Source organism: Adiantum capillus-veneris, chromosome 22 (genome assembly GCF_014529385.1).
Source record: "Adiantum capillus-veneris isolate H3 chromosome 22, ASM1452938v2, whole genome shotgun sequence".
Lineage (NCBI taxonomy): Eukaryota > Viridiplantae > Streptophyta > Polypodiopsida > Polypodiales > Pteridaceae > Adiantum > Adiantum capillus-veneris.
In genome coordinates this window covers 60,444,192-60,588,370 of record NC_140952.1, presented here as the reverse complement: position 1 = coordinate 60,588,370, position 144,179 = coordinate 60,444,192, and the positions used below count along the sequence as shown (strand labels likewise).

General features: G+C 41.2%; 1 protein-coding gene and 1 pseudogene across 1 annotated transcript; both read right to left on the bottom strand.

Moving 5' to 3' along the window:
* Positions 1-2,681: 2,681 nt before the first annotated feature.
* LOC147429448 (uncharacterized) lies at positions 2,682-3,551 on the bottom strand (annotated as a pseudogene).
* Positions 3,552-42,554: 39,003 nt separating this feature from the next.
* Positions 42,555-137,394, bottom strand: LOC147429447 (uncharacterized). The gene is made up of 7 exons (XM_086495021.1): positions 136,961-137,394; positions 82,107-82,295; positions 81,317-82,031; positions 68,986-69,197; positions 68,196-68,910; positions 43,035-43,151; positions 42,555-42,935 (listed from the first exon to the last, which is right to left on the bottom strand). Exons 1-7 carry the CDS (start codon positions 137,392-137,394, stop codon positions 42,555-42,557), a joined length of 2,763 nt encoding a protein of 920 aa, XP_086351147.1.
* Positions 137,395-144,179: the final 6,785 nt, after the last annotated feature.

The following is a 144,179-nucleotide window of genomic DNA, read 5'->3' as shown; positions in this document are numbered from 1 at the left end:
AGCCAAGAGGCAGGAGTAGTAAGTTGATAATCTTTATAAAATTTTGTTTATGTTTTTAGTTTGTTTTTTGAGAAGTGTTTAACAAGCATATGTTGTGTTTTTTTCAGGTTTTCTGCATTTCTTCTTGTCGGGTCCATTAACGCGGTTGCTCCACTCTCTCTTCAAGTAAGCCCCTTGACCCTTCTTGCAGTCTTATTGCTGCCGAACTTGTGAGTGTTAACGCATCAAGATGTCTATACGCTTATCCAAAAAATGTAGGATGGAGGATTGGGAAATGATGATGATCATGCTCTCTACCTTGTGCGATGCGGAAGGGCCACATGGTTCTTTCACCTCGCACTCACCTCACAATGTTTACGCACCATCTTTGTTTCAAGAGAGCAGTCATTCCATAATTTTGATGGCGGTTTCTTTTGTGTGTTGTGGAATGTTTGCTACGATAGAGCCCATTGCATGGCGTTACACATGCAGATATTGGTGGACCTTCCCCCGCCAAATGACCTTCTACGAGCATGTGCACAAAGTCCTTTGGTCAAAGGCTCGATTGGAGTTCCAACATCGCTTCTATTTTGCTTACAGGATGTCATACGAGTCCTTCCATGCATTGTTAGGTGTGGCTGCACCGCTACCACCTTCAGAGTGCACTGTAGGGTATGTCAAACTACCCATAAAGTCTAAGAAATCTCTTGCTTGTGTTTTATGGTGGCTAGCTCAAGGCCACTCCTTGTGAACCATGGCAAAGCTGGATGGTGTAGGAGAGAGCACACTAAGGAAATATATCAAAATTATTTGTCGAATTTTGAGTAGTGAATCCTATCATCAAAGGTATGGTATCTCTATCCCTTGCGGAGATCATCTCACCAAGATAATACAGGACTTCAAAAGCATTACATGGCTTCCACAGATTGCAGGTGCTATTGGCGGGAGCCACATCCATCTACAGTGAAAGCCTGCCAAGGATCATTATCCTTCCCAGTATATTAGTCGACATGGTTTTCCAAGCATCCTTTTGCAACGTGTGGTGGACTCGAATAAGTTGTTTTGGTGTGCAGTCTGCAAGGCAGCAGGTGGAGTGCATGATTCTACTCATTTCAAGGAAATCATGCTATACGGCAAATTGAAGCGTGTTGATGCGCTTGATGATCCTCACATATTGTTGCAAGGTGAAGTAATTCGTCCATATCTTCTAGGAGATTCCGCATACAAAGCAAAGACATTCGTAGTGAAACCTTTTTGCATTGAGTTCTACCAAACATCGAGTGAACTTATCCGAGCAAACTCAAAACCGAGCAAAGTTATTAATTGAGTTTCTCAAGTTTTTGTCTCCTCAAGATTGATAAGGTGGTATAGAAATCTTGATATAGAAAGGGAGAAAGGCCAATTTCTCAATTTCTCTCTCTCTCTCTCTCTCAAAAAAAAAAAAAAAAGAGAAACAATATCACTATCACCGGGACACTAAGCAATATGTTTTCAACAGATACAAAATGTCTTTACAACAAAATGTCCAACCTGGAGAATCTCCATGAAAAAGTCTTTGCACTTTGAGAGACAGAGCTAACTAGATATACTTCGATCTCTGTCTTATCTTTCTTCGCTTTTTCTTCAACTTGCGCATTCTCCGCTTCATAGAATTCTCTCTCTCTCTCTAGAAAAACTCTCTAAAAGAGTCCGTGCCGGCATGAACTCTTTCCAAGAGCTTTTTTTAGAAAGAGCTCTTTGAGTTTTCCGAGTTCTCTGAGCCAGTTCACATGAAGGCTCATTTCCCAATCGGTTGCCAATCAGAGGAGAAATTGAGAAAAAAAGGGTGCAACTAGTTGCGACCCTACGCCTCCTAGACACGCGGTGGAGAAGATTGGGAATCGAAGACCATGACAAGTAAATTAACACTCACGATGTACTTTTTTAGGTTCTCACAGATTGAGACACTATATTTTCTTAATTAGACAACTGCTCATAGTTATCAGAAAAAATAATACGATCCGGTTGCCGGTTGCGCACAAACAGGCAACCAATGAAGTATGTGAACTGGCTCTCTCTCTCTCTCTCTCTCTCTCTCTCTCTCTCTCTCTCTCACACACACACACACACACACACACATTTCTTGTTGCTCACCAACTTTATAGTCATTGCGCTCTTTTGCGTTATGCCTAATGCAAGTAGAGCAGTGAGCGACGATGTATGCACTAAGATGGTGCCAGTGATTATAAACATGTGAATTGGCCCTTTCTCTCTCTCTATCTCTATTAAAAAAACTCTCTGAAGGAGATGCACTCCTCTCTCTCTCTCGTATTGCTATATGAAAAGACAAGTAGCAAAAGTTGAAAAAGCAGTGTTCATCATCTAACAATCCCATGCCTTATCCTTCATAAAAAATTAGTCACCATTGCATGTGCATTACTGGCTATAGACTACACGTCTTTCCAGGATATAGTATAGCCGTCTTTTGTAACCATGTGAAGCAAAACCTTATTTTATGCTCCATGCGAAACTCTTCCACAGTTCATGTCGAGTCTCGACCGGCTGGCAGCATGAAACTTTCCTTCCACATAACCGAGTCAAAGAGGGTCAGGCAACAGCAACATCGCAAACTACCTAGGCAGAGGTAACTAGCTCGAGCCTAGCAATTAACAGCAAAATCAGACTTGATGAAAACGCGTAGTAGCTTGTAGAGCACTACAATAAAAGCTCCTCCCAAATTTTTCAATCCAGCTGCAATTCTCCTGTACAAGTTTAGGAAATCTTTCGTATATTTCAGCAAAATCAAGAGAATCCCCTGACTCCTTGCCAGTAATCAGAAGGTTTTCTGTGTGTAAAACTACCTACGTTCTGAAGTGCATAGGTACAAAGAGACACCAGCCCCTTCACATCTTTCCCAGATAATAAATCAAAAGAGCCTAGTCGTGTTTACACTATCACTCAATCCTCAACCATTAAAACTTTATGATATATTGTAAACACATTCGTCAATCTGTTAGACCAATCACCAAATTAGCTTCATGTAGGCAACCAGCAAGAGCGCCACGTGATACTCAGTATTTGTCATTGTTGAAGTCTTGATTACTCGAGCCCGTGCTTCCAGAATCATTGTCGCCATCACCTCCAAATGTGTTGTCACTGCCTCCAGAACCCCCTCCACTACCTGCAAATCCACCACCACTACCCCTACCACCTCCAAAACCACCCCCAGCACCTCCAAACCCACCACTTCCAAAGCCACCACCACTTCTAGAAGGGCTACTCGATGCATAATCAACTCTAATTCCACGCCCATCAACAACCTTCCCATCCATTCCTTGAAGAGCAGCTTCAACATCAGCTTCTGATCCAAAATTCTTAAACCCGAAACCTCTAGATCTTCCAGTTTCTCGATCTGGATTCTGTTATAATTCTCACATCTTGAATATCGCCGTGTGCTGCAAAGGCTTGTCGTAGGGAATCTTCCTGTGTATTGAATGAGAGGCATGCACTGCCTGCGTTCTCCCGTGTCAGCAGTTGCGCCATCCTCGTCATTTTCCTCATCATCTCTGCTCTCTCTCTCTCTCTCTCTCTCTCTCTCCCCCTCTCCCCTTCTCCTCCTCTCCTCTCCTCTCCTCTCCTCCTCCTCCTCTTCCTCTTCCTCTTCTCGTCTCTCTCTCTCTCTCTCTCTTTCTCTCTCTCTCTCTCTCTCTCTCTCTCTCTCTATATATATATATAAAAGAAACTCTCTGAAGGAGCCCGGGCCGGCGCGGGCTGCTTCAGAGAGTTGTTTTTTTATAGAGAGAGAGAGAGAGAGAGAGAGAGAGGAGTGCATGGGAGAGAAACATAGCGTGCGCGATCGCTCTAAATCCTTTGTCTGCAACGTCAGAGGTGAAAAATGGCGATGAACGTCAATATTCAGACACTACGACATTAAAATACTCTTCTTCTTCTCCATATATAAATGAAGGAGTCCGCGCCGCAGCGGGCTCATTCAGGGAGTTTTTTTTATATATATAAAGAGAGAGAGAGAGAGAGAGAGAGAGAGAGAGGAGTGCATGAGAGTAACTGGCGGCACTTATGGCATTGAGATGTGCTTGGGTGTGTGCAAGGAGGGCAATGGAGGCAGATGGAGCACCTGTGGGACGCATACTGGTGTTTGAACTTTGAGACTCTTAGAGAGAGAGAGAGAGAGAGAGAGAGAGAGAGAGGCACACACATAGCTGAGATGACGCTAGGTCGCCAAGGAGGCTAATTGAGGAGCACACATAACTGAGATGACGCTAGGCCGCCAAGGAGGCTAACACTACATGCACAACGTTTTGAGCCGATATTGCATACAGTACAATGTGTGAGAAAATGCGTTCGTGCTGCTGCACAAAATGCTTCTTTGTGAGAAAGCCAATGTTTGCTTCATTAATTTAAGCTTGAGATAACGGCTGTGAGTGTGTGGTTGATTAAAAAACCCTTTCCGGGCAAACTCTTCCAGAGAGTTTTCTTTAGAGAGAGAAAAGCTCAATGAGAGAGAGAGAGAGAGAGACTTCAACTTCATTCTATAAGCGCAATCCTTGCTTTCATGCAATGACTTCGCATTTACCTCGGCCTCCTTCATGTCGGCAATACCCGCGTGACGTCATCACCGCTCTGGCCCTTGCCCATGAAGCCCTCGTTAAATAAGGGTCCCCTCTTGCCACTCGCCCTGAAAATTCAAAAAGAGGATTTTGGAAATTCTCAGAGTGAGTCAACGTCGACGCGGGCTCATTTATCTGGTCACTGATGAAAATGAGTAAATTGACCTTCTTGCCTTAATTAGTCCGACTTCAGCATGCTTCTAGCCCAACCTCATCGTTACATGCAGTGGCGAAGAGAAGGCATCAATGGTGGAGGTTTAATCTACCATTGATCAAACCTGGCCTTGCAAAAATATTAGGGCTCTTCTTGCATCAAGAATGCCCTTCAACCCCTGGACGTCCCGCCTTGAGGCACTTTGCCTTAACCATCTAGGCTAGCAGGCATCACTATGCATGATGCAAGGTTGTATGTATAAAAGTCTTTAAAAGTCTTGCCTCCCCTATTGCGGCGATCCACCGTCCCGGAGCCCGCCCCTCTTGCAGATTGAGGTGCAGTTGTTGATCTCTTTACTCTGCCGTGTATCACAACACACAAGTCTTGCCCAACCAAATCCATGAATAGGAACATTCATATTAGCCGTTCCTAGCCAACACTGTTGTATCAAATTTGTTTGTTGTATTAGCCAACAATCCAATCACCCCTTGGAGGGGGTACCCTATGGGTTGCTCTGGCAGGTGCACACTGGGATTTCACTTTGTTCAGATTTTGCAAGATAGAGAAAAACCTAATAGAGGTGGGACAACTCCACAAGGTAGTGGAGAGGTTGCAGCAGGAGGACAATGGACATGTTAAAGAAAGATGCAAGAGTGGAGCCTACTTATTGCATATAATGGGGTCACAATATTCTAAGAGTCTCACGTGAGGGAGGGGAAGATGTTGAAGCCCTCTGAGCATGGCAGATTATCCTACGGTCAAGAAGGTAGAGATGCTGACGATGGTGAATCTGTTGATCAAATTACCGTGGATGCTACTGCATCCAACTCATTGAACCTTTTGATCACACACACTGCATGTGTGCTTGTGTCACTACTGGTGGAGGGCCTCTTCGTTCGCTTTTGTAGAAAATCAAAACCTTCCTTTGGCATTCACAACAAATGTGGCACTCTTCTATTTCTTCAAGTTGGGCCATTGACGACTAAGTGTATTGGCAGATGAAACGATGAGGCAATCACCTTGCGCAAGTTTTTATGGTTTAAGTTCTATATGTATCTTGTTGGGTTTTGCTCGTTTTTATGATTGCTCGGAAAGGTTTGCTCGGAGTTTGAAATTCCTCTTTCTCATTAAGGCGGGTCAATTCATCAAAGAAAAGAGAGAGTTTGATAGATTACTCTCAAAAGGTAGGGTGAAGGTTCAAAATTCTTTTGGTCTCTTGTGTTAGGTAAAGGTGGTGTGCCTCACCGTGCTTTGCTTGTGTATGCCGAAAAGTGTCCGGCCACCCACATTTATCTCCTTATTCTTTATACATACAAAGAATAAGGAGCTCTCACTCACATTCTCACATGGTGCTCACACAGTGAGATTTGGGAGCTCCACCCACATCCTGTGTCCTGCTCTCTTTCTCCCTCTCTCTCCTTCTCACTCTCCGCACATGCAGTGCATCCGCGCACTCACAATTGGTATTAGAGCCAGGTTGATCGCGGAGAGCACAACGGCTTTGAGAGCTTCGAGGCGATAACTCACTTGCTCTCGTGGAGAGACTAAGCAAGCTTGGAGGCTTTGTGAGAATGCAATGGAACCTTGTGAGCTCAATCGAGATTGATGTATGCTCTTGTGGAAGCTCAGAAAGGAGTGTGGAAGATTGTGTGTAAGTGTAGGTGCTGCCCTAAAAATTGTGTGCACAGCAGCACTATTTTCAGATTCGTTTTTCTCCTTGTAGAATGCAGATATGAGAATTCTATCCAACGTGCCCATTTGTTTTGACGTGGTCTACAACTTTGCAGAAGAAATGTTTTGCAAATTCCTCACCGTTTTGCTGATATTCAGCTCAGACTGACTGTATACAAAAATTGCAGGTTTTTTGTTTTCGCATAGTGTGCGAGTTTGATGCACTTTTGGAAGTATGGCAAGTGCTCGAAGTTAGGTGCATCAATTCTGAGCTAAAGATGCAATTTCAGCTTGTGCATAGCTTGTGGTTTGAGGGTTTTTTGGTAGATTTGGGCAACGAAGTATGTTCTTAGGAGGGTTCTTTTATGAAGTGTGCATTTGATTACTATTTCTATTTTTTATAGGTGTTCCTATGAGGGAGTGCGGTCATGGAGGATTCTGCTGCGTTTTCTGCTAGAGGACATTATGATGGGCATCTACCATATTGAGATTATTGTATTTTGTATTCAATGTTTGATTCACATTATTTTATTATCATCATGGATATTTATGGCAATTTGTATCAATTATTTAGCATGCAATTGACGGTTATTTTTGGTGCGTCACACATACTTTCATGTTGTATTGTGACGCGGTATTTTTTTTCAACATAATTCTTTTACTATGGTAATTGAAATTACTTATTTGTAGGGACAAATGTGTCTGGATATGTTATGTTGATTTTGTGTGGAATTCTTCAGACAATATTGTATTTTGAGTTGATCAGACCGTATAAATCTATATGCATGTGCGCGAAACACAAATGGATGAAAATCGTTTGTAGTTCGAACAAATAGTAAGCATTTGCGTGAACCTTAGTTTTTAATCGAAAAATTCACAACACTTTTTGAGCAAATGGGTGTGCACATGTGCACGCTACATCTCTCTCTCTCTCTCTCTCTCTCTCTCTCTCTCTCTCTCTCTCTCTCTCTCTCTCTCTCTCTCTCTCTCTCTCTCTCTCTCTCTCTCTCTCTAAAAGCGGCATCGAATGTAGTTTCTAAATGTCACTTTTAGGTAAGGCTGAGAGTTGCAGCTAAAAATTTTTCTTTTCCCTTGTGCCTGGTCTGTAGTAGGACTGATTGCAAGCGAGCTCATCACCGCCTCTCTCTCTCTCTCTCTCTCTCTCTCTCTCTCTCTCTCTCTCTCTCTCTCTCTCTCTCTCTCTCTCTCTCTCTCTCTCTCTCTCTCTCTCAAAGTGATGTTCAAAAACTGCCCAAAATAGTGCACGTCAACGGACACTGCTTTGGGCAATTTTTAAATGTCTCTTTTAAAGAGAGAGAGAGAGAGAGAGAGAGAGAGAGAGAGAGAGAGAGAGAGAGAGAGAGAGGAGGGGAGAGAGGGAGACGGTGCGTGCTTTTATAGAGTGAGTGAGTGAGTGAGAGAGTGAGAGAGAGAGAGAGAGAGAGAGAGAGAGAGAGAGAGAGAGAGAGAGAGAGAGAGAGAGAGAGAAGAAGAAGAAGAAGAAGAAGAAGAAGAAGAAGAGATTTAACATCGTAGGAAACTACTTCAAGAGACCTCAAAGATCTAGCCAACTAGGAGAGTTGAATTCAAGACCTATTATTCAAGAGGGAAATGGCATAAACAATCTACCACACTTGGGTGTGTGTGTGTGTGTGTGTGTGTGTGTGTGTGTGTGTGTGTGTGTGTGTGTGTGTGTGTGTGTGTGTGTGTGTGTGTGAGAGAGAGAGAGAGAGAGAGAGAGAGAGAGAGAGAGAGAACAAGCAAGCAATGGAGCTGATGATAAGCAACACAAGTAAATTGGAGTGTCAATGCACAAGTTGCAAGTGGCAAGCTAGCTACTAAGATCATGCATGCTACAAGTTGTTGTACAATCTCAAGAAGCAAATGGTGGGGGAGCGGGCTCTCTTGCATAAGCGGGCTGCCAAGCCCAACCATTTAGGTGCCAGTTCATTTGTAATCTTAATAGCCAATCATGGGACTTGCTGCAAGCCGACTTGTGAGTGCATCGAGAAGAACACTTTGAAGCAAGGCACGAGGTTGGGGACCAGGGCCATGAGTGCATCCTCTCATGAATTTCCTATTGAGAATACCCCTCCACCCTCTAATGCCTACATATTTTGGGATGTTGCTGCTCAATATTCAGCATTGTTTCATTTCATATTATCATGATAGTATCTTATCTCTTGCTATAGACTAAATCATGAAATTATAAGTTTCTCTTACATGCACATGCAAGAAGCCAAAAGAGGGACTTTAATGTCCTGGTAACAATTCCAAGAGACTTGAAAAATCTATCTGACAAGTTTGGAAAAGAATAATGAGAAGAAGAAGACGAACAAGGGAGAAGCCACTCATACATGTAGTCGTAGAAAAAGTAATTGGTGGTGCTATATTGTGAGCTTTACTATGGGACTTGGGTGCATTGACATGCTCCTCCTAATTGGTTGCATAATAGCTATTCTAACAACCCTTTACCATCCTAATGAGATGTCTGATCTTCCAATCATGCCACTTTGAAATTGATTTTTTTTTATTAAGAGCATCGACTTACTGACATTGGGCTATTTACAGTGCAGACACAAGGAATCCACCCTCCAAGGGCAAGCCCCTTCCTTCAAAAGGAATCAGCCTATACTCCTAGCCGCAAGCCTTCATTAAAAGGCCCAAACTTTTTTGGCTAGGTTAGAAGCATGGCTACCTCCAAACATACTAACCAAGGTCATGGGCTATGTAGGCTAGCCCTACATTTTTTATCCAAAAATTGAGCAAGTTTGCACTCTTTTTATGGGGGGATTAAAGTACTCTATCATGATGGTCCGTGGATTCAAAAAGCTTTACCTATACTAAATCTAGGCCAAAGAATTTACTAGCATATTACACTTTGTGGTTAAATAAATACTAATAGATTTGTCACATTTGGAGATTCCCATTATTGGAGCTTTACTGCTAATTGTGCAATGTAGGCATATCATATATACTAAATAATCATCATTATTTTTGGCCCTTTGGATAGTTTGAATATTTTGGAATTTAAATCAAGCTTGATACCAGCTGAGAGAGAGAGAGAGAGAGAGAGAGAGAGAGAGAGAGAGAGAGAGAGAGTTCTATTATCATCCTCGAAGGTCAAATATGCCCTATGGGACCAAATGAACATGTCACGTGGTGGGAGTGGATGTCGTAAGTGACTCTCGATGCTCAAAAATGGCCAAAACGAGCATCACAATAGAGAGTCCACATCGTGATTGGGAGAGGAAGGTATATAGCTGGTATGTAGTGAGAGCTCGTGGCTGAATAAATGGGGAAAAGAGGACCTAATGTGGTCAAAAGCTGAGAACTCAAGTAGTGTGTGGTACTCACTCTCTCGCACTTGAAGAGGGCATAAGGTGCAAAGTTGATTGAGACTCCTCGCCAGTGCCCCAACGTCCGATCTTGCAGCATAAAGAATGGGAGTTGTCGCTACTCAACGAGATGGGCTCAAGGATGTAGGGATGGGTTCGGTTACCTTGTTTGGAGAAGAAGAGAGATTTGTAGTTTCGGGCAATGTGTGTGGTGTAATGGTTGACGCGAGAACCTCTGGATTTCTCCCAAGCCATGATACATTGGCGTTGTAGGAAGGCCTCATTAACTTGGGAGTCGATCAATGCATCCTTGACCAAGTGACATGAATCCCATCTTCCAAACTATTTCTTGATGTCAAGCATCCACCCCGAACTTAGTATTTTGCTCTTGCATGTCGTTTGGACCTTTTGACTTGCTTCATATGCGATTCTAGGAAGTTGATACAAAGGGCTAGGTTGTGTCTTAAGCATGTACTCCACACCCCTTTGCATGCCCAAGACCTCATTGGAAAGCGATCCGGAGTTAAGAAGTAAGATCATGTAGGGTGTTTGTGTCTTGATTTGGAGAAAGCTGGTGAGAAAACACTTTTGGACATTCTCAAACTCTTTCCAAGTAGACTTCCCGATGCTACCACCCCACACCTCCAATCCATAGAGAAGCACTGGTGTCACCAATGTGTCAAAGAGGTACTTTTTGAGAGCCCAACACTTGATCTCTGCGGCATTGCACATGTTCTCAAATGAATAATAAGCCCTCCTTCCGGCTTCCAAGTGACGGATTGCGCAATCCTGATTGGATCGAACCTCAAGGCCAAGGTACTCGCAGGTCTCTACCACGTCAACTTGCTCCTTGTTGTATACAGTGAATGTATTTTCATCATTGAGGGTCTTTACAAGCATAACCTTGGTTTTGGATCCATTCATGATGATCAACCCGCTATGTAGGCAAAAGTGTTCCAAGACACTCATAAGCTTTTGTGCATCTTCTAAGGTATGTGCCAAGAGCACTACATCATCGGGATAAAGCAAAAGCATGATCACCGTATTTCCGATGTTAACCTCTTCTATGCCTGCTTGTTGCATAAAATCAAGAACCATGCATTCCAATTCATGAATGAGTAGCCCAAAGAGAGTTGCGGAAAGTGGGCATCCTTGTTTGACACCAATAATGCTTGCAAAAATTTTGAAAGTCTATCTCCTATACGTAGTCGACATATCACTTTTTGGTTGATGCGAAAGACTACATGCATAAATTCTCTCGGCAGTTGAAGGCTTTGCATACGTCTCCAAAGATCTCCTCGTGGTACCATGTCAAAAGCTTTCTTGAAATCCACAAAGCAACTAAACAACTTTTTTTCCTTTCAATCGAGACGATTCCATAAGAACTTGAAGAGTGACAAGGTGATCAATAGTGCTATGATGCTTTCAAAAACCTGATTGGCCAAGTGCACGTTTGCCATTCTTTTCAGTCCATTTTCTTATCTTCATCTCCATGATATATCAAAATAACTTTGCCATCAAAGAACCAACCATTATAGTGCGATAATTGTGCACATTGTTGACATCTCCTCCTTTGCGCAAAGGTTTGATCCAATTTGCACTCCAATCAATGAGGCATGTCATGCTGATGTGAAAGATTAAACATATTGTGTATCCAATATCGTGTTTTCTTGATTTTCCATATAGTCATTTCATCCTTGACACCTTGAAGGTACCCTTCCTTGCGAGTAGCAAGTTTCTCAAGCGCGCGGCATACATCTTCAATGGTAAACAAGGGAGGCATAAACAGAAGGGAGCTACAACACTCCATCTTATCAACATTCGGTTGCTCATAGAGGTGATTGCAATGAGTATACATATCCTCAAGAGTTAAGTCACCAAAGCTCTCAACACGCTTTCCTTTTAGATTTTGCCAAAACTTGCCACATGCATGTGCTTTCTCTTGTGCAAAAAGAAGTTGTTTTTTGACTTCCCACCTTCTCCTTTTTTTTTGAACAAGTGCTTTGTATGTGTGTGAACGCTTTGTATGTGTGTGAACGTTCCAAGTAAACTTCCTTTTCTTTGCTTGCATCCAGCCTTAGCAAGTATTTTTGGGATTGACTACATTCCATGTCAAACCATTTCTTCTTGGTGCTACCCTTCTTAGACCTTTTGCAAGACATGTGTTTCACGGAAAAGCAATTCCTTCGCACAAGAGCAAATTACATCTTTGAAAACTTTCCACTTGTATTCTAATTTTAGACTCTCTTGATGCTGTAAAAGAAGTTTTTTGACTTTCCACCTTCTCCTCTTTTTTTGAACAAGTGCTTTGTATGTGTGTGAACGTTCCAAGTAAACTTCCTTTTCTTTGCTTGCATCCAACCTTAGCAAGTATTTTTGGGGTTGAATACATTCCATATCAAACCATTTCTTCTTGGTGCTACCCTTCTTAGACCTTTTGCAAGACATGTGTTTCACGGAAAAGCAATTCCTTCGCACAAGAGCAAATTACATCTTTGAAAACTTTCCACTTGTATTCTAATTTTAGACTCTCTTGATGCTGTAAAAGAAGTTTTTTGACTTTCCACCTTCTCCTCTTTTTTTGAACAAGTGCTTTGTATGTGTGTGAATGTTCCAAGTAAACTTCCTTTTCTTTGCTTGCATCCAACCTTAGCAAGTATTTTTGGGGTTGAATACATTCCATGTCAAACCATTTCTTCTTGGTGCTACGCTTCTTAGACCTTTTGCAAGACATGTGTTTCACGGAAAAGAAATTCCTTCGCACAAGAGCAAATTACATCTTTGAAAACTTCCCACTCGTATTCTAATTTTAGACTCTCCTGATGCTCTATCATGCTTAATATTTGGTCCACCATATCAGCATACATAAGTGCTCATTTGAAGTCTAGACGTAGGTACGAATGATTCACATCATGATTGGAGGCTACATGCTCGGGTCTTTTACCACACTTGAGGTCAATACATAACATCCTATGATCTGATTCCGGATTCCATTCACCAAGTGTAAATCTTTGTATGCATTCTAGAGTGGCTTCCGAAAACAACATATAGTCAATCAACTATCACCATTGTGCTTTCTACGTGTAAAGTCATTGGTGCCTTGCCATAAAGATGCACCATTTGCAATGAGCATTCCGGTACTATTGCACATATGTAGAAGTGACTTTCCATAGTGATCCAGTTATTTTGCATCATTAGAACTTCAATTATACATGTATGAGTCATCCATTCTTCTTGAGACATGCGGCATGTTGACTTGTTGCGTGTCCTATTGTAACGTATTTGTGCAACATTCATGTCTCCAAATACAATGACTTCACCCTGGTTCTTGTAGTGGACAATGTCTTCCTCTAGTTCAACAAAGGGCTAATCTCTATCCATATCCAAGCGAGCATAAAAGTTGGAGTCATAGTGAGGAATGTAGCAACCAGCCACCCCCACAAACATAAGTTGATCGGGCCATTTTGTCGGCTAATTTTCACCCATAAGTAGCTTTTATAATTATCTTCTTTGACAATGGAAACATCTTTCAAACCCGTTTTAATCATACATGCTACGTCTCCTTGGCCTCTACGTTGCTTTGTATTTTTGTCCCACATCAAAGAATGCACATCGTATTTGTCAAATCCAAGAATTCATTGTGCATCATGCTCCCATGTTTCAACAAGAATTATCACATCAAAGTCATTCGTAAGCTCATCAATGCCAATTCCCGCATTTGATGGATACCCATTACAATTCCAAAATCTTATTTGCAAGCGTGAGTTGGTCCCATAGATCACGTGTCCCTATTTGCAAGCGTGAGTTGGTCCCATAGATCACGTGTCCCTATTTGTTGGGTGGACTTGCATCCTCCTCAAGTGACTTTTCTTCTTGAGATGACACCTTAACCTTGTTGTTTCTTTCCTCATATGCTTTGCGAGGTACATTTTGTTGCCTAAGAGTGCGATCCTCGTGAACTTTACAACCCATTTTTTTGAGGTAGATCCAACTATTGTCAAGGATGATGTTTCTCTTTACCTCATCAGCCATGGTACATACAATAGGTCTTTCTCTTGAGTGAGGGACTCCTTGTTTTCCAACTCGATGTGAACCAAAAGCCATGATTCCAAACATGCCAAAGTAAGTATCAAATAACTCTTCAATAGCAGCTGCAAGAGATTGGGGTGTTTACATGCTTTCCTCCTTGATTCTACGAACGACGATGTTCTTTGAGTGTTTTTCCGGTTCTTGCAATTCTTGAGTGTCCACATTCTCTACATTCTTTCCTTGGACAACGGCTTGCCTGATAGGAGATGTAGAAACCACATTATCCTTACATATATGAGCCCATGATTTGGATGCATTTCTCATTTTACTGTATCTATTGTTTCCTCTTTCAATACATGACCACTCTCAACTTTGCTCAAGCACTCTTTCAATACATTCATGTCAACAAGAAAGCACTTACATTGTTGAACTTCATTCTCAAGATGCATCAAGCGTGTTGTTTGAATTTCAAGAACCTTCTTGAGGTGCTCATTATCCACAACAAGAACTCTTAAAGTGACATTCTTCATTGCAAGTGCGCATAGCTCTTCACCTTGCTTGTTGACTGTTTCTTGTAATGATACCAAGTAAGCCATGATCATTCCTTTCGTTGTTGTAGAAGATGTGTTTGAATTAGCATCCAAATTCCTTAGTTATTTTGCATCATTCTCCATGCCTAGTGTGGATTTTTCACCCTTGCGAGTTTTGTCCGACATTGCCTTCAAGTTGGCAACAAAAATGCAAAGTTTTGACAGTTTTTTCAATTCTGAGATGCTGTTAATGCAAAGCCTTCCATTGCTCAATTTTTTTTTTGTCTTTACAACAATGTGTAGAGGGCTTTGTGCTCTTTGATTTTAGCTATAGATCACCTAGATCAGAGTTCAAATGAAGAAGTTATGATCAAAAGAGTGAATTGTTGTCTACTAGGTCTATATATATATATATATATATATATATATATATATATATATAGAGAGAGAGAGAGAGAGAGAGAGAGAGAGAGAGAGGTGACATGGCAATAAGGACAAAGCCATCTAGCTAGATTGCCTTACTCAAGGTCTAATGGATCTTGTAGTTTCCCATGATGCATGGGAGACCTTTGTCTTTTGATGGGGTGATGGCAAGTTCTTGACAATGTGTGTTAATGAGTGAGGTGATTATATGATTGTCTCATTGTATAGTAGAAAATTCAGGGGATTCTAATCCCTCTTTTTCATGTAGTCTAATGATATGTGTACAAATAAAGACCGGAGTCTGTGTTGATTTATCCAACTCACATATAAACATATGTTTTTGGATAAATTCTATTTCATATGATGTCTTTTTCCATAAACCACGGTTTTTTATTGTGTCTATAGTTTGGGAAAGTATCAAGAAAAGTTTTTTGATCCTTCTCTCAATTACGTGCAAGTGAAAGGGTGTACATTTTATGTTGAGCATGTGGCAGAGTTTTTCCCACCCAAGTTTGAATTCGGCCTTAACTGACTGTAAATGTATGGGAACAAGGGGAATGTGATTAAGACCTTTGGTTATAATATCTCTAAGTAGGTAATGTCGTATAAAGTTAGGCTAAGTAGTTTAAACATGCTTACCATATTTGCCAAAATCTCTTAAAAAGCCATTAAACCTTTTTTGTTTTGTGCATACACAAGGTTCTGTGATATAAAATGGATCTACAAATGTGCTAAAAGGTTTACAAAGATATTGCCCAATACTATTCGTATATTTTTAGCCGAAACTAATACGAAAAATATTTAACTTTTTTATGAATCCAAGATCTTCTAGCAGTTTATCAAAGAACATACGTGGGTGTATGAATTCCACAAACTTATTGCAAAAAGTTAAATGGTTGAATCTATTATTTACGTCATAAGCTTGTTTTAAACAAAGTAAATCATTTGTTTGTGTGGATAGATATGGTACGTGGTTTTCTGTGATGTATTCCAACATCCTAGGAGTATCTCCAAGATCTTTCGAACCACAAAAATTCCTTGGTTGTTTTGATGATGAGGTTGTATTTCCTGGAGTGCTTGCAATCCTTTTTAGTTGCTCTTTACTTGCTAAAGGCTTGAAAATAGTGTCGATGGTTTGTTCGAGTGGGTGATGTTGTACTCTAGGAAGAAATGATGTCCCTGGTGTATATAATAACAAGCCTCTAGCTGCATCTAACAAATGCTCATGAATAGCATAAAAAACCACCCCTGCATGTCGAACCACAATGGGAAATGAAGTTACCCAGCTGATAAAGGCATATACTTGTGCAGGTCCAGAAGAGTAAGGAAAAAATCTTGGAAGATTTTGAAATACAAACCATAGCATGTGGTCAAACCATATGATTGTTGAGGGACAATTTGACCTTGGATTTTGTTTACAGCTGCACTTTATGAAGGGCATGTATGTATTCCAACAATTTTCTAGGAATTTTTGGATGTCGTTTTCTTTGTCGTTGAGAGATAAACCCTTTGTTTGGGAAACAACTGATATATTTGTACACTTCTGTCAATGTCTGACAGCTTGATCTGTTTTAAAGTAAAGGCCTTATCTTGTGATAGTAGGTGTTTAGCTTGTAAGGCTGAAGTTTTGCATTGTTCCACAATTTTAGGAGGAATACTGCAGAGTAGAGCTAAGGATTCAAGAGTAAATGGTGCACACTGATTCAAGATCTCAAAGTCCTTTATTTTCTAGACGGATTGCATCCACTTTGATTTGTTTGTGGGGAAGAAGTGGAATAATTTCAAAAAATGTCTGGGAATAGATTTCTCTAATTTTTGTAAAGTGGGGCCATTTGAGAAGCCTAGGGCATCCTTCTCATCTTGCTCTAATAGATTAAGATCTAAAAGAGGGTTTATAACTTCATGTGATTGTCTGATTTCGATAGGAAGAATAGGGAGGTTGTTTATGAAATAGATTTTGTTAACAATAGTGGGTAAGGAAGAAAAGTAGAACACCAGATCAATAGAGTCTTGGGCATCAATAAATCATAAAGGCACCAAGAAGGATCCTAAGGAAATATCTAGCTGAGTAGGGTCTTTGCTTGCTAATACTATGATTTTTAACGAATCATTTTCTGAGGCAATTTTCAAAGCCGATAGTTGTTGTGTCTGCAATGCCTTTTTTTCATAATCTAGAAGATGCTTGTGAAATTTTGTTCCTTTAAAGAAAGAAAGTAAACATTGGGTACCGATAGGAGGGGTAAGGATGTCTTTTTCTTCAAAATATCCAAGGTGTGCTAGAGATGTTATCCAACCACCCTTGAAAGAGATTTATATATCAAAATAAGTAATAAAAATGAAGTCAAGTTTAGTATATGGTGGTCGTCCGACCAAGGACAACCCAGAAAACAAGGAGAGAGAGTTTATATTTGAAATCCCTTCATTTAAGAACCATATACTAAAACATTACAAGCTATAATTGAATGACAAGAGACAAGAGGCATTTTTTTTATATAAAATGAAAATATTTTGGTACATCCATTTTTGGTAGGAGACTGAACGAGCTCCAGAACCTATGAAAGAATAGGTTAATACCTGCCACCATCCAACAAAAAAGCATCCAGTTAGAACTTGGACAACCTTTGATGGGAAGAAGGTATCCAAATAACCCATTCTACTTGTTATCGTTGTCCCATAGCCCTAGACCCCCACTCTCCTTGTATATGTTTGGAGGTAGGTTTTTTGCTTTCCACTTTGGCATAATCCTTTTCAAAATGGTTTTCTTTTCTGCAATGGTGTGGTCTATTTTCTTGGAAACTTCCAGTTTGTTAAGAAACCTTGGTCTTCATCCTTCTAGGAAATCCCTTATGGCGGACGGTCAAAGTTTTCCACTGGGTAAGTTTTTAAACTTATGCATGTTTGGATTGGCATCCTCCAAGGAAAGCCTATGCTCTAGGAGTAGGATACATGTATCGTCCTTCACATAATAAGTACAATTAGTTTGCATGATAAAAGGGTGAGGGATTTTTTATATAGAAAAGATCAATAAGGAGGACACAATAGCTGAAGATCCTATCCTCTTCCCAATTAGGATAACAGACGAAAAAGGATCACTGCTTATGTATTAGAATAAACTTTTATGCATGTATGAATTTTAAAAAATTACAAGGTTTACTAGAGTTCTTTGAAAAAAAAATTGAGTTTCCTCGCTTATTTTATATGGTTTTGTAACAAATAACTCAATTTTTTGTGTTTTCCCTGGTTCCCACATCTCGAGGATTTTTCACCATCATGCCTTTATTTATCTATGAATTTTTGGCTATTGTCATTCTCTTGATAATGCTATAGTGTGTTAAAAATCTGATTTTTTTACACCTAAATGGGATTGTCCACTAATCCTAATTAAAACAATTTTTTAATATATATATATATTTTGACATATGACAGTATAGTTACTCCATACCTACCACTTTATTGTGCTTAACTACGTGTACGAGTCTTATTTTTCTTCTTGAAATTTTAGATATAAACCATCTTGTATGATGATACAAGGCCACTAGTAGAGGCTAAAAATAGTACTCTCTTAAAAAAAAAAAACAATGATGAAGCAGCATCGTATAAAGATATGCTTACACCAATTCTAGGCTATCTTGTATGACACAGATCTTTACAAGACCGTAGTCAAGTTTTTACTTCATACAAAGGACCATGCTTTTTTTTTAAAATTTAAAGAAAGCATATTTGTGCGATAAATTATTCCTAAAGATTAAAGCAGATACTATGAGACTAGTTTTTGTTATATTTCACTGAAGGACCTTTCTTATGAAAAAAACACCTCAATCTTAGTAGAAAAAAGGGCCTACCTGGTTTGAAGTTCCCGCCATAAAAAAGATGTCGTAGATATTTTTGGTGGAGAAAGTTGATGGGACGAATGTCGCCGTAAATTAGAGAGAGACCTCCAAGATTTTGATGTGAATCTGACTTGATGTAGTAGCATTTGATTGCAAGTGCGTCGTAGTACACCATGTGCATATGTGTGTATTTACATCCTGTGGTAACGTTGTAAGTGTGTTAAATTTGCATCCAATATGTGTGCTAGTGTGTGTGTGTGTGTTTATGCAGACTAGTACTCACTGAGGTATGATGTTTATATGTTTGAAGGAGTAGTATGCCCTACAGTAGAGTAGGTTGAGAGGGATCACCCACCTTAGTGTAGGTTTGTTGAGAAAGAGTATAAAAAGCCACTCTACGTGACTCTGTTAGAGAGGGAAACTACCGCAGCTGATGTGTGTGTGTCACTTTGCGCTCTTTAGAAAGAGGAATCTGCCACAAGGAAGGCGTGCTAGTGTATGTATGTATGTTGGCGTGTGCGCTCATAGGGGAGTGGGGCGAGCTGTACTCGAAGCCATGATAAGGTGTGTATGTTGAGAGGGAGTGTAGAGAGCTTTGTGTATTTTGGTGAACACATAGATGTTTATTCTATAGTCTACGTTAACTGCAGTTTTAGTGTTCGGTTATTGAATGTACCCATGTGATGTTAGCTGAGTGATAGCCGTTTTGTATGGAGGAGGATGAGAGAGAGAGAGAGAGAGAGAGAGAGAGAGAGAGAGAGAGAGAACGTCTTTTATGCTTTATCCAATTTTGATTGCGATAAAAAATTGTTCCAATTTTTTTAATTGTGAAAAAGAACATCCATTACTTTCTTTCAAATTTTATTTCAAGAGAATAGCGAAATATCGCGAGGGCCGGGAGATGAACTATTTGCCTCTTATTCGGAGGTTCTTAGGTGAATTTCAACTATGCAATATTCAGAGAAATATCAAGCCAGAGATAAGGAGATTTGAGCGAGATATAAATATATGGGAATCATATTATATTTTATTTTTGATCCTTGGTATCAGTTTGATAGAGAGAGAGAGAGAGAGAAAGAGGGAGAGAGAGAACACGTGTTGATTTTTTGTATCTTGGATTTTACAAAACCTACAAAACAAAACATTTTATGGGTATTTATTTTTCGAGGTGTAACTTGTAGTATGAGGGGAATTGAATAAAAGGGTTTGCAAGGGAGTTGTTTTAACGGATAGACATCTTTGAAGTAGACTTTTGTGGAGATATTACCTGGTTTAAAGCTAGAGAGAGAGAGAGAGAGCCCAAAATAATTTTCATGAGGAGAATATTTCTTGATTTCATTTGTTAGGCCCGAGAGCCTTCTTGATCCTTTTAAATTTTCTAGAACCTTATGGATCCTTCTTCAACTTTCTAGAGCTTTCCAAAAACTTCTAGATTCTTTTGAAATCTTCTCCAAGCTTCTAAAAATTTCTTGATCCTTCTAGTTCTTCTAGAACCTTCTAGATCCTTCTTCAATTTTTTAGAGCTTTCCAAAAACTTGTAGATTCTTTCGAAATCTTCTCCAAGCTTCTAGAAACTTCTAGAATCTCCTTGATACTTTTAGAACCTTCTAGACTTCTAGAATCTTCTAGATCCTTCTAGATTCTTCTAGAGCCTTCTAGTGATGATGTAGGCGATGACACATGTGATGCATCGACTGACTCTCAAGCATCCATGACAATTATTTCTTGATTACGGGAACCCTCTATAAGCAAGGAAAAGATGGCATTCTTAAGCATTGTGCCCGTGAGGATGAATATTTGTACATGTTGAAAGAATCGCACATGGGTGTATCTTGTGATCACTTCTAAAGGGAATTGAGTGCTAGAAATCAGGCTATTGGTGGCCACTTTATTTAAGGAAATATCACTCTCTACAAAAGGACGTGATGAATGCCAACATTATGCAAAAACACAAAGAAAAGATAAGATGTATCTACATCCTATTAAGTTGACCCAAACATTTGAAAAGTGGGGCTTAGACTTTGTAGGTTCAATTAGTTTGGTAGCCCTTAATGCTCAATCCTGATATATCATCATTGCCACTGACTATGTGACAAAGTGGGTTGAGCTAAAGATACACGCAAGGCCAACGTAAGAAAAATAGCTAAGTTTCTAAATGGTACCCATTTTATAAATGAAGTGATAAAAGAACTCACATCATATTTCATGAGATATCACCATAATTCTACACCTTATTATCCACAAGAAAATGGAAGGGCTGAGAGTACCAACAAGATTCTAATTTCTATATTGACAAAAGACGATAGAGGCTCATCATACAAACTGGGACTTGAAGCTTACATTGGCTCTATGGGCTTGTCGTATTGCTAATAAAGTGGCTATTGATTACACACCATTTAAAATGGTGCATGGTCAACAAGCACTAATGCCATGGAAGTTCATCATTTTTAGCCTTCAAGTAGCTTCTCAAGAAGGTCGGGATGATAACCCATTATTTGAGCATTTATATATCCTCAAATGGTAGAGGAAGAGAGGCAGTTGGCTATGTGGAATGCCTTTGTTAATAAGCATAGGATAAATAAGTGGTTTGATTTCTATTTAAAGAACAAGTACATCAAAGTTGGTGATGAAGTTCTTATGTATGGAGTGCACAACAAAAAGAAAATTTCAAATACATTGACAAAGGGCCATATAGACTATGCAAAATTACCCCACAAGGTACCCTTCGTGTTGTGGAGATTTTAGATAGAGTTGAAACCATTGGATTCCTCAATGAGTGTAAATTCAAAAAATACTATGATCCCTAAGGCTGAGGAATTACATGCCATCCATTAAAAAAAAGCAGCAAAAGAACAAGTTGAGTTAAAAAAGATACAAACCAAGATTGAAGCTTGAGAGAGAAACAAATTTATTAAATGCTAACAAGAAATTAATCTTTGAGTTACACATTCATTCCATGTTGAAGTAGATGACAAGTGTAAAGAACCACCTCTACGGTACCCAATTGAGTTGAATAGCTCCTATGGGAAAGTACCAATGCATTATAGTACACAAGAGGTCAACATAATTTGCTATCCTATGGAGTGTAATGTTAGCTAGAAAAATCACCCTTATCCACAAGTACCATCGAGGTCAAGGGTTTTAATAAGAAGAAGACCACTAATCTTGGAATGCTACACACTCCTATCATTTATGACAATAGGACCGTAATTCAAAGCTTTTTGATCATGCCTATTGGCACTATGGAGGGTAACATAAATCTAGGGTGCAAGTGGCTATCTACAACTAAATGTAACATCAACTTATAGAACGAGAGTATTAGAACACAAAAACCAACTCTTAGCTCTACTTCTCAAGGAACAAACCTAAACTATCACATCCTAATAACACAAAGGACAACAAAACATCGCAAATCCAAAGAGTTGAAACATCCTTGCCTATAGCACAACCCTCTAAAGCTTCAACCTCCATGGCTATGATAGACAGTGTTATACCCAAGACTCCACTTGATTAGAAAAAGGATACATATAAATGGGTCCCCAAGGCATTGTCACCAAAGCGCATCTACACTTCAAGTTCATTCACAAGAGAAACCTCAAAAGAATACATCCATGTAGATTAAGAGATGCAAGGTTATGTTGTGCTGGGTTCCTAAAACATTATTAGGAGCCCATGGCTCCTATGACAAAAATGATCAAATTTGGGTACCTAAATGTAAATTGTGTTCTTCCCTATCACCTATAGATCCATGTGAGTGGAATCCTGTAGCTCCAAATCCGGTTGAAGACCGTAAGAAGGGAAAGATCATGGAATGCTACACACCTACTCCGGAGCTAGTTTGGGTTCCAAAGCAAGACCAATCTATTCCCTACAGCTCAAGAAGGGGGGAGTCATGAGGAGAATCCGTAGATATAAAAGCTTCTACACAAACTCCACCTACCACTGTGATTTCCCACAAAGCTACAATAGAAGCTCAATGAGGCATCAAAGATAAAAGAAAAACATTTCCTAAGATCCTCACATATTAGCAACTAGAATAATTGGTTTCAAAGGGTAATGAAATCTTTTTGAGGAGGTATGATCTATCTGCGGAAGGAGGGAATGCAACTTCACCTGTATCTTCTTGTGAATTCCCACTGTTTAATTATCGCATGATGAACCACTTCAAGTTCATTCTTGGGTACCTTGCCAACCTTGAAGCTCAATGAGGCATCAAAGATAAAAGAAAAATATTTCCTAAGATCCTCACATATTAACAACTAGAATAATTCATTTCAAAGGGTAATGAAATCTTTTTGAGGAGGTATGATCTATCTGTGGAAGGAGGGAATGCAACTTCACCTGTATCTTCTTGTGAATTCCCACTGTTTAATTATCGCATGATGAACCACTTCAAGTTCATTCTTGGGTACCTTGCCAACCTTGAAGCTCAATGAGGCATCAAAGAGAAAAGAAAAATATTTCCTAAGATCCTCACATATTAACAACTAGAATAATTCATTTCAAAGGGTAATGAAATCTTTTTGAGGAGGTATGATCTATCCGGGGAAGGAGAAAATGCAACTTCACATGTATCTTCTTGTGAATTCCCACTGTTAAATTATCGCATGATGAACCACTTTAAGTTCATTCGTGGGTACCTTGCCAACCTTGAAGCTCAATGAGGTATCAAAGATAAAAGAAAAATATTTCCTAAGATCCTCACATATTACCAACTAGAATAATTGGTTTCAAATGGTAATGAAATCTTTTTGAGGAGTTATGATCTATCCGGGGAAGGAGAGAATGCAACTTCACATGTATCTTTTTGTGAATTCCCACTTATCCTTCCTTCCCTGACCTTTTAACCTCCAAATCTTAGGATATCTATATATATATATATATATATATATATATAGATATACTTATACTTTGACTAGCCAAAAAAGTAAAGGAAAAAAGAAGAAGTAAAAGAGGAAGATCCATCTATAACAAGAATGAGACATAAAATTTCCACAAAACTCACAATGTCACATCATGCACACCTATGCCCTAGAATTATTAGAACCTAATCAAAATCTATTTGTTTTCACATATATGGATATTTCACCAGAGTCATCCACTTCTACACTTAATGAGAGGTACCCTGTTTACTTTTCTGAAGTGTTTCACATGATCTATCCTGTGATTACCTTTGAATGGGATTTGGTAGCTAAACTAGTGTGTGAGAAAAATTTTGAGAAATTAGAATGGTTGAGACGTCTATTGACCATGAGTGATCCCTATTTATTAGTAGAGAACATCGCCCCGATTGCACAAGCTTATCCAAGATGAATATTCATGCCTAGTGAAATTCTTAGTGGACCTATGTGCATGGGATGATAAAGAATATTTATCAAATTTCATGGATGAAACTCATGGTCTCACTGAGGATGATGTCATTTATCTTGAAGACGATGAGGATAGAGGTTTAGCCTTAGGGCCGCCAACCAATCTATAAATATCCTCTTCCCTTGATCTTGTAGTGTGGTGCAGATAGATAGGTTAGGGTTTTATATTTTGTTTTGATGTTGTTCAATAAATGGTTAATGCCTTCTCTCACCACTGATGAGTCTCTTGGAGGTATGTGGTATTTTTTGCTAATGTGTATAGGAAGTTGTTGTAGTAGCTCAACTTTTTAGCATCAGTCTTGGCATGTCCACACCAAAACACATTGAAGAATTGCGGCCAACAAAAAATAGGTGTTTCTTATCCATTATTATTACTTTCATGTTTTTTCTAGCATTCATGCTTGTCTATCTTAGGAGTAATCGATAACAAAAAATTTAACATACTTGCTTAAGTATTCTACCTTAGAATTCAATATAAATTTATCTCATAGCCCTTGTGTAGGTTTGTTAATCAAGAGTTTCGGTTAAGCTAGTCTAACCAAGGTAGAGCATTAGAGATCTTCTCTTAATACCATAGGAGATTCCTTCTGTATTTGTATTGGTTGTTGTAGGCTCTTAATCCAATATTATGAAGCATTGCATACAATATGTTAGTGCTTTCTAGTGGGCTTAATCCCTCTTGACCTTTAGCTTGAATATTATAAAGATGGAGTCTGATGAGCCTAAGCTCATAAAGGTAAAGCTACCCTCTTATGTGTTTGATGGTATGGTAGTAGCCCATGTGCAAGAAGAGGAGGGAACAAAGGAAGCCTAGATGCTTGATGCAGACCAAATGGAGCGGTCTAGGCCTACAGATGATCGAATGTAGGTGAAGGTGGTGTGTGGGGCCATGCTAATGGTTGTGTTGATGAAAGTAGTGGTGGAATGTGACATGGTGGTGCAATGGGTGCAAAATTTTGCAAAGCAACAGAGAATGCTAGCTTGGAAACTTCCACTGCACATAGCATTGTTGAGATGCTTAGAAATCTACCACAAAAGAACTCTTTAAGAGCAAACTTTGATTTGGTTCTCAAGATAAGAAAGATTGATGAGCCACCACAAATATATGATGAAAACATCATGTTTGAGCTTCCATATGTAGACCCTACCAACAGGACTACAGGATTTGATGGGATTGTCATATTTAAAAAATGTGGTGGACACTTGATGTGCCTAAAGAATATATGTTCAGGAATGCAAATATCATAAGAAATGAATGAAAAGTTTTGGACAGGCTCAGGATCCACGACAGGCAGCTATGGAAGCCTAAAATTCTTTTATTGTAATATTCCCCCAACTTGCATCTTTGAATGCCCTTGTAAGCTCATTCTTTGCTTGCCCTCAAAGATCCCTGGTAAGATAATAACGAGAGGGATTCTTCAAATGGGTTGTCACTTACACCCAATTTTTGAGGGTGTTGCAAAACAAGCAATGGTGGATATTAAATTCAAAATGAAGAAAATGATATCTAAAGATTTTGTGGGTAGGCCAAGGTCTCTCCAACAAAAATTGGCAAAGGAAATAGTACTACAATCAGCACTTTTTAAAGACCACTCTGCTAAGGCAATGCTTTCTGACAAGGACTTAGCATCCTTGCTAAACTTGCACCTACACTTGACAAAAGAAGATTGTCACGGTGGAGGAAAGAAACACAAGAAGAGGCCAACCCACTACTCGCTATGATTCCATTTTTAGTTTGAAGAAGCGCTTGCTTTTTAAATTTTTTCAAAGCATGGCCTTCCCTGGTCATCTAGAGTTCTCTGGCTTTGACAGATGTCACATTTTTAAAATGTCAACCCAAGGACCTGGAAATGGTGTTGATTTAATTAATAAAATGTGTCCTGGTGGTGAATTGGAAAGTTGTTGGGTTTTTTTTTAATTTTGTTAAAAGAATGCAAGAATGGACAACTATGGCATTCCATATATAACCCTTATGTTCAAGAAATGCAAACCATAGCTATTGGAGATTTTTTAAGTGGAAGATACTAAAGCTCAAACTCTTTTTTGGCTGCTACTGAATCAATTGATGCAGAAGGAGGTATACAAAAAAGCTGAATTCGAAGGATTTATGGTTGATGAGGCTCGGGAAAATTGGAGAGCTATGCGGACAGTTTTTAAAGGTGTCCTAATAATGTTAGGGTTGGACAAGAAAGATCATGCTCATTTCATTGGAAACAGAGCATGCAACAACATGCAAGAAAATGCATCCTTCCCCATAGTCAAGAAGAGTTTAAACAAAGGTGTAGAGCATGAAGGATTGCACCTTCTCAAGAGGCTGCCGAAACAAAATTGGACAATCTATGTATGTGGTTGAGAAAAGGACATTTAGACAAGACTAAGATTTCAATTCTCGAGACATGGCTTGTTTGGTGGCATGCCAGAGTTGCAGATTGGGGTGAATACATGGTCAAGGTGAGTCATTGTTAAGTATTCAGAGTAGATCAAATAATTGCAAGTTTAAATGTTCTGAATTTATTTCAAGCTTTGGAGGGGAGTGACAAAGCAACTAGTATAACAAGCAAACTTAGCGGAGTCCGTGCAGGAGAGTTGGTTAGCTTCCAATGATGGGGTTAAATATATTTCTCTATATAGTGCTTGCTATGGTGATCTTTGTATTGTTCTATTGCAGTAGTCAAAATATGACTCTTTTCTTAAGGGTGGACACCTTGGATGTGGCCTTAGAATTGAGAAAATTAAAAAAATAGGAGCTTCATCTAGTGAAACCCTCCCAAGATCTACAAAAGTGGTGGACCTAACTAATTAGGCAGCAGTTGAGCTTAATGCTGCGAGTAGAAACTTTTGGCAGATGATGATTGAAGGACAGAGAGGCGATAATGACAAGGCAGACACAATAATCCAATTAGAGATAGAGATTCACATCGGCCTGAATTTGAGTATGTTACAAAACCTGCACATCGCTCAACTTGACCTACCCATAACTCAATTGGAATACAAAGCACTATTGAGGTGGATGTTCACCACACACAATGGGCTATTCGAAGGAAAAATCGAGGGAGTGAAGTGGGATGCCAAGGGTACTTACGACATAAAAACAAAAATTGCAATGAGCTAATTGATAAGAAGGGTAGAGGAGGATTATTAGGGGTGCCTACCCCTTATTTTGTGGGTCTCATTGAAATCCCTTCAGGTCTAAGAAAACAATTTGTATGGTTTTGTGGCAATTTGATCATACATGGGAGCCAACAGAAATTGTGAAGGAGAGACCAACAAGCCGTCCTACTATATGGCCAATTGTAAAAGGAACATCCTTAGATTATACAGAAATAGAAACATTGTGGGCTGCAGGATTTGACTTGCGGAATATTGAAACTACATCATAACAAAATGCAAATTTGGTGCACAATGCAGATGATGCTGATGTGTGCCCTAAGCACCATGATGGTAGGGTGGTGGTGGTCACTAGTGTCATAAAAAAAGATATGGAGGCAAGGATCAATAGAGCTGCAGAGTTGATTTTCACAATTCATGGCCAACGTGTGGTGATTCAACATGAGCATGTAGAATTTACTTTGACAACTAGTGCAAGCAAGAAAAATGAGGAGAGCTATTTGGTGATAGTGTCTACTTTTCCTTCTTGCACTTGTGAGGATTTTCAAAAGCGTTTACGAGAGGGTAAAAAATATATGCCTTGCAAGAATCTTTATTTTGTCTACACAAAAAATCTTGGGTTAGATGTGTTTCATCAAAGGTTTGTTCATCAAGCAGCCTTGACTAAAAGAGAGCTTTATCAAGCACTTAGAATTTTGTCATAGATTTTAGATTACCTTGCATATTTTTGGAAATTTTGGAAAATGTTGTCTATGTATAGCTACTCAATCAAACTACCATATGCGATTGTATCAAACTACCATGTGTGATTGTTGTATTTGTATACATTTACACATTTCTATATGTTCTTGGCCACTTTTGAGAAAATATTTTTAGCTTCTATATACATTCTTAAAAACCTTCCAAATGGACTATAATGTCTCAAGGTGTTGTTTCCTACAGCTGTCCTATATACAATTTCAAAAACTTGCAATTGTCTGTTTACTTACAAGGTATTTTTTCTAGCAATTGAATTTTTTGCAAATGCACTATTTTTTATATACAGCCTTCAAAGTTTTTAGCCTAAAATGAGGATGTATCCTTGGCTAATATTACATACATTCCAGGCATTCAAACAGGTAGAGAGCTAACTAAAGGTAGATCTTAACAAAGTGTGATTTCTTGTTTTGCTAGTGATACATTTACAATGCATAAAGATTCAATTTGCATATCGTCTTGTGATTCTTGAAATGTTTCTCGAATAAAGCCACCACTACTACGTGGAATTTCTATGAGTTAAATCAAAATGAAATTGCAAAACAAAATTATTCTCGCTACTTTGTTTGTTGAATAGAATAATCTATATCAAAGGCATTGATACTATGATACTCATACATATTATAAAGGTAGTTCGCAACATGTAGCATTGATCTAAATTTGCCTAACAAGATTATTTGTGATAAGATGCAAAACTATGTTTGATTTTTAACGAGTGTTTCTTAGTGAGATACATCAAGCATAATGTTTGTGTTTTTGGGTTTTTTTTAAATTATGTTACTTTTTTTTCCATCTCTCGTTTTGCTCGTGGGATTATGCTCGCAAAATGGTCATCCCCTACGGGGTGGTGGAAGCTCTTCATCACCATCTCCATAATCTATTCTCTCTTGTATAAGAGAAGAAGAAGAAGAATAATAAGAAAAAGAAGAGGGATACTCTCTACTTGCTTACTATCGCCTCCCTCATTTCACAGTGTACGCGCTCTCCGAAAGCTCTTGTGGTGAATACCTCTATGTAGCCCGCCTCTTGCGGAAAATCAAGAAGCCTTTCAACAGCCCCTGATTGATTCTAAAGCATGGTGATAAGCTCTAAACTCCATAGCCATCATCATCTCTCTCTCTTTGTCGTTTTTCTGAAGAGTAGTCACCCTCTTGGGGATTGTTTTTTCATATACAAGTGCATGTATTGATTTTTCGAGTGCGTACAAAGTTGTCCTTTGATTATTTCAACATGTTCAACATGATAATTTATGTACACAATGTGTTTATGATCATGTGCATGCTTAAAAAGCGCTTTTTGTTTCATGTCATAGAAGCGGTAGGAACATTCTTGTGGTGATAACTCACAAACCGTTATGAATCAACCCAAACCCTTGAAACCAGTGATAAAACACATCATTTAGAACATCTTTAAACTTAGGACATGGTACTATCAATAAAAAACATTGACCATAATAACCATGACCAGTACTCTTCTTTTCTCAAGACTACCTAAGGGTGAAAAAATGGCACCCAACCCAAGGTTCGGGATGTCCATACACCAAACCAGTTTCCCATACAACCGGGCGGCTTCCCTAGGATAAAAATGGTATCCTAACTTATGTAGAAACATCAAGACATGACACGGAGTAGAAACTCATCGTTCATGGGGGTAACCGACTTATCCGTGACTGGAAAGCCATCATTATTCATCAAAATACACCAAGGAGTCGGAGGTGTCTTGAGACAAGCTGTCTTAAGGATGATCAATCATATCTTTTCTAATTCAACCAGTCTTATTCCAAACAATTCATTCCTAATTTACAAGCAAATGCACCCTGGGTTCTTGGAAGATGTCTTCCGTTTCAGTCAATTTTACTTTTCCTAATTCCTTACTCCTCTTTTTCGTATGCAATGTTAATGTTTAAAGAAAAACTTGAATTAACTAAACTTAATTATAACAAAGACCCACGTGGGACTGATCTGGAATTTGTTGGAGCACGGGGGCCTGTACACTCTCACCAGTAGGCCTACTACTAGGCCCGGCTTTGTCGTCGTGCAACGCTCTAGCTCTTTTAGGAATATTGTCCTCATCATCAGATTGAGGATTGGCTCAAGTCCTTTTTGGTGCCATGACCTCTTATACTTATAAAAAAGAACATCTATTTATTAGGTAAATCATTAAAAAACTTGACTTAACCTCCGTATTCAATGTAATTCTTCTTTTTAACCCAACTAAGGTTAAATTTGTAGTCCTAGAGGGTAATTTCTTGACGTAATAATTTCTTAATTGCTTATATGAACAAGATAATATTATCCTAACTTGCTTAAGGGTTTTCTAAGCTCCCATAATTTTATTTTAAAATTATATATCTTTTTTCTAATTTCCCCATCTTTATTAAGCTTGAAATCTGCTTGTTTTAAGTTTAATGTTTATTATATTCATTTCCTCTTAAAGAGTACATTTACTTGGCTTTAAAACAATGGTTTACACTTACAATAATTTTTCTAGAGACTTTTGAGAGTAGATTCTATTTATCCTAATCAATCTTTAGATAAGATTAGGGTTTTTGATCAATTATAATTTATTTAACTAGCTAGCTAATTATGGTATATTTATCACAGGTAGATAATGATATCTCCTAACTCTAATGATTATCTTGTAAATATTGAATTAGTTATCTAATTTTTCCCTTTTATTTTTGACTTAAATTAGTCTATTTTGACTCAAATAAATATCTAATTTAATTTTTTGACCTTAAGATAATTATCATGTCTTACTTATGATGTAAGCTAGCTTTGATACTTATAACATAATTATCTAATTTAATTTTCTAGTTGCCTACTTTTAATTTTAGCTACAATTAGTTTGTTTTGGCGTACATAAATATGTGAATTAAGTTTTTGACCTTAAAGATAATTATCACAAATTAGTTATAATGTAAACTAGCTCTGATAATTAGCACATAATTATCTAGCTTACTTAGCTAGTTTCCCTCTTTTAATTTCAGCTATAATTATTCTATTTTGGCTTAGATAAATATCTAAATTAAATTTTTTACTTTAAGATAATTATCATAGATTATTCATAATCCAAGCTAACTCTAATAAATAGCACCTAGTTATTTAACTTAATTAACTAGTTTCTCGCTTTAAATTCCAACTATAATTAGTCTATTTTGTCTTAGATAAATATCTAAATTAATATTCTAACCTTAAGATAATTTTTGCATATTAATTATAATGTAAACTAACTCTAATAATTAGTACATAATTATCTAACTTAATTAGCTAATTTTCCCCTTTTAACTTTAGCTAGAATTATGTTTTTTTGGCTTAGAAAAAAATTGAATTAATTTTCTGACTATAAGATAATTATCACAGCTTTATTACAATGTAAAATAACTCTAGTACATAGCACATAATTATCTAAGTGGATTTACTATAGTTTTAGCTTAATTGAATACTTAGACTAATTTTCTATTAGTGAGATAATGTCTTTGTGTTTTGAACAATATTTCCTAGTTGTGATAATTAACTTAGGAATATTTGAGTTAATTAAGTAGGTGTTCCATCAGTCTTTTATTAAAAACAACTAATTTGTACCTAATTAATTACAAAATATAATCATAAAATTAAGATATATTTTTTCTAGCTTCTTAACAGTCTAATCCAACTTTGATAATTATATTGCATTAATCTAAGTTTAATTAGTATAATTACCCTTAATTTAAGACTAAAAAGATTAATTTCAGTCCTGATATGGTTTAATAATTCATTAGATTGATATCCCTAATCTTAATCTAAGTAATCAACAAAATATTGAGAATTAAGAGAGTAATTTATAATGTAAAAAAATTTAATATTCTTAATTAATTAGATTGATTAAGAAAATAGAGGTAAATTAGCATAATTTTGCTAATTAAAAAGGGATTAGGCTCATTACCGTGGATAGTCAACTAGAGGTTTGCTCTCTAGTGATTTTTGGATAGAGCTTCTCCCTATGTGAGAGAGAAATGGCCACGTCTCCGAGTCTGTGAAATTGTGAAGCAAGGGATCCTATTTATAGGTGTTTGGACACTCATAGGCTGGAAATGGCAGTAGCTTGCATCCCAAGCCAGCCCGACAGCTCACCTATCGTTCCCTGCTACTATTCATATCCACGTCAGGTCATTGATGTCCCCTCCCATCACCTGCCAAATTTAAAAATCAAATCTGCTAAATTTGGACCTATTGTTTTCTTAATTGGTAAATATTTGTAAAATATATGAGAGGCCTTTAGTAAAATCTATGCTTAAATGATTACTGCAACCATTCAATTTTTCTTAATAATTTAATTTACATTGAATCTTCCGAAAGGACTAGCGGGGTCAGTTTTTGTCCCAATTTAATTTTGAAAATTTCTAGCCCGGGTTTTGCTGTGCTTAAGATTCCAAAAATACATTTTTTTATTGCTTTGAGATAGTGTTTTTACCTGATTGTATGACCAATGCTTTCTCCTAAAGCTTTGAGTTTATTCTCAATAGGGCTAGAAAGGTGGATACCTTACAGGTAGTCAAAGGAAACCATTTTCACGGATACTATATTTATCTACACTCTTTCTCGATTGTCCTAGGTGCTAGTTTACCAAGCTTGGCACTTGTTTCGATGGGAGGGAAGACACACAAAAATCAAAAAGGTGCTCAACCCTTACATGTGTCTGAGTTTACTTTCAAGCAATTTTTTTTTGCTTTTATGTCTGTGTTTTCAATGTGCAGATTCCATTGTCTATGTTTGGTATGCATGCAGAGGTGCATGATGAGGATTTTACGTGTGCGTCATATTAAAAAAGAACTATGCATCCCGCTCCATGGCCGATTTATTGCACTATGTTTATCAAGTTTTTGTTTGATTTTAATACACTAATTACATTTAACTATGTCTGGCCTTGATGCAAAGGTGCATGATGCGGATTTTACATGCATGCCATAATAAAAAAGAACCCGCACATCCCGTTATATGGCCGATTTCTTGCATTCTGGTTTATCAAGTTTTTGTTTGGTTTTAATGCATTGATGAAGCTTGTCTATGTCTAGTCTTGATGCACATGTGCATGAAAAGGATTTTACATGTATGCCATAAACAAAAAGAACCTGGACATCTCTCTCCATTGCCGATTTCTTACATTATGTTTATCCAATTTTGGTTTGATTTCAATGCTATCATGAAGTTTTTCTATGTCTTGTATTGTAGAAGGTGGGAAATTACCCTTCCCAGGGTTCTATGCACAAAATATACAATTTACACCTTTATACAATTTTCAATATACATTAGAGTTGCAGAAGCATTTGCATAGGGGAGGAGACCTCAGCGCCCGACCAAGCATGGAGTCTAGGCCATGAGTTGGACTGCATCCAGAGGCACCTAGCGACTAGTGCTACCCTTGAATGGGTGTTATGATTGAAAGCATACGCAAGGAAAAATATAAAATTGTGGAGGGTGAATATATGTGTACACCACATTGCGGGAGAGAGAGAGAGAGAGAGAGAGAGAGAGAGAGAGAGAGAGAGAATATAGTGGAGGATGAAATAGAGTGCTCATAGACATGAGAGAATGACAACAAAGAATCTTTAAATGTCCCCCATCTAAATGAAACATGCAACCATATATTAATGCCATGACAAAATTCCAGGTATAGCATACCATGAAAAGTTTATGACAAAATAACTAGCAGAATACCCGAACCTGTGTAGGTATCGACCGGTCCACCCATCCCTTCCGCTCTACTATGGACAAAAAGAATTTCACTTCGCCGGGAGCGAGCCAGAACACCTCCAACCTACCTCAGCCAGACATAAGCTGAAGCCGCTTCGCCTCCCTCCATGAACCCGAGCTTTGAAAGGATCCCAAGTACCAGCAGGTGGTAGGGTATCAACACCAACCATACCCATTTAGGCACCATGCCTTTTCAATGCCCAACATCGGGTGTTTATGCAAAGCCAAGTCAAAATCTCGGACGCGCTAGTCATGTAGGTCATTCAATGCCCAACTCACTAATTGTGTAGATAAGCCTAACAAAAAAAAACAAGACCTAGCCAACACCCCCAATCCAGCAAAGCCCCAAGTCAGTGACCCTTTTGTCCAAGGCTAAGCGATGTAGGTGATCCTAGTCCTGTAGTGACGTTGCCATGAGAAACATAGCACGTGAGTCCAATCACAATAGCACTTACATATGCACAAAACAATCTTTTCCAAGAAGTTAGACTGTACAGGGTCTCTACCCTTACACGTCTACCATAAACCATCCAGATCACCATAAACCATAATCCAATCACACCACACGGGCGAGCACGCCACCCAACTCGCGTGAGGCACAACCAAATCCTGCATAACCACTTTAGAACATAACATGGCTCCAAAAATTTTGGCATCATAACTATATCAAAAAAAAAAACCAAGAGACACACCAGCTTCCACCATAATATTACAACCATAATCCATGAGGGAATCTCAGCCCTTAGCCACAAATCACATTCATACTAAACAAACTCCCACACTTGGAGGTTGACATATCCCCTATAGTCAATCGGAGTCCACACACATATGATTCTTAAGACATGAGCCTTTTATACATAAAATAAGTCCGACCAGCAAATCAATATATTATAAAAATCCAATTTTGACAACATCCACCCGTGCAAAGTTGATGCATCACATATGCACTTCACCTCTCTAACACATAGAGCTAGTTTTGACCTAGAAAGGTGGGAAAAAAAAACCCATGCACATGAGACATCCACATCAACCCCTAAGGTTCCATACATCATATGATAATATTCTATCATTACAAACATGATGCAAAACATCTTCGACCCTTAGGTTGACCATAAAACATAACTTCACACATATGCAAAATACAACTTTTTTTCATCTTTTGGAGCGTATATAACATGAAAATGAAGCGTTGGTTGAGGATACCTTAGCCCAACTTGTGGAAGTTATAGGGCCAAAATAAGTTTTTGGACTTTTGATATATTGTTTTGTTTTCGCTATGAGATAAGATTAGGTCTTCTTCCAGGGCTATAGACCCAAGCCATTGTTAATGGTAAAGGTCTATTCCTTGGATTTTTCTTTTTTAGAGATTATGATTTTTATTAGGCCTAGAGACCTGGCAAGGACCCCATCCCTATCTTGGTATTGGCGGGTTGGGGACCTCATAGTACCTCTCCTATTGTGCCCTCAACCAGCCTCAAGACCCTCATGACTAAATGGCATGGGGTCATGGGATCAATTGTGGACGGCATGGATCTCGAGGAGATCCAGTGACAAACAAAAAATTGGGATCGAGTCCCCCCCTCCCCCCCCCCCCCCCCCCCTCGCAAATGGGTCTTCTGACAACCCAATCCCCTAACCAAGCACGCTCCTATATTTTTTTGAAACGTAGGTGTGTTTATATCTACTTATGCTTGTCTGAGATTACTCTCTACATGTCCGAGTTTACAAAAAAAAATTGAGTTTACTTTTCCCAAATCAAATGGCACCACGCATCTTTATTTTTGTGTCTAGAGTTCTCCTTTGTGGATCCCATGAGACGCGGACTTGAATGAAGACCCCATCCTTGGATCCATGGAGGAGAACGCCAAGCACAAAAGCAGAGATGTGTGGTGCCGTTCGATTTGGAAAAAGTAAAGTAGGAACAATTTTTTAAACTCGGACATCCAAAGAGTAATCTCAGACAAGCGTAAGTAGATGTAAACACACCTACGTTTCAATAAAATGCACGTGCATTCCCGATTAGGGGATTGGGCTACCATGGCACCCGTCTAAGTTCCTGAACCAGGTGACAAACAAACAAGGATAAACTAGAACAAATCTAGGAAAACTATCAACAAGGACATTTTGAGGGTAGGTAAACAAGGTATACTCTAAGTATACTTAAACCATGGCAACACCCATTTAACCTTGAGGATAAGCTAGGTTCATTCCAAACTAGGCCCATGTGAGGAAACTAGAACCTACAACCCAAAGGTCCCAGTGACAAAAGGGGTGAATCTTGGTAAACTAGAACCTAAGATAAATGAGGACGACGAGTGTAGATAAACAAGGGTGCCTATTCCAAACAAGGCCAACCAGGAAAAGTAGGGTTGTTGCAAGGAAAATCGAACATGACTTACTTGGACCACATCTCCTATTAATAGTGTTTACAAAACGAGATGACAAACAAGGACAAACTAGAACAACTCTATAGGAAAACTATCAACCATGGTAACAACAAGGATGAACTACCATGGCAAGTAACAAGTAAAAGAGCTCCAAGGTGAAACTAGGCCTATGCAAGGACACTGGAACCTACAACTCAAAGGTTCCCATGACAAATAGGGAAAAGCTTGGTAAACTAGGACCTAGGGGCCATGCAAGGGAAGAGGAACTTATAGCCCAAAGGCCCCTCATGAGGCAAAGTTTGGTAAACTAGGACCTAGGATAATCAAGGAAAAGCACACAAAAGGGTTTCTCCATCTTAAGACAAGACAAAGTCAAAGATTCTTAAAGTGAAGGATTCTAACAACAAGGGCTCTATTGCTATTCGCCCACAACACCTTCAACGACATGTGCAAGAGTAGTTGGATCAAATGCTTTCTTAGGGGGCAACTTCACCATCTCCTCTAAGATCAAGAAGGCTGCCCCTTTTCCAAAGGCCAAATTCTCATTCTTGGTGGTAACAAGCCAATTTCAACCCACAACCCGATTGCCATGAGACATACAACACAAAGTTCCCTATGGAAAAAAGGGTGGCGCTTGGTAAGCTAGGACAAGTATAAATGAACAAGGACAACTCTAAGTATACTTGAACCATAACTCACTGATTTGGCAAGGGACACCCTGATGACCTTTGGGTTGTCGGTTTCATGCCCATCAAGTGGTAGATTCATGGTCAAGAAAAAAGGGTGAAGATTGGTAAACCAAAACCTTGGACAATCAATGAAAAACATAGATATAAAAGGACAACTCTGCATATACTTGAACGGTGGAAGCACACAAAATATAGTTGCATGGGTGGATGGGACGGCATGAGAAGAGGCTAGCTACTTCCATTATAGTGTGAGAGCTCGGTATAATGAGCTTGGGATTGTGGTTATGGGCTGAAATTGCATGCGTTGAATCTTTGGTGGACGAGAAGTCCTCTACTTGCTCATTTTATGATGATAATACTTCTCTAGATGGACTTATTTGTGTCAAAATTTGCATTAAAAGTGAGCATGAGGATTTCTCTTACCTCCATGAAGTTTGAATGGTGGTAGGGAGAGTGCGTACTGGTGTTGAAGGAGCCTTGGCGTTTGGAGGTATTTCCATGAGGCTTGGCCGACTTTGCGACTGGTGGCAAGTGCCACTGGTTGGGCTCTCGTAGATTGACCACAGAGAACCTCTCCTTGATGGATTTTGGCCACCAAGGGTTGCACTTGTAGGTCCACACTATGTGGTGAGGAATGCCTACCAAGAGGATAGAAGGGATACCACCAAAATTATGATTTGTAATGTCTTAGGGATGGCCAATCCCAGGATACCATCAAAATCATGGTTTGTAATGTCTCAAGGATGGCCAATCCCTGGATACCATCAAAATCATGGTTTGTAATGTCTCAAGGATGGCCAATCCCTGGATAATGACCTCATCAAGAAGAACCTGCCAAGCATCCACACACTTGGTAGTGATTTGTCCTTCTTGCATGTTGGTGTCCACCAATCTCTTGATTAGGTAGTCTTGGTAAACTAAGTTGGTATGCTCATATGTCTTGTGAAATAAGGACCATATAGCTTTTTTTGACTTCAAAGACCGCACCATTGGCACTCATAAATCTCCACAATGGAGGATGATCTCCATGTGAACTCCACTAACACAGGACTTGGAGCTAGAGTGGAGATAACATCCCATAGTTGAAGTTCCTTGGCATAGAGCTCCATCTTCAACTTGCAGACTTGATAGTCATTGCCATTAAGTTTGTCTATGGTGTGATGTCTAGCTTTAAGAGAAGTGGTGGAAGAGCTCTCTTCCATCTTGTAAGGTTTTGGATACCTTAGAAGAGAGGAGCAAGCAGCAAGAAGAATGTCGCTAAGAGGGATTTTTTGGATGCCTTAGAAGAGAGGGATTAAGGATCTAGTTGCATGCAATTTGGAGTGAGTTGTTAAGCTTATAGGGGCTCTGATACCATGTAAGAAAAACCAAAACAAACACTAATACTAATCTTAAGCTAATGACTAATACACACAATGAATAAAAAAGAGTACTCAACTGAATGTATTACCTCGATTACACAATAATATGCTGAATTGATACAAGACATGTTTATATACATGAATGGGAGTTCATTGTGTGTGATAGCTAGAGCTAACTAGGGCTGAAACGTAGGAGCTAATGTGGGAAGGTAACTGGCCACTAATTTAGGGGTGATTGATGAGAGAAAATATGACCTAATTTAGGTAAGAAGTGGGATGGCACTCCCACTTACAACCATTTTAACAAAAAGACCTTTTACAAAGAAAGACAATGGCCATGAAACTTATAACTTGCTCACATGCTTCATGAAGCTTCAAAACATGCTAGGAATGTAAGCATAGAAGAAACTTAAACATTCTCACAAGTAAGTGGAGAAAAACTTGGACAATGGTGGGTGGGTAAAATGGGCCCATGGTAACAAACAAGTCCGAGTAAACAACCTCATGCAAAGAAAGCTAGTGGCCATGAAAGCAACAACCAGCTAACATGCTTCATGGAGCTTAAAATCATACAAGAATTGTAAGTTAAATTGTAGCATCCATAAGCATAGAAACACTCTGAACATGCTCACAAGCCGCTCTTCAAAACATAAAAGCTGTGAAATCACCTTACCTATGAGACTTACATGCTTGTCATAAGAACCATTCAACACTAGGTTGGTAACCTAACAGGACATAAAAGTGTCCTTTCAGGGCGGTCCTAAGTGTGTTCACACACATCACTACCATATGTATATAGTAACAGCTGTGTCTAGTTTATGTGATGTTGAGGAACCTCAGTCTTTTGATGAAGCACAAAATTCAAAAAATTGGTGAATGGCAACCATGCAATCTGAATATGGTGCACTTATAGAAATTGACACATGGACTTTATGTGATTTTCCTCCTGGCAAAAAGACTATTGGTACAAAGTGGGTTTATAAGTTGAAACGCAATCCGGATGGTGAGATTGATTTCTATAAGGCTCGACTTGTTGCAAAGGGTTATGCACAACAAAAAGGCATAGATTATGAAGAGACCTTTGCTCCCACTTGTTGTATGACTACTGTGTGTTTTCTATGTGCATTGGTAGCTCATTTTGGTTGGGATGTACATCAATCAGACATTGTTACTGCTTTTTTAAATGGTGATATATCTGAGGAAGTTTATGTAACACAGCCTCGCGGTTTTGTCATTAAAGGACAGGAAGATAAAGTGTGCAAATGCAAGAAAGCTTTGTATGGGTTGAAGCAATCTCCTCGTGCTTGGTATGAGAAGGATGACAGTCATTTGGCCAAATGAGGCTTTTGTAACAGTCCTACAAAAAGCACATTGTATGTAAAGCGTGAGGGTGATGTACTTCTCATTGTGGTTCTCTATGATTCCCAATGCAGTCAAGTGGGCATCAACAACCCGGCCCTTGGCAAAACTTCAAATGACCATAACCAGCAATCTATAGCTTCGATCTGCAATCCAAAGCGACGGGCATGCACCATAATTCAAGCACTACGCGTCTATACACTGACATCACTTGGGCCACTTGTCCCCAGCTGCCCTGTCCGGCTCAGGTCTGCAATGCATTGCACCCTGAAACTCAAATATCTTAGGCTTCATAGCTCTGTTTGATGAGCCATCTAGACTTGCTCCTTCAGCATTTCAAGCTCTACATTTCTATGCAAAGAGACTGCACCTTGAACCTCTTTCATTGCTTCCCAAATTAGCCCCTTTTGGAGCCCTTCTTGGCCTATAAACCGCATCAGCCATACATCTCCGCTGCTACCTGTCTGCCCAGGATCTTTGTAGCTGCTCTGGTCCTTTGCCATGCTTCTGCTAACATGCACATACCTGATCAATCCATCTTCTACAATCGACCAACTTTGGCTGCACCATCATTGCCCACCCCCCAGTTGAGCATTCATGCTCAACAAAAAGGAGCTTTATTCCACTCCTAACTGCAAAAACTGACACACACTATGAGAAAACCAAAACCTTATATACATAGTCTTATTGCAGCCTACTTCCAAACCTTCAAGTGGGTTGCCACACCCCCTGCATCATGTAGCTTCTGCCTGGATCAAAAACCTGCCATTGGTGTGTTCCACCCATAAAAACATCCCATAGTTATGTACCCCAACACATAGACCATCATGGGGGTAGACCATCCATGACCTGCCTTCAACACTCCATGCATCCCTCCGCAAACAAGCATCCACTCCATATCGAGCAACATCAAGCATATAACTATGAAAAAAACATGTACCTAACAACAAGCTTGAACATATGTCAAACCCTCCCTCCCAACCAAGGGGAGGCCTCAACCATAGACCCCTCACCTACTGAACTATCCACCAGATATGTCATAGTAATCAATATCTAATTCTCCTAAATGATTTTCTCATGTTAAACTGATCATTTAATATAGGGAAGTGCCAGGGGAGAAAAAGCTAGAATATTGGTTAAGCTAGCAGACCGGCCACAGTAGGGATTCAAAGGAGGGAAAATAGGGATCCAAAAGGGGGGCCATATGCAAAAGATCAATGTGCACCAATGGGCTTAAAAGACCCGAAGGTTCATCCCATTAACACTTCCAAAATGCTAAGGTTCCAAAATTCAAAGGTTCTATCCAAAGGTCAAAAGCCTAGGGAAATTGGATGCTTTGTGTGTGTCCCAAAAGTCTTCAATCATCCCTACATAGGAGGGGGCGAGCCCTAGAAGTAGGAGATGAGAGAGAAAATCACTCACTCACACACACACACACACACACACACACACACACACACACAAGCTCCCTTTACACAAAGGGAATGAGGGACACATGTCAGCTTCCTAGCCCAGATGCCCACAAGGTGTACTCAGTTCCGATTGGATGGCCTTGGAGGTGGACCAATGAGAATTAAGCTAGAGTAAATCTAGTTTAATTAATTTAAATACACTTAAGAAAAGAAACAATAAGAATTAAGCTCTCTAGAAGACTATTGGACAGTCTCCCAAGGGGTCCAACGAGCATTCAGCAGCCCAATGGCTTGCCTGACTCCTATTGGCCAGGAGGCAAAGGGGTCCAATGAGAGTTTAGTTGAATTAAGTAATTACCTAAAGCTCTCACAAAAGGGGAAAGGGGGACACATGTCAGAAGACTATCACTTATGCTGCTTAATTTCCACTAGCTAGGCCTGGGGAGGTCCAATGAGGTGTGAGGAGGGGCAAATAGCAAGAGGGGTCGACCAAGAGAGAGAGGGGGATGAATTTTGCAAGGCATTATCACACACACACTCACACAATCTCATGTGTGAAGCAAAGAAGACTCTCTCTCCTTCTCAAGCTTTAATGGAAAGCTTGCCACCTACTCCAAGCTTGTGAGAAGGGAGGCCTACACCAACAACTCTTGGCTTTGTGATGCAAATCCAACCAAGATCCAAGCTTCAATGCATGTTCATCTCCTCTATCATGCTAACTACTAAGCTAATCTTTGCTAATATGAGTGATTATGTGAGGAGATGTACATCTTTCTCGTAAGAATACTCCTTCTTCCTCTCAATCTACTCTCATACCCCGCTAGCTCTCACCATCTTTGAAGGTGTGTGAGGTCTTGGGTCTGAGACCGTGAGGGAATTGATGTTGTGTTTGATAAGTGTTTTTCTTAGTGCATGAAGTTTCCATCTTCATTGCACTAGCTAGTATTGAAGGAACACAAAGAATTGTATTGTAAAATGTCTCTCTTGATGGGAGAAACCATAATACAAAGCCTTTTGGAGGGGGGACTGGCTCCATGAAAAATCCGGTCCTCAGTTGTTGTCAATTGCTTAATTTATCTCTCTTTTGAAGTATTGTTCATGCTATCTAAATAGGTGTTATACTTTTTGTTCCTCTCTCCACCCAAGCACTTTTGTTATTCTCATTAGGAATCTATTCTAATGAAATGCTCACTATGTTCATGCTATTTTCCGCTACACACAAGTTACTAGACCATTAAATGTTACAAGATATCTGTATTTACCACCATATTCATCAACCATAGCTCACATACCTTCAACAAAAGCAAAGCCACCACCTGGGATTCTCCTTGATTATCACTGGACATGTTTGCTACATCGGAATCTCCACCATCTTTGGGCTGGCGTAAATCAACCCTTAACTTGCTCCAAATCAACCCTTATCTATGACCAGCTTGATGCAAAATTTGTTATGTGACCTGATAATTTTTCTTCCCTAAATTCATATGAGTTCTAGTGGACATTGGTGACCAATCATTACAAGTAATCAACTTGGGTCAGATCCCCCCCTCCCCCCCGCCCTAAATATAATACCTCCCTCCCTTATTTTTTAGCTTGGGAGATAAATTATTGGGGGCCTACCCCTAACTTATACGCTTATGTAACTGGTAAAAAAAAACCCCTTCCCTGCACTTACGTGGTGCGATAAGTTTTGCATGGTGAATCCCCCGGGCATCAAACACATAACAAGGCAGCTTTACCTTTACCACCTCAGGCTCGTCAAACTCCATCTCCTTGCCCTAGGATGTGGATTCATCCGCTCTATCCTCTTCACTTGTCTCCTAGCAACTTGAGCTTGCATCTCCATCATCACTGGCATCATATACCAACTCCACATTTGCATCTTCATCTGCTTGCTGCTCCACAAATGCTTGATCATATTCATGGATTTGCTCACTTTCTCTATCTGCTTTGGAACCCTTGGTATCTGCAACATGATTGCACTCTACTACCTTTTCATGCAAACTTTCCACAAGAACAGGCTTTACCTCCTTAATCTGCTCTAGAACCTCAACATCAACTATCGCTTTTGTATCCATGTTCTCTTCAACATGGGGCTTGTCCTCGTTGACAAGCTCGTCCACCCTCAGCACATGCACATCACAGACCGGAAATCCCAAGGAGCATAACCAACCATAGGCCTTACCTCCATAGGCTCTACACTTTGAACAACTGGAACGGACCAAACAACACTCCGCTACCACCACAATAGGCACATAAACTGTCGGCTTCAACACGCCCAAGTCCAGCTTTCAATTTACCTTTTGGCTCTTCATTTTGGCCATATAGACCATGTCTTCATATGTATCAGCATCGTCTTCCACCTTTTCTCTAATCCTTGGATGCAAGCACTCTAGCAACTTTGACAACTTCAAATACTGATTGCATTTTACAGTGGTAGCAATTTCTAACTACTTCCAACAGGCTGCAAACTGCTCAAGAAAAATGGAAAAATCCTTACTCACATCCTGGCATACCGCCTTCAGCTTTGCACTAGCTTCCTCTGGAGTAATCACCTCTCAAAACCGTTCTAGAAACTGACTTTGCAGCTCCAGCCATGATCCTCGATCAATGCTCTTTAAACCATCAAACCAAAATCTTGGCCCGCACGCGCATTAACAACGGCACCGTCTACAGCTTTTCTACATCCATCAACATATGCATCAGCAGTGGCCATGGCTCCAAATATGCTAACCAATCCTTGGGATCCTCAATGCCCATAAACATGGGGTCTAACTTGGCTCCACCATCTCTACCAGTTTTAAACTCTACCACTGAACACTTTGACCATCCACCAACCGCTTTGTCGGCTACCAAACACTGCTTTCAACCTCAAATGAAAGCCTCAAGGACAGATCCTTAGTAGGGGCACCAGAAGATGGATAGGGGGAAGGGGAACACACCCTACACACAACACAATGCCTCACTATAGCCCAGGGTATACACAACACCCCAATCCACGAGAGTTCACATACAAAACTCAACACCATCCGCAAGCAAACCGCAGCCTGCACACAACCATATGCACACACGTTCTGCAACGCATCAAACAGACCCAATCATTCCACTATGCCCAAATCACAGCGTTCCACATGCACACAGTCTCTCTCTATCTCTCTTTGCACGACAAACTTTGAGAGGGCACATATGCCGACACACGCCCAAAAATACACGCACACAAGCAGAGAAGATAAGGGGGAAGGGGGAAACAATGCCAAGTGACAGCAATGATGGCTTTCCTTGCATATACATAGCCATTTACAATCACTTCCCTATCGGCACGACCCTCGACATCATATCATGGCTCCAATGGCCTCCTTGACAAAAAACTTCAACTGGCCAAAAGCCCCAATGGCCCCCCAAAAAGCACAATGGCAGAAGACAATGGAAAAAGCCCTTTCAAAATCATGTACATCTCTTTTTATAAGAGTGGCTGAGCCCAAAAAAAGAAAAAAAAGGGAGCTCCCTAGCTCGTGCACTTCAACTTGAGCTCCTTTTGGTATTTCTCATGGTTTCCACACGTCTGGAACCCCGTTTTGGTATTATGTTGCATGGTGGACACCACTCATTTTTTTTTGTCCGCCTGACTTGGCTGCCCACTCTGGGTTCTCTCCCTCTCTCACAACTATAAACCGTCACGCCTAGCACTAGCGATATCGCTAGTGGGGGGGGGGGGGGGGGGGGGGCTTACCTCAAAAAAACTTGCCCTTTTTGGGCGTGGGAACCGGCCCCAATTGGGCATTGTGCCACATCATCTGACAAGTCCGTCAGACCACCATAGAGTCACCAGCCACCATAGACCAAATTCAGTTCGTGCCATCTGCAACCAAAACCCAGAGCCACGCACCCCTGCAAAGCCACGAGCACTGCCAACAAAGACAACACATTGTCGCTATAGCCCACGTGGTGAGGGAGCTCCCCTCTCTCCCCCTTTGTGTAGTATAAAAGGGCTTATGCTCTGGCCTATGTAGGCCTCATTTTTTGCATGCATCCCCCAATGTGGGGGAAATAGCCCGCCATGTCTTGGGTGGCCACCCCCCAAGCCTCACAAAAATTCAAAAATTATACCAAACCTTCCAACCTTTTGCCCTGCTTGCCAAGTGCCGCACAATGCTCCTATTGCCAAGCCATCAAGGCCGACTAAAATTCCTTGCCTCGGCTTCAAGCCGCATAACCCCCACCTTATCTGGAATTTGGGATGACCTTGAGCTGAGGCCGCAAAAACATGAGAAAACTAGTTGTAGCCAAACTTGAGCAACTGCACCCCGACTTTCAACTGCTATAACTTTCCACTTCGGGATTTGTTAGACAAGTAAAATTCCTGCCATCTCCATATGAAGTGTTCTACCTTCCAAAACCTGGTCGAATTCAAAATGAAGCTCGATGACTTGATTCCCAATGCAGTCAAGTGAGCATCAACCTGGCCCTTGGCAAAACTTCAAATGACCATAACCAGCAATCTATAGGTTTGATCTACAATCCAAAGAGACGGGCCTGCACCATAATTCAAGCATTATGTGTCTATACAATGACATCCACTTAGGCCACCTGTCCCCAACTGCCCTGTCCGGCTCAGGTCTACAATGCACTGCACATTCAAACTGAAATATCTTGGGCTTCGTAGCTCTATTTGATGATCCATCTAGACTTTCTCCTTCAGCACTTCAAGCTCTACATTTCTAGGCAAAGAGACCGCACCTTGAACCTCTTTCATCTGCTTCCCAAATTAGCCCCTTTTGGAGCCCTTCTTGGCCTATAAACCACATCAGCCATACATCTCCGCTACTACATGTCTACCCAGGAACTTTGTAGCTACTCTGGACCTTTTCCATGCTTCTACTAACCTGCACATACCTACTCATGCCATCTTCTACGGTCGACCAACTTTGGTTGCACCAGCGTGATGCAAGTAAAGATGGCAAGAGGGTCTCATCTTGTGATAGGTCAAAGTCTCATGGACGTTATAAAAATATTCAACTCCATTATTGTGAGAAATATGGTCACATGAAAAAAGATTTTCATGCTTGGAAGCGTGATAAGGGAAAAGGAAAAAGTAAAGATAATGATGGTAAAGAGAAGAAGTCAAAGAGCTCAATGAAAATTGAAGAAATCAATGTGGTTTCAAATGACTGTGATGCACAAGATATCAATATGCTGACAGAGATTGATGATGTTTTCTTTGATGCACATGAATCTATATCATTGTAGAGTTCATTAACAGCTGAATTGTTGTCAACGATGAGGTGTCACACACCTGGATACCTTATTCGAGTGCTTCTTTGCATGTTACTCCGCATAGAGAGTGGTTTACCACCTATGATGAGACTATTGAATCTGTCACACTTGGAGACAGCTATGCATGTGGCATCATGGGTGTCGGTGACATTGCTATGGTTATGGAAAATGGCGTATGTTTTGGGTTACAAAGTCACTTTCTTTCAGCAGTCTTGGCGTATTGCAAAGGGAAACTTGATGGTTGCACAGGTTTGAAAGTGGGCTCCCTTTATCCTCTTTATGTGAGAACCAAAAATAGTGTTCTATCTGTAACCGAATTGCCAACCGTTGCATTGTGGCATAGCCGATTAGTACATATGTCCAAGAAAGGAATGAAGAATTTTCTTGTTCAGGTTACTTGCCTTTTTTTTCATTTTCTAAATTTTTGATATGTGAGCATTGTCAATATGGGAAGCAAACACGTGCTTCTTGTAATGGTTCATTTGAGAAAGAGCGTAAACCTTTAGAGCTCGTGCATAGTGATGTGCGTGGCCCTATGCCCACTAGATCTCTTGGTGGAGCATCTTATTTTGTCACATTTATAGACTATGCAACATGTAAAGTTTGAGCTTATGCTATGGTCCAAAGATGAGACATTTTCTTGTTTCAAGAAATCCTTATCTAGTGTAGAGACTCAGTTTGACCAAAAGTTAAAAGCTTTACGCTTAGATAATGGTGGAGAGTACATTTCCAAGGAGTTTGCAAATTTTTGTTCAGGAAGGGGAATTAAGCGTGAGTTCAGAGCTCCCTACACCGCTGCATAGATTGGTGTTGCTGAGAGGATGAATAGGATCATCCAAGAGAGGATTATGTTTATGCTTTCACAAGCTAATTTGACCCAAGGTTTTTGGGTTGAACCACTTTATACGGTGGTTTACTTGATCAACAGATTGCCATATGCTTCTTCATAGTTTAGTGTGCCAGAGGAATTATGGTCAAGACATAAATTGTCTTATGACAAGCTCAGGATGTTTGGATGTGAGGCTTATGTACATGTGCCTAAAGAGCTTCGTGGTAAGCTTGATCCCAAATCTAGGAAATGCATCTTTATAGGCTATGGACGAGATGGTCAGTTTGGCCCTCGTTTATGGGATCCTCGGAGTTGATCAGTTATCCGTAGCAGTGATGTAGTCTTCAATGAGACTAAGATGCATAAACAGCCAGAGAAAGAGGTAGAATTCCGGAAAGTGACATTTTTCGATGTATCACCTCCTTTGTAGACATCTCATGAGCCAATTATGTTGCAAGTGAGTGCTCTTATCACTAGAGAAACTGAGTAGGCTAGTACTAGTCAATTGAGAAGGTCTCAGAGAGCCTCAAATCTACCATACCGTTCTGTTCCTAGCTTGGATTTTGTATTGCTTACAGATAGTGGTGGTGAGCCGTCTTGTTACAAAGAGGCCATGCTAGCTAAGGATAAGACTCAGTGGGAGCTTGCGATGAAAAGTGAGTTGTCTAGTATTCAGAAAAACAAAACTTGGGAATTGGTTCCATTGTCAAAAGGTAGGAAAGCACTAACTTGTAAATGGGTTTACAACAAGAATATTGCATCCAGTGTTGAGAACTACAAAGCTCGTTTAGTGGCCAAAGGCTTCAAGCAAGAATATGGTATAGATTTTCAAGAAATCTTTTCTCCAGTGGTCAAGATATCGACACTGAGACTATTGCTTGGTTTGGTTGTCACTAAAGGTTTGGAGCTTGAACAAATGGATGTCATTACAGCTTTCTTACATGGATATCTCTAGAGGAGATTTATATGCAGCAACCTGAAGGGTTTGTGCTAAAGGTCAAGGAACATTTAGCTTGTAAGCTTCTGAAAAGTCTCTATGGCTTGAAGCAATCATCTAGACAATGGTATTAAAAGTTTGATGCATTTATGCGTTCCCAAGGCTATAAGTGCAGTACTAAGTATTCATGTCTTTATGTGAAAATACAACCCAATGGAAAGCTAATTATGCTTATTCTTTATGTGGATGGCATGCTCATTGCAGGTCATTCAAAGAAGGACATTGCTGACCTCAAAATGAAGCTGTAGAGTCAGTTTGACATGAAATATTTGGGAAATGAAAATCACATTTTGGGTATGCACCTTACTTGAGATATTAAGAAGAGATTGTTATACTTATCTCAGAAGGACTATGTGCAAAAAGTTCTTCAGCATTTCAACCTACAGAAGAGGAAGGCATTGAGTACCCCATTGCCACCTTACTTGAGATATTAAGAAGAGATTGTTATACTTATCTCAGAAGCATTATGTGCAAAAAGTTCTTGAGCATTTCAACCTACAGAAGGGGAAGGCATTGAGTACCCCATTGCCTGCATATTTGAAACTTAGCAAGAACGATTGTCCCAAATCTGCTGAGAAAAAAGCTACAATGGCTAAGGTTCCTTATGCTTCAGCTTGTGGTAGTCTCATGTATGCCATGATGGCTACAAGACCTGACATTGCACATGCAATGAGAGTAGATTTATATCTAACCCTGGTAAAAAGCATTGGGATGTTGTCAAGTCAATTCTCAGATACTTGAGTGGCACAATGGATAGACATTTATGCTATGGTCGTGGAGATCTATCCATCAAGGGATGTGTAGACACTGATTATGCAGGCTATGTTGATACATGTATTTCAACGACAGGTTGGATCTTCACAGTTGTTGGTTTTGCTATCTCTTGGAGATCTGTTCTTCAAGATTGTACATCAATTTCCACTACAAAGGCTGAGTATGTTGCGTTGAGTGAAGGATGCAAGGAAGCTATATGGCTTGCTCACCTAGTCGTGAAGATCTTGGATAGGAGCACAAATTGCCAGTTCTTTACTGTAATAGTTAGAGTGCTATTACTTTGGCCAAGAATTTGGTGTTTCATTCAAGAACAAAATACATTGATATCTGGTATCACTTCACTCGGGATTTCTTGGCAAACAAAATGCTTAACTTGGTGAGGATTCATACATCAGAGAACATAGCGGATGCACTCACAAAAAGTCTCTCCAACCATCTGTTTCAGCATTGTTGTGATTTGATGGGCATTGGATGAGATGTAGTCTTCCTCATTCATTCTTTCTTTTGGCCTCCCACATTGGCCATCAAGTGGGAGATTGTTGGGTTTGTTGGCCTATGTTCGATCGATTGTCACTAACTCACTTATAATTTCTTTATCCAACATTATAAATAATTTATTACGAGCCATACACATTATCTCAATGTGGTGTGTGTTGTGTAGGAGGGAAAGGCTCACCCTCACCTGTGTCTGCGTACTCTCTTCTCTCTAGCACTCTCTCTTCCCGCTCCTGCACTCGATCCAACAGTAAATCCGTCTGTTTTTTATAAATCAATGAAAAGCTCAGTTTCTGCGTACATGATTTTTGTCAAAGAGTCCCTAAAAGATCCTAATGTTTCATCAAATGTAAATGGTAGGAATCAAGAATAGGTAAACTTGTCTAATTTTCTAAAAGGATTCCACGATGTGTTCATCAATGATATCCCTATGGACTTACCTGCAAAATGAGGGAATGATGACCATCGAATTGAGCTCCTACCAGGAAGCTCACTGCCTAACAAGCCTCCTTATCAAGTTTCCCAAGATCAACAAGAGGAGATCATGAGGCAAGTACAAGAATTGGTAGACAGCAAGATGGTGAGGCCTAGCTCCTCTCCCTTTTGTTCTCCAGTCCTTTTAGTGCAAAAGAAAGATGGTACATACCGCATGTGTGTGGACTATCACATTAAACCATATCACTATCAAAAATAGATTTCTCATGCCTAGGGTAGAAGATTTGTTTGATAAGCTACAAGGCTCTACCTACTTCAATAGGATTGACCTTAAAAGTGGCTATCATCAAATAAGGATAGTGGATGAAGAAATCCTAAAGACCATGTTTTGTACAACATTTGACCTTTATGAATATTTAGTCATGCCTTTTGGCATGACTTATGCACCAGCCACGTTCAATCGTCTAATGGAGAAAATCTTTAGACACTACCGCAAATTCACTGGAGTGTTCTTTGATGATATCATGATCTACTCCAAGTCCTTGGAGGAACACTGCAACATCTCCAACTGGTTTTTCAAGCATTCAGGGAAACAAGCTTTTTCTCAATCAAAAGAAAAGTGAATTTTCCTTCAAAAGATTCAATACTTAGGTCATATTATCTCTCAAGATGGTATTCATATGGATCCATCAAAGTTGGAGGTAATAAAAGCATGACCTAATCCAAAGAACCTACATGAGCTGAGAAGCTTTATTGGTATGTGGGCATACTATAGACACTTCATAGAAACATTCTCTCAAATAGCAAGACCATTACATGACTTACCAAAGAAGAACATTAAGTATTCATGGACTGCTAAGGAGCAAAATGCTTTTGACAAGCTCAAAGAGAAGCTTAGATCCCAACCAATTCTCATGCTTTCGGAGTATCTCAAATCCGTTTGAGGTCCAATGTGATGCTTGTGGTGATTGCCTTGGAGCAGTCCTGCTTCAAGAAGGACATGCCATAGCATATGAGATCCGAAGGCTCAATACGGATGAACAGGTCTTAGGCACTTATGAGAAAGATCTTGTAGATGTTCTACATGCCCTAGACACATGGAAGCACTATCTATTGGGGAATCCATTCATTTTATGAATAAACCATCAAAATCTCAAGTACTTCATGACGCAAACAAAGCCTTCTGACAAACAAATGAGGTGGGTAAATTTTCTTTTGCAATTTTATTTTCATATTGCTCACATTGCTGGTAAGCACAATCAAGTAGCCGATGCACTTTCACGATGACCAAAAGTTAATGTGGTGTCTATAGAAACTCACAATGATCTATCTTCTATGATAGATGACTATGCTACTGACCTTGACTTTAAAGATGTAATTTCAGCCCTTGCTTTGGGGAAGACAGAGGAACCCGATGGTTATCTTCTCCATGGTAATAGGCTATGGGTTATCCACTCCCTTCGTGAGAACATCATGTATTAATCCCATGCTCCTCCCTATGCGGGGCATAGAGGCATTCAACCTACTCTCTGAGGAGTAGAGACGTACTTATATTGGCCTACCATGAAAGTGGACATACAAGAGTATGTTTCAAAATGTGTAGTATTCCAAAAGACTAAGTATGATAGAGGGAACTAACCTGGATTACTCCAGCCATTGCCAATCCCTAATTCACCATGGGAGAGTATATCCATGGATTTTATCTTTGAATTACCCAAGTCTATCCATGGTAATACAGAAATATGGACAATAGTTGACTGGTTTAGCAAGCAAGCACACTTTATTCCTGTCAAAAAGACTTTTAAGGCACACCAAATGACAACTCTGTTCATAACTCAAATTTTCAAAACCATGGATTGCCAGCATCCATCATGTCAGATAGACATCCTAGAATGACCATTAATTTTTGGAAAGGTCTCTTTGAAACTCTAGGTGCAAATTGAATTTCTCCTATCACCCGCAAAGTGAAATAGCCAATCTTACGATACTCGATCTACTAAAGACTTAGTTACAAAAGTAGATCAATGCTCACAATGGAAAAATTACTTCCCACTTGTAGAGTATGTGTACAATAATACTATATGTACTTCTACGAGAAAAGCACCTTTTGTAATCATTGAGGAAAGACCTAAAAGTCCCTAGCTACATGGGAAGATCTTCGCTGCCAAAGAGTATAGCCATGAGCTACAACAATCTTTTCAAAAGATTAAGGAGGCTATATCCATCTCTCAACAAAGGCAAAAATCTACTGCTGACAAGCATAGAAGGGCCTTAACATTCAAAGAAAATGATTGGGTCTTACTTAAGTTTCCCAAAGCTCGTCGATTGAGGCAAACGACGGGCAAAAATCCTACGGGCCATCAAAAGTATTATGCTAAACTAGCAAAAAAACACTATGGGCCTTTTTAAATCTTGAAACCAATCAATGAGATGGCTTATTAACTCAAGTTTCCCAACCATTGGCTCATACACAATGCTTGCCATGTGAGCCTACTTAAGCCCTACAAAGGAGAGCCACCAAGTGAACCAATTATTGAAGACCCTCCTGAAATCAAAGACCAAGAAGAGGTGCTACAACCTGAAGCTATCCTTTGGCATGAAGACAAGGTACTACAACATGGTAAGATTATCTGACGATATCTTATTAAGTTCAAAAATTATCCTTTTGAAGATGCTAGATGGATGCAAGGAATATAGCTTAAGGATAGTATGAACCTTGTCAATGCTTACAATGCTACATTAGAGTAAGGAAATGTACAAATTTCTTTCAAATGACCAATGTTTTTGTCTTATAAAGCTAGTTCTCTTTATTGTGCACAAATTTAAGTAGTATGCATGCTTAGAATCATGTTTGTGATGACAAAGTCTCTCAAAAACCAAGTAGAATTTTTCACTCTACTTCAGAGAATGAAATGGACTAAAGAGGAAACATGCTTGCGGCAGCTACATCTCCCAAGCACCAAATGGATTGGTCATCCATCTTAGAATGATGTCATAGGGTAAAAAGGGATCCTCTACCCGCTAACATTAGGAAAAGTTTGGACTCAAAAATGGGCCTTGTAAGAATTGTTGATGTGGCATAGCTTTCAAAAAGTGGGGATCGGTAAATTTTTTGCAAATAAGATCCAAACTTGTCGGAGGTTGGATATTTAGAATCTACTCTTCAAATGCTATCTATTGATATATAGCATGCATGTATCGAACATTGCCTTCATGTAGATCTAGAAAAAGGTGATTTTAGATTACCGTAACGATAACAAAACCTGACTGGTTGAAAAAAAATGGCATAACTTTCATAGAAGTCATCCAAACTTTTCGGACCTTGTCTCTTTAGAATCCATTTTTCAAGAACTTTCCAATGATAGGTCATATCATGGGGTTCTAAGCAATATTTAGAGGGGTCTACCGGGTTGCTTTCTTTTGTGCAACTTTGATGATGTGGCACTCTTAAAAGGCCCAAAAATGAGTTCAAAATTTTCCTAATGGAAACGTTGAGTGCTGACTAAGGCTTTATCTCTTCTACCTCATATTCGAGGACGAATATGATTTCAAGAGAGAGGTAATATCATAAAATCTAATATCTAACCAACTTAAATAATTTCTCATATTAAATTGATCATTTAATGTGGAAGAATGGATGGGGACAAGGGTTAGAATATAGACATGTGCTTATGGGTCTATCTCAACAGGGGGCCAAAGGTAAAGGGGTCCAAATGAGAGATGATCTATCAAAGAGCAAGGCTAGCTAATCGAGCTTAAAGACCTTAGGGCTAGCTTTGTTAAATACCTCCAATGGTTAGTGTTAAAAGTCCTTTGACCTTAGGTAAGCTAGGGATGATCTTGAGGTGGGAACCCGGCCCAAGCTTGAGGTGCTTGTCTTGCTTGCTGACTAAGATGCTTAAGCTGCTTGTCGTGCTTGCTGACTATGATTTTTGAGGTGCTTGTGGTGCTTGCTAACTAAGATGCTTGAGGTGCTTGTGGGAACACTATCCAAGCTTGAGGTGCTTTATCGTGCTTGCTGACTAAGGTGCTTGTGTTCCAAAAGTCAACAAAATCCCTACAAGGGGGGGGGGGGGGGGGGGGGAGTCCTAAAGCTAAGGGAATGAGAGAAACACACACAAGGTAATCCCAAACCTCAAGAGGCAGCATGTAATGGAATTGGCCTATTAACGTATATTGTAGCACAAAGAGAATAGCATAGTGTGCATTTCATTAAGGAAATTCCTTCTTGTAGGTAGAGAGAGTGCTTGAATGGAGAGAGCAACATTTAACACATTTCCTAGCTAACATTGTTAGGTAAAGGCGGTGTACCTCACCGTGCTTTTCTTGTGTTCATCGGCCAATGTCCGTCCGCCCACATTTATCTCCTTATTCTTTATACATACAAAGAATAAGGAGCTCTCACTCATTCTCACATTGTGCTCATACAGTGAGATTTGGGAGCTCCATCCACATCCCTGTGTCGTGCTCTCTTTCTCCCTCTCTTCTCTCTCCATCTTTGTTGCACACATGCATGCCTTCAATCCATTCCTTCACAATTGGTATCAAAGCGCATGGTGATCGTGGAGAGCACGACAGCTTTGAGAGCTTCGAGCTGATAGCTTACTCGCTTTCAGTGTTGGAGAGATCAAAAAAGCTTGGAAGCTTTGTGAGAATGCAATGGGAGCTTGTGAGCTCAATTGAAAGTGATGTATTCTCTTGTGGAAGCTCAGTAAGGAGTGTGGAAGATTGTGTGTAAGTGAAGCTGCTACACTAAAAATTGTGTACGCAGCAGCACTGTTTTCATATTCGTTTTTCTCCTTGTAGAAGACAGATCTGAATATTCTACCCACAATGCCCATCCGTTTTGACGTGATCTACAAGTTTGCAAAAAAGAATTTTGGTAAATTCCTCACCATTTTGTTGATATTCAGCTCAAACTGACTGTATACAGAAATTGTAGGTTTTTTCTTTTCGCATAGTGTGTAAGTTTGATGCACTTTTGGAAGCACAGCAGGTTCTCAAAGTTAGGTGCATAAATGTTGAGCTAAAGATGCAATTTTAGCTTGTGTAGGCTTGTGGTTTGAGGGTTTTTGGTAGATTTGGGCAACAAAGTACGGAGGCGTTTACGTACCATCAAAGCGGTCTCTTGAGAGACACGGTTTTAGGAGCATACATGTGGAGCTTCTTTCACAAGTTTTCACAGGATATTTTGGCAGTGATTTTGTGCTTGGATTCATGGTCTTTGCGAATGGTTTGCATATGGTGATTACACATGGTTGATGCCCATTGTGCATGCATTTTGGCAAGCACTTTCAAGTGCTAGTGAGCTCCATTGAGAGCATTATTTTTGCATTGATCAAGTTTTCAGATTACAACTCTTTTGGCGCTTGCTTATGCACGGTAACTCCGTTGATGTACGTTGAGTGCGGATTGCCATTGTATATGAAAATATGGATCCATTTTGGCATTTCTACTCATTGGCATTGAGTAGTCTTATGGTTTAAGGTCGAAATTGTACTTGAGTTTTTGCTCAGTTTTTAGGGAAAACTCTCTCAAATTTTTACCAGATTCTCGCCATGGTTTATGTGTATTCATAGTTTACTCCCTGATGGTTTAGTGGTCGAGATGACTCCCACTCAGGAAATTATCTGCAATTTCTTGGCTTGCAGTTTGCGTCGAGTTTTGGCTCATTTTGCAAAGGAAACTCTGTCCATTTTTCCCCATCTTCTTTCCATAAAATTTTGCATTACTATGCCATCTTGTACAGTGGTCGATATATTCCCACTTTGACAGTGATCTGAGTATTTACTCTCACTTTGATAGGTTTTGTCAGTTTGGTGTTCTTGTACCCACTCTTGCAGGAGTGAGAAGTTGTGTATGCTACGGTTTTCTGGCACATTGTTCATTCATTGACACATTTTGGTAGCACTTTTTTCACTCACATATGTATGTCATTTGTGGCGCCATTGAGTGATAGTCCAGCTAGAGCGGTTTGGCTCTGTGTATGACTTTGTGAGGTGATTCCAGACGAGTACATTCCTGGATTGGCCATTTGGGCATTTGTTCTTGTTTTCATTGCGACTTACTGTTGAGTTTTTTGCTCCACTTACAAGGGAGACTCTACCAAATTTTTGCCAGATAAGTATGCCTATTGTTGCAAAGGCTAGTAAGCTTGACCATTTTCTCACCCTCTTTGCTTGAGACAGTGGTTTGCTCTTGGGTGGGAGAGTCTTGTGTTCTCAAGCATTTTTTGCCATAGTTTTGGCATGGATATGGAGACGCTTCACGTTAGAGGTAGTTCTCGCTCACGATCGTGACTGACATTTTGGCACTACGACCATGATGGTCATATTAGGTGTCATTTGCTTCAGGCGTATGAGGCAGTGGAAGAGGTAGATGCATGGTGCTACTATGAGGACAGATGCTAGAGAGTATGCCAATGACAGACATGTCACTTTTGAGTCTAGCTTGCCTTCAGACTACTTTGTGTCTTGGGATAGCACATTGTCTATGCATTTTCTACTAGACGAGCATGTAGGTTTTCACGTGACGTCATGTCGTGATTTTTTTTGCTCTTTCTCTAGTGGGAGACTTGGTTGTGTGCAGTTTGCTGATGGTTCATCATATGACATAGAGAGTGTTGGATATGTATGCATGTCTTTACCTAGCGGTGTATTGCTTACACTACGAGATGTACATTATGTATCAGGACTCAGTCAGAGTCTCATTCCAGTGCATCAGTTGTTGCAGAGTAGTGGACATTGTGTATTGCTTGGAGAGTGGTCATTTTAGATGCATAGGGGATCATTGGTGATAGCCAGAGGTTCTAAGAGTGGCCTGGTATACCCTTTGCATATTTTTGACACACAAGGCGTTGTAGACTCTATGTATTTGTAGCCATGTTTGGAGCGAGAGACGAGGAATGTCTCTTTTGCAGGCGGATGTGCTGCATGGAGAGCACGTTGTGCATTTGTCTTGTGGTGATGTTCACGCAGACAATGGTATCTCTGGGGATGCGCATCTTGGTCAGTCATCAGTTGAGGGGACATCACTTAAGCCAAAGACCGCCGATGCATTGTTCTAAGATACATTTGATACCTTTGAGGCCGACATCATCCTTCAAACAATTGTGTGTGATTGCAGTGGTGCTGATTTTTTGATTTTGCAGTCATTCTCAGTAGATATGCCTTTGCCATACAATGTTGACATGGTGATGCATCGTCAGGTGATTCCTGATGAGGATGCATATGGCAGTGAGGTTGCTGACAAGGATAGGTTGGCACACATAGTGCACGTTTCGTCGGCTTTTGGGTCTCTCATGTCTGACCTTTTGGTCTCGAGACCTGCTCTTGCTTATGTGGTTGGTGCATTTGCAGTGGGAGTTGTCAGTTGTGCGATGACTGAAACTGGCATTATGCATTGTGGAGCCATGTAGGTCATCACTCAATACCTGCATCAAGAGTGTCATTGTGGCTCTAGCCCTAGTGGTATGCATGTTGCATTTCCACTAGAGCGGTTACAGATGCACTCATGTGTTTGGAGTGAGTCAATGGGTATACGTTGAGAGCCGTCTGCTCTCACCTCTTGTATATACTAGTTGTAGGCTAGAATTCTTGCCACTTATCGGCACATATCCTTTAGTGGAAGAATATTAGGTAAAGGAGGTGTACCTTATCGTGCTTTGCCCATGCACGTCGGCCAGTGTTTGACCGCCCATATTTATCTCCTTCTTCTTTATACATACAAAGAATAAGCAGCTCTCACTCATTCTCACATTGTGCTCAAACAGTGAGCTTTGGGAGCTCCATCAACAGCCCTATGTCGTGATCTCTCTATCCCTCTCTTCTTTCTCCATCTTCGATGCACACACGTACGCCTTTGATCCATTCCTTCACAAACATGGCATGAGCAATAATTTGAGATGGAGATGGAGCTCTTGAGGAAAAGATGGATCTCTTGCACTTTGCACTTCACACAATGAGAATGTGTGTGTGTGAGAGAGAATGAGTATCAGAATGTCAAAAAGCAGCCCTTCTCTTGCTTGGTCTCTCTCTCTCTCTCTCTCTCTCTCTCTCTCTCTCTCTCTCTCTCTCTCTCTCTCTCTCTCTCTCTCTCTCTCTCTCTCTCTCTCTCTCTCTCTCTCTCTCTCTCTCTCGATCCCTATCGGCCCTTGTCAAGTTAGGTGGTCATTTCAAGCAATAGGGGTAGCATTTGGTGTCCTTATTTTTCCTTTTGAGAGAGAGGCTTGATAATTGCTTAGATAATTAATTAATTAATTAATCTAAATGCTCATTGGACCCCTTTTAAGCCTATCCAATAGGATTCAGGCACTTCATGAGGGTAACATGGGTAGGGGCTTGACATATGTCCTTGCTGCCTCTTGAGGCTTGGCTTACCTTGTGTGTGTGTGTGTGTGTGTGTGTGTGTGTGTGTGTGTGTGTGTGTGTGTGTGTGTGTGTGTGTGTGTGTGTGTGTGTGTTCTCTCTCATCCCCCTAGCTTTGGGGCTTGTCCCCTCCTCTATAGGGATGCCTTTGACTTATGAGACACAAGCACCTTAGTTAGCAAGCACAAAAAAGCACATCAAGCTTGGGTAGTGTTCCCACAAGCACTTCAAGCTCCTTAGCCGGCAAGCACAACAAGCACCTCGAGCATCTTAGTCAGAAAGCACGTCAAGCACCTCATGTCATAAAATCTAATATCTAACCAACCCAAATGATTTTCTCATATTAAATTGATCATTTAATGTGGGAGAATAAACGGGAACGAGGGTTAGAATATAGACATGTGCTTATAGATCTATCTCAACACGAGGCCAATCGTAAAGGGGTCCAAATGAGATATGGTCTATCAAAGAGTAAGGCTGGCCAATGGAGCTTAAAGACCTTAGAGTTAGCTTCATTGAAGACCTCCAAAGGTTAGTGTTAAAAGTCCTTTGACCTTAGGTAAGCTAGGGCTGAGCTTGAGGTGGAACCCCGGCCCAAGCTTGAGGTGCTTGTCGTGCTTGCTAACTAAGGTGCTTGTTGTGCTTGATGACTATGGTTCTTAAGATGCTCGACATACTTGCTAACTAAGATGCTTGAGGTGCTTGTCGTGCTTGCTGATTAGGGAGCTTGAGGTGCTTGTGGAAACACTACCCAAGCTTGAGGTGCTTTGTCATGCTTGCTGACTATGGTGCTTGAGGGTAAGGTGTTCAAAAAATCAAATCCAATCCCTACTCAAGAGGGGGCGAGCCCTAAAGCTAGGGGGATGAGAGAGAACACACACACGCACACACAAGGAAAGCCCAAGCCTCAAGAGGAAGCAAGGACACATGTCAAGCCCCTACCCATGTTGACCTCATGGTGTGCCTAAAGCCTATTGTTGGGCCTCCCAAGGGGTCCAATGATAAATTAGTTAATTTAATTAATTTTTTTGTAGTTATCAAATCCTCTCTCTCAAAATGGAAATGGGGACACTTGTCCCAAGGCTACCCTTGTTGCTTGATATGTCTCTTGCAGGTGATTGGCTAGGCCTAGAAGGGTCCAATGAACTTCAAGGATGATCTACAAGGTGGGGGGGGGGGGGGGTTGACCAAAGCAAGAAGGGGGCCTGGCGCCTACATGGGGGGTATACTCTCCCTCACACACTCACACACACTCTCATTGTGTGAAGTACAAAGTGCAAGAGCTCCATCTCCTTCTCCAAGCTAGTAGGGAAGTTGAGATCCTACACCAATACTCTTGGCTGTGGAATGCAAATCCAACCAAGAGCCATGCTTCAATGCTTAAGCTTTCCATCTTCTCCATCTTCATTACTATGGTATTATGTATGCTAGCAAGAAGAGTGATGATAAGTGAGGAACTATTTGTTTCTCCTATGGAATGTTTCTTCTTCCTCTTCCCTACCCTCATTACCCGCTAGCTCTCTCCACCTTCAAAAGTGTTTGAGGCTTTGGGACTCAGGATTGGGATAGTTCATGCTTTTTGTAAAGTTTATATTATGCTTGTGATGCATGAAGATTTCCATCTTCATTGCATCACCTAGGTCACAAGAAACACAAAGATTGTATTGTACCAAGTCTCTCTTAATGGGAGAATCTATAATACAAATGCCTATTGGAGGGGGGATAGGATCCACATAAATTCAATCCTCAATTGTTGTCAAGTTCTATAAACTCTCTCTCTTGCAAAAGTATTGTTATGCCAAGTTCAAAAGTGATGCAAAGGGGAAAACCAATTCCCAAATTCTTTTCAAGGCAACTTCAACAACAACAAAAACAACAATCGATCCAAGGAGAAGGGAGTTTACAAAGGTAAAAAAAAACTCTCTCCTGAAGAGCTTGAAGCTTTTCGCAAGGACTATAAATGTTTTAAGTGTGGGGAGCAAGGACATGGCTATCGTTCTTGCCCCAAAAGAAATGCCGCAATGAGACTCCTAGAGCTTCCACCATCAAAGCTCCAAAAGAGGATGCTCATTGCAAAGGATCACCTCTCTCATATGCTTGGGGAAAGGTAAGGGAGCATGATGCCTTCATCTTGTTTGACCCTGGCTCTACTCACAACTTCATATCAACACAGTTGGCTACCAAGTTGGGCATTCAAGCTTTTGAGATGGGAGATATTGTAACGGACGACATTGCTTGCAAGGGATAGCAAACCTCCGTTACTCCCTTGATTAGTAAGTTGAGGCTTCATGTACAAAGCTATGTCGACAAATAAGACTTTTTCATCTCTCCTCTCCAACATAAGGATGCTATCCTAGGGGCACCATGGTTCAACTACATGGCTGCCAACATGAAGTTCCCTGAAAGGAGAATCTACTTCACCTATAGGGAAAAGAGCATGTATATAGATTCTAGTGAGTCTGGCTGTACTATACCAGTTGTAAATCCTCCTGCTTTTGATTAATCAATGAAGAGCTCAGTTTTTGCATACAGGATTTTTGTGAAAGAGTCCAAAAAAGATCCTAATGTTTCATCAGGTGCAAATGGTAGGAATCAAGAAGAGTGTTGACCGCTGGGTCAACAACACAACATAACTCAAGTTTCGTACCAAAGTCTTATCTTTTGCAAGTTATGAACGTCTGGGTACGTTCCAAGTGGAGTGGCATTTGGCAAGAGACTTGAAAACTCTCAAGTGTATGTTAGGATGCAAGCAAGGTGCAATGACCCTCTTTCCATGTATTTATTGTTACCACAGTAAAGTCTCATCAAGAACTGAGTGCAAGCGTAACGGTAAGGGTGGCAAAGCTGCAGTCAACTCTACAAAAGGTAAGGGTAAGGGTAATGGTGGCAAATCTACAATCAATTCTATGAAAGGTGTCACCACTACACAAACATTGGGTAAAGCACTACAACAGTGGTTTCAAGGTATCCTCAGTTGTAACCAAAGTGTATCCCCTAATCGAGACATGGACGATCCAAATTGGGATCCTATTCTACCGATTCCTCTGATAAATGTGCATGTGTGCACTCTTCATGCCCGTCTATGAATTCTTGACAAGTTGCTTATGCTCCATAATAATTATGCTTGGAATATGGAGCCTACAAAAAGAAGGGAAGAGTGTATCAGAGAACTTGAATCTATTCTATGGCCTGCATAGGGGTGCAATAGAGCTATCAAAGGAGGCATCTGCAAGTACACAAGATCATCCTAATAAAATATGTATGGGTGGTAGTAAAGCTACGCGTATGCTTTCAGACTATTCTGACTCCCAAAGTCCCAATGAGTTTCAATTGTTGAAAAAGGTGTGTGACATACCATCTACAGAGGTAACGAAGTAGCCCTAGGAATTAAGTGTGCTTGTGTGTGGCAGTTTGTAGATAATATTTTTTGTTTGCTTGAAAAGGTAAATCTAACTTCTATTGAGATATCCACTTTAAAGTTTGTAATCAATATTTCACAGCGCAAATAGTGGGTTGAACACTTTGTCTTTGCAGTAAAAAAAACATCAATGTTTGAACTTAAGGTTTTGTTGGAATTAGGGTTGCAGAGAAACACACACAGCTTGGAGAAGACGAAGGAAGCTCAAGGCACACAATAGAGAGTGTGTTACTTAGTGTGCAATGGAAAGATAGATAGCCCTAGAGTGATGGGCGTATATACAATGCACGGGGGAAAAAACCTCCTAAAGAGAGAAAAAATGCCCCGGCGGTCCTAGTGTGTTCACACACATCACTACCACATGTATATGGTAACAAATCCCCCCTGAAGTGATGCGGTGAACGAGAGCTGGCACATGAGTAAAGGGAAGTGCCATGCCCTGAGGACAGGATCAGTCCACAAAGGGGAGTAAGCCCAAAGCTTTGCGGAAAGCTTCAAGCTTCTCACGAGACAATGCCTTTGTGAAAAGATCTGCAAGGTTGTCCTTTGTTGGCACATAAGCCAAACTGATCTCTCCTGTTGAGAGCCTCTCCCTGACATAGTGGTAATGCACCTCAATGTGATTTGTGAGAGCATGAAAAACTAGGTTCCTCGCAACTGCCAATGCACTCTGACTGTCAGTGTAGATAGTGTTGGCAGTGTCCTGTCCAACACCCAAATCAGCCATAAGGTGTCTGAGCCATACACACTCAACCATAGCTGTGAAGACTGCCCTGTACTCAGCCTCACAACTTGAAGTGGCCACAGTAGGTAGCTTCTTGCTCAACCATGATATACATGAACTGCCAAGCATGAAACAAAAACCACTTGTGGACACTCGCGTGTCAAAACAACCAGCCCAATCTGAGTCCAAAAAAGCATGTAAGTCTGGCTGCAATGATCCCCCCTTGGGATAAAACAAGCCAAGATGAAAAGTGCCACTAAGGTAGCGAAAAATTCTCTTGACAGCCTGCCAATGCTTAGAGCCTCGGCTATGCATAAATCTGATGACCTGTGAGACTGCAAACTGAATATCTGGCCTTGTGTTGCATACATAAATGAGGCAGCCAACAGCAGTTTGGTAAAGAGTGACATCAGCAGGATCGCCAGCATCATGTAGACTCAACTTCAAACCTGTTTCCATGGGAGTGGCAATAGGTTTGCAATCCTCAAGTCCAAACTTACATAGTAATGTCTCTATGTAACTTTTCTGACACAAGGCAATACCACCATCACACTACTTAAACTATATACCCAAGTAATGATGCAACAGCCCCAAATCTTTCATCTTGAAAGTAGCATTCAAATCAGCCTTAAATTCAGCAATATGTCTCTCATTTGGTCCAGTGATCAGCAAATCATCAACATAAAGAACCACAATGAGAAGTACATCACCCTCACGCTTTACATACAATGTGCTTTTTGTTGGACTGTTACGAAAGCCTTGTTTGACCAAATGAGTGTCAGCTTTCTCATACCAAGCACGAGGAGATTGCTTCAACCCATACAAAGCCTTCTTACATCTGCACACTTTGTCCTCTTGTCCTTTTATGACAAAACCACGAGGCTGCGTTACATAAACTTCCTCAAATATGTCACCATTCAAGAAAGCAGTAATAATGTCTGATTGATGTACATCCCAACCAAAATGAGCTGCCAATGCACATAGAAAATGTACAGTAGTCATACGACAAGTGGGAGCAAAAGTCTCTTCATAATCTATGCCTTTTTGCTCTGCATAACCCTTTGCAACAAGTCGAGCCTTATGGCGATCAATCTCACCATCCGGCTTGCGTTTCAACTTGTAAACCCACTTCGTACCAATGGCCATTTTGCTAGGATTCAAATCACATAAAGTCCATGTGTCATTTTCTATAAGTGCATCATATTCACTTACCACATGCTCTCTCTCTCTCTCTCTCTCTCTCTCTCTCTCTCTCTCTCTCTCTCTCTCTCTCTCTCTCTCTCTCTCTCTCTCTCTCTCTCTCTCTCTCTGGGATTAGAGCATTGCCAACTAATGTGATGAGCAAGATAACTTTCTTACCAGGTAAGAGTTGATCTCTCTTGAATATTTATGCATTCTATTTACAATAGCTTTGGATTGTATTGTCTGAGATTGCTTGAAAATGTCTATGGAAAATGTTTGGAGGCTTTGAGAAAATTAAGAGTGTTGCTTTGTAATGTATGTGCTTAGATTTAAAGATGTTAAGTGATAGACATTTGGATTTTGGACAAAGATGCAGACTATGGAAGATTTTACTTTGGTGCAGGCACTTGCTTCCCAAGTTTCTTAAGAGAGGATTACATTTATTTTAGGAATGTTGTGAGGTATGATGTTGAAGCTTGTTTAAGGTCTCATGCAGCAATATGTGTGTGAAGGCTAGGAACTTCCTAAAGAGGGCCATATATGATGAAACAAAAAGCTGGTGGGCATTTTGTTTTGGAAATTGCATGGATCCTTGGTATGCAGGTACTAAAAAGAGGGGAGAGAAGCAGTTACGGAACAAAAGATACCACAAATGGAACATGCTTGTATCAATCTCCTCATAATTGTATGAGCACTTTTTGTCCAAAATCTTTTCTTGCAGTCTTGTCTTCTTCTAAGCCATCTCAGCTTGTGCACCTTTTTGTGTTCATTTGTACTACATGTTCCAAGTGTCAACCAAGTGATGTTCTCACAAATTCAAGTCTTTTTTTGTGACAAGTTTTTCCTTTTGCAGATTTTCTTTTTCAATGCCCTTTGCAGGGGAGTAAAGGAGCTGCATTTATTGGATGTTCAAAAAATGTCAAACAAATAATAGTATGGCACATTTTAGTCATCATTTAACCAAGTAAATCTTTTACAGATGCACTTTCTCAATGGTCTTTTCATCTCAGGGTAACTAGTCTATAACATGGGGAAAAATGATCGCATCATTGAAGACAATCCCTTGATATTTGAATAAAACAGGAGAAAAAGAGACCTATTATATATTTTATGAGGTATGTATTCTATAGGATCCTTGTTTAGACAACAAAGTGATTTTGTGATCATTGAATGTACCAAAATCTTGAGTGTAGAAGAGATGTGAGGCAAACTATTCTAAGAAAATTTTATGTGGCATGTCTGTTATATATGATCACTTGTGTCATACTCAAGTAGAAAAAGTGTCGGAGAGTCTACCTATGCTTTGTAATATATTGTATACTCTTCATCACAATGTTGGAGACTCCTCTGGTTCAAGATAAATTAAGTGTTGTGCGTGTTGCCTGCAAGAAATAAAATGAAGACTAAGAAGCTTAAAGAGGTGGGACCCATAAGGAGCTTGTGATAAACAAGGGGTCAATTGAGCAGCACTATTTTGTATGCACACATGTGTTGTTTGGAAACACAAGGCTTAACATGGTATGTTGTTTGGTGGTCTTGTAGGAAATATTACTACACTTGAAGCCTGCGTTCAAAAGAAGGATTTGTGTCAAGAACATAGGATACATGCTAAGAATTTGTAAAGCAACAACAAAATTCATATGGCAGGATCACATTGATTAGAATGTATGCAAAGTGTGGTGCCCTCACAAAAGCACAAAAATTTATGATGAGATTCTTGTCCAAAATGTTGTGTTTTGGATGCAGTAATTACAGGATATGCTCAATGTTGCTAGTCACTAGGTATGTTGATTGTGGTGCCCTTACAAAAAGAATAGAAATTTTATAATGATCTTCTGGTTTGGAATGCAATAATTGAAGGATATGCCCAACATAGCCATCAAAAGGATGCTCAAGAATGTTTATAGCAGATGCGAAGGGTGGGCATTTCTACAAATTCCATCACTTATGCACGCGTCTTTAAGGTCTGTCGCATAAGCTAGCTATGATAAGATTTCTAGTTAGTGGCCCTTGGAAAAATATCTAGTACATTGGGGTTCTTTGGTCTATAACTGCTACACAAGTCAAGCATGCAAGAAATGCATGATGAAGGTGAAAGCAACGAGTTTTTCTTTTGTAAACCGCACTCAATGCTATTCAGAAGAAGGATGGAAACTGAGTTTTAAAGTGGGCTACTTCAAAAGAACTGCAATGCCAGTATGACTTTGGTCGTCACACTTATCGCTATACCAGCTAGGCCAGCACCCATGGCCAATTTGGCAGTGACACTCACACTCTCCTCTCAATAGGTAGATGTATGACAATCAAGTTTTGTTCTTTTCTCATTTCTTGCCTTTGGGTTGCCAATATTCTTCTCATCATCATCATGTCTTATGTAGATAGAACTTTGACAACATTCCCCGGACTTGCTTTTGGGTGCAGTTGTTGCCAGATTGGTGAGCATGGGGCAAAGGGCCCTCTCCCTCCTGTCTCACAGCTCAACTAGGCTATAGGGAGGCCATGTCTCTCCAACTGACACATCCTCTAGCAAATCCATGACTCTGCTCATGGGCAAGGAAGCCACAGAGAACGCCTCCTCAATGGGCTTTATGCCCATGCTTGTGACCCGGCTGTGTTAGTGAGGGCGAGCTTTTTTGAAATGGGGCCTCTAAACCCAAACCAATGGGCCTACCCTCACAAAATGTTCGTAAAGAGGTACGCACACTACTTGGGGCACCACCTTCTTTTGGGAGTGGAGAAGGAAACCAATCAAAATAACACTTGCACTCACCTACTCAAGCAACACACTTTGAAAACCCCCTTACTCTATATACACTTTGGACACTTGAACACCATCAACGATTATGCAACCCAATGCCGTGCATCAAAATGAAATATGCAATTTGTGGAATAGCATTCACCTTCTCCCCATAAGAATACCCATAATACATCCAAACTCTTCCTCTCTCAAGCACTCATCAAAAAATCATGTGCACAAGACTTGCCTCTCAAACACACAAGAGAATCACTTACATCAAACTAACACACTTTGCATAGAGAGCTCATCTCCATCTATGCAATGCCGTGACACAAATAAAATCACCATGAGAGGTAGCCACATGCATATGTAATGAAGCAAAAGAGAGTTGGAGTGAGAAATTTCTTTAGACCAATTGAATAAGTGTGGAGAAACAAACCAATGGTAAATTGAGAATAGAACACTTACTTGATTTCTCGCACACCTTTTAAGGGGAGGACAGACACTGGCTAACCATCACGAATTGCGACACTTGAAACTTTTGAAGATGATTTCATGATCATTAACATAACCATGAGAGAGATCATGATGTATTTAAAAGTTATTAAGGTGCTACAAATGATTTATTGGGTTGATGGAGTAAGAGATTGTAGAATGGAAAGAGTGGAGAATAGAGTTGCACTTCCTCCAAAGAGGAGGGTTAGGAGGGAGGATGTGAAAGAGGGAGAGTTGGGGTTTTCTCTACTATTGATCAAGAAACAACATGAAGTTGAAAATATAGGTGTGTGTCCTTGAGTCTCTCCAAGGGGGGCTATTTATAGTTGTGTAGGAGTGGGATTATGCTACACTTAATTAGAGTAAGTGATTAGACCTAATTAAGTGTCCTTTGACCACTCATTGAATATTGGACATAAAAGGGACTATTTATTCACCAAAAATATCATTTTAGACCGTGAAGGCTCCATAGGGGTGCATAATGTGTGTGGGCCCCACCATGAGGCCCTACGGGTGGCTCCTGGGGGGTATCTCAACTTGTCTGTCTTGGCATTTAGAAAGCATCTTTAGGTTGGTCCCATCACATGCAAGTGACCTTGAACACTCATTGCTCTTCTAGAAGATGAGTAGGGGAAAAATAAGATCTCACCCTCTTGATTTACTTGATTTACAATTCCCTTTTGCTGCGAATCTGACAGATTTACACTATTTTGACCATAACTTTTTACCTGTAGCTCGGAATGACATGCTTCAAAAGGCAAAATTGACCTTCTCAACATGTTTGATATGAATTTGGACTATTCTTCACGCCCATGCACCAAGGAATTTGGTTTGGAAGGTCCACACTAGGCTAGGGAACCTTTTGCTTCCAAGTCTTCTTGTATGGGCCCTTTGCTTGTATGCATCCAAGGGGAATCATGCTTTTTCAAAAGGCTATGATGCTTAAACAAATAGAGGAGGGCCCAATATTATTTGCTTGTGAAAAGAATATACAATTGGAGTCTTTTTGAAAGGAGAGAAACTATATGTATATTCTTAAGAGATATTGGGCCACCTATGTAGGGGGCATAGAAGACTTGTAGAGAGGGACCATAATCTTTGGTAAAGACAAGTGGAGAGTTGATTTCCATGGGAATTTATCTATATGGGGTGGAAGATGGATATATTATTTTTCTACTACTAATTCACAAGAGGTAAGAAAGCTTGGGGGTATATAGTTGGTTATTGTATGCTTATTCTATTTACAAAGAAAAAAAGAAAAGGGTGTTAATATAAATATATGACTAAGGTGACATTTTTGGGAAGAGTATAATGTATGTGTCACCACAAAGGTTAAACAAAGAGGGGGAATTTACTCTAGATAACTTAATAGCGTCGAAAAATATATACACATATGAGGAAGAGGACGTTGAGTAGGCTAACAAATGTTGCAAAAAGATGGTTACCATTTTATGCCACTCATATTAGCCCTCCCCCGAGCCTAGAGATATTCATATCTTTAGGAGGACGGTGTTGCTTCTTTTTCTTCTTTTTTTTTTCCTTTTTTTCTATTTTCCTTTTCCACTTTTTTTTTTTCATTAGGAGGAGTGTCATGCACTCTTTTACTGCATTAGACCTGCTTTTCATTACCTCAATCCCATAAATCGGAGATGGGAGGGTTGCCTTGGGTATGTTCAGATTCCAAGGCTGGTTCTTCTTTGCACATCAAAGCTTTAAAAATAGATGGAGCATTTGCCAAGCCGAAGGGAGCCATGTCAATTTCGAGCTTAGACGATGTAGGCAGATGACTGCCTATGAACACATTGATACGTTGAAAGTAGGGCTTTAATCTCCATCCATTGACTCTGGTCTTGTGGAGTTTTCCTGATAAATCTGCTGATTTGTAACTACCATTCCCAAACTTTGTTTTTATCATGAAAGGTCCCTCCCATCTTTGCAAAAACTTTTTGTCAAGTCGAGTATCAAGTCGGTTATCATAGCAAAGAACCAACATACCTTCCTTCAATCCTTTCCCCTTGAGCTTCTTGTTGATTTTATCCCTTTGGCTTGTTGCTTTGGTGATGTAGTGATCAATGGACTCTTCTCTATCTAGCTCAAGTCGTTGGAGATCTAAGATCCTTTCATGTAGAACCTCTTTTGGTTTTTTTGTCACTCTTGCAAGAACGCGCAAGCTTGAGAGCTCTACCTCAATGGGGAGAAGTGCTTCCTGTCCATAAACTAGATGAAAAGGGGTGAATTGGGTAGATACCTTGAAATATGTCCTATATGCCCAAAGAACAGCCGTCAAATGGTGATCCCAATCGTTAGGCCGGTCCACAACCTGCTTAGAAATGATCTTACATATCATTCCATTCACTTTTTCCACCAATCCATTGCATTGAGGATAGTAGGGTGTGGAATGCAGGTGTTTCACTTTTAACCTCCTCAAGAGATCATTCAGAAGGTCAGTCCTAAAACCCGGGCCTCGATCTGATAAGATTTCTAGGGGTGTTCCAAACCTACTACAAATATGATCAAAAATAAACTTTGATACCTCTTCAGCTGTGATTCGGGTTGTGCTTGTTGCTTCCGCCCATCGTGTCATGTAGTCAACACCCATGACGATGAAAACCTTCCCTGTAGAAGTACGAGGTAGGGGACCTATTGCATCCACACCCCACTTTTCAAAAGGGCCGTAAGATATTATTGGGACTCGAGGCTCATATGTTAGTCGTCTATCCCCAGCAATTTGATATGGCTTACATGCCTTACACCAATATTGGACATCACGATGTAAGCTCGGCCAAATAAACCCTGCTTGTAAAATCTTCCTACTTGTAATATCTTGAGAAAAGTGACCACCGAAGACATCATCATGACATGAAAGAAGAATTTTCTCTATCTCTTGCACACCTGGTACTCTCCTCAAGACCATATCTTTCCCTTTGTGATATAAATCATCCCCGATCAATTGGTAAGGTGTGGCCTTCTTAACTAGTCTATGTCTTTGCACCTTGTCTAAGTGTTTGGGACACTCACCTGCTTGTAGAAAGAAGATAATGTCTTTTAGCTCCTCTTGACCTTGATATATGGGTTCATATAGTTTCACACCTCCTACCCCCATTTGAAGCTTTTCATTTGCGAGTAAGTCTGCTTCCTTGTTATGAGTTCTCACAATGTGTTGTACCTGTGTTGCTTTAAAACCCTTCATCAAAGCTCTTACACTACTAAGCCACTCAAACAATGTACGATTCTTGCACCTCCAAGTCCCTTGGATTTGCCTGACCACTAGCAAAGAATCACCTTTTATAATAAGTCTTTGTATGCCTAATTATTTGCATTCTTCTAACCCAAGGGTTAGAGCACCATACTCAGCCTCATTGTTAGAGTGAACACTGGGTAGATTGATACCTTTTCTAACCATTACCTCCTTTTGTGGGTTCAAAATGATGATTCCCCCTCCTGTTTTGTCTTGTTGGCGTTGATAAGCTCCATCAAAGCATAAAGTATGGGCATTATCAATCTCCTTTACTTTGAACTTTTTTGAGCCTTCCTCTCTTTGTAGTCGTGATCCTTCCCTTTCTCTCACTTTGTAGGTGAGAATGTCTGCAAGTCCTGCTCTTGTGCTATCTTCTACAAGGAAAGTGTATTCAAATTCTTGGAGTTCAAGCACCCACTTTGCTATTCTAGATGAGAGGCTCATGTGTTGTACTACATATGGTAGATTGTGCTCTAAGGTGAGAAAAACAAATGGCACAGGGAGAAGATACGATCGAAACTTCCTTACCGCAAACAAGATTGCAAAGACCACTTTGTCCATTTCAGTGTATCCCTTCTCGGCAGGAGTCATCACCTTGCTTGCAAAATAGATCGGCCTCATGTATGATGTTTTAGGATCTTTTTGCATCAAAACAACACCAATTTCTTCGAAACCTACACTTGGAGTGACATAGTAGGTCTCCTTTGGATCTGGTGGCATTAGGATTGGGAGAGAGCTAAGAATACCCTTCACTTCCTCAAAACATTTTGCATGTTCCCTCCCCCATTCAAATGTAGATTGGCTTGCCAACCTATGCAAAGGGGCGATGGCTTCTGCTAGGAGATGGATGAAGCGAGACATGTACCTCACTTTGTGGTTGAAGGTCATTAGCTCCTTAGTTGTTGTTGGTGGAGATAATGACAAAAGGGCCTCTACTTTAGAGGGATCCACTTGAATTCCTTGTGAAGAAACCACATGGCCTAGCAAAACCACCTGAGATTCACCGATATGACACTTCTCTGGGTTGAGTTGTCCCCCAAATTGATGGAGCCTCTTAAGCCCCTCTTCAACCTTTTGGCAATGAAGTGATCTACAACTATAAATACAGAAATCATCCATAAAGACTCTTATGGATTTTCCAAAGAATGGATGAAATACAAATATTGTGAATCTCATGAAGGTGCTAGGAGCATTGGTGAGCCCAAAAGGCATTACTCTGAATGCAAAACATCCCCAAGGTGTGATGAAGGTGGTTTTTGGTTGGTCCTCTTCTGCTATTCTAATTTGAAAATATCCTGAATACCCATCACACACAGTGTAGCATTCGTGACCTGCTACTTCATTCAAAATTTCATCTTGGAAAGGGAGAGGGAAGTGGTCCCTCTTTGTCGCAGCGTTGAGGGGTTTGTAATCCATGCAGACCCTCCACTTACCATTCTTTTTGGGAGTGACTACAATAGGTGATACCCATTCGGAGTTGGATACTGGATAGATGAAGCCAGCCTTCAAGAGTCGATTCACTTCTTGTAGGAGAGCCTTTTGTTGCACAGATCCTAGTCGCCTTAACTTTTGAGCCACGGGTTTGGTCCCTGGTTTCAATTCAATTCGATGCTCTATTACATCTACACCTCTTATTTGTGAGTAGTCAATGATAAACAAATTGGGATACCTCCTTAACATATTGATGTAGGACCTCTTCGCCTCACAAGTAAGATCTTTTGCAAGCATCTTCTCAAATCCTTCTTCAAGGTGGTGGCATCTTTCATCCCCTCGTGTGTGATTGTCTGTTGGCTTTTCTTCTACTGGAACATCTTGAGTGTTGGCGTTGAATACAATTCCCATTACCTCCAAAGAAGACTCCTCTTCACTGGTTGATGCACTGGTTGATGCTTCCTCATCACTTGAGTAAGGACTCTCCTCCTCGCTCTCTTCATCTGCCGTGGTTTCATAGTTGATATCTAGTTGCTTTCCTTCTCGCCAATCATACACCACCAGTTGACCCTTCTTAAGAATCAAACGACCACTTCCCCATTTTTGATCTGCATTCACAGCAATGAGCCAAGGCCTCCCTAGGATGATGGGATAGCCCTCCCCCTTAGCTGGCATGACATACATATCCACTCATGCATCTATGTTACATACAGAGACTTTTACATTTTCAATGATCCCCAAACACTTCACACTTGAGTTGTTGGCTAGCCTAGCTTGACAATTAGAGGACTTTGTAATTTCAAGCCCTAACCTGTTCATTGATTTTTCCGTGATCACACACATTTGAGCACCACCATCAACATATACATTAGACACCTTTTTACCCCTTATGTAAGCATCCACAATGGGTTCCACATCTTTTTGTAGCTTTGAGGCCACAACCTTAATGGAAAGATTTGCTTTCTTATTTGGAATTCTTGTACTTACCAACTTTGGCCATTGCCTTCTTAATTTGGCTGATAGGTGTAGAAGTTGAGGCCATGAAATGTTTGGCTTTTGGGTTTGTAAATCCTCCAGGATGTTGTAGGGCTCTAGCTCCTTTCCCAATGGGAAGTCGTTGATACCAATTTCCCTTCGCCTTGATCTTTTCTTCCTGCTACTTTCAGCTTCTTCCATCTTTGACTTCTTCTTCTTGTCCCTTCTGGCTGAATTTGTTCCTTCACTTCTCATGTCTTCATCCTTATCATGTGCTCTTGTGCGTTTTTCTACCGGCATAACATCAAAGTTTAGAGTATGCTCATCTATTACCTCTTCTAGCTTGATGATGTTGCCTCCTCTTTCTTCCTCCTCATGTGGGACGGGAGGTATATTTGCTGGTGGTGGTGGTCGATGAAGGATTTGTGAGCCTTGAGCTTGTTCTTGCTGCACAGTGAGAGGAGGCGGTCTGGGGGGATATATGTCTCCCGAAAGTCGCCTTGGATGTGGACAATTGTACATGCCATGGCCCATTTCATTGCAATTCCAACATCGCAACTCTTGAGCTTGTCTTCGTTGATTGCGATTCCCTTCTCTTGGTTGTCGTTGTTGAGGTAGGCCTTGTACTAGATTCAGAGTGAGGTTCTCAAGCTATTGAGTTAGCCTTTGTAAAACCTCTTGTTGAGAGTTATCTCCTATTTGTGAAGATTGTGCAAGACGGGCCCTAATTGGTGCTTCCATGGTTTGTGAAGACTCCCTCTCACTCACTTCATTCAAACCCCTTGCTCTATGTGCTTGGAAGTGTAGTTTTCTAAACTTGATGATGGCTACCTCACGTGCTTCTTCGAATGTGGATGGGAATCTTAGCTCTACTTTAGCCTTTAAAAGTGGATACAAGCCAACCATGAATCTCTCTTTTTTTAGAAAGTTAGGTGCACCACCATGATTTTCTAATGTAGCCTCCCACCTACCCCATAGATTGACAAAGGTTGCTTCATAAGAGGGATAGTCTTCAAGTGATACGTGCTTATGTCCAATAAGACATTTCCATAGTCCTTCAGAAGTATCACCTTGCCCAAACTTGGAGAGGAAGCTTGCTCGCAGTCTCTCCCAATTGGACTTGATTTGGGGTTGCAAGGTCTCATACCATGCTTTAGCTTCTGCTTTTAGAACCAACGGGAAGGCTCGTAGCTTTACTTCCTCTTCATCTCTCCCGGATATGAGATGTGCCATCTCCAAGTTGTCAAGAAACTCTTGCGCATCTTCCCCACTTCTTGCATAGAACGTGGGAAAAGAACTTGACATTTTGTTTAGACTTTTTGAAATCTCTTTTTTTTTAAGAAACTTTTCTCTTACGGGCCGCACAAGATTATTGACACTATAAATCTGATTACATTAAAATGAAGATGTACACATCCATTGTTAATTCGTACTTTATCATAGGTAGAATAAATGGATTAATTGAAGCATTGATTTCATTGAGGAGAGTGGATCCAAATATCCTCCTTATGATAGATTGAAACCTAAACTTAGTTGCAATGATTATATGAATGGATTGCCGAGCAATAGGCCTAAAAGGTTCATTGTTTTGATCGTGATTCATGTGCTACTCCTCGTTGTTGGTTTGAAGACCTCGTTCCTTCATATGGCCCTTGAGCACCCCTTCACCACTCCTTGTTCCTGCCTTTAAAACAAAATGAAAACGTGAACATCAAAAGAAGTTTCATAATTGATGATTGGAAGTATAATTGGATTGGATGATGCCAGTATTTCTCTAAGTCTTTCTGCACCAAACATAAAAACAATGCGTTGCTGGAAAAAGACTTTTCTATCTATGTGAACATTTACTCTAATGTGTTGTGCAAAATGAAATAGATAGATGGGAACTCCATTGTTCATCACTAAAAAATTTGAAGGTAACTTGGAAATATGTTCTTCCGTGGGGGCACCACTTTATGAGGGCGAGCTTTTTTGAAATGGGGCCTCTAAACCCAAACCAATGGGCCTACCCTCACAAAATGTTCGTAAAGAGGTACGCACACTACTTGGGGCACCACCTTCTTTTGGGAGTGGAGAAGGAAACCAATCAAAATAACACTTGCACTCACCTACTCAAGCAACACACTTTGAAAACCCCCTTACTCTCTATACACTTTGGACACTTGAACACCATCATTGATTATGCAACCCAATGCCGTGCATCAAAATGAAATATGCAATTTGTGGAATAGCATTCACCTTCTCCCCATAAGAATACCCATAATACATCCAAACTCTTCCTCTCTCAAGCACTCATCAAAAAATCATGTGCACAAGACTTGCCTCTCAAACACACAAGAGAATCACTTACATCAAACTAACACACTTTGCATAGAGAGCTCATCTCCATCTATGCAATGCCGTTGTCAGGAGTTTTTTGGAGCAAGGGATTGCACATATGTACATACACATGCATGGTGCATCAAATAAAGAATTGCCCATTTTCCAGAGCCAGGTGGTTACGTGGGGCCCACATGTGTATAGGTAGGACAACATGTACATAGTGCATCGATTTTCACTATTACCAATATCAGTGTGTTTTTTCTACAATAATGAGGAGTTGGTAGCGCTTAAAACTTCTCGAGGAAGCTATCCGCGGGCCGACGACATGAGGTAAGCAGGTGCGTCAGATGGCATCTAGTGGCGTCAGGAGGCCGAACGGGGTCAATACTTGCACGTGGATGAGTACGGACACAACGTGGATGTTTTCTTGTGATAATTATGTAGAAAGGTCATCATGAGGACCATATTTTGGGGCCACTTCACATGGTGGCGAGACGCATTATTGGAGAAAATCGAGTGCCAGGTGTGCGTATGGATGTAGCAGGGTGACAACTATGCACTGTGAGGTCAGTTTTTGGCCTGTTCGGGGTCTGTTTGAGGTCATCTAAAAGGCCAAGGGTGCCCAACTAATAAAGCTAAGTGTGGGAACTGAAAAAACAGAGAGAAGACCAGAAAAAACGTGGAGAAGAGAGGAGGAACAGCCGCTGGTGTATTTTTGCTCATTTTGGAGCTTGTTTTGGCCGTAAACTGCTCATCTGAGGTCAGATTTGAGCACTTTGACATTGTAGACTGGGGTTTTGGGCCGTTCCGGACGCGATGGCGCTGTCCATTTTGCCAAATTCCTCACTCTTTTCCTGCTGTTTTTCTGTGTAAGTTTCTCCTATGAGCAAAGTTTCTGCTCTAGTTTGTGATTGTATCTGGTATATTTTACCCATTTTGTGTGAGCTATTTGCCCATTGGTGTTGGCCCAAGCTCAATTGTATTTAAACATCAGAAATTCTCCTCTTTTGAGCTGAGTTTTTTGGGGGTGTGTGTGTGTGTGTGTGTGTTTATGTGGAGTGGACAAGTGGATAGTCTCTCTCCTCTCACTCCAGAGGTGTGTTCCCTGTCTCGGCCAGGTGTGTTGTGTAATCCGAGTGGTGCTCCATAGTGTGTGTGTGTGTATATCCTTCCAAGAGTGTGTGTCGGGTCGTTATAGAGGCACTGTGTGTGTTTTCATCCCGCTCACATTCTTTTGGCGCCCCCACGGAGGATCTTCTTCGAGTACCTTCTGCTTCGAGCTTCGAGCTTCGAGATTCGGGATTACAGGTTGCAGATTACAGGTTACAGGTTACAGGGACAGGTACAGGTATAGGTGATTCACACAGGTACAGGTAGCTTGAGTACAGTGATATACTAGCAGTGATGTCACTTGCAGTTGTTGTGGGAATGCATCACTTGGCGCCTATTTGAGTGCATTGTCTGCTGGATTGTACGTTACTTGTGGAAACTACCATTGTACGCATTTGTGGAGCCATACTTGGTTGTATTTGGCAGTCCCAGCCATTTCTGAGACTTGGTCTGGAAGATAGTCATTTCTGAGACTTGACTATATGCGATTTGCATTAGCCTTCGTGTGAGGGTCGATAGCGTGAGGTTTTTATTGAGCTGGGGGATTCTCAAATGTGGAGATCCTTTCGGTGATACAGGTAGCTGGAGCACCCTTTTTGTGACCTCGCCATAGGCTATGTACTAGTGAGTCCTACTTGATGCTCGGGTTCTATTCTTGACAGTTTATGCATACATAGACAGTCTATATTTTGGGTTCCTACTGCTCTACTTCTGGGGAAACTCTGTCGAAATTTTCCCAAGTTATGATGGCTGGTTTTTTGGTATTTTGAGCCATTTATGCTGTTATGCTGCTGAAATTTGGCCAAAAATCAGAGGATAAGTCAGGTGTGCCTTCTTGGGAGCTTCATGGTTGGCTTTAATGGATGATCAAAATGGCCCTCATTTCACTCCTTTTCATTTAACTCAAAGGATTCAGATTAATGTTCATGTGTCCAGGAAGATCTTTTTCCAGCAGCGCATAGTCTTTATGTTTGGGCCAAGAAGATTGAGAGAGATCCTGGAATGTCCTTTGCCTGTTGTCATTCCGATGATCAACTATGAAAACTCATTTGATGTGCATGTGTTTGTCCTTATCTAAAGCTGAGCTCCATTGAAGTTTCTGGGGATTGGGAAGTGAAAAGTTTTGGGTTCTTGCACGTGTGTTCAAAGGGATTCTCAAAGCATTGTAACTTGGGTAACCATGGCTTTCTCTTATCCGGAATTTCATGGAAGAAGTGGTGAAGATGCGGAAGACTTTCTGGAGCAAGTCAAGGTGGCATGCATAAGCAACAATATGTGTGATGAGGACAAGATTTTGAGGCTATTTGGATTGCTTTTGAAAGATGAGGCCCGTGTTTGGTTCATGGATTTGGAAGCTAAAGAAGCAGTGGCTTCTTCTTATGGTTTGAGTCTTGACAAGTTTATAGAAGCTTTTTTAGAGCGTTTCCAGGTTTTTGAAGATGCAAATGCAGTATGGAATGAGCTCAATGCTCTTAAGCAAGGTTCTTGTCAAGGTGTTGATGCCTATGTACAAGTTTTTACAGATTTATGGACTCGTTGGTGTGTTTCTCTTAAGGATGAGACACCCTTATTCATTGAAGAAAAGTTTTTTTGTTGATGGTTTGTCACCTTGGTTGCGGTTCGAGGTTGAGTTGAAGAGGCCCGAGTCTTTTGAAGATGCGGTATGCATTGCAAAGCACAAGGAATGGAAGTTTAAGCGTCTTGAGGAACATGGTATCAGTACAGGTATGCATGTGCAAGATAGATTTGACATGGAAGATGAAGTTAAGCCTAAGCAGGTGAAAAGTAGCCTATCCTATGATGTTTCTCGTTTCTTCCCAAGGTCTATTGTGAAGCGTAAAGAGGTCTTGCAGGTTGACAGGTTTCTGGAAGAGCCTAAAGAGGTGAGTAATGCTTTGGATACAGGATTGAAAAGTCTTGAAGAAGATGCATTGGATACTTGTGTACCTTGTGATTCTGGGTGTGAGTGTGAGGTTGAGGTTATTGATGATGAGCATGTATCTTTGGATACTAGTTCCTTGGAAATTAGGGAAGAGGGCAAGGTTGAGAGCCATTTTGTGGATTTGTTGGATGTGGAGCCTGTTTTGAAGCCATATTTTGATGTATGTGCAGTGATTGAACCGATTTGTGAGCATGATTGTGGTTTAGAGCAGGGATCTGTATTCTTGAAGACTGATGAACCCATGCTAGAAGCTATGGATAGTGGTGCTAGCCATGATTATGATGTGGATAAAGTGATGTGTGATGATGAGTATGCTTATGATGATGAGAAGGGGTTTGGCATATATGAGTCCAATCTTAGCTATGTGGATGCCTATGCTAGGGATATGTGTGCTGCAGGGATACTTTTGTGCTTTGGATATCAACAACTTTACCTTCACACAATGCTTTTAGCTACTTGGGTGCATGATTTGCAGGTTGTTGCTATGGCTGGTGAAGCCAAGATGCCAGGTGATGAGTCACTTGAGTTGTCTCTATCGGCGGTTGGGTTGAATGTGGCATGCAATATTTATGCTTTTGGAACTCCAGACAGGGCGGATGTGTTAGTTGAATATGCCTATGGTGCATTTTGGTTGATTGTTGACAAATGTAGGTATGGTGTTATGATGCTTCTTGTGAATCAGGCGATATGCCTTTGGCCTTTTGATCCAGGTGGAATGAGCATCTACTAGTGCTGCTGCTGAGCATGAATGCTCTAATAGGCTAGGGGGTGGGCAAATTATGTCAGGAGTTTTTTGGAGCAAGGGATTGCGCATATGTACATACACATGCATGGTGCACCAAATAAAGAATTGCCCATTTTCCAGAGCTAGGTGGTTACGTGGGGCCCACATGTGTACAGGTAGGACAACATGTACATAGTGCATCGATTTTCACTATTACCAGTACCAGTGTGTTTTTTCTACAATAATGAGGAGTTGGTAGCGCTTAAAACTTCTCGAGGAAGCTATCCGCGGGCCGACGACATGAGGTAAGCAGGTGCGTCAGATGGCATCTAGTGGCGTCAGGAGGCAGAACGGGGTCAATACTTGCACGTGGATGAGTACGGACACAACGTGGATGTTTTCTTGTGATATTTATGTAGAAAGGTCATCATGAGGACCATCTTTTGGGGCCACTTCACATGGTGGCGAGACGCATTATTGGAAAAAATCGAGTGCCAGGTGTGCGTATGGATGTAGCAGGGTGACAACTATGCACTGCCAGGTCAGTTTTTGGCCTGTTCGGGTCTGTTTGAGGTCATCTAAAAGGCCAAGGGTGACCAACTAATAAAGCTAAGTGTGGGAACTGAAAAAACAGAGAGAAGACCAGAAAAAACGTGGAGAAGAGAGGAGGAACAGCCGCAGGTGTGTTTTTGCTCATTTTGGAGCCTGTTTTGGCCGTAAACTGCTCATCCGAGGTCGGATTTGAGCACTTTGACATTGTAGACTAGGGTTTTGGGCCATTCCGGACGCGATGGCACTGTCCATTTTGCCAAATTTCTCACTCTTTTCCTGCTGTTTTTCTGTGTAAGTTTCTCCTATGAGCAAAGTTTCTGCTCTAGTTTGTGATTGTATCTGGTATATTTTACCCATTTTGTGTGAGCTATTTGCCCATTGGTGTTGGCCCAAGCTCAATTGTATCTAAACATCAGAAATTCTCCTCTTTTGAGCTGAGTTTTTTGGGGGTGTGTGTGTGTGTGTGTGTGTGTGTGTGTCTATGTGGAGTGGACAAGTGGATAGTCTCTCTCCTCTCACTCCAGAGGTGTGTTCCCTGTCTCGGCCAGGTGTATTGTGTAAGCCGAGTGGTGCCCCATAGTGCGTGTGTATATCCTTCCAAGAGTGTGTGTCGGGTCGTTATAGAGGCACTGTGTGTGTTTTCATCCCGCTCACACCGTGACACAAATAAAATCACCATGAGAGATAGCCACATGCATATGTAATGAAGCAAAAGAGAGTTGGAGTGAGAAATTTCTTTAGACCAATTGAATAAGTGTGGAGAAACAAACCAATGGTAAATTGAGAATAGAACACTTACTTGATTTCTCGCACACCTTTTAAGGGGAGGACAGACGCTGGCTAACCATCACGAATTGCGACACTTGAAAGTTTTGAAGATGATTTCATGATCATTAACATAACCATGAGAGAGATCATGATGTATTTACAAGTTATTGAGGTGCTACAAATGATTTATTGGGTTGATGGAGTAAGAGATTGTAGAATGGAAAGAGTGGAGAATAGAGTTGCACTTCCTCCAAAGAGGAGGGTTAGGAGGGAGGATGTGAAAGAGGGAGAGTTGGGGTTTTCTCTACTATTGATCAAGAAACAACATGAAGTTGAAAATATAGGTGTGTGTCCTTGAGTCTCTCCAAGGGGGGCTATTTATAGTTGTGTAGGAGTGGGATTATGCTACACTTAATTAGAGTAAGTGATTAGACCTAATTAAGTGTCCTTTGACCACTCATTGAATATTGGACATAAAAGGGACTATTTATTCACCAAAAATATCATTTTAGACCGTGAAGGCTCCATAGGGGTGCATAATGTGTGTGGGCCCCACCATGAGGCCCTACGGGTGGCTCCTGCGGGGTATCTCAACTTGTCTGTCTTGGCATTTAGAAAGCATCTTTAGGTTGGTCCCATCACATGCAAGTGACCTTGAACACTCATTGCTCTTCTAAAAGATGAGTAGGGGAAAAATAAGATCTCACCCTCTTGATTTACTTGATTTACAATTCCCTTTTGCTGCGAATCTGATAGATTTACACTATTTTGACCATAACTTTTTACCTGTAGCTCGGAATGACATGCTTCAAAAGGCAAAATTGACCTTCTCAACATGTTTGATATGAATTTGGACTATTCTTCACGCCCATGCACCAAGGAATTCAGTTTGGAAGGTCCACACTAGGCTAGGGAACCTTTTGCTTCCAAGTCTTCTTGTATGGGCCCTTTGCTTGTATGCATCCAAGGGGAATCATGCTTTTTCAAAAGGTTATGATGCTTAAACAAATAGAGGAGGGCCCAATATTATTTGCTTGTGAAAAGAATATACAATTGGAGTCTTTTTGAAAGGAGAGAAACTATATGTATATTCTTAAGAGATATTGGGCCACCTATGTAGGGGGCATAGAAGACTTGTAGAGAGGGACCATAATCTTTGGTAAAGACAAGTGGAGAGTTGATTTCCATGGGAATTTATCTATATGGGGTGGAAGATGGATATATTATTTTTCTACTACTAATTCACAAGAGGTAAGAAAGTTTGGGGGTATATAGTTGGTTATTGTATGCTTATTCTATTTACAAAGAAAAAAAGAAAAGGGTGTTAATATAAATATATGACTAAGGTGACATTTTTGGGAAGAGTATAATGTATGTGTCACCACAAAGGTTAAACAAAGAGGGGGAATTTACTCTAGATAACTTAATAGAGTAGAAAAATATATACACATATGAGGAAGAGGACGTTGAGTAGGCTAACAAATGTTGCAAAAAGATGGTTACCATTTTATGCCACTCATATTAGCCCTCCCCCAAGCCTAGAGATATTCATATCTTTAGAAGGACGGTGTTGCTTCTTTTTCTTCTTTTTTTTCTCTTTTTTTTTTCATTTTTCCTTTTCCACTTTTTTTTTTCAATAGGAGGAGTGTCATGCACTCTTTTACTGCATTAGACCTGCTTTTCATTACCTCAATCCCATAAATCGGAGATGGGAGGGTTGCCTTGGGTATGTTCAGATTCCAAGGCTGGTTCTTCTTTGCACATCAAAGCTTTAAAAATAGGTGGAGCATTTGCCAAGCCGAAGGGAGCCATGTCAATTTGGAGCTTAGACGATGTAGGCAGATGACTGCCTATGAACACATTGATACGTTGAAAGTAGGGCTTTAATCTCCATCCATTGACTCTGGTCTTGTGGAGTTTTCCTGATAAATCTGCTGATTTGTAACTACCATTCCCAAACTTTGTTTTTATCATGAAAGGTCCCTCCCATCTTTGCAAAAACTTTTTGTCAAGTCGAGTATCAAGTCGGTTATCATAGCAAAGAACCAACATACCTTCCTTCAATCCTTTCCCCTTGAGCTTCTTGTTGATTTTATCCCTTTGGCTTGTCGCTTTGGTGATGTAGTGATCAATGGACTCTTCTCTATCTAGCTCAAGTCGTTGGAGATCTAAGATCCTTTCATGTAGAACCTCTTTTGGTTTTTTTGTCACTCTTGCAAGAACGCGCAAGCTTGAGAGCTCTACCTCAATGGGGAGAAGTGCTTCCTGTCCATAAACTAGATGAAAAGGGGTGAATTGGGTAGATACCTTGAAATATGTCCTATATGCCCAAAGAACAGCCGTCAAATGGTGATCCCAATCGTTAGGCCGGTCCACAACCTGCTTAGAAATGATCTTACATATCATTCCATTCACTTTTTCCACCAATCCATTGCATTGAGGATAGTAGGGTGTGGAATGCAGGTGTTTCACTTTTAACCTCCTCAAGAGATCATTCTGAAGGTCAGTCCTAAAACCCGGGCCTCGATCTGATAAGATTTCTAGGGGTGTTCCAAACCTACTACAAATATGATCAAAAATAAACTTTGATACCTCTTCAGCTGTGATTCGGGTTGTGCTTGTTGCTTCCGCCCATCGTGTCATGTAGTCAACACCCATGACGATGAAAACCTTCCCTGTAGAAGTACGAGGTAGGGGACCTATTGCATCCACACCCCAGTTTTCAAAAGGGCCGTAAGATATTATTGGGACTCGAGGCTCATATGTTAGTCGTCTATCCCCAGCAATTTGATATGGCTTACATGCCTTACACCAATATTGGACATCACGATGTAAGCTCGGCCAAATAAACCCTGCTTGTAAAATCTTCCTACTTGTAATATCTTGAGAAAAGTGACCACCGAAGACATCATCATGACATGAAAGAAGAATTTTCTCTATCTCTTGCACACCTGGTACTCTCCTCAAGACCATATCTTTCCCTTTGTGATATAAATCATCCCCGATCAATTGGTAAGGTGTGGCCTTCTTAACTAGTCTATGTCTTTGCACCTTGTCTAAGTGTTTGGGACACTCACCTGCTTGTAGAAAGAAGATAATGTCTTTTAGCTCCTCTTGACCTTGATATATGGGTTCATATAGTTTCACACCTCCTACCCCCATTTGAAGCTTTTCATTTGCGAGTAAGTCTGCTTCCTTGTTATGAGTTCTCACAATGTGTTGTACTTGTGTTGCTTTAAAACCCTTCATCAAAGCTCTTACACTACTAAGCCACTCAAACAATGTACGATTCTTGCACCTCCAAGTCCCTTGGATTTGACTGACCACTAGCAAAGAATCACCTTTTATAATAAGTCTTTGTATGCCTAATTATTTGCATTCTTCTAACCCAAGGGTTAGAGCACCATACTCAGCCTCATTGTTAGAGTGAACACTGGGTAGATTGATACCTTTTCTAACCATTACCTCCTTTTGTGGGTTCAAAATGATGATTCCCCCTCCTGCTTTGTCTTGTTGGCGTTGATAAGCTCCATCAAAGCATAAAGTATGGGCATTATCAATCTCCTTTACTTTGAACTTTTTTGAGCCTTCCTCTCTTTGTAGTCGTGATCCTTCCCTTTCTCTCACTTTGTAGGTGAGAATGTCTGCAAGTCCTGCTCTTGTGCTATCTTCTACAAGGAAAGTGTATTCAAATTCTTGGAGTTCAAGCACCCACTTTGCTATTCTAGATGAGAGGCTCATGTGTTGTACTACATATGGTAGATTGTGATCTAAGGTGAGAAAAACAAATGGGACAGGGAGAAGATACGATCGAAACTTCCTTACCGCAAACAAGATTGCAAAGACCACTTTGTCCATTTCAGTGTATCCCTTCTCGGCAGGAGTCATCACCTTGCTTGCAAAATAGATCGGCCTCATGTATGATGTTTTAGGATCTTTTTGCATCAAAACAACACCAATTTCTTCGAAACCTACACTTGGAGTGACATAGTAGGTCTCCTTTGGATCTGGTGGCATTAGGATTGGGAGAGAGCTAAGAATACCCTTCACTTCCTCAAAACATTTTGCATGTTCCCTCCCCCATTCAAATGTAGATTGGCTTGCCAACCTATGCAAAGGGGCGATGGCTTCTGCTAGGAGATGGATGAAGCGAGACATGTACCTCACTTTGTGGTTGAAGGTCATTAGCTCCTTAGTTGTTGTTGGTGGAGATAATGACAAAAGGGCCTCTACTTTAGAGGGATCCACTTGAATTCCTTGTGAAGAAACCACATGGCCTAGCAAAACCACCTGAGATTCACCGATATGACACTTCTCTGGGTTGAGTTGTCCCCCAAATTGATGGAGCCTCTTAAGCCCCTCTTCAACCTTTTGGCAATGAAGTGATCTACAACTATAAATACAGAAATCATCCATAAAGACTCTTATGGATTTTCCAAAGAATGGATGAAATACAAATATTGTGAATCTCATGAAGGTGCTAGGAGCATTGGTGAGCCCAAAAGGCATTACTCTGAATGCAAAACATCCCCAAGGTGTGATGAAGGTGGTTTTTGGTTGGTCCTCTTCTGCTATTCTAATTTGAAAATATCCTGAATACCCATCACACACAGTGTAGCATTCGTGACCTGCTACTTCATTCAAAATTTCATCTTGGAAAGGGAGAGGGAAGTGGTCCCTCTTTGTCGCAGCGTTGAGGGGTTTGTAATCCATGCAGACCCTCCACTTACCATTCTTTTTGGGAGTGACTACAATAGGTGATACCCATTCGGAGTTGGATACTGGATAGATGAAGCCAGCCTTCAAGAGTCGATTCACTTCTTGTAGGAGAGCCTTTTGTTGCACAGATCCTAGTCGCCTTAACTTTTGAGCCACGGGTTTGGTCCCTGGTTTCAATTCAATTCGATGCTCTATTACATCTACACCTCTTATTTGTGAGTAGTCAATGATAAACAAATTGGGATACCTCCTTAACATATTGATGTAGGACCTCTTCTCCTCACAAGTAAGATCTTTTGCAAGCATCTTCTCAAATCCTTCTTCAAGGTGGTGGCATCTTTCATCCCCTCGTGTGTGATTGTCTGTTGGCTTTTCTTCTACTGGAACATCTTGAGTGTTGGCGTTGAATACAATTCCCATTACCTCCAAAGAAGACTCCTCTTCACTGGTTGATGCAATGGTTGATGCTTCCTCATCACTTGAGTAAGGACTCTCCTCCTCGCTCTCTTCATCTGCCGTGGTTTCATAGTTGATATCTAGTTGCTTTCCTTCTCGCCAATCATACACCACCAGTTGACCCTTCTTAAGAATCAAACGACCACTTCCCCATTTTTGATCTGCATTCACAGCAATGAGCCAAGGCCTCCCTAGGATGATGGGATAGCCCTCCCCCTTAGCTGGCATGACATACATATCCACTCATGCATCTATGTTACATACAGAGACTTTTACATTTTCAATGATCCCCAAACACTTCACACTTGAGTTGTTGGCTAGCCTAGCTTGACAATTAGAGGACTTTGTAATTTCAAGCCCTAACCTGTTCATTGATTTTTCCGTGATCACACACATTTGAGCACCACCATCAACATATACATTAGACACCTTTTTACCCCTTATGTAAGCATCCACAATGGGTTCCACATCTTTTTGTAGCTTTGAGGCCACAACCTTAATGGAAAGATTTGCTTTCTTTTTTGGAATTGTTGTACTTACCAACTTTGGCCATTGCCTTCTTACTTTGGCTGATAGGTGTAGAAGTTGAGGCCATGAAATGTTTGGCTTTTGGGTTTGTAAATCCTCCAGGATGTTGTAGGGCTCTAGCTCCTTTCCCAATGGGAAGTCGTTGATACCAATTTCCCTTCGCCTTGATCTTTTCTTCCTACTACTTTCAGCTTCTTCCATCTTTGACTTCTTCTTCTTGTCCCTTCTGGCTGAATTTGTTCCTTCACTTCTCATGTCTTCATCCTTATCATGTGCTCTTGTGCGTTTTTCTACCGGCATAACATCAAAGTTTAGAGTATGCTCATCTATTACCTCTTCTAGCTTGATGATGTTGACTCCTCTTTCTTTCTCCTCATGTGGGACGGGAGGTATATTTGCTCGTGGTGGTGGTCGACAAAGGATTTGTGGGCCTTGAGCTTGTTCTTGCTGCACAGTGAGAGGAGGCGGTCTGGGGGGATATATGTCTCCCGAAAGTCGCCTTGGATGTGGACAATTGTACATGCCATGGCCCATTTCATTGCAATTCCAACATCGCAACTCTTGAGCTTGTCTTCGTTGATTGCGATTCCCTTCTCTTGGTTGTCGTTGTTGAGGTACGCCTTGTACTAGATTCAGAGTGAGGTTCTCAAGTTGTTGAGTTAGCCTTTGTAAAACCTCTTGTTGAGAGTTATCTCCTATTTGTGAAGATTGTGCAAGAGGGGCCCTAATTGGTGCTTCCATGGTTTGTGAAGACTCCCTCTCACTCACTTCATTCAAACCCCTTGCTCTATGTGCTTGGAAGTGTAGTTTTCTAAACTTGATGATGGCTACCTCACGTGCTTCTTCGAAGGTGGATGGGAATTTTAGCTCTACTTTAGCCTTTAAAAGTGGATACAAGCCAACCATGAATCTCTCTTTTTTTAGAAAGTTAGGTGCACCACCATGATTTTCTAATGTAGCCTCCCACCTACCCCATAGATTGACAAAGGTTGCTTCATAAGAGGGATAGTCTTCAAGTGATACGTGCTTATGTCCAATAAGACATTTCCATAGTCCTTCAGAAGTATCACCTTGCCCGAACTTGGAGAGGAAGCTTGCTCGCAGTCTCTCCCAATTGGACTTGATTTGGGGTTGCAAGGTCTCATACCATGCTTTAGCTTCTGCTTTTAGAACCAACGGGAAGGCTCGTAGCTTTACTTCCTCTTCATCTCTCCCGGATATGAGATGTGTCATCTCCAAGTTGTCAAGAAACTCTTGCGCATCTTCCCCACTTCTTGCATAGAACGTGGGAAAAGAACTTGACATTTTGTTTAGACTTTTTGAAATCTCTTTTTTTTTAAGAAACTTTTCTCTTACGGGCCGCACAAGATTATTGACACTATAAATCTGATTACATTAAAATGAAGATGTACACATCCATTGTTAATTCGTACTTTATCATAGGTAGAATAAATGGATTAATTGAAGCATTGATTTCATTGAGGCGAGTGGATCCAAATATCCTCCTTATGATAGATTGAAACCTAAACTTAGTTGCAATGATTATATGAATGGATTGCCGAGCAATAGGCCTAAAAGGTTCATTGTTTTGATCGTGATTCATGTGCTACTCCTCGTTGTTGGTTTGAAGACCTCGTTCCTTCATATGGCCCTTGAGCACCCCTTCACCACTCCTTGTTCTTGCCTTTAAAACAAAATGAAAACGTGAACATCAAAAGAAGTTTCATAATTGATGATTGGAAGTATAATTGGATTGGGTGATGCCAGTATTTCTCTAAGTCTTTCTGCACCAAACATAAAAACAATGCGTTGCTGGAAAAAGACTTTTCTATCTATGTGAACATTTACTCTAATGTGTTGTGCAAAATGAAATAGATAGATGGGAACTCCATTGTTCATCACTAAAAAATTTGAAGGTAACTTGGAAATATGTTCCTCCGTGGGGGCACCACTTTATGAGGGCGAGCTTTTTTGAAATGGGACCTCTAAACCCAAACCAATGGGCCTACCCTCACAAAATGTTCGTAAAGAGGTACGCACACTACTTGGGGCACCACCGTCTTTTGGGAGTGGAGAAGGAAACCAATCAAAATTACACATGCACTCACCTACTCAAGCAACACACTTTGAAAACCCCCTTACTCTCTATACACTTTGGACACTTGAACCATCAACGATTATGCAACCCAATGCCCTGCATCAAAATGAAATATGAAATTTGTGGAATTGCATTCACCTTCTCCCCATAAGAATACCCATAATACATCCAAACTCTTCCTCTCTCAAGCACTCATCAAAAATTCATGTGCACAAGACTTGCCTCTCAAACACACAAGAGAATCACTTACATCAAACTAACACACTTTGCATAGAGAGCTCATCTCCATCTATGCAATGCCGTGACACAAATAAAATCACCATGAGAGGTAGCCACATGCATATGTAATGAAGCAAAAGAGAGTTGGAGTGAGAAATTTCTTTAGACCAATTGAATAAGTGTGGAGAAACAAACCATTGGTAAATTGAGAATAGAACACTTACTTGATTTCTCGCACACCTTTTAAGGGGAGGACAGACGCTGGCTAACCATCACGAATTGCGACACTTGAAAGTTTTGAAGATGATTTCATGATCATTAACATAACCATGCGAGATATCATGATGTATTTACAAGTTATTGAGGTGCTACAAATGATTTATTGGGTTGATGGAGTAAGAGATTGTAGAATGGAAAGAGTGGAGAATAGAGTTGCACTTCCTCCAAAGAGGAGGGTTAGGAGGGAGAATGTGAAAGAGAGAGAGTTGGGGTTTGCTCTACTATTGATCAAGAAACAACATGAAGTTGAAAATATAGGTGTGTGTCCTTGAGTCTCTCCAAGGGGGGCTATTTATAGTTGTGTAGGAGTGGGATTATGCTACACTTAATTAGAGTAAGTGATTAGACCTAATTAAGTGTCCTTTGACCACTCATTGAATATTGGACATAAAAGGGACTATTTATTCACCAAAAATATCATTTTAGACCGTGAAGGCTCCATAGGGGTGCATAATGTGTGTGGGCCCCACCATGAGGCCCTACGGGTGGCTCCTGCGGGGTATCTCAACTTGTCTGTCTTGGCATTTAGAAAGCATCTTTAGGTTGGTCCCATCACATGCAAGTGACTTTGAACACTCATTGCTCTTCTAGAAGATGAGTAGGGGAAAAATAATATCTCACCCTCTTGATTTACTTGATTTACAATTCCCTTTTGCTGCGAATCTGACAGATTTACACTATTTTGACCATAACTTTTTACCTGTAGCTCGGAATGACATGCTTTAAAAGGCAAAATTGACCTTCTCAACATGTTTGATATGAATTTGGACTATTCTTCACGCCCATGCACCAAGGAATTCAGTTTGGAAGGTCCACACTAGGCTAGGGAACCTTTTGCTTCCAAGTCTTCTTGTATGGGCCCTTTGCTTGTATGCATCCAAGGGGAATCATGCTTTTTCAAAAGGCTATGATGCTTAAACAAATAGAGGAGGGCCCAATATTATTTGCTTGTGAAAAGAATATACAATTGGAGTCTTTTTGAAAGGAGAGAAACTATATGTATATTCTTAAGAGATATTGGGCCACCTATGTAGGGGGCATAGAAGACTTGTAGAGAGGGACCATAATCTTTGGTAAAGACAAGTGGAGAGTTGATTTCCATGGGAATTTATCTATATGGGGTGGAAGATGGATATATTATTTTTCTACTACTAATTCACAAGAGGTAAGAAAGTTTGGGGGTATATAGTTGGTTATTGTACGCTTATTCTATTTACAAAGCAAAAAATAAAAGGGTGTTAATATAAATACATGACTAAGGTGACATTTTTGGGAAGAGTACAATGTATGTGTCGCCACAAAGGTTAAACGAAGAGGGGGAATTTACTCTAGATAACTTAATAGCGTAGAAAAATATATACACATATGAGGAAGAGGACGTTGAGTAGGCTGACAAATGTTGCAAAAAGATGGTTACCATTTTATGCCACTCAGTAGCAGCCTTTTACTACATTGATGTGCTTGGGTTCAGTGTCATTAATCAGAGGCTCAACATCCCAACTAGCACATTTCAATAGACTCCACAAGAGGAGGGGGCATGATCTTGGACTCAGGCACTATATACACATATGTGCTAAATGTTTCCTTCGTTGCATTGCAGCAAGCATTTGATGCATCTGTGAGGTTGCCAAGATATACAAACCATCCAAACTTACCCCTCTATTACACAGCAAGTGGGTAACCAAGCACGGCAATCCCACCCTTGACTCTCCACATGCAAGGACTGGATCTCGACCTCCCTCTGGAGAATTACTTCATTCTAGTGCATAACGAGGGGAACTATTGCCTTGCCATGATCCCCACCGTTGCCGGCATCCAGATCAAAGAAAACATGCTCCATCAAAATTACAAGGTGCTCTACAACATTGATAATGCACAAATTGGCTCTGCATCACATAACTACCTGTGTATGCATCTACTAAAAGCATATCAATGCTGGTTAGCCTTGCCATTGTTGGACATATCTTGGGATCATGCACTTGATATAGCATATTTTGGAGTATCTTGTCAAGTACTTAACCTTCTTGCTGCAGCTACCAATACACAACAAGTCTCAAGTACAACATTCTTTCCAACAAGGTATGGCTGGAAATTTGATCTCATGATTTCAATTCCCATGCAAATGTCTTGCACAATGTTGTAGGCCTTCAAGATGCAAGCATGTGTGAAATGTATTTTGAGAGAATTGTGGAGGATTGCAAGCATACATGACAAGGGGCTGCAAAAATAAATGTCAATCAAAGCACAACCATGTGTAGCAGCCCATGTCTTAAATCTTTTTATGATCATCCTTTTAAGCCCATTTCAACATTTTGTTAGTGGCACGAGCCTTCAAGTTGCAAGCATAGGTGATAGCATCTGAGGAGAAACCTCACCTCACATCTCTTTACATGCCTTTACAACATTTGACAAGAAAAGGTGAACAAGAAATTTTTGTTCTTTTGCGAGCACGTCGCATTTGGCATACATGTCCACTAGAGCACATGTTTAAAAACTTGGGCAATACCACATGCCTTTTAGATGCAAGCATAGTTGATTGCACCTGTAAACAAGCCTTTACTTTACATATGCTAACACGAGCCAGAGCTTCTTTGCAAAAGCTCTATTGGATATATCCTTCTATCAAGGCATTCTAAAAGATGATATTCGATGCAAGAAACTCACAAAGAATGTTGTGTGCTTTTACAACATTCAGTATGAGAAGTTGAGTAAGATTTTGTTTTGCTTTTGTGTGCATGTGACATTTGGCATACATGTCTACTAGAGCACTACCAAAGCAAGATGTGTGGAAGCCACCTCCATCGCTTTATCAAGGACTTAAACAATCTATATTTCACTTCTAATGGCAAGAAAAAATCGCCACAAATATCAACTTGCATGCAGCTTACAAATCAGGCCAAATGGGGAGTGGGAAGCACTCTCATACTGGTGATATCTCACTATTTGCATCAGCCTCTGTTGGCTACAAAATCAGCATTAGAATATATACTAAAACCATCCAAATGCAACTCCAACATTCATCTCATTTTCTCAGAGTCAACACAAAAACTACTCAAGACATGTGGATCTTCCATACACTTTGAATCCTCCATAACTAATGATAAGGCACATAGCCAAAGATGCACACTGGACTGGAAACAAGACTACTACAATCACACGTAATATGTGGTTGCCCATTCCACCCCAAGTATGCTGATAGAGCCCAGAGCTTCTTCACTATGGTCATGTTGGGCATTATCCTGCAATCAACACGTTCCAAGAGACAACAAATTGTACACAACACTCATGACAAGCAATCCACTTGAAAGAATACATGCATTGAGAACACTAGCATACATGTCACCCAAACCGTCGCTTTGCAAAAGCTCTTGTGACTGGCAGTCTCATTCTAAATTCCCTTGCCCATGTGAACATCTTCTCAATATCATCGTGAAATCTCACCCATGTGAACTTCTTGTGCACAAGGCCCAAGCATAGGTGATTGCATTTGGAAATAGGCCTTCACTTTGCATCTGCTGAAACTAGCCCATAATCACATTAGGCATATCCTACATTCAACCCGTTACAAGAAAAGACATCCTGTATAGGAAACTGTGAAGAACTTTTCGCGCTTTTGTTTGTGTTTTTGTGAGGACATAGCAACCAAACCTTTGCCAAGTAAGACATGTTTCTACAATAGCCCTTGACTAGCAATCTCATCACAAATCATTCATCCATGTCCATGTCGTGCACATGCTTTCAAGGTGCAAGAATAGGTGATTGTAGTCAAATTGAGCAATATTTGGCAATCAACACGTTCCAAGAGATTAAATTCTATACAAAAATCTCATGATATCCAGTCGACCTAAGTGGATATGTGCATTGCAAACAATCTAGCATGACCAAGACTTGCTATGCATATCCTCCTATAAGTGCATTCCAAGAGGAGGCTTTATATGGCAAAAAAGCCTCACTTAGCATCTTCTAGAAATGTCCCCAATATTCCTTACCACAACAATGTTAGGCATATCCTGCAATCAAGATACTCCAAGAGAGGACTTTCTAGCACTCATCAAGAACTTTTTGTGACACCACATTTGGCATACAAGTAGACCAAAGCACTTCCAGCATGAGACATATTTTTGCGACAGTCCCTGACTAGCAATCTCATAACGTCTTGTGCAACACAGTCCTTCAAGGTGCAAGCATAGGTGATTGCATTTGAAATCTGGCGTTTACTTTGCATCTATTGAAGGCAACCAAGAGATTCTTCAACAAAGTTATAATGAGCATATTCTGAAATTGGTGTGTTTTAAGAGCCAGTGCCACACGAGAAGCTGATTGAGAGTTTTCATGCTTTTGTGAGGATGCCACATTTTCCATACATGCCAATGAAAGTGCTACTAAGCAAGCCATATTTTTGCAAGCACATGACTAGAAATATCCTCATCTGTTCTCTAGCTAATGCTCAAAGTCTTGGGCAATGCCACAGGCCTTCAAGATGCAAGGGTTTGTAGGATGAATTGGCTTGGTGTATCTGTTAGTTGGGAGGGGTGGGGACAATCTTGGGACAATTGAGTTCATCTGCATCTGCAAAATGAGAGTGAGGATAGGTTAAGGAGATCTAAGAGTGATCCGCCATCTCCCCTTCAAAGAGAAAGTTGTTGGAAGCAGGGGCAAGGAAGGAGAGGATGCAAGGGTACCAAGGCTTCAAAGGGGCTTTCCTCACCATAGAAGCACCTTCCTCAACTTCATTCTCTGAGCGTCGATAAAGTAAGGTCTAGAATTAGCTCTTCTTTGGATAATCACATGCTTCTTCACCATGGCTTGTCTTTACTCTCATGGAAAACATCCTCACCATTACCACCATCGTCATGCCCTGATTGGCCCATGTAAAACACACACACACACACAAAGAGAGAGAGAGAGAGAGAGAGAGAGAGAGAGAGAGAGAGAGAGAGGATGAGCATTGAGATGGCTCTGTTTTGGTTAGAGAAAAAGAGAGAAAGACAAGAAGCCGCATCACTTTCTCGTAACTAGGCTACGTTTGCATCAGTAAAATGCACAAGTAATGAGCTAGAAGATCAAGTAAATCGTGGGTTTAGCCTACACTTTCTCTCTCAAGATATTATGGAAAATAATTTTTTTACAAGAGACTGTGTTGAGGTGGAAACTCTTACAGGGCCCAAAAGAGACCCCAAAATTTTCCTAATGTTCGGTTCATTGGGCATCTGGAGTAGCCAAGGAATGGAGCGCTCACACTATCAAGCAAAAGCGGTGTATTTTAAAAATACAAGGCATGGGGGTGGGAGGAAAAAGAGCAATGCCCTACAAAAAATGTTCAATTGGTTCTACAAAGTTTTAGCGAGGAGAGAAAGGAAGAAGACTAGAGTGCAAAGAAGCTTGAAATGCAGAATAGAGAAAGTGGTTAGCGTGAGGTGATCGCAATCATATGATGCTTCTAGTGCAAAAGACCAATTTCGACTGTGGTTGGCGACAAGGCGACTAAATGGCAAATGTTGGGTGGAAAACCAATAAATTTTTGACACTAACCATTCCCATATTAAGCATACATTGTAATGCCACATGATTTGTTGATGCCCCAATCAGTGGTTCCATGCAACAAATTTTGATAATTTTGGAGTTATTTTTTATTTTTAATGGTATTATTGAGTTTTTAAGTTTTTAAAAAAATTAGTACTTTAAAAGTCAAAACTCACAACTTGAAATTCATTTCTTGTTTCCACATTCTAGAAGATCTACTCGAGCGCAAACGCACACACACTCACATCTTGCACCACATGGATGACTCACACGAGCAGACTGGCACTACCCACAACAATACCTCCACAGCCCCTCACACCACGGAAAATCCACAGCCCGAACCCCATGCAAAATCTACGGCTTCAAATCCACATCTGCAACCACAAGTGGATAACCCACCACCCCAGCCCACTCCAAACACCCAAGAGCCTCCCCAACCATCAAATCCAGATGATCCAAGCAACATGCGACACATATTTGGAGATCTCGGTGATATAACCCATGCCAATCACACACCTCTGCCAGATCCCCCATTGATTTCAACTCTTCATAGAGCAACGCAAGAAACTAGAGAAACAGAAGAAGAATATCGAGGTCCGCTTGAAAATCCATGGCAATCGCCTCCTACCACAACCACTGGTGCTCAGGCCACCCCAAATACTACGCCGTGAAATTTTCTACCGCTAATCAAAGAAAGAGTAATCAAGGTTATACCATGTGACCTGGTTTCTAAAGCAAAAGAGGCCAACATGAGGAAAAGGCAAAGGGAGAAGGAAAAGAAAGAGGCAACTGAGAAGGAAGCGCTTAGAGTACAAGAAGAGAAGGGAAGACAGAGAGAGCAAGAGGAAAGGCAGAGAGCTGAGGCCGAGAGAGCTCATTTGGCCAACTTACAAGAACGAGCAGAGGCAGAGAGAAAGGCGCACAAGATAGAGCTTAAGCCACCCAACGAGCAAAGGCTGGGAGCTCAAGGCCTTCAAAAATCCCTCAGAGAGCCAAGCAATGTGCAAAAAGAAAAAGGGACAAGGTGACACCTGAAGAGCAACAAACCCAAGAGGAGAGGAGGAAAAAATATAAAGATGATCCTCCTCATGGGCCAGGCAGGCGGCTCCTCCACCACCACCAACAACACAAAAAAAGCGGAGATGGAGGCCAGGCACAGTGGCTCTGCGTGAGATCAAAAAATATCAAAAGAGCATTGAGCCAATCATACCCAAAGCGGCCTTCTCTTGGGTGGTGAGAGAGATGATCGATGAATATAGCGACTCCGTTACAAGAATGCAATGTGCAGCTTTACTGGCCCTACAAGATGCCGTCAAAGACATTTTGGTGCAGCTTTTTCAAGATGGCGTCTCTTGTATGGTGCATGCAAAGCGTGTAGCATTAAAAAATACGGATTTAGCCTTAGCAATAAATTTAAGAAATGAAGGATGCCTTCATAAGATATAATTTATCCCATGTACTCTCTCTTCATGAGATTTGCAATCTTTTTCTATAATATCAAGTGGCGACTTTCTACCATTCCATGCAATTGTTCAATTTTAATATGTACATTGTTTTTATAAGTATGTGAATTGTTAAATATGTTAAATTTAAGTTGACCACCATGGCTCTTGGCTTGTCACCCGATGCACACACATGCACATGGCCTCGAACATGCAGCCACTAGGCAGACGGGGACGTCTCGATGATAATTTTATGAAACAGGGCGACAGGGGGGCGTACAGGGTCAAGAAGACCAGGTAATGCATTGACGGCACCAAATGGGGTCGGACGTCCCTGTGCGCCACCAAGGGGCGTACGGGGTCAAGAAGACGAGGTAACGCATCAACGGCAACCGGCGGGGTCGAACAGGGCAAAAAAACTCCCTGTGCATCACGATGCACAGTGCTCATTGCGCGCCGTGGCGCACAAGGAGTTTTTTTGCCCCGTTCAACCTCGTCGGGCGTCGTCGATGGGTTACCTATTCTTCTTGACCCCATACGCCCCCCCTCCCCGTTGTCCCATTTCACAAAATTATCACGGAGACGCGTCCCCCCGGTCGCCCGGTGGCTGCATGTTCGAGGTTCTATGCATGTGTGTGCCTTGGGTGCAAAAGTGGAAATTATTGAACAATATGAATAAAAAAACAAGTACTAAATGGTGCAAAAATCATTGGCAAAAACAATTATTCTTTATGATTTGGATATTACATCATGGTCGATTGGTTTTTCTATGAATTACATCTTTGGGTATGGGGCGAATGGCTGACTTGATGCCGAGAGATTTTACAATTTCTTTTGGGTTTGTGAACCCTTGACCTAGGCTCAAGGCACAGTGGGAGAGGACCGAGCCATAATAGAAATTCTACCAGGTTGTTAGCAGCTGGACACACCCTACGGAAAATGACTGCTCGGTATATTATTATTTTTTGTAATTATTCATTTACTGAGAAAAAACTCAACATTTCACCTTGTAAATATTGGGGTTTACAGAAGTTTCCAGATTGTATCTCACTTTTGACATTTAGATTGAGTAGATGGTTAAATTGGAACATTAGGGTTTGAGAATTGTAAGGTATTTATACCACTTTTTGACCTTAATGAAAAACCTTTTGTCATTTTAAAAAGTTTTGAAGTCTGTGAGTGAGCGTACTGTGTATGAGAGAGAGTGAGAGCTTCATCTTCACACTACGTGTGTACCGGTGGTCGGAATCGAGTGCGGAGAAGTGCAGCGTGTTGCCCCCAATGAGAGCTACGTGCAATTACCTACATTGCGCATATATGGTCCAGTTTTGCGAGCTCCATCTACAAGCTTCATCTGGTGATTTGGTGAGCATACGTTGTCCGATTTTGCATTGCAGCATATCCACACGTTCCCATTAAGTAGAGCTACACATTAAGCACTTTAGATTTTGAAAACGAAGACCTGCAAATTTCGGCCAGACATCCTACGTGATTTTGCACCGGGTGTTTTGGGTTGGGGTTTTGGTTCATAGACATTAGGGAGAGCGATCTATTGGTGTTAGTAGGGTCTCCTTCAAGCTCTATGGTGTTTCGAGATTCTTTGATGGGTATTCGGCTCTAGAAAGCATTGTAGGAAGTTTCCTCTTATGCACTCTTGAAGGCTGTGACTTAGACACTGGGTAGAGACCTCTGTAGGAATTAGTTAGGAGTCGGTCGAGTGTAGGTTGACACCCTATGCTTGCTTCCACGCGCCTGCGGGTCGAGCTTCGTCCTTAGCTGACAAATCTTGTTAGGTGAGTTCTCACTGTGCTGACGTCCATCGCAGCGTATCCGTCCAACATTGGCGCCGCTACCGGGGACGAAAACCTTAGGTAGGTGATCGAGACTAGTCCTTGAGGATAGGGATTCTTTGGCTTTCCAAGAGTCTCGTTTTACATTTGAATAGGATCAGAGGGTGGGACTCTCTAGGTCTTAGAGGGAGTCTAGGGAGCGTGTGTCTGGCCTAGATCCTTCGACTTAGGTAGACTTAAGTAGATTTAGGAAGACTAAGATAGTTTTAGGTATTAGTTGAGTAAAGAGTAGGAGTTGGAGTGGTAGAAGCGGTGAAGGGAAAGCTTGAGAGTCCGGAGAGGCCAGGAAGCAACCCAAAACACCATTATCACCATTTCACATGATGAGTAGGAATAGAGTAAGTAGGACATCATGATTCAGGATCTAGAGCATTTCATGCATGTATACTTGCTTGTTAGATTCATCACAAGGTTGTAAAAGACGTAAAAGTGTGTTTGAAAGCTGAAGTGAAGTCCAAAAGTTGCTGTGATTGTTTCTGATAGAGCTGCAGAGCATCAGGAGCATTTCTGTCAGGAAAAAAATTAATTTTAAGCCAGGAGACATCCTATGCGTAGGATGTCTACATGCTAATCTGGTGGGAATTTTGGAATTTTAAGTTGACCAGTGTGTTCAGAAGGTAGGTTTTACCATATTTTCACCTAGAAAGTGGAAATTTGACCATATCTTGACAGGATAAGGCCAGATAGACTGAAATTGCCAAACATCCTACCCAAATTGTGCCAAAGCATTATTTTAAGACCAAAACCATAGGATGGCTACATGAGCATGATCTCCATGATATATTGAGTGTCTGAGAGAGGTTTCATCTCATTTGGGTGAAAAAAAAATTGGGTTCTAAGCAGACTTTAGCACTTTTGAAATCCAAACCAAAATCTAAGCATACCACTGGGTTGCTGACATTCAAGGGGAAGCTGTGGGTCAAGTCTGGGGTCAAACATACCAAAAAGAAATCCTACGCGTAGGATGTCATCTATGTGATTTTGCACTCCAAATCCAGATTTGAGAATACCAAAGTAACCAGCACCTCAAGTAGAGTCTGTGCTTTGCATTGGAAGCCATTCAAAGCAAAAAGACATGCTACGCGTAGGATATCTAAAGCAAGAAATGGAAGCCAGATACTGACTGTGGGCCTATCAGGGTGTTATATAGCCTGAGGCAAGCCTCCTAGTCAATTTTGGTCCATATTGGAGTTGATTAGACTGATCAAGACCAGCAACATCCTGTCGAAATAGATTTCTGATCCATTGACCAGCTTATAGGTGTCCAAATCAAAAAGTAAAAATAGTTGTACTCCTCTGACCCAGTAGACATCCTACGCGTAAACTCCTCTGACCCTAAACTCCTCTGAGCATCTGGAGGTAAATAACGATGCCGATGATGAGTGTTCAGACAACTCACGTGAGCGTGGGGAGAAAACAGAGAATATCAAGTTTTATGATTTTACTAATCAGCACCCTAGACGCCAAGAATGCTATAGGAGAAAATGAGTAGAAAACAAAGTGAGAGAGAACCTGATGCCCAGGATAAAAGATAAAACTCACTATCTAATGCTTGTCAAAGCAGAGGATTGTGTAAAAGATCAAATATCAGGAAGATTCTCAAAAGTTCAAAGGGAAGGAACGCAAGAGGAAATAAGACAAGTACGAAAAGCTGAAACAGAAACAAAATCAAAAAAAGAAACAACGAAAGACCAAGAGTGGACCAAACTGGAGTGTAAACAAAAATACCAAGAAATGAAACGGTCTTTACGAGAGGAATGGACTACTAAGGGAGATAGTGATGGTAAGGGGGAGTCAGAAAAGGGAAACATGAATGTACCATCACACTATCGGAAATTTACCATCCAGGACAGAAAAATCATAATGACACCACCAGTCAAGGAAAGAACAAACCAGGAATCTTATGATGGGCCGGAAAATGCAAAAAGGATAGACCTCGCTAAACCAGGTGAAAAGCCTCAGCCGGTCTATATAGCAACCGATTTAGAGCCTGAAGAAGAAGAACGGTTAACACGAATTCTCAAGAAGTACAAAGATGTGTTTGCATGGTCCTACAAAGACCTCAAAGGAATCAATCCATCGATATGCCAACATACACTGTTCCTTTGAAAGCAGATGCAAAACCTAGCAAACATTGTCCTTATACATATAATGACGCATTTGCTAAACGAATCAAAGAGGAGATTGACAAGCTGATGGATGCTAAATTCATTTATGAAATCAAACATACATATTGGGTGTCACCCATTGTGGTAGTCCCCAAGAAGAACGGAAAATTGCGAGTGTGTGTAAACCTCAAAAAGGTAAATGCAGCCACCATAAGGGACAATTATCCCTTGTCGATCACAGAACATGTACTTGAGAGAGTGGCCACGAAACGGGCTTATTCCTTTCTAGATGGGTTTTCAGGATACAACCAACTGGCAATTGCAATAGAGGATCAACACAAAACAGCGTTTGCCACAGAATGGGAAATTTATGCATATCGAGTCATGCCATTTTGTTTAACTAATGCCCCAACTACCTTTCAAAGGTTAATGACGCACGCGTTCAAACAATAATGAAGAATATTCTTAGAAATATACATGGATGATCTTTGTGTACACTCTCTTCTACAAGAGGAACATATTGACCATTTGCAAAAGGTATTTGAAAAATGTAGAACATATCGAATCTGTCTTAACCCGGAAAAGTGTATTTTTATGGTTAGGCAAGGCCGCGTCTTAGGACACATTGTCTCAAGAAATGGCATAACCACAGACCTAGACAAAATCAAAGTCATAATAGACATGCCCAGGCCTACTAAAGTGAAACAAGTGCAATCCTTCATGGGACACTGCGAAGATTCATATATATGTATGCAGTCATTGCACAACCTTCGTATCGTTTGTTAGTCAATTTCGACTGGACTGAGGAGTGTGAAACTTCATTCCAAAAGCTGAAGGAAAACCTTGTATCAGCACCTGTACTTAAGCACTGGCTTGGGAAAAGATATTCCATGTTCACATTGATGCATTTGCATATGCAATCGGGAGTATTTTGGCTCAACCGAGAGACGGAACAATGGATTTTCCAGTTTGTTATGCAAGCCGTGTTACAGACGGAAGACGTAGCGTCCCTGCAAAATACCTCGAATAGCATGATGGAAACAACAAAACACCGCCAATACGCATACCTGACGAAGCCTGTGAGCATATAATCAAGTCGTACACGAACAGAGAGAGATAGAGAGCGAAAGAACACGTGCAGGCGTACCTCCTAGAGCGGAGTGCTACACCGGCACGGCGAGAGAGAAGAGAGTAGAGGAGAGAACAAGACACAAGCACTGGGTACAATCTCCCCCCGTGCAAGAGTGACCCTTCCCTCTTGCACGTATTTGTTATATAGATTTCTTGAATGGTCAAATTGGTTACAAACTGGCCGGCCGGTCATAAATGGCCAAAGCTCATAAAAGAGCACTTGAATAATAAAATGTACAATGTATATAATTTCATTTGCATAGGCCTAGCTCGGTCCCAGTCTTTTTTCACTTGTCAGCTACAACAAATAATAAAATATCAATTCCATAACATACCTCTTCGTTGGAAAGCAATTGTCCTCAGTTGCGAAGATAGAAATCTGCAAATAATACTTGTCAAAAACAATGATTAGAAATCTGTATCAAATAGTAACAAAATTCATAAAATTAGACAATATTGCTTATGCCTGCCGTCATCCACATACTACCTATTCTAGTGTCCCATACCACTAGAATAAGCAGTATATGTCATACCCTGATGAATCAAGATATCATTGGTCACGCTCATCATCAATTGCATAATGTCAAGTCTCATCACATAAACACTGCCGTGATAAAGTAACCATCAGATACCAATTCCCAATCCAATTCCAATTCCAAAATATAAGTCCAAATCCAAATCACTTTCATTATGTACCCGGGTAACAAAATCATACCAGTTATACAGTGGTGGCCAGCCACTGCAGCATGATTTTGCGGTCGGTGTTGCCTAAATCGGCGAATCTACACCAATAAGACGTGCTGCCTAAATCGGCGAATCTGCACTAATGCTGCCTAAATCGGCGTATCTGCATTTGTATTGCTTAAAAATCATGAATTTGTTATTTAAAGTTGCCCCTGATTCTTGTCCGTGATTCTTGCCCGAGGCCTTTAAAGTTGCCCCTGATTCTTGTCCGTGAAAATTTTGGTTTCCGGTGAGTGATTTTCCTTCACGCACGATGGCTTCTCCTCATAATGGGGGCCTTACAAATGTGCGCTTTTACCACAAAAAATTACAAGGGTAAATCAGGCTCCATACTTAACATGAATTTGAAAAATAAAGTTAAAAGGTTACTTATCTGACGTCCTCGCATTATGGTCTATATAGTTTTTTTGTGAATCCTTAAACGAGTTAGAGAAATGTAACAAATGAAGATCATAATAAAAATCATTTGAGTAAGATCAATCAAGACAGAGACTTATATTGCCAAAAAAATAAAAATGGAAGTATGGTTTAACACTCAGGAGTAGTGCAATGATACAAAGCACAAATTAGGTTATGTCAATGGGAATATGTGTGTTAGTACAACACCATCAAGCCAATGGTTGTGGGCACATCAAATAAATAAATCTACTTATTTTTAGGAGAGAAGAATTGCTTACAATGATATATTCGCATTTGAGAAATGGAGATAGCATTCATCACATGTTATAGAGTAATTCCTCTGTCATTATCGTTATCATAGTCTCCTTGTCTTAAGTACCTTCTCTCCTTGTGAATTATGGTGAATGTGATCTTTATCGTCAACTCTTGCTGGAGTCTAATGAATGTCATGCCACGTGCACTCTTGCCAATGTACTTGGCTTACATGGGTTTCGATGGCAAATAAGTCTTGCAATAGATCGAATGGGTTTGAGTGTCCTTGAACAATTCAGATTGACTTCAAGGATCTAACTAATTAGCTGGAACTCAAAAACCCAAGGTCACGAGGTCACCATCCAATGGTAAGGAGCCAAAAATAAATAAAAAATAAAAAACCTGCGAGTTTTATGGGTTAATGAAGCCAACAGTGCCACCAACTTGACAACAAAATTGAGAGCTGGGTATTACATTTTTTTTTCCACCGGCCATTACAAAACGAGAAATCCGAAAACCGATAGATTACCATCATACTTTGCGACCATGTCTTCTCATTAACAACCAACCTAAAGTGTCTACTATAGACGTGGATGATGCCAAGAACTTGCAGTGCAAACAGCACGCACGAAACTATTCACCCACTGGCAAGAGCCATCCGTCGTTGCTTTAGCTAATAACCTAAAGAGGTAGGGTCATGCAAAGCTGACAATCACAACCGGGTCAATGCGTATGCACCCTATCAAAGAGTTTTCACCACGAGCGGTCGCATGGCAGTAGCAGGTGAGTACGGAATAAACCTTCAACTTGCAGCCTTTGCTGATTTCTTTTGTATCTCTATCCCCAAGATATTGCTCCTCGAGTAAGGGCAGCGATGCTACCATGTGATCCCATGCTTCGATGCTCATCCTTTCCAAGCCTTCAGGCATATAAAGAGATCGCAGGTGGGAACGTCTACCTGCTTATATTCATTTTTCACGTTGTCCATGCAAAGTGTTTGCAGGCCATTGCAGTTCTGAGCGAGCAGCTCCATAAGCGACCTGTCATTGCCCCTCCCCCAAAGAAGGGTGCATGATAAATAGTGTCTCAGACAGAGTAGCGCCTGGCCCTTCACACGCAAGCCGTTATACTCAGTTGTACTGGGAAAGAGAGACAGAGAGCAGGTCCAGTTGGTGAAGCGCTTCGTTTGTACTTCTCGACAAGTATTCGAACTAGGAGATGGTAGTAGATGCAGCAGACGCGAGGGGGCTAGGGAGGTGTGTTCGTCATTGATAGAGGGTTAGAGGACTCAGGTCGAGTCAGAGAAAGATGTGAGAGAGAGTGGTAGTCGGAGTGCAGAGAGATGACCGCTTCTGTGGTTGTGTGGGTCACTTGCCAAGTGAGATGAAAGGGGGGGATCAGAGTGAGAAGCGCATGTGCAGCCTCTGGTCGTAGGTGGCCGAAGAGAGAGAGAGACAGAGAGAGAGAGAGAGAGAGAGCGTCGTTTGCATGAGGCGTCCAGGTGGATGGCAGCACAACTGAGAGAAAGAAAGAGTAGGCAGCCACCCTTTGCATGGTGTGGGCGACAACGAGAGAGGGAGAGAGAGAGAGAGTTTGTCACCTCACGAGAGAGAGAGAGGTGGCGGCTCAAAAAAATCCAGAGAGAGAGAAAGAGGCGGGCAGAGATGGTGGACACACACGTGGTGGGCTCTAGACATGCATGGCAGCTATGTCGAGAGAGAGAGAGATTGTGGGAGGCTAATAGCACATGAGAGTTGAGAGAGTCGGTAGCTGACACTAGTGCTGGTGTGTGTACTTCGTGGCTGAGAAAGTATAAGTGCATGTACTGCAAAACTCACAGACATTGGTGGAGTCGGGAGGTGGCTCTAAACCTGCATGGTGGGTGTTTGGTTGGCAGGCGCGCTGCTCTAAAACAATTACATGGAAATATGGGTAGCGTGTTGGTGAGTGCAGAGCAGGGGGCTATCAACGTTGAGACCCGCCTGTTTCCACTGCCATTGCTTAGGGAATCAGTGCTAAAATATAGATGAAGAAATAATTAAAAAAAAGGTTATTTGGGGATAGTTTCCATGACAATTTGGGGATTATTTTCATGCTTAGCCTTGGCCAATCCCTAATGCTCTCTTCAATGCTACAAAACGGGAACGACCTCGGACCATTGTGTTTCGGAGTTTTTTGTTTTTTCTCCCTCAATTACTGGTTGCATATACTAATAGTTGTACTGCATGGACTCTGAATACTATCCCTTGTTCTCTATTACGCATGTATTGATTTCATATAATCACCGATGCGATCAAATGCTCGTTGATGTGCCAACTCAAATATAACTAGTTTTCACCCATCATAAGTGATTAATTTTCTTTTCTATATAATTCACTTAGCTATTCCTAGCTATGAATTTCTCAAGCATAAACACCTTGCCTCCGAGTGAAGAACAAAAATCAACATAAAGGAAGCAAAAATTGCAAGTATAGTGATAAAACACACTTAGCTTTTGTGGATTTGTTGTCAGGTTCTGAGTATCTATGCCTACATACCACACCATGAGCGTATCCAATGCTCTGATACCACTGTTACAGACGGAAGACGTAGCGTCCCTGCAAAATACCTCGAATAGCATGATGGAATCAACAAAACACTGCCAATACGCATACCTGACGAAGCCTGTGAGCATATAATCAAGTCGTACACGAACAGAGAGAGATAGAGAGCGGGAGAGAGCGAAAGAACACGTGCAGGCGTACCTCCTAGAGCGGAGTGCTACGCCGGCACGGCGAGAGAGAAGAGAGTAGAGGAGAGAACAAGACACAAGCACTGGGTACAATCTCCCCCCGTGCAAGAGTGACCCTTTCCCTCTTGCACGTATTTGTTATATAGATTTCTTGAATGGTCAAATTGGTTACAAACTGGCCGGCCGGTCATAAATGGCCAAAGCTCATAAAAGAGCACTTGAATAATAAAATGTACAATGTATATAATTTCATTTGCATAGGCCTAGCTCGGTCCCAGTCTTTTTTCACTTGTCAGCTGCAACAAATAATAAAATATCAATTCCATAAGAAGCCGACAGTTAAATAGTGCGGAAAAGAACTACACAACCATCGAAAGAGAGGGGTTAGGAATGATTTATGTTGTAAAGAAATTTCGGCATTATTTGCTCGCAAACAAATTTGTGTTCTTCAGAGATCATCAAGCTCTTTTGTATCTGGTAAATAAACCATGCAATACAAGGAGAATTGTACGCCGGTTTATTATATTGCTAGAGTTTGATTTCACAGTGGTGGTCAAAAAGGGTAAAACTCATCTACGGACGGATCATCGTTCAAGGCTACACAACGGGGAAGCTCCTGAAGGAGTAGATGATGACATACCAGATGCTTATCTTTTCAATATTGAAATGATACCCAAATGGTCTCACGAAATTGTTAGCATTCTTTCCTTTGGAGGTAGGTTTGATAACACAAAAGACAGATCCAAACACCAAACAATTCGCAAACAAAAAACTTCCAGTTGATTGAAGGACGGCTATATCATCTAGGATCGGACCAAATTCTACGATTATGTATAAATCCTGAGGAATTCGAGTGTTACCTAGAAAGAAGTGCATGTCTAGGATTATGCATTTCATTGTTCAACAGTGAAAACACACCAGAGACTTAAATAGTTAGGGGTTTATTGGCCAACTATGTATGCCGATACACATGCTTATGTTACCAATTGTACTATATGTAGTGCCAAACGACCAGTGGATCACGCGACATTGTTTCAGGTAAACATTGCACCTACATGGAGTCAATATATTGTTGATTTCTTAACCACAAGGATATTTCCTGAAAAATAACAAGAGCACGGAAAAGGGCTATAGAGCTGGAGGCTCGTGACTTTCAGTTAATTGGGAACCAACTCTATAAGCGAGGAAAGGACAATCAACTTAGAATCTGTGCAAGTGAAAGTGAATACCTGCTGATTCTAGAACACGCACATGGAGGAATAAGTGGAGGCCAATTTTCAGGCGATAAGACGACAAAAATTGTCTTAACTGCAGGAATATGGTGGCCTACATTGCATATGGATGCTGAAGAGTTTGTAAAGTGTTGTGACGCATGTCAGCGCACCAAGGTGCCGATAAAAAGAGATGAGATGCCACTACGGCCAATGATGGGAGCAAGGGCATTTGCAAAATGGGGCATTGATTTTGTGGGACCTATTTCACCCCCTGCATATCGCACCCATACCCAATATATCATTGTGGCCATGGACTATCTCACAAAATGGGCGGAAGCAAAGGCAACACAAAAAGCAGATGCACGAACCACTGCACAATTTTTATATGAGAATGTCTTTGTAAGATACGGATTACCAATAGAAATTGTCAGTGATCGAGGAACATATTTTTTTAATGAAGTCATTGAATATCTACTAGAGGAATTCATGGTCATACATAGGAAATCTGCTCCATATCATCCACAAGCAAATGGACAAGCTGAGGCCACAAATAAAACACTATGCACGGTTCTCACTAAAATTGTATCAGAGTCAAGAACAGATTGGGATCATTAGCTACACTCAACACTATGGGCATACATGATAGCTTAAAAAACATCGATAGGAACGACACCGTACAACATGGTGTTTGGCCTAAATGCTATATTACCCATAGAGTTTCTAATTCCAACTCTACGAGTAGCAAAACGCTTAGAATGGACAGGGTATGAGCTCTCTTCAAGAATAGATGATCTTGAAAAGCTAGATGAACTTCGCTTGAAAGCTGTAGCTTTGATCTATACTAAAAAGAGAAGACAAAAGGAGTTTTTTGACAAGCATGTGCGAACGAAAGAGTTCAAAACAGGTGATTATGTACTTGTTTATACCTTGAAGCAACATGCCAAGAAACTTAAAAAGCGAGGGATGGGACCCTTTGTGATTAGTGACCTATCACAAAGCGGGGTTGTCAAGCTTGCTACATTAGCAGGTGAAGAAATGCCAAATTGGATTAGTGGGTGTTGATTAAAGAAATATCATTTACCACTAACACAGGATATGCTTCAACAAATCCATCAAGAAAAACAACGAATAAAAGAGAAACAGAGGGTACGAGAAGAAGCTTAAGCAGAAGCAAAAGAACGCATTGCAAAAAGAAGGCTTCTACGACAACAACAACAATGTGGAGCACCGTTGCGAATCAATGCCATTCGACTGATGAATTTTGATGAAGACACAGTGGAGCCAATAATTGCAGTCAAAGTGGGTAGCAATCAAGTTGAATCAATGGCATTGCTTGATTCTGAAGCTCAAGCAAATTTGATCTCTTACAGATTATACAAACAGCTCAAGCCCACACGTCCACTTCATCCTACTCCACAAGTGCTGAAAAGTAGTACATTACATTCGTTGAAAACATTGGGATGGACTATATTGCATGTACAAATACATCAATATATTTACCCACACAAGTTTTATGTTGTTGAGGATGATAGCACACAACACTCAATGTTGTTGGGACAACCTTGGCAAAAAGAGTACAATGTGCAAATAGACTGGAATGTGAATGCAGTCAAAATTCAGCATGCACAAGAACAACAGTAATATCCTTTGCTAAGCAACCCCGGAAGAATCAACTGCCAGCAAGGCAATCACTGGATAAAAAGCCAAAGGAAGGGTGTCACCAAAGAACAAACGGGGAACTGCCAACCATGTTCAGTACATGCATAAGAAGTCACCAACCACAGTGAAGAGATCAGAGTTAGCAACACGAGAAAAACAGGTATGGGTGCGGAAGGATAGAAATGACATGGCAAGCAAACAACAATACAACAAAGGAATTCAACAGAAGCAAATAGTTCAAACCAAACACAAAGGGAATAAAACAGATATGGATCCCAAAGAAACTGCTCAGCAATAACTTAAATGCGACACGCATTTGGATCCCGAAATCGAAGCAAAAGGAACTCCCTTCAGTACAAGCAACATCAGAAGGTAGACAACTGCATATGCAATAGGAAAACCGATTTATGTGGATGCCCATCAGCAGGAAAACAATGACAACCGCGGAAGTAGCCATAAACCTACAAAAACCTCCAAAGAAAAGCTACCAATGGAAAGCAAAAGAAACAAGGTCTACGGCCAATTCCGCCACGAAAATTCTCTCCAAGGAGACAACCATGGCCATACCGACAGTCGCGGCGCCAAAACCGACTTCAAGAAGGACAATCAAAGAGAGAGCGGTACAATTACAACTTTTACTTGCAAAGAAAATCCGCCAACCAAATCAACAACAAACAGGAAACCTCGATGGCAAATGCCAATAAGCATCTTGCTTATACCCTTCTCTCGCACAGCATTAATGTTTCCATGCATTGACCGAGTATGCATAAAATAGGGCCACATTACAAGGCCAAGCATTAGCACAATTTTTTCAACCCATGCACGGCACATACTCCGAGGTGATACCTTGTCGTCCGGGAGGACTCCGGCTAGGAGGGGGGGAGGTATTCTCAAATGCGAACCCAATGGCAGAAAGAGCAAAAAAGGGCATGTTTTTCGACTATTTTTAGGGGTTGTTGTTTGATTGTGAAATTTTCTGGACTAACCCAAGTACATATGCCCTTATATAGTATGAATTTACAAGTATATGGAGCCAAACGCTAAATCAAGCCCCTAGGTGTGTGTATATAAGTAAAAATAGCCAATTTTCGGGCAAAATATTGGTAAAACAGAGAAATCTGGCCATAAAAATTTCATGTGAGTGTAAATAATGTTTTGGGTGATGTTTTTGATTTACTATGATTTTTGGGGATTTTCTGGGTTTGATTTGCTACTTTTCTTTAAATTTTGCTAATTTTCGACAGAAAAAACTTTTAAAATACAAAACGCAGGTGAAAAACGGTCGTAATGAAAAACAAAAAATATGGGGATGATCAGTGAATATAGGACAACCTATGGTACATTGGGGATGCAATTATGAGACTGGAGCGGAAAGCGTGTTTTGGCCAGATTTTGACCGAAATGCCAAATTTCTGGAAAACAGGGCAAATGAAGTCCAAATCAAGAAATTTTTGAGCCTAAACCGCATCTCGCAAGACGTTGGGAGCACATGTCAAATTTCATGAAAAGTGGTTCGGGGACCTCCATTATAAGAATTTTTCACTTCATTTTTAGCTCATTTCCACTATTGACCTTGGAGAGAGCTTCTGCCACCTAGAGCAAACGGAACTTCTAGCAGCTTCTACGACGCGCACGACTACCCGACGGGCTTCAGACATGAGAGGTAGGCTCACCACCTTGAGCTTTTCGCGCATGTTTGTCGTTGTGTCGCAAAAACTAGCGTAGGGTTCACACAGAAAGCGGGCAGTAGAGACCTACAAGTAGAAGTGGCCACCTAACGGCTAACCCAAAAGCAACGAGACTCCATCGGAAGCTTACCCTAGCATAGGAGACCAATCTTGGATGCCCAAAGGCAGTAGAAAACCATCGGGAAAAATCCTAATTCCTAGCGCCCCGCAAGAGGCCACCAAATGGGAAATCGGCGGAGAGGCGCCCAAATGCTACCAAAATTCATGGGTAGGAGCATCTCGACATGCTCAACAAAGTCTATGTAACCCACATGACCAAAAGGTGACCCGAAGCGGCACTAAACTTCAGAAACGGCATCAGACACACAAAGCGTCAAATAGCTCTCGCATCCAAACCGCATGTCCGTTTGCCACCAAACTACACGAGCGGCTTTCCTAGACCATCAACAACCAAGTCCTATGGTGGTAGACCACCACAAGTCATCGAAGACATGTAAACGCAACCACGGGTGCTTCTAAAGCGACAAATTGCCAAACGGAGCTCCGGTGAAGCCAAAGTCGACAAAAACCACACGGCAAGGATCCCCAGGGATCGGGAAGCTATGGAGACCAACATCAAGAAATTTCATCGCCGAAAAGCACACCAAAAGTCAGAAAACGACTCGGAGGCTCTGAAATCCACATAGGGAGTTATTTTCTATCCATTTGACTTTTTTGTTGAAAATAGGCTTAAAAGGGACTCAGTGGGACTAAGGGCAGGCACCAGTAGCAGTTTCCATAAAAAATTCAAGGATGTCTCAAGGCCAATTTTGGGCACAAAACCCAACAATTTTAATTGCACAAAGTTTCTAAATAGCCTTTACATGCTAGCCATCAAGTTTCATCACATTTGGACCAAAAATGGCCTCATATGCATGAAAAAACGCAAAGTCAGGGCACAGAGGCAATAATGGGCCATAGACCTACCAAAACTTGTCCAAATCATATGAAACTTGCACAATACAGTCATGGGCACATTGCCAACCAATCATGTGGTCACCTGAAAAAAGTGATGAAGTAGACATCCTACGCGTAGGATGTCTATTTGATATTTTTGGCCTACAGAGGATGTTTTTCCATTCCAGATCTATTCATATCACCTTCAAGATCTCATATATCAAGTTTGAAGCCATTCTAATCATTTTTGACCCCCAACACCTCAAAGATGCACTTTTTGAGCCCAAAAACACTACACATGGTCTTATTGTTACCATACACATGTGGTAGTGATGTGTGTGAACACACTAGGACCGCCAGGGCATTTTTTCCCTCTTTAGGAGGTTTTTTTCCCCGTGCATTGTATATACGCCCATCACTCTAGGGCTATCTATCTTTCCATTGCACACTAAGTAACACACTCTTTCTTGTGTGCCTTGAGCTTCCTTCGTCTTCTCCAAGCTATGTGTGTTTCTCTACAACCCTAATTCCAACAATTGGTATCAGAGCAGGTCACATCCTCCCGGGCTTAGTCGCCAACTGCTCCAGCACATGCCTGCTCACTTTCTCCGATTTCAGTGAGCTTTGGCGAGCATTCGCAGGTCGACAAATATTTTGGGTAAGCTCAAAGAGCTTGATCTGCTCAGAATTTTGATTTAGGCTCATTTCGGCCTCCGTTTCCACTACAGGCAGTACTGCACAAGCTATTTCGTCATTTTGTGCAGAATTTTTGTTAGTGCCGTTTTTTGCATAACAGGTGCCTTATATTCTTCTACGGTTTGTGCAATATAGCACAAGTTGTTCCCGCTCCATTTCTCCTATTTTCGGGCAGTTTTCACATTAGGTGCAACATTTACCATGGCTGACAACAACAACACAGATGTGTTCAAGATGTTTGCTGCTGAGGACAGGTTGGTGGGGACAACTACCCTATGTGGGCTTATATGATGCAACATGTTCTTGTGTTAAAGGGCGTCTAGAATATTGTGCAGGGCATTGATGTATGTCCTGGTTCTGAGGATGTAGGCAATATTGAGGTTGTTGCACGTCTTGCTGCAAGGATTGCAGCTGTTAGAGTTGTTTTGCCTACGGCAGAACAAGCTCGCTGGGATGTTAAGGATGCGCAGGCTCATGCATTGATTGCGTTGTCTCTGAAGCGCACCATTGTTCCTCACATCCGTTCAGCAAAATCTGCAAAACAGGCTTGGGATATTCTAGCAGGTCTTTATGCAAGCCGCAATGAGGCTAAAATTTCTTTGCTGCGTAAAGAGCTGGAGTCGAAGATTATGCATGAGGAAGATGATATGGACACTTTCCTTGCTAGTGTCAAGGATATCAATGAGCAGCTTATTTCTGTAGGTGAAGTCATTTTAGACAGTTCCCTTGTGCAGACTGTTCTTGATGCCTTACCAGATTCCTACTAGACTTTTGCTAGTACTTGGAGACTTATGACCCAAGGAAATCCTGAAGTTGTCAAGTTTGATGCATTATCCACATTGCTGTTGCAAGAGTCACTTTCCAGAAAAAATAGGACTAGGCAGCGTGCAGTTGAACATGCTTTTATTGCTTCTCAAAGAAAGGGTGGTAACAGTAATGCAACCACTTCTTATGGTTCTGTTGCGAGTGGCAAAAATTATGTTCCTAATGCTTCTGCTGGCAGCACTTCATCTAGAAATTCTGGTGATAAGGGCAAAAAGAAGATGCGTTGCCATTATTGTAAAGCCAATGATCACTTGATCAAGTCGTGTCCTAAGTTGAAGGCCAAAGAGGCTAAGAAGAAAGAGGGTGGTTCCATTGCAAATGCTGGTTCCACTACAAATGCAGCCATTGTTGAGTCTTCTGTGAAAGGAGACTGTAATGCTGATGTTGATGCAGAATGGGCTTTTAGCGTAGAGTGCACTTACAATCCTGTTGTCCATGATGCATGCTTGTCAGTTGCTGCAGATTCACATGTGTGGTATTTCGACAGTTGTGCTACAAAGCACATTACCTCACATCGTGAATTGTTTACCTCTCTCGAGTCTGTCCCTCATGGGAATTCAGTCACTTGTGTCAACAACACCTCTTATCCACTTCAAGGAGTTGGAAAGATTGGGCTCACTGCTGCTAATGGTAGTTCCTTCACACTTGTTGATGCACTTTATGTACCTGGGATCAAGAAGAATCTCTTGTCTGTATCCGCACTTGCTAGACTTGGACTTGTAGTCAAATTTTTGGATGACAGATGTACAGTTCATGATCTCAGTTTTGGTGATGAAATTGTTGCATCTGGCGTTTTGTGCCATGGGCTATATAAGCTCACTTTGTATGACAAGTGTGGACAAAATTTTGCAAATGCTGTTGGAGATTCACGGGCTGTTTCAGATGCAAAACTTTGGCATGCACGTTTTCGTCATCTAAATTTTGCCAGTTTGCTGCGTTTGCAGAAATCGGATATGGTTGCTTCTTTGCCACCTCTTGAAGCACCTGTCAAACATGTTTGTGAAGGCTGTATTTTGGGTAAGATGCAGCATTCTAAATTTCCAAAGGATGGTTCAGTTCGGGCCACATGCAAGTTGCAGCTTGTGCATAGTGATGTTTGTGGGCCCATGCAAACTCCGTCCTTGGGCAATTACATGTACTTCGTGACTTTCATTGATGATTACTCTAGGCATGAATGGGTATTTCCGCTTAAAGCGAAGTCCGAAGTTTTTATGTGCTTCAAACAATTTCTGGCTATGGCTGAAAATGTCTCCAAATGTACTATGGGCACCCTCCGTTCCAATCGAGGGGGGGAGTATATGTCTCATGAATTTAATGCATTTCTAGCTAGTCGTGGGATAAAACACCAATGTACAGTGCCTTTTACACCTCAGCAAAATGGTGTTGCTGAGAGGAAAAACAGGTCACTGACGGAAATGGCACGATGTATGGTCAAAAGTCAAGCTTTGCCGCATTCTTTTTGGCTTGAGGCCATTATGTGTGCCACTTATGTACTTAACAGGTATCCTACGAAAGCTTTGCAGTCTATTACTCCATATGAAGCATGGCATGATAGAAAGCCTTCTATTGAGCACATGCGTGTTTTTGGCTGTTTGGCATATGCTTTGGTGCCACAAGTGCAGTGCAAAAAATTGGATGATAAGGCTGTCAAATGTATTTTTGTTGGTTATAGTGCTGAAAGCAAAGGTTACAGGTTGTATCATCCGCAAACAAAACGTATTCTGGTTTCTCGGGATGTAGTGTTTGTGGAAGATTCTGTTCATCCCTTGCTGTCATGTACTAGAGACAGTAATGTAAGCTCACAGGACATTTATGACACTTTGTTGCCTCTTTTCAGTGGTCGAAATACGAATGTAAGTTCCAATGAGGCAAATGTACAGCCTATGGGGGTTTCTGAAAATGTTTTAGATCAGGCTATTACTGATGCAGATGTACATGATGTACTTGATGAGGAAAGGGCTGAAAATGAGTAGGCTAGAGGTATGCCAAAATGGCTCGTGCACACTTTGCGTGACAGTAAATTGGATGCACCTTTGTCTAGTCGTACTCGTTCATGCTCTCTCCATGCATCTTATGCATCAGATTGTTATGCTTTGGCTGTGTCTAGCTTACATGATGTTAAGGAGCCTCTGTCTTTTGATGAATCACAAAATTCAGAAAATTGGATGACTTCCATGCAATAAGAATATGATGCACTTATAGAAAATGACACATGAACTTTATTTGATTTGCCTCCTGGCAAAGAGGCCATTGGTACGAAGTGGGTTTACAAGTTGAAAACGCAAACCGGATGGTGAGATCGATCGCCATAAGGCTCGACTTGTTGCAAAGGGTTATGCATAGCAAAAAGGCATAGATTATGAAGATACTTTTGCTCCCACTTGTCGTATGACTACTGTGCATTTTCTATGTGCATTGGCAGCTCATTTTGGTTGGGATGTACATCAATCAGACATTGTTACTGCTTTCTTGAATGGTGACATATTTGAGGAAGTTTATGTAACGCAGCCTCGCGGTTTTGTCATAAAAGAACAAGAGGACAAAGTGTGCAAATGTAACAAGGATTTGTATGGGTTGAAGCAATCTCCTCGTCCTTGGTATGAGAAAGCTGACACTCATTTGGTCAAACAAGGCTTTCGTAACAGTCCAACAAAAAGCACATTGTATGTAAAGCGTGAGGGTGATGTACTTCTCATTGTGGTTCTTTATGTTGATGATTTGCTGATCACTAGACCAAATGAGAGACATATTGCTGAATTTAAGGCTGATTTGAATGCTACTTTCAAGATGAAAGATTTGGGGCTGTTGCATCATTATTTGGGTATACAGTTTAAGCAGTGTGATGGTGGTATTGCCTTGTGTCAGAAAAGTTACATAGAGACATTGCTATGTAAGTTTGGACTTGAGGATTGCAAACCTATTGCCACTCCCATGGAAACAGGTTTGAAGTTGAGTCTACATGATGCTGGTGATCCTGCTGATGTCACTCTTTACCAAACTGCTGTTGGCTACCTCATTTATGTATGCAACACGAGGCCGGATATTCAGTTTGCAGTCTCACAGGTCAGCAGATTTATGCATATCCCAGGGTCTAAGCATTGGCGGGCTGTCAAGAGGATTTTCCGCTACCTTAGTGGCATTTTACATCTTGGCTTGTTTTATCCCAACGGGGGATCATTGTCGCCAGACTTACATGCTTTTGCAAACTCAGATTGGGCTGGTTGTTTTAACACGCGAGTGTCCACAAGTGGTTTTTGTTTCATGCTTGGCAGTTCATGTATATCATGGTTGAGCAAGAAGCAACCTACTGTGGCCACTTCGAGTTGTGAGGCTGAGTACAGGACAGTTTTCACAGCTACGGTTGAGAGTGTATGGCTCAGACGCCTTATGGCTGATTTGGGTGTTGGACAGGACACTGCCAACACTATCTACACTGACAGTCACAGCCCATTGGCAGTTGCGAGGAACCCAGTTTTTCATGCTTACACAAAGCACATTGAAGTGCATTACAACTATGTCAGGGAGAGGCTCTCAGCAGGAGAGATCAGCAGGAGAGATCAGCTTGCATATCTTTTCACAAAGGCATTGTCTCGTGAGAAGCTTGAAGCTTTCCGCAAAGCTTTGGGCTTACTCCCCTTTGTGGACTGATCCTGTCCTCAAGGCATGGCACTTCCCTTTACTCATGTGCCAGCTCTCGTTCACCGCATCACTCCAGGGGGGATTTGTTACCATACACATGTGGTAGTGATGTGTGTGAACACACTAGGACCGCCGGGGCATTTTTTCCCTCTTTAGGAGGTTTTTTTCCGCGTGCATTGTATATACGCTCATCACTCTAGGGCTATCTATCTTTCCATTGCACACTAAGTAACACACTCTTTATTGTGTGCCTTGAGCTTCCTTCGTCTTCTCCAAGCTGTGTGTGTTTCTCTACAACCCTAATTCCAACACTTACCAACATCAAATCTTGTCCAAATCAAAATCCAAGAGCATGGCCATATTCCACATGCCAAGGGCTACCCACAGAACAAATCCCAAGCCATTTTGATGAAAAAGATATCCTACATGTAGGATGTCTCCAGCATGTTTTTGAACTTCTATGCAAACAATGACATCATGGGAGCCATTACCATGGTGCAAGGAGCCCATATATCAATTTCAATCCATTTGGATATCATTTTCTACCTGTTGTGGACATTCTGCCCAATTTGTGACCCTAAAGCCTGAATCTGCCCAAAAATCCATATTTTGATGCCCAAACCCAATTCCAATCATATAGCCATGTTGCATAGGCCAAGGATCACCAGCATGCCAAGTATCACCAAAATCTGATGAAAAAGACATCCTACGCGTAGGATGTCTAAAGGATAAATTTTTGCCAGAATTGTACTGTGAGCACATGCACAGTTTCACAAGTTCCTTTTAAGTTTTATTTTCAATATTCAACTCATTTGGATAGTTAAAACTCAATTTCTCAGCTAATATGAAAAAAACGCTAAACTCAGACTACTGAGTGCAACAGGATCTATGGCAGACGCAAAGTCACCAACAAAGAAGAAAAGGATGACCATAAAAGATTATTTGGAAGAAGTAGAGCCTTTTGTCATCCCAGAAGGAACTCTAAAGCCAACCAGCACATGGATCCAAGAGGACCTGCTAGAGTCAAATGATCTAAAGATCTACCAAGGCGTGCTCAAAGACACCGAAGGAAATGTAATAGAGCTACCCATGGTACCGCGGGAGCTCAATGAGTTCGTCAGAAGCAAAATGGCAGAGTATCTGGAGAAAATAGATCTCCACAATTATTTTGAAGTTGTGCCAGCAGGAATCGACAGTATGGGAATTTGTGACGACAATCAAAGAAGATGGAGTGGCCCGAGTTACGGATCTGCAGGGCAAGCCAGACACGGAGATTGTAATCACAGAGAGAGTAGTGGCAGCTGCACTAGACCTCTCCAACAAAGGGGATAGTGTAACCAAAAGAAGAGATGAAGTAAAGGTGTACACAGAAAAGAAAGGCATCTACACCTTTGAAGACATTGCCAACCCTAAAGTGGCAATCATGAGTCAGCTGTACAACCAGTATTTCCATATGTGTACAAAGCGGACACAAAAGTACAGAATGCCGCCTTGAGCAATTGCCACAACCTTCACCTGGGCAATGCAGAAAAGCAAGCCGAAGGTAATCAATTATGCAGCTTATATACATGACAATCTGGTGAAGATGGGTAAAGAACCCCACCTACATTGTGCCAGGCGAGCTAATCACGAAAGTGATTTATGGGGCATTGCACGCCAAGGGAAGATGGCCTGACCCTCCATCACAAAATGATTGGCTAAGGCTCAAGGAAGATAAGGAAGAGGAACAGCCCAAAGCACCAAGGGTTGCCACAAGGTTGAAACGCCAGCTAGAGACCGTGCAAGAAGAGCAGCCAGAATTGAAAAAAGGAAAGAAGGAATATGTCCAAGTGCCGGTCAAAGAGACGAAATCACAGAACGCGGCACGGCTAGAGCGGCTCCTGGAAAGTTTCAGAGCAGGCCCTCAAAGGACATTTGAGCGAGCTATGGAAGTCGTCGCTAGAAGCAATGTCGGGATCATCCCGAAGGGTGCACAGAGACATATTTGAAGATTATATTAAGAATTTTGAGATTCTGGATGCCACAGCGGAAAATATCCCACATGTACCATTTAGAGAAGCAGAAGTGGAGGAAGTCCGATGGCAACTGCTAGAGGAGCAGGAAGGCCAAGAGAGAGAGAGGAAGACAAAAGCGAACAGGGATTTCAAGAAAAAGGTGACAACTCCACAGTCCAACCCACCGCCATCACCACCTCCTCATAGCCCTCCACATACTCAACAGAAGGAGGAGCAAGACAAACCTGAACATCAAGAAGATTCAAGGCAAAAACTGAGCCAAGAACAAGAGCAAAAAGAAGAAGCTAAGCCCAAAAGTGAGCAGCCAAAGCCAAATGAAGCAAGGTATAACACATTTCTAGACCTGCTAGCTGCCGGATATTCAAAAGAAGAGGCTGCCACAGTTGCATTTGACTTGGCAAGCACAGGGCCCAAAGAACAATTGCAGAGCCTGCAGTTAGTGGAACTTAAGGAGATGGCCATTGATACAGTGGACCTGCACCCACCCACCAATGATTGGGATGTGGTGATGACCAAGCTAACCGGGCTCCGGGCACAATCATTGGCCACAAAAAGTGAAATGGCTAATCTCAAAGCCACTGAAGTGCAGATCAAGCTTGAAGTCAACACCTTACAAAAACAAAGCCAAAGGCAGATAGAGAGAGAAGCAAAATTGCAAGCCAGTCTGGCAAAGGCATTGCAAAGATGCCAAGAAATGGAAAGAGAGAATCAGGAGGCAGCTCAAAGACTGCAAGGAGCCGAAGAGGAATATAGAAAACTCAGCAAGTCATTGATAGATGCAGAGAGGGAAAGGGATAACCTAACCCTACAACTTGCTGAGGAGTCCAAGGAAGTGGAGACCATGCGGAATGCCAAAGAGACGGCAGAAATAGAGCAGGAAGCTAGCCAGGATGAGGTCATTGAGCTCAAGGACCAGCTTAAAGTTAAAGATCAAACCATCCAGTGGCTACGGGCATCTCCTACCAGAGTCAGAGCTACTAGCTCGACTCACACCACTTCACAAAGTCTGATTTATGAAGAACAAATGAAAGAGCTCCAAAAGGAGTTGACCTTAGAGAAGAAGCAAAGGCTAATGATGGCAAAAGGGTCAGTGGTCATGCAAACACGCATGGAAGAAGAGCACAAGGCAATGCAGGATGAGCTGGAAAACATCAAGAGAAAGCTCAAGGAGGCGGAGAAGATCAATGCCGATTTGAATGACCTCCTTGTGAATATGGGAGAACAAGCAGAAGCAGAGAAACAGACATTCCAAAAGAAGATAGAAGAGCTAAGAGGCCAGAAGGCAGAAGAGCAGGCAAGCACAAGGCCAGCAGCCATGGAAGGAATAGATCTAGAAAATGTGGCAGATCCGGTGGACACACCCATGCAAGAGGAAATCCTTGTAGGACCCTCTCAAGAGCCACAAGATCTGACACAAGAAGAAGAAGAGAAGCTGCGAAAGGCAATAGAAGTGGAAATCAGAGAAACCACCAAAGAAGCCTTGGAATGGGAGCAGAAGGTCTTTAAATCCATGACCATTCAGAAGATAGACGCCAGCAACCTTTGGCGTGAATGGCTACAGCCCTCTCTCCCATATCCTTTGCTAAAGTATGAAGACGCTACAATCAACAAGAGAACCAGAGAAGAGCCAACAGTGCCACTGTACACAGCAGACATCTCCAAGCCTGAAGGGTTAAAGCTGATAGTCGACTCCCAGCCCAGGTGGAGAAAGGCATGGCTGACAAAGTATCCACAGTACCTAATCCATCTGGTAGAGGCACCAAAAGTCATCAGAGATAACCTAAGTTTCTGCCCTTTACCAAGGATGCGGACGTGGAAGGCCCAGGAGCTACTACAAAGAAGCCAACCTACTTGGCTAAACTATCCGAAGCTGCCAGGCTTGAAGGCAGGCGAGAGAATAAGTGTTCAATACATGGTGAAAACCCTAACGGGTGCCATCAAATTGTTCACTAGCTCACCTAACCTATCTTGCATTATGATGAGGAAGATTTCCAAAACACTTTTGGCAGTCTTCGAGACGGTCAAATTGGGCCAGGCGACAAACAGTATCTTCTTCTTTCAAGATACTTACAGATGTGCATACGATCTGTCTGGTCAGCCTTCCAAGGAGGTGATACATTCATTGTATCAAAGGATCATGTTTTTGCCATCCTATCACCTCCAAGCCTTTGAAGAAGCTTTCTACACCGGCTTCTTCACAATCAGCTCTGATATATTCGGCCCAACACTACTGGCTCAACATGCAAGATACGAGTCGCTACTAAAGATGAGAGAAACCATAAGATGAAGAAGCAGCTCAACAGCCATGTCGGGGATGACATGAGCAAGGAGGGGGGGAGTGTTAGAAGCTAGACACACCCTACGAAAAATGACTGCTCAGTAGATTATTATTTTTTGTAATTATTCATTTACTGAGAAAAAACCCGACATTTCACCTTGTAAATATTGGGGCTTACAGAAGTTTCCAGATTGTATCTCAGTTTTGACATTTAGATTGAGTAGATGGTTAAATTGGAACATTAGGGTTTGAGAATTGTAAGGTATTTATACCACTTTTTGACCTTAATGAAAAACCTTTTGTCATTTTAAAAAGTTTTGAAGTCTGTGAGTGAGCGTACTGTGTACGAGAGAGAGTGAGAGCTTCATCTTGACGCTACGTGCGTACCGGTGGTCGGAATCGAGTGTGGAGAAGTGCAGCGTGTTGCCCCCGATGAGAGCTACATGCCAATACCTACATTGCGCGCGTACGGTCCGATTTTTTGAGCTCCATCTACGAGCTTCATCTGGTGATTTAGTGAGCATACGTTGTCCGATTTTGCAATGCAGTATATCCATGCGTTCGCATTGAGTAGAGTGACACATTAGGCACTGTAGATTTTGGAAACGAAGACCTGCAAATTTCAGCCAAACATCCTACGTGATTTTTCACCGTGTGTTTTGGGTTGGGGTTTTGGTTCATAGACCTTAGGGAGAGCGACCTATTGGTGTTAGTAGGGTCTCCTTCAAGCTCTATGGTGTTTCGAGATTGTTTGATGGGTATTTGGCTCTAGAAAGCATTGTAGAAAGTTTTCTCTTATGCACTCTTGAAGGCTGTGACTTAGACACTGGGTAGAGACCTCTGTAGGAATTAGTTAGGAGTCGGTCGAGTGTAAGTTGACACCATATGCTTGCTTCCACGCGCCTGCGGGTCGAGCTTCGTCCTTAGCTGACAAATCTTGTTAGGTGAGTTCTCACTATGCTGACGTCCGTCGCGGCGTATCCGTCCAACACAGGTCAAGATTTGTTACCTCAGTTTCTTCATCCTTCTCTTCAATATTTTTCTTTGTAAGATCGATGCTAGATTGATCATCTCTACCAATCTCAATCAGTGGTTTGTGTGGATGAAATGCGCTCTCCGGTACGCCTTTGTAGAAAGAGGCAAATGATTTTATTTCCACTAGTGTACTTGCTACTGTTTGCACCAACTACTGTTCGTTTTCACTGGGGAGGAAAGAGAGGCTTGCTAGGAGATCTTGGTCTTCGAAGTCAATTTGAAAATTGACTTTCTCTTCCTTTCCACTGGGATCCTTCATGCCTGTGTAGATAGCAAGCACTGCAAGTGACTCATCTTCTCTGAGTCCTAACGTTTTGGCAATGTTGTCAAGGAACAGAAACTGACGAGATCGTACGCCACCACTGGATGCAAAGTGAGAATTTGGAGGTCCGGGACCTCTTCCAGCACCTCATCTCCCTCTATCATTTGATCTTCCTCCTCAGTGGAGTTGGGATCTTGCAAGAGTATGAGTGCCATAGATGCTTCGGCCTACTCATCTATCTTTTTGATAACTTCATTTGATTCCTCCACAATGGTCACAGGAGGTCTTTGGTTGACCTTTTCCTTTGATTTCCCTTGTCCATGCCCTCAAGCACAAATAATTCGAGAACCATGTCCCACGAAATAAATTGGGTGCCTATGCACCCCATGCTTAAATCCATGAGATCATCCTCATCCTCTATTCTGTAATTCCATTCCGTGCGGCCTTTAATAAACCTCAACAAGCGAAACCAAAAGTTTTTGTCAGCCGCATAGAGATGCTTCAAGAAATCCATTGGCAACCACACCGTGTCGGGTCCCTCAAAGATTATGGCATATTCCTCCATGTGTTGCGCCAAATAGTCAAGAAAGCTTATGAATGCCTCTGCATGAAGGTTGGTAGTGGCCTGCATGTCAATTGTCCCCTCGAACACACTGAGTAGTTCATGTGCTCGATTTGCAAGCCCTACTATTTCTAATTGTGCCTGAAGTGCATCAGTAGACGTGGGCCATGGGTTCGTTCGCGAAGAAGACTTTTTAAAAAGCACTTAAATTAATGTCAAAATAACTTAAAACTTTAATTTTAAACAAAATCACGCGACAAAGCATTGAAAGACACCAACATTGAAAATATTTGTGCTCCACATCAAATAAATTACATGTTACAATCAAAAACTTGAACAAGTTGAGAAAAAACAAGTATACGTAGAAACGAGATTCACGCCGTATGTATTAATGTAGAAAAAATCCCTGTTAGTTACAAGCTTTTATAAAAATACATCACGGAAACAAAACTTTCACACAAAAAGCTCTTCTCTTTTCTGGAGTGAACAATCTTTTCATTGATTACAAAGAGATATTGCTTGGGTAAGGTATATCTGAGATTAAGATACTCACAAAGGTGACTGAGATGCCAGTCATTGTTCATTGTAATGTGGTGCATTGCATCATTGTGGGGATGTATTTGCAGGACAGCTGATTCTCTAGCAGTAACCTCACACGGTCTAGTGCCTCCCATTCTCCCATTGTCAGCTTCCATCTTCAATAGGAAAAGACCGTCGACAAGATTTGCTTCACAATATGGTATATGAATATCACCTTGTCAGCAACTACAAAGCACTTGATTCTATCTCCCTAGTGGTTGACCACCTTAGTTTCCCATCAGCTACAACAAACCCGTTGATCTCACTTCCCCTTTTGCAAGTCCACATTGCTGGTGTCCTGTGAACACTCTGAAGTCAAAATATAAACACAAACACATGAAGAGACATAAACCATGCTACCATGGCTTTATGAGAACCATAGGTGCACTTCATTGCTGCTTTCACATCCACCTCAATTCTCCTTTTGGTTGTTGCGATCAAGGCACGGTCTGTCTTAGGCCATTCCAAACTCTTAAAGGTTGGTGAGTGAACAAGAGATAGATTACCATATCCATTTCGCCTAGTTGTGACATAAGTATGATTATTAAAAAAAAAAGGCACGTGAGGCAAGCTCAAAGGACTGATAACCAACATAAAGCAACCTGCCAAGCTCAGTGGGGATGGCCTCAAAAGTTCCTATGAAGGACTCTATTGGCTCCCACTCTACAAAATCGGATGGAAAAACATCTGTAAACATGAACAAACAGCAATGGAAATCTTATAGTCATCAAAAGCAACACACAAGGCAAAAATACTAAATAGATAACTGAAAAAATTGAAAGAGGAGTAAATTTTACAATTTGCGGGAAACCTTGATGGAGCCACTACTGTCACTAACTTCAGTTTTGAAGCAACATACACATGCTGCACCTTTGCAAGCCTCTTGCCATCTTGTGTTTGTTTGCACTCCATGATTCTTCCCTTCCAGTGGTGTGCTTGAGAAGCCATGTGTCTCCTTGAGACCTTGTGTGCACCTCTTGAGATGGGTTGCATTGTCAGCCACATCATTCGTTTTAACTCCATCATCACCCAATGTCCATTGTCGTCTTATACATTGCTACATGAAATGGAGTCAATGACACTCCTAGGTCGTCGAGTACCTGATGATTCCATGGGAAATAGTGTCACAATCTGCACACAAACACTTATGATTAGACATTGCACATCCATGTTCTAAGCTATATAAAGAGCAAGATTCTTGATGGTACACAAAGGTGAAGGATGCCACTTACTGCTATACTGCTCCACCTGCTTGTTGGCTTAATGTGGAAGATAATTGAGAGGGAAGTAGATCCTCTCTAGAGAGCTTAATTGAGAAGGAGGAGGAAACCTGTTGAGGAAAGAAAGAGGGATGATGTAGTAGAAGGATATGATGTAGACTTCAGCTGTACCTAGAGGTGTTTAGTGAAGCCCATGGAGAACTTTAGCTTGAGGAGAATACAGCCCTCAAGAATGCAGTAAGCTTGAGAGGAAAAGGAGGATCAAACTTTTGTTGCAGAGCTTTTGGGAGGGAAGACTGAAAAGAAGGAAAGAGAAACAAGGTGAAGTGAAGAGAAGTGAAAGATGGTACAGTAGAGAGAGAGGGAGGGAATGATCAGCACGTTTTTGGAGGTACCCCCTTTTAGGAGAGAGGGGGGAGAAACTGGCAGCCAATAGAGAGAGAAAGGATTGGTTTTTACTCAACTATTTTGAGAAAATTTTAGTTTTTTGAATTTAAAAGAGATTTTCTCTTTATAATATATAAGAGAGTACAAGTTTGACCACTTACTTTTAGGCCCTGTCATACCCACCATTTCAGTACACATGGCATCCACCCATTTGCCCCTTCCATAATCTCTTTTTTAATCCCATGGCAAATAAAGAGGCCCCCTTAGACCCCATTCCCTTCCTAATGGAGATGCTTGGCATGCTTGCTAACTAAGATGCTTGATGTTCTTGTCGTGCTTGCTGACTAGGGAGCTTGAGGTGCTTGTGGAAATACTACCCAAGCTTGAGGTGCTTTGTCATGCTTGCTGACTAAGGTGCTTGAGGGTAAGGTGTTCAAAAAGTCAAATCCAATCCCTACGCAAGAGGGGACGAGCCATAAAGCTAGGGGAATCAGAGACAACACACACACACACACACACACACACACACACACACACACACACACAAGGAAAGCCCAAGGCTCAAGAGGCAGCAAGGACACATGTCAAGACCCTACCCATGTTGCCCTCATGGTGTGCCTAAAGCCTACTAGTTGGCCTCCTAAGGGGTCCAATGATAAATTAGTTAATTTAATTAATTATTTTTGCAAATATTAAATCCTCTCTCTCAAAGGGGAAAGGGGGACACTTGTCCTAAGGCTACCCTTGTTTCTTGATATGCGTTATGCATGTGATTGGCCAGGCTTGCAGGGGTCCAATGAGCTTCCATGTTGAGCTACAAGAGGGGGTTGACCAAAGCAAGAAGGGGTGTTGCTTGGGAGGTATACTCTCCCACACACACTCTCATTGTGGGAAGTGAAAAGGGCAAGAACTCCATCTCCTTCTCCAAGCTAGTAGCGAGTTGAGATCCTACACCAACACTCTTGGCTATGGAATGCAAATCCAAACAAGAGCCCTGCTTCAATGCTTAAGCTTTCCATCTTCTCCATCTTCATTACTATGCTATTATGTATGCTTGCAAGAAGAGTGATGATAAATGAGGAACTATTTCTTTCTCCTATGGAATGTTTCTTCTTCCTCTTTCCTACCCTCATTCCCCGCTAGCTCTCTCCACCTTCAAAGGTGTTTGAGGCCTTGGGACTGAGGCTAGGGATAGTTAATGGTTTTTACAAAGTTTATGTGCTTATGCTCGTGATGCATGAAGCTTTCCATCTTCATTGCACCACCTAGGTCACAAGGAACACAAAGATTGTATTGTACCAAGTCTCTCTTAATGGGAGAATCTATAATACAAATGCCTATTCGAGGGGGAACCGGCTTCACATAAATCCGGTCCTCAACTACTGTCAAGTTCTCTAAACTCTCTCTCTTGCAAAAGTATTGTTCATGCCAAGTTAATTAAGCACTATGTTTATGTTGCTACCATCAACTAAGTTCACCCTCGATGCTCTCAAAGTAGTCTCACAAAAATGCTTTATCTAATTTTCCTAATTCCGCTACTCTCAAAGTTCATAGGCCATTTCCATTACACCTCAAGCACCTTGGTCATCAAGCATGACAAGCACCTCAAACACCTTAGTTAGCAAGCACGATAAGCACCTCAAGCTTGGGCCGGGTTCTTGCCTCAAGCACAGCCCTAGCTTACCTAAGGTCAAAGGACTATTAACACTAACCATTGGAGGTCTTTAATGAAGCTAACCCTCATGTCTTTAAGCTCCATTAACTAGCCTTGCTCTTTGACAGATAATTCCTCATTTGGACCCCTTTACCATTGACTCTGTGTTGAGATGGACCCGTAAGCACATGTCTATATTCTAACCCTTGTTCCCGTCTATTCTCCCACATTAAATCATCAGTTTAATGTGAGAAAATCATTTGGGTTGGTTAGATATTAGATTTTATGATACATCAAGGACACATGTCAAGCCCCTACCAGTGTTTCCATCAAGGTGTGCCTGAATCGTATTGGATAGGCTTAAAAGGGATCCAATGAGCATCTAGATTAATTGAATAATTATCTAAGCAATTATCAAGTCCTCTATCTCAAAAGGGAAAGGGTGACACTTGTCCCAAGGCTACCCTTGTTTCTTGATATGCATTATGCATGTGATTGGCCAGGCTTGCAGGAGTCCAATGAGCTTCCACGTTGAGCTAGAAGAGGGGGTTGACCAAAGAAAGAAGGGGGGTTTCTTAGGGGTATACTCTCCCACACACTCTCAGTGTGGGAAGTGAAAAGTGCAAGAGCTCTTTCTCCTTCTCCAACCTAGTAGAGAAGTTGAGAGCCTACACCAACACTCTTGGCTATGGAATACAAATCCACCCAAGAGCCATGTTTCAATGCTTAAGCTTGCCATCCTCTCCATCTTCATTACTATGCTATTATGTATGCTAGCAAGAAGAGTGATGATAAGTGAGTAACTATTTCTTTCTCCTATGGAATGTTTCTTCTCTTCCCTACCCTCATTCCACGCTAGCTCTCTCCACCTTCGAAGGTGTTTGAGGCCTTGGAATTGAGGCTAGAGATAGTTAATGCTTTTTACAAAGTTTCTATTATGCTTGCTTGTGATGCATGAAGCTTTCCATCTTCATTGCATCACCTAGGTCACAAGGAACACAAAGATTGTATTGTACCAAGTCTCTCTTAATGGGAGAATCTATAATACAAATGCCTATTAAAGGGGGGACTGCGGCTCCACATAAATCGGGTCCTCAAATGTTGTCAAGTTCTCTGAACTCTCTCTCTTGCAAAAGTATTGTTCATGCCAAGTTAATTAAGTACTATGTTTATGTTGCTACCATCAATTTAAGTTCACCCTCTATGCCCTCAAAGTAGTCTCACAAAAATGCTTTCTCTAATTTTCCTAATTCTGCTACTGTAACATTTAATGGCCTAAAATCTTATTTGGAGCGGAAATTAGCATGAACATAGTGGGCATTTCATTAGAATAGATTCCTAATGAGAATTACAAGAGTGCTTGGGTGGAGAGAGCAACAAAAAGCATAACACCTAGTTAGATAGCATCGACAATACTTTCAAAAGAGAGAGAGCAATTAAGCTATTGACAACAGTTGAGGACCGGATTTGCATGGAGCCGGTCCCCCCTCCAAAAGGCTTTGTATTATGGTTTCTCCCATCAAGAGAGACATTGTACAATACAATTCTTTGTGTTCCTTCAAGACTAGCTAGTGCAATGAAGATGGAAGCTTCATACACCAAGCAAAAACACTTAATCAAACACAACTTGAATTATCCCCGTTCTCAGACCCAAGACCTCACACACCTTCGAAGATGGTGAGAGCTAGCAGGGTATGAGAGTAGATTGAGAGGAAAAAGAAGTATCTTACGAGAAAGAAGTACATCTCCTCACATAATCACTCATATTAGCATAGCTTAGCTTAGTAATTAGCTTGGTAGAGAAGATGAGCATGCATTGAAGCTTGGCTCTTGGTTGGATTTGCATCCACATGCCAAGAGGGTGTTGATGTAGGCTTCTATCTCACAAGCTTGGAGTAGGTGATGAGCTCTCCATTAAAGCTTGGGAGGAGATAGAGTGTTTTCCCTTCACACATGGTCAAGTGTGAGAGTGTGTGAGTGAATGCCAAGCAAAAATCAGCCCCCTCTCTCTCTTGGGCGAGCCCTAGCTGCTAAGTTAGGCTGGCTTTTTCCTCATTGGACCTCCCCAGGTCAAGCCAATAGGAATTAAGCAGCATAAGTGATAGCCTTCTGACATGTGTCCCCCTTTCCCCTTTTGTGAGAGCTTTAGATAATTAAATAATTAAACTAAACTCTCATTGGACCCCTTTGCCTCCTGGCCAATAGGAATCAGGCAAGCCATGGGGCTTCTGAATGCTCATTGGACCCCTTGGGAGACTGCCCAATAGTCTTCTAGGACACTTAATTCTTATTGGTTTCTTTTATTAAATGTTTTTAAATTAATTAAACTAGATTTACTCTAGCTTAATTCTCATTGGTCCACTTCAAGGGTCTTCCAATAGGAATTGGGCACACCTTGTGGGCATCTGGCCTAAGAAGCTGACATGTGTCCCTCATTCCCTTTGTGTAAAGGGAGCCTGTGTGTGTGTGTGTGTGGTTTTCTCTCTCATCCCCTAGCTTTGGGGCTCGCCCCCTCCCATGTAGGGATGCAGAAAGACTTTTTGGGTACACACTAAGCATCCAATTTTCCCTAAGGTTAACCTTTGGACACAACCTTTGAATTTTGGAACCTTAGCATTTTGGAAGTCTTAATGGGCTGAACCTTAGGGTCTTTTTAGCCCGTTGTTTCACATGGCTCTTTTGCAGATGGCCCCCCCTTTGGATCCCTATTTTCCCTCCTTTGGATCCCTACTGTGGCCGGTCTGCTAACTTAACCAATATTCTAGCTTTTTCTCCCTTGGCACTTCCCCACATTAAATGATCAGTTTAATATGAGAAAATCATTTAGGAGAATTAGATATTGATTATTATGACATTACCTCTCTCTTGAAATCATAGTCGTCCTCGACTATGGTGTAGAGAAGATAAAGCATATACATGAGTCCTTTTCTTAGCGGGTAGAGGATCCCTATGTTACCCTACGACATCATTCCATAATGGATGACTAGTCCATTTGGCGCTTGAGAGCCTGAGGCTGCCGCAAGCATGTCTGTACATTAGTCCTATCAGTCTTCCATAGTAGAGTGACAAGCTCTACTTTGGTGTTTGGGAGACGTCGTCCCCGCAAACTTGATCTAAGCATGCATACTACTTCATTTTTGTGCACAAATCAAGAAAAAGAGAGTCTTATAAGACAAAAATTTTTGTTCATTTTTTTTAACATTTTGTACATTTGCTTACTCTTGGGAAGCATTGTAAGCATTGACAAGGTTTAGGTTATCCTTTAATTGTATGCCTTGCATCCATCTAGCATCTTCAAAAGGATAATTCTTAAACTTAATAAGATATCGTCTGATAGTCTTACCGCCTCTTAATACCTTGTCTTCATGTCGGAGAATGGACTCGGGCTGCAGCACCTCCTCGTGGTCCTCGATCTCCGGTGGGTCTTCAATAGTTGGTTCTTGAGGTGGCTCTCCTTTGTAAGGCTTTAAGAGGCTCACATGAAAAGCATTGTGTATGAGCCAATGATTGGGCAACTTAAGTTGATAGGCCATCTCATTGATTGGCCTAAGAATCTGGAAGGGACCATAGTACCTTTTTGCTAGTTTAGCATAGTACTTTTGGTGGCCCGTAGGATTCTTGCCCGTAGTGTGCCTTAATCGAGCCTTGGGAAACTTTAACAAGACCCAATCGTTTTCTTTAAAGGCTTGGGCTCTTCTGTGCTTGTCAGCAGCAGCCTTTTGCCTTTGCTGTGAGATAGAGATAGCATCCTTAATCTTTTGGAAAGATTCTTGTAGGTCTCGGCTATACTCATCTGCAGCGAAGATCTTCCCATGTACCTTAAGTAGCAAGGGACTTTTTGATCTTCCCTCAATTACCTCGAAAGGTGCTTTTCCTGTAGAAGTATGTACAGTGTTATTGTAAGCATACTCTACTAAGGGTAAGTACTTCTCCCATTGGGATCTTTGATCTACTTCCGTTACATAGGCTTTTAGTAGATCGAGAATAGTTAGGTTAGCTATTTCACTTTGGCCATCAGTTTGTGGATGATAGGCCGAAGAGAAGTTTAGCCTTGTTCCTAAATTCTCAAAGAGACCCTTCCAGAAATTACTGGTCATTCTAGGATCTCTATCCGACACTATGGACATTGGCAAGCCATGGTACTTGAAAATTTGCGAAATGAAGAGGGTTGCCATTTGATGGGCTTTGATAGTCTTTTTGACAGGTATAAAATGAGCTTGTTTACTGAACCTGTCTACTATCGTCCATATTCCCGTATTCCCATGGATAGACTTAGGCAATCCAAAGATAAAATCCATGGATATGCTCTCCCATGGTGAATTAGGGATTGGCAAGGGTTGAAGCAATCCAAGTTGCTTCCCTCTATCAAATTTTGTCTTTTGACATACCACACATTTGGAAACATACTCATGTATGTTCACTTTCATGGTAGGCCAATAGAAATATGTTTCAATTCCCTTTAGAGTAGACTGAATCCCTCTATGCCCCGCATATGGGGGAGCATGAGATTCATACATTACTTTATCACGTAGTGAGTTAGTAACGCATAGTCTATTGCCATAGAGAAGATAGCCATCTTGTAAAGTAAATGGTTCTTCTTTCTTCCCTAAGGCAAGGGCTGAAATCACATCTCTAAAATCGGGATCAATAGCATACTCATCTATCATTAAAGATAGATCATTGTGAGTTGCTATGGAAACCGCATTCACTCTCGGTCGTCTTGAGAGTGCATCGGCTACTTGATTATGCTTGCCAGCAATGTGAGCAATATGAAAATGAAATTGCGAAAGGAAATTTGCCCACCTCATTTGTTTGTCGGAGAGCTTGGTCTGCGTCATGAAGTACTTAAGACTTTGGTGATCCGTTCGCAGAATGAAAGGAGTCCCCAATAAATAGTGCTTCCATGAGTCTAAGGCATGTAGAACTGCAAGGAGTTCTTTTTCGTATATGCCTAGAGCTTGCTCAACAGGGTCGAGCCTTCGACTCTCATAGCCTATGGCGTGCCCTTCTTGGAGCAAAACAGCCCCAAGGCAATCACCACAAGCATCACATTGGACCTCAAATGGTTTTGAGAGATCCGGTAGTGTAAGCACAGGTTGAGAGATAAGCTTTTCTTTAAGCTTTTCGAAAGCATTGTTCTCCTTAGCAGACCACGTATACCTAACATTTTTCTTTGTTAGGTCATGTAATGGTCCCGCAATTTGTGAGAACTTTTCTATGAAGCGTCTATAGTATGCACACATACCTATAAAGCTTCTTAGTTCATGAAGATTCCTTGGTTTAGGCCATCCTTTTATTACCTCTAACTTGGATGGATCCATTTGGATTCCATCTTGAGAGATAATGTGACCTAAATATTGAATCTCTTGCAAGAAAAATTCACTTTTCTTTCGATTAACATAAAGTTTATTCTCTCTTAAAACTTGAAATATTATCTGGAGGTGTTGCTTATGTTCCTCTAATGAATTAGAGTAGATGATAATATCATCAAAGAACACTCCAGTGAAGGTTCGATGAGGCCTGAACAGCTTCTCCATCAAGCGGTTAAATGTGGCTGGTGCATTAGTCAAGCCAAAAGGCATGACAATGTATTCGTAAAGACCAAATGTAGTACGAAATGCGGTCTTTACAATGTCTTGATCAACTATCCTTATTTGATGATAGCCACTTTTTAGGTCAATCCTACTGAAGTAGGTCGATCCTTGTAGCTTATCAAATAGGTCTTCTACCCGTGGAACGGGAAACCTATTCTTGATAGTGATCCTATTTAGTGCTCTATAGTCGACACACATACGATATGTACCGTCTTTCTTTTGCACTAATAGCACAGGTGAGCAAAATGGAGATGAGCTAGGCCTAACCATGCCCTTCTCAATTAACTCATGCACTTGCCGCATAATCTCCTCTTGTTGAGCTTGAGAAACTCTATAAGGAGGTTTGTTAGGCGGTGAACTTCCTGGAAGAAGTTCAATTGCATGGTCGTCATTACCTCGTTTAGGAGGTAGCTCACAAGGGATGTCGTCAATAAAGACATCTTGAAACCCCTTGAGAAAATTGGATAACTCTAATTCCTTTTGGTTACTTTTATTTTCTTTTGCTAAAGCATTAGGTTCATTTTGAGAATCTTTAACAAAAATCATGTACACGGAAATAGAGCTCTTTATTGACTTGTTGAAAGCTGGTGTATGTACAATGGGGATGGTGTTACCCATCTCCCTAGCATCTATATACATGTCCTTTTCCCTGAACTTAAAGGAGATTCTCCTTTCAGGAAATTTAACATGGGCAGCCAGACGGTCAAACCATGGTGCCCCTAGGATTACATCCTCATGCTTGAGAGGAGAGATAAAGAAATCCTCTTTGTCCACATAGCCTTGGACATGAAGCCTCAATTTCCCGATTAAGGGAGTGACTGAAGCTTCTTGCCCCTTGAAGGCACTGTCTGCGGGTAGGATATCTCCCATCTCGTAGGATTGTATGCCTAGCTTGGTGGCTAACTCCATAGATATGAAATTGTGAGTAGAACCAGGGTCAAAGAGAATAAAAGCATCATGTTCTCTTACCTTTCCCCAAGCATGGCATAGAGGAGATCCTTTGTGATGAGTTTGGTGAATCTCCTCCTCTTGGATTTCAACCAAAGAAGCTCTAGGAGGATCTTGGCGGTTGTTCTTTTGGGGACAAGCGCGGTACGCATGCCCTTGTTCGCCGCACTTGAAACACCGGTTATCTTTACGATAACGCTCAAGCTCTTCAGGAGAGAGTTTATTCTTTCCTTTGTAAACTCCCTTCTCTTTAGCTTTGTTGGAATTGCCCTTTGTTGGAATTGCCCTTAGGAGACTTTCAAGCGCGGTACGCATGCCCTTGTTCGCCGCACTTGAAACACCGGTTATCTTTACGATAACGCTCAAGCTCTTCAGGAGAGAGTTTATTCTTTCCTTTGTAAACTCCCTTCTCTTTAGCTTTGTTGGAATTGCCCTTTGGACATTGTCCTTCCCCTTAGGCTCATTGGAACCCTTGTTTTCCGGGGGCTTATTATTTCTTTTACCCCCCGTTTGGAAATTGATTCGCGAGGCCACCATAGTATGGTGTATTACCGCCAATATGGTACGTGGCCTTTGGGAGTTGACATACTCCGCCATTTCTTCGGTTAAGCCCGCACAAAATTGTTGCTTTTGCTCTCCAAAATCCAACTTTTTGAAGACAGTGGCTTTGAGTTGTAGGTCCCAAAACTTGTCTACATATTTGTGGATGGATTCATTGGGAGAGAGCTTTAAGCTTCGCCATTCGGTGAGTACTTTGTCTTTGGCATCGGTGGCCAAAAACTGCTTCATAATGGAAGCTCTTAAAGCCTTCCATGTTCGTGGAGCTTCACCGTTGGCTCGTAGGCTAGACCACCATTGTCTGGCGGACTTTTGAAAGTGCATAGCTACATGGCGTAGCTTAGAGGACTCCGTGAAGCCCTCATCTCCAAACGCCGCATCGAATTGCTGGATAAAGGCCAAAACTTTGTCTGTAGCACCGAAGGTGCCATCATAGGTAAGGAAAGAGATGCTCTTCCCTCCCTCTTTGAATTTCTTCAGCTTGGACGACCTCTTCCATGCGGCATAGGATTTCCTATGGCCTCTTCTTTTTGATGGTTCAAAAGTTGCACCATCACTTTCTTCAGAAGATGAAGAATTTGAAGAAGATGGAGAAGAGGGTGACCTCTTTCTCGCCTTTTTCTTGTCTTGATCTTTGTCATCTTCACCATAGCTTTCATAAGAGGAAGAGGATGAAGAAGATGGAGAAGAGGGTGTCCTCTTTCTCGCCTTTTTCTTCTCTTGCTTTTTATCATCCCTCTTTGAATTATGGCGTGGAGAAGAGTGTGATGGTCTTCTCCGCTTTGGTGGTGATGGAGAGCGTTTAGCCCGCCGTCTTCGTGGAGCCATCTCCGCCGAGGTGGCGGGAGACTCGCTTCTTTCTCGTTCCTTCGGTGGAGGCTCTTGAGTTCTCCTTTGGGAAGGAGATGCATCATCAAGAAGTAAGTTCTTGAGCCCTTCATATGGATTCTCTTCTTCTTCCCGAATCGGAGAGAGACCTCTTTTGGTAGTCTCACAAGGAGGCTTCCTAGGTGTTCTCTCGTCATGGTGATGAACTTGGAGAATCCCGTGAGCACGGAGCTGCCGTTGCACTTCACTTTGGAGAGATGGATTGCCCATGGCTTGTTGAAGCCTAGAAACAAGATAATTAACAAGCATTGAAGCATCATTAGTAGCTTGCTCATGAGCAAAATCAAAGTTATCAACATTAATTTCACTCTCTTTAATATTGTCAGCCATTCTAACAACTTTTAGGTGTAAACTTTTTAGGTGTACTTTGGCACTTCAAGCCCTAGTTGCTACTCCTCTTTACCCCTTTAGAAAAAGCACTCAAGCTACTGTACCCGCGGCTCGAATACCATTAATTGCAAGGAATAGAAGAGAAGGTCTTTCGACACCAAAACAGCACCGGCTCCTGTCAAGCTTCTAATAGCTCAATAGTGGTTAAGCCGTAGGCAAGCCCCGTAGGACTCCACTATTAAGACCATAGCTCTCGACGGTGATGCCCCGTTAACTGCACAAAGGCAGGCGCACTGCAAGGCTGAAAAATCCCTATTCTACTTACTCACAGGCAATTAATAATACCAACCATTTGTAGCTAGCTTGAGGACCTCCCTTCTTGAGCAAGAAAAGAGAAACCTTGAGCTCTGATACCAATGTAACATTTAATGGCCTAAAATCTTATTTGGAGCGGAAATTAGCATGAACATAGTGGGCATTTCATTAGAATAGATTCCTAATGAGAATTACAAGAGTGCTTGGGTGGAGAGAGCAACAAAAAGCATAACACCTAGTTAGATAGCATCGACAATACTTTCAAAAGAGAGAGAGCAATTAAGCTATTGACAACAGTTGAGGACCGGATTTGCATGGAGCCGGTCCCCCCTCCAAAAGGCTTTGTATTATGGTTTCTCCCATCAAGAGAGACATTGTACAATACAATTCTTTGTGTTCCTTCAAGACTAGCTAGTGCAATGAAGATGGAAGCTTCATACACCAAGCAAAAACACTTAATCAAACACAACTTGAATTATCCCCGTTCTCAGACCCAAGACCTCACACACCTTCGAAGATGGTGAGAGCTAGCAGGGTATGAGAGTAGATTGAGAGGAAAAAGAAGTATCTTACGAGAAAGAAGTACATCTCCTCACATAATCACTCATATTAGCATAGCTTAGCTTAGTAATTAGCTTGGTAGAGAAGATGAGCATGCATTGAAGCTTGGCTCTTGGTTGGATTTGCATCCACATGCCAAGAGGGTGTTGATGTAGGCTTCTATCTCACAAGCTTGGAGTAGGTGATGAGCTCTCCATTAAAGCTTGGGAGGAGATAGAGTGTTTTCCCTTCACACATGGTCAAGTGTGAGAGTGTGTGAGTGAATGCCAAGCAAAAATCAGCCCCCTCTCTCTCTTGGGCGAGCCCTAGCTGCTAAGTTAGGCTGGCTTTTTCCTCATTGGACCTCCCCAGGTCAAGCCAATAGGAATTAAGCAGCATAAGTGATAGCCTTCTGACATGTGTCCCCCTTTCCCCTTTTGTGAGAGCTTTAGATAATTAAATAATTAAACTAAACTCTCATTGGACCCCTTTGCCTCCTGGCCAATAGGAATCAGGCAAGCCATGGGGCTTCTGAATGCTCATTGGACCCCTTGGGAGACTGCCCAATAGTCTTCTAGGACACTTAATTCTTATTGGTTTCTTTTATTAAATGTTTTTAAATTAATTAAACTAGATTTACTCTAGCTTAATTCTCATTGGTCCACTTCAAGGGTCTTCCAATAGGAATTGGGCACACCTTGTGGGCATCTGGCCTAAGAAGCTGACATGTGTCCCTCATTCCCTTTGTGTAAAGGGAGCCTGTGTGTGTGTGTGTGGTTTTCTCTCTCATCCCCTAGCTTTGGGGCTCGCCCCCTCCCATGTAGGGATGCAGAAAGACTTTTTGGGTACACACTAAGCATCCAATTTTCCCTAAGGTTAACCTTTGGACACAACCTTTGAATTTTGGAACCTTAGCATTTTGGAAGTCTTAATGGGCTGAACCTTAGGGTCTTTTTAGCCCGTTGTTTCACATGGCTCTTTTGCAGATGGCCCCCCCTTTGGATCCCTATTTTCCCTCCTTTGGATCCCTACTGTGGCCGGTCTGCTAACTTAACCAATATTCTAGCTTTTTCTCCCTTGGCACTTCCCCACATTAAATGATCAGTTTAATATGAGAAAATCATTTAGGAGAATTAGATATTGATTATTATGACAGCTACTCTCAAAGTTCATAGGCCATTTCCATTACACCTCAAGCACCTTAGTCATCAAGCATGACAAGCACCTCAAACACCTTAGTTAGCAAGCACGACAAGCACCTAAATCTTGGGTTGGGTTCCCACCTCAAGCACAGCCCTAGCTTACCTAAGGTCAAAGGACTTTTAACACTAACCATTGGAGGTCTTTAATGAAGCTAACCTAAGGTCTTTAAGCTTCATTAACTAGCTTTTCTCTTTGACAGATAATTTCTCATTTGGATGCTCGTTGTTAGTGGGTCACTGTGGCGGGCGTCTGCAGCATAGCTTTTTGTACTAACATAATGTCAATATGCAAGGAAGCGACTCAAGATGGGGCACGGAGACTTAATGAGAGTGTGAATCTCTCCAAAGTGAACTCAGAGGGCTACTCATACTATGACAAAAGCAAATCAACCACTTCCTAGTCAGAGAATCAGTATGCGTCCAATCTCACGGCTCTAGGTCATCACGCCTTTTCAACACCCAAACGAATTCGGAATGCAACGAAACTTAAGGATAGGTGCTACAACACCTAGGGGCACAATCCTACCAAGTTTTGCAACCATCTTGGAAGGTACATAAATCACAATCTATCACAAAAAAATATGCAAAAAATTGAAACGAAACTATACAGAAAGGTCGCCCTTAAGCATAGAAACACTTATCCATGGTCAAAACATCAAAAAACAACCATTTTAACCTTCAAATCAATGCATTTAGCTCACAAGCAATGTGTCGTGAATCACAGCAGAATTGAGAATGGTTATACTTAAATTGTAAAGCAAGAGACAAGGAACACAATGTGCTATTCGGAAATGAATTCTAATTACCAATCCAGGAGAAAAGAGGATTACAACTTGTAGCAGCAAAAGGCTCTCACAATGAACGTTCAAAACTCCTTGTAGCTAATGATATCCTTTTGTCTTAAAGGCTAAGGGAACTTTCCCACGTCCATTCAACCACTTACAAGGGGTGTAGTCTCAGAGAGGCTAAGAGGGTATGCCAAAATATATTACAATTAAAAATCTTTATTAGCTGAATTACACCACTTTGTTTGAAAAAATGAACGAGTATTACGGGGTTTTGTGTACATCTACCTGTTATGTGTCAGTCCGTTGTGTCCACCAAACATTACCCCCTTCCTATTCATTGCACGTCCTCGTGCGATCTATCTCTAAGTGTAGTCTATTGTCTTATCTCTATCGTTGCAATGAGGTCCACCTTGGCCACCAGCTCTCTGAAACTGTTAATGCTGAGAGTACTTTGATATGCTATATGGCGTGCTGGTAGATCTTTTGTCATGGGATTGAATATGGAGGAGTCTACCTCGAAGAAGCCAATTATGAATGCCTCCTCAAAATTCTGCATGTAGTGGGAGGGTAGGAACATGACTCTTGCATAGAATCCCATGATGATGTTCTTGCTTGGGATTTCTGTCTCCATATTCCAGCAAAGCCCTCTTGTGCCTTCCACAAAAATCTGCCAGGGATGCTCCGCTGCCTCTATATCATTGAAAGCCATTATGCAAGTGATTAGCATCTTGGCAGTTTTCACGAGCATCTGGCATGCAAGATCTGGGATCTCCTTCATCAAGTTAATGACCCCTTTGAGTGTCTAAACCATATACTTCTCTGAGGGGGGGGGTTGTTATTGATTGGCTTTGTTATAACAGGGTAGTTCAACACCGCCGGCCTTTTGCTTTGCCAAGAGTAAAATCTGTCCCAGGATTGTTGTCTATTGATGGGACAGTAAGTTGGGTCAATCCTGAGGTGTTGGGGAGCATTCCTATAGTAGGTTTTGTATGTTGGTCGTTGCTCAAACCACTTCTTTCGCTAGAGGGGTTGATTGTGAATAATGGCCTGACTTTGAATTGTTGTGACAGAAACATCCCTGTATTCCCCTCGGCTATTTGGTTCAAGGTCAGGTAGCATTCTTTGCTGCCATAATCTAGCCTCCTACCTCATCAATGGCAGGGCGATCATCTCATGCCCGAGGTTTTTTACCACCTTATCTAGAGTGATCATGACGAGGGCAGCCGATTCCAGCACTTTCAATTCATACTGCATATATTCTTTGTGCGAGGGGTCTTTGATTTCTGAGATCCATCCCTGAATTTTGTCCTTGGCCGAATCCAAAATGGATGTTGTGGCTGGATCTGCAGATTCTTGCATTGATTTTCCAGTGCTTGTAGTTGGCACATCTGTTTGGTGAGTGTTGAATGTGAATTGCTCAAATCCTCCTTCTTGCTCAAAGTCTAATGGGGCTGTTTGTTGAGGCTTTGCTTGATTTGCCCTCAGAGTCTCCAAGTCCCCCCGTGCCTCTACCAACTTCTTCCTCAATTCTTCAATTTCCTTGTCTTTGGCTTTTTGCAGGGCCCTATGTCCTACTGTCATGATTTTTCTATCATACTTCCTGAGCCAAGGCCTCTTTTAGATCTTTAACCTCATGGTTCAGGGAGGTTTATCTAGCAGTCATGGTTGAGGAGGTGGGAGTCTCTTGTATGGCTAAAAGCTGAGTCAGAGTCTTGCTAACCACAGCATATGACTCTTGCAAGTTTTCATTCTGTTTTCTTTCTTTGATTAGTTCCTCCTCGAGGTGTTGCTGCTCAACTTGCAGGGTAGTGTTGGCCTTATTAAATTGTTGCACCTCCTTGCAATAGTAGGTTACATTTTCATGTTCCCTTTGCAACTCAGATTGGATTTGTAGCTGTGCTTTCTCCAATTCCTCTATTCTTTGTTTTAGCTGCAATGTATTTTTAGCTGCTTTAGATGCATCTCTTTTGGTATCGTCTAGATCTAGCTTGCGCAGGTTGTAGAGAGCCCTTTGGCATTGGAACTGGAGCTTGACATGCTCTAAATGAGCATCAATATCAAATGACTTGATCATTTCTGCTCCCTCCTCGACTACAGCTTGCGATCAAGGCGATCTTGGTTTTTGCTAGCTTCTTTGACCTTGATCTGATGTCCCAGTCTCATCAGTCGTGTTTCCTTCAGTTTTAGTTCTTCTTTAGCTGCTGAAATTGTGGTAGGCTTTGGTTTTCTTGCCTCTGTTTCTTGATCTGTCTTTTCTTTCGACTGCACTTTCTCCATTCCTTGCTCTGGGAGGTCTACAACTTTTTTTGTCTTTTCTATCGTAGTCTTTGAAGGTACTTCTTGGTCTTTGGGAGAATCAAATTCTTGACCATATTGGCTAAGCGTGTCTTCCTCTTCCTTCCCTTGTGAGTTATCTTCCTCTTCCTTGGTCTGAGTGGATTCATCAGATGATTCGAGATCATCGATGCGTGGTCTCTTTGCCTCTTCTTTCTCTCTTAGATCCATCTTTCATTTGAGGTCGTTTTGGATCCGCTGCTGCATGGCACTGGCAATCTCTCAATTCTCTTTGGCTTCTTGTCTTTTCCACTGCTTGATCCGTTCCAGAGTTGTTGTTTGCCTACATAGCAACAAAATGTTTTCTTCTTCTTCTTCTTCTTTCTCATCATCAACTTCTGTTCCATGACTTCTTTTGTCTTCATGCTTTTGTTGGCGAATTCTTTCCCTCAGTGCCTGCGCTTCTTCCATTGTTCTCCTGGCTTGAGTAATTGGAATGGCCTCTGCCACACGTGCCGTTCGCTTCTCAATCTTGTATATCCTAGGGAGAAGTGATTTTCATGCTCCTCTTCTGAAGACTGGTATTCCAAAAGGGTATCTCTTTGTTGGGACCCAGCTTCCTGCATACTCGTAGCATTTGATTCTATCTTTCCGCTCTCAATGTCCTTTCTAGTTGCACTTTGCCTTGTTTGCTTAGCTTCTGGTTTCGGCCTTGTGGATGGTCCGGCCACCGGTCTTACTACTCTTTTAGATTTGTGAATCAAATCTCTCTGCGCTTTTGCGGTGGTAGATCATCAATCATCCCTAATGCTTGATAGGCAATCCACGTCAGCATTGGTCTCGCATTCATGTAGGTTCTTGCTTTTTTGGCTCCCCTTTAGATTTGCTTTGACGATGTTGTCGAGGAGGTAATTTACAAAGTCGTAGCTGACGACTCTTCTCTTAGCTAGACCCATTGCCATTACTATTGCCATGTGCAATAGCGGTTTCGTGTATCTTGGTGGCTTCTGTACCTTGAAGTGTTGCAATATGAGGTGCAACGGCAATTCGGTTTGAGTAAGTCAAATCCTGATATGTCAACTTGTGGCCTCTTTGCTTCAGGAAAGCTTTGTCGATGTCTATTGCTTTTGTCTTTTGCAATAGATTGTGCGTCCCTTGCTGCAAATGGAGAGCTTCATTGATTATTTTTGCTATCATCTTAACCTTGATTGTTGCCCCATCTTTGTCAGTCGGAGTGGCTTCCCCATTGTACTGAATCGAGCTTATGAGTTCATGAGCTCTTCTGAGTCCGTTCCCCAGGGCAGTAATCGTAGGAAGCTGTCCAATTGTAGGCATCTGCCCCCTGCTTTTACTTCTGGCTTTTGGTGTAGTGTCCATATTTCCCTTGGGAAGATAGTGGTTTTCACTATTTCTCCATCCGCGGCTTGAAATCTTTTGATGAATATATTAGCCGATATTGCTTGGGGATTATAAAAATGTGATCTTTTCATTTAGAGCTTTTTGTTACAAATTTAGAGCCTTTTTTATTTCGGGCTTTATTTTACCTTTCCTACCCATGTAAGATATTTTTCTCCCATAAAAAAGCTTACAATTTCATTCTTCATTTCACTTTTTCACCCATGGAAGGTATTCATCTCCCATAACATTACCTCATGTGGCTAGGTGTACATTTGTTTAGGTTTACAAAATTGTGATAGAAAGAAATCCAATTTTTTTCCAAAATAATTGAAACTTGCTTTACCATAGATGGTGGCATGGATAATAGCTAATGTGTTTGGCCTCCATGCATCCCTGAAGATAACATGACAATCTCTTGGATCTCATTTTCTATAGATTAATTTAAGTTCATGACTTTAGCAATGATGAAATCTTTAGAGGCTGTAAGTTGTCAAGCAAGAAGCTCATTGAAGAATTTGAAGATCACTCCATTGGTCGGCATTTTGAAGGTTTCACTCTTTGAACATAAACAGAAGTTTACAAGTTTCAAGATCTTGTACTCTAAGCAATTTCTATTCACTAAGCAATAGTAAAAAATTCTTATTTTAAAGATTAAACTACTCAAATTGGGAAAAATTTATTGCCCATTTGTGAGGTCCCCACCCCGCCGTATCAACCAGCGGATGTGATGGTGAACCTGGTGGCCACTAGATCTATTGCGGAAGCAAACAAAATGGTTCAGGGTTCGACTAGCGGACGATCTCTCATCACAGTGTGAGTCGAGTTTGAGCCTACTAGCAAGGAGATCTAGCTCCACCTCGCAGGGGAAGCGTACTTAAACTATCTAGCGATCTTAAGACCCACCTTCCAAGAGGAGAGAAACCCCGAGTGCCTTTTTTCCCATGTTTCAGAGGCACGTACTCTCGAGATTTCATCGCTCTAGGGGCAATGAGTATTACTAATATCGAGTAACCACTAAGGGGACAGAGAGTTCCCGACCAATCGGGACCACCCATCTCGTAGGCATTGGCAACCTGAGCCAAGCCCCCACTTTCCACCCCCACACTCACACTTCCTTGTGTGACCTAATTACTACCACAAAGGTTGTTCAACATAAACATTCCTTGTTTTAATTCCGAAGCACATTGTTCGTTAAGACAGCCCTTCAACCAGTATTGCAAACAACACCAAGACAGTATTCTAGTAAAAATTCTACTCAAACTTATTAATTAAAATTCCAATGTTCTAGAGGTACAACATCCCCCCTCCAGCGAGAGTTCACTCCTCCCGTTGTCGCCTAGCTGCCCATACAACTAGGTATGTCCACCACATAGAAAGCACGTCATGGACACTCCCACCGCATAGAAAGCAAGACGTGGGTTCCCACCGCATAGAAAGCAAGTCGTTGGTATCCACCGCATAAAAAGCAATTCATGGAATCAAGAGCCCTTAACGAGGAACTCTGCCCCCTGTGATCAGTAGGGGGGTCAGGACTGATTCAACATTGGAAATAAAATGAACATGTCGAGCTAAATTTTCCCTAACAGACATTCTTTCCTAATTGCAACCAGCATACCCATCAATCATTTCCTTCCTACTTTAGAACTTAATGTACAATGAATTCAATGCCGAGGTTTCCGTCGCATTTCTCCAACATGTTTGGGGATATGTTCATTCTTAACTAAACATGTGCAATGTTAATTTAAACAACTTGAATGAAATTATGACTTACCTCTTCCATTTCTTCATCAATGGCCCGTGAGATGGCCGGTATTTGTTCCTCCATGGGAGCTTTCCCCTTCCCGTTGACATTGCTGGTTCCCACCTCGCGGTCATGGGCACCACCGAAGCGTGTTCTCTTAACCGGAGCCATTTCTCACTACTTTAAATGATTAGCTCGGAGAAAGAACTAAGGTTCGCAAGTGTCATAACAAGTCAATAGGTAGATTAGCAACATAAATTAATCCCTCCTATATGCGAGGTTTAGAATTTTCCATATAGTAATCATTATGGATGACACATAATCCTATGGGAACCGGCTCTAAATGATAATTACTCGACTTACATGATTAAGAATAATAGGATTTTACTAATGGAATTACCATAGAGATGAATTAAGTATGATTAATCTCTTTCCTAGCAACTAGGTGATGCAGATTTATCTTATGCATATGTGTGAGGAAAGTCAACTCGTAGAGACTTAATGACAGATTAATTTTTCCTTAATTACACCTTAATACATAAAGAAAATGAATTTAATTTAGTTACAATATTAATGGGTGATAGAGAAAGTGATTCTCCTCAATCTACACAATTACTAGCTTACCGACTAATTACTATGCTACCTAGAGAGGGAAAGTTCTAATAATTATGCACTAATCATTAATCGAGAGTGATGAATGGCTAATAATTCAGCTATGGAATGATGATTACATAATAGAATATGGTTAAAGAGAATTTAGAGAGTAATTATAGAGAATTACGATTAGGAATAAGCATAATAGACGAGGAATTTAGATGATAGAGAAAGGAATTTACAGATGGTATTAATTAAACCGTGGTTATCGTGATTAAGGACTGATAATCTCTCGATTTTCTGATCTAATCGAACTTCTTGAGACGAGAATTCGGCAGCACCTCCCTCCTTGCTTCTTCTTCAAAAGGTGTGTGATCCGGCAGCACCTTCTCAGTGTGTGTGTGTGTGTGTGTGTGTGTGTGTGTGTGTGTGTGTGTGTGTGTGTGTGTGTGTGTGTGAGCATAAGTGTGTGTGTATGTGTGTGTGCAAGTCTTTAAATAAGCTCCTACAGGCTGAAAATCGACCTGGGTTGCTAAATGCATCTGGGAGCTTCTCCAGTTAAGCATGGCAAGTCCAGTTCCCTACCCACCAAGTGTCAGGTTGGCTTGGTTAACTGGTTTTGAGACTAAGCTACTGGCTTGGCAGCTTCCCCAGGACTCCCACAAGGCAAGAGGGCGCCCCCTAGCTGCTAAAGCTGGTCTGGAGTGGGCTGGAATCTGTTCCCATACAGCCTCGGGCCCCCGGTACCTCCCCGAACAATTTTTAGGAAATTTGGTTCTAGGCTAAAACGGGTCATACGAGTCGGATTTTTGATGCCGAAAATTGATATACGAAGCTCTAATTAAGACGTACTGGCTCGAGTACCTGCCATATTTAGCAGCCCCAGGGGTCCGAAAATGCATTTTTTTCAAATTTGGGGTACGGGTGCAGTTTTTCAAGACGATCAAAACTGGACGGGTTGGGTGACCAAAAACTTGCTATTTTTGGAATTTTTTTACAAAAATTATTTTAATTCACATTTCAAAGCTTTAAAACATTTTAAACATCATGGCACTAACAGAATTTGAAAAACTGTTAAAAATAGTAATTTATTCCATTATATTCATTTCATGGTACAAGGGTGCTCTTTTTGATCGGGGTCAGAGACCTTACACCATTTTTGCTAGTGACGAAGATCTAGCCATTATGTAAAGGCCATACACGCTAGATAGGTATAGTGAGAATAGTAATGTGGAGCTCTTAAAAATGATAATGAAAGTTATTATAGGGCTAAAGACTATCATTTTTTGAGAGCAATATGCATAGAGTTGCTTAGAAAATTGATAAGGGTACATTAACCAAGGTTCGTGATGACTAAAGAAGGTGCTTTTTTTAAATGTGATGCCTCTAAGATGAGTACAACTTCTATAATTTGCACTATAAAGAATAGAATATGAACTATAGTCAAAGTCTTTAACAATTGAGTTGTGTGTCTTATGGTAAGGGATATAAGGATGTGGTCACACAAAGCATTTTTATTAGTAAGCTATTTTTTATACAACTATGTCAAAATTGACATAGTTGTATGTAAAACAAAGAGCTTGTGCATGTGTGCTTATGCATAAGGCACAATTATCTCAACAAGTAATGGAGGAATATGCATCAATTGATCACTCCTAAGCTATTCAGATCACACAAAGGTCCAAAGATCATAGTTGAAGGAGTGGGGCACTAGCCTCAATGACGAGCGTATGGGAATGCTCCAAAGTGTATAAGTGCAAATTGGCTTTGAATTGGGTATTACATTAGTAATTTATTTTTTAAGAGCTGATAATTAAGCTTATTGTTAAGAAATCAATGAGTACCCTTTCAAAAAATTTGAATAATATTTGAACATGGTATATAATAACTAGGGCCTCTTGTCACCAAATCAAAAGTGGTAGGTATCACTAGATCAACCATTCTATCTATCATAGAGACCTATTGCCACTAATCCTTAAAAAAACAAGTTCTTGAAGATTCCTTGACATAAATCTAAATCTTCTAAAGATTCCAAGGTTTTACACCACCAATGAAATTATCTCTTTTTCTATTCCAAGGCATCCTTGAGCCCCCATTCCTTACCTCCCCCTCCCTCACACAACAAAAAGCGGGATCTGGAGGGGCAATGGTTCTTGTGGCCCTAAGGGAGGGAGTGTGTTGGATCTAGTAGAGCTACAGGCTGCATGCAAAGAGCTGGAAGATCAAAAATGCTGCAAGTAGATCCCCTCTTGGCATCTACTAAAAACAACAGAGAGCTTCTCGATTGCAGTAGGGATAGATTGCTGCTCTGTGAACACAAAAACGGGGATGTGTACAGGATAATTATTGACCACAAAAT

Bases quoted from the DNA above. Each gene is read 5' to 3' on its own strand.
- LOC147429447 (XM_086495021.1), bottom strand. From the start codon at position 137,394: ATGACAGTAGGACATAGGGCCCTGCAAAAAGCCAAAGACAAGGAAATT. The intron at 82,032-82,106 runs GTTTATTTTTGA...CCCGGGTTTTAG, and splicing joins ACAGCTGAAGAGGTATCAAA to GACTGACCTTCAGAATGATC. The intron at 69,198-81,316 runs GCAAATGCTCCA...AAGGCATGTAAG, and splicing joins ACATGGCTCCCTTCGGCTTG to CCATATCAAATTGCTGGGGA.